General features: G+C 41.4%; 2 protein-coding genes and 2 long non-coding RNA genes across 6 annotated transcripts; 3 read left to right on the top strand and 1 right to left on the bottom strand.

Annotated features, from left to right (window-relative positions):
* On the top strand, nt 21304-22320 carry LOC109722696. Its single transcript, XR_002219530.1, has 3 exons — nt 21304-21519; nt 21631-21738; nt 22199-22320. It is a non-coding gene; the product is annotated as an uncharacterized LOC109722696 (long non-coding RNA).
* Nucleotides 34149-36791, top strand: LOC109722861. Its single transcript, XR_002219562.1, has 3 exons — nt 34149-34274; nt 34702-34745; nt 36573-36791. It is a non-coding gene; the product is annotated as an uncharacterized LOC109722861 (long non-coding RNA).
* LOC109722872 (phosphoglucan, water dikinase, chloroplastic) lies at nt 41833-80738 on the top strand. Of its 3 annotated transcripts, none has more exons than XM_020251043.1 (19): nt 41833-42174; nt 42299-42917; nt 45295-45381; nt 45540-45671; nt 47133-47258; nt 47336-47514; nt 47767-47851; nt 50284-50451; nt 50567-50619; nt 51608-51816; nt 51903-52021; nt 59955-60025; nt 60168-60285; nt 60999-61085; nt 61194-61280; nt 61367-61443; nt 69744-69909; nt 69999-70131; nt 70798-70942. In XM_020251043.1, the coding sequence occupies exons 1-19, from the start codon at nt 41972-41974 to the stop codon at nt 70851-70853; spliced, it is 2775 nt and encodes a 924-aa protein (XP_020106632.1). In that variant the 5' UTR covers nt 41833-41971; the 3' UTR covers nt 70854-70942. The 3 variants fall into 3 exon arrangements, with proteins under 3 accessions (XP_020106632.1, XP_020106630.1, XP_020106631.1); XM_020251041.1 differs by lacking the exon at nt 70798-70942 and adding an exon at nt 79410-80738 and having other exon boundaries at nt 41843-42174; XM_020251042.1 differs by lacking the exon at nt 70798-70942 and adding an exon at nt 79410-80738 and having other exon boundaries at nt 41844-42174; nt 69744-69897.
* LOC109722663 lies at nt 81541-104570 on the bottom strand. The gene is made up of 2 exons (XM_020250769.1): nt 103467-104570; nt 81541-82250 (listed from the first exon to the last, which is right to left on the bottom strand). The coding sequence occupies exons 1-2, from the start codon at nt 104337-104339 to the stop codon at nt 82032-82034; spliced, it is 1092 nt and encodes a 363-aa protein (XP_020106358.1). The 5' UTR covers nt 104340-104570; the 3' UTR covers nt 81541-82031.

Below are 118565 nucleotides of genomic sequence, written 5' to 3'. Positions count from 1 at the left end.
GGCCTAAAGACTCGATTCATCAAGTCCATAAATGCTGCCGGGGCGTTAGTAAGCCCAAACGGCATTACCGTGAACTCATAATGGCCATACCGTGTACGGTACGCCGTTTTGTGCACATCCTTCGGCCTTATCTTTAATTGATGATACCCCGATTGGAGATCATTTTCGAATACACCTTGGACCCTTGCAACTTATCGAATAAATCGTCAATCCTTGGCAACGGGTACTTGTTCTTTATCGTTACTTTGTTCAACTCGCGATAATCTATGCAGAGTCGAAGTGTGCCGTCCTTTTTCTTCACAAATAGCACCGGAGCTCCCCACGGTGACACACTCGGCCTAACGAAGCCTTTATCGAGCAAGTCTTGCAATTGGACTTTTAGCTCCACTAACTCCACCGGTGCCATTGTCACGCCCCGCGACCTACCGCCAATTTGGACCGGATCGTGGCACCGACGACAGACCGCCGGACGGACCGGGGTTTCCCCTGTATGCGGACAGAGTCTCCCCTATACGTTCTAGGTGTCGCAATCCAAACAATCAACGAATGTTCCAAGTAGGAACGGATATCAATCCAGATTGCATAAGGAAGTATCAAATACATAAAACTAACTGCTATTACACGCATTCATTTCATACAATATTTCTCTTTTACATTTGCTGAACTTCCAAATACAATTACATTATTACAATTTATTACAAGTTTGTACTTAGTCTTTAAACCTCTCAAGCTAGACCACCAACTCGGGTACTGCTATCTCGGTCTCTAGGGTAGGGCGCTATCTACGAGGCTACGCCCTCGCCTTGCGCCGCTGCGCCACACACGTACAACCTGAAAACACCCCGAAACAATGTGGGGTGAGAACCAACTCTATGGTTCCCAGTGGGTACGGCCACCCAAGGGAAAAGCTTGACCAATAGGTCCGAGGAGGCACTTCAACATGTTAGTTCAACAATATACAACAGATATATATATTCAATTGAAATACATGCTATGCCTCACGATATGCGATATGAAAATCATACAACTCTATGCAACAACTAGTAGATCAATTGATTCTACACTTTACTTGGCTACTCTTAGCTCATATCTTTACTCTAAGGTTCTATTACCTTAGGATCTCAACTCAGTCCACTAGCTTCTAAGGTCTCTATTACCTTAGCTCAAGCCTCTATTTCTAGCTCATAAGGGTTCCTCTACCCTATCATAGCTAACCACCCGACTCGGCTTCGAGTCAATCATCTGCGGATAGTCCGGGCACTGGCTGCTCATCAGCCTACCACCCTCTCTCTGTCGCAGCCCCCTAGCGGCGAAGTCATCGCACACGCAAAGCACGGCTCAAGTCGCATGACTTGACCATCTGGCGGCGATCACGTTGCTCTTACCTAGCGTGAGCTTGAGACATGATACACCGTCTGGCGGCGAACGGATCGCACCTCACCCAACAACGGTACATGTCAGACTTAGCCACCTGGACGCACCCGCATCGTACTTACCCAGCTGGATTCAGTCTACGCTGGCGGTCTGATCCTCAATCGGCTTAACCATCCGGCGGCGAAATCGTCGCACAAACGCCACGACAATGGTTCAATCCCCGGGCGGTGATCTCCATGTGATCGCCCCCAATCCTCCCTCGGTATCAACCTCGGCGGCGAAGTCGTCGCACACGCCCTAGCTTGATACCAGGGTTATCACAAATCCTGGGATTCCGGAATCCACTTTCCACAAGTCGAGGGTCCATAGCCAATCCTATACTGTCGACCTAGCTCATCCTAGTGGCTATACCACTATACCTATCAACCTAGGTTTCAACACTCTAGGTACTATGTCCATGTCACTTAATCTAGTTACAATTGCTAGGTTCATGTCCTCTTAGCCTAGATGTCCATTTCTAGGTTTACTAGTTCGACCTAGGTTTATTAACACTAGGTTTGATGCCACACACCTAGATTGTTCGACTCTAGGTTCACTTGTTTAACCTATGTTCTTTAACACTAGGTTAGATGCCACTCGATCTACCTGACAACCTAGTTGTCCAATCAACTCCGCTCATACTAGAGTTATTGTCTAGTTTATATGCATATCCTCCTAGCATATTCCTTAATGCCGATTATGCATTTTCATCCATGCATTGTTGTTACCATGCATTCTTTACTTTAGCTAACATTATTTACATTTCATGTTCATCATGCTTGTTACTTAGCATTTTACTCTATGCCTTATCATTCATCATGCATTACTTGTTCTCGTCTATATGCACATGCATCAACATGAGATTACATTGCTTAGACATAAAGGGCGACCTAGTCGCTTCGGTAAGCACAACCCACCTTAGTTAGCTTTCCGATTGCTTGTCGACACTTGCAATCGGCCTCCCGCGACACTCGGCACTCGTTTGGGCCCGACCTCACAGTTGCTCCCCAAGAGCACGCTGCTTCGCCATTTCAAGTGCTAAAGGTCTTCGCCTTGCTGCTACGGTGCTCGGGGCCCGATTTCACGATTTATAGACGTCGCCTCAGCCTTCCAGGCGGAAACGAGGCCCCAAGCGCCCGTTTCTTCGAAATCTTAGCAACGGCTTGTCGGATTGCCGAACCGACTTCACCAACGTGTTTCATTACCTACCAATTAGGTTAATAGAGGGTTAAATGAGATCAAACCCTCCAAAATCACAAAATCCCATTTTGGATAACCTAGATGCTATTTCTACTCAATCCACCAAATCCCTTCATGATTTGGGTATAATCCCTCTAAATAGCATGCTAGGGTTCCAAACAAACCAACTTTAGAGATCAAAACCCTATCTCTAAAGATCTACCATGAGAGGGCTTGGAAGCTTACCTCTCTAAGAGCTCCAAGGGGAAGAAAAAGATGAAGAGGATGATGATGGTGATGATCCTCTTCTTTTCCTCCATCTTCTCCTTCTTTTCCTCTTCTCTTTTCCTTTCTTTTTTCTCCTTCCTCTCTTCTCTTCTTTTCCTTTTCCTCCGCACGATCGGAGCGAGAGAGAGAGACAGTGAGGGAGAGTGTGAGGGAGTGGGACAGAGAGAGAGAGAGATGCCCCTCTCTAATACCCTCTCATATTGCCATTTTGCACATAAGCCCCTCCACTTTTCATCTCTTACACAGCCTTCACTGGGCGTTCCGCGCGCGGAGGGACCGGTCTCCCTGACCAGGGACCGGTCCTTGAGAGCTCTCCCAGACAGCACGCGTTCGGGAACCGGTCTTTCCCTGAGGGACCGGTCCCCCGGAGACCGGTCTGCCCAAAAGAGACCGGTCCCGGAGAGCTCATCTCGTGGGACTTAGCCGATTTTTGGCTATTTGCGCTGGAATCACCTACGGGGACCGGTCCCTCCCTGTCCAGGGACCGGTCGCACCAGCGACCCCAGCCTCTGCTGATGGGACCGGTCTCTCCAACCAGAGACCGGTCCCCGAGAGCAACTTCTACCCAATAATGCAATTTGCATAATTTGCCCTCGCGGACTCCATTCCAATGCACTTTTTGGATTTTGTGCATCCTAAGCTTTTCCAAAGCTTATCCAATCGACCATTAGTCGATTCTGGTTGAAGCGCAACTCTCGAATTTGGAGAATTCAGGGTATGACATTCTCCCCCTCTTAAAATGAGTTTCGTCCTCGAAACTCACTCATTTCTAACCCCTTTTTTTATTCCTCGATCCACTTCTCGAGTACTCAAGGGTTCCAATGCACTTTTGCATCTCGGAGTGGCCTTTATTCCCATCAAACTCATCTAAAGGCCACTACGAAGAATGTGAGACCGCGTTTACTCACATTTCTCCACTTGCAACATCAAAAGTGCATTACCACTTTACAAATCTCGATGGTGGTGTGAGTCAACACTCAAGACCCCACACACTAACATCACCAGCCACTCGGCTTAAGGAAGGACTCATTCCTTCGCGGCTCTAACGAACATCATCTCCCGTCGAGATCAGGGCTACCCCTTCATCCCAGTGGTGTGGATCCAGCAAGATTGCATCAACTCGATGAACGAACCACCACCACATCTCTACATGCACGAGTAGACTTTCTCGAATTACTCAAGTACCCACTAGGTGGCATTTCACCAACCTGGCTATTTGGGAGCCTGATGCTACCCAATCATCTTATCCATACCATCTTATCTGTACCATCTCATTCCCATCTATCACGAGATGGCATTCTCTCGTGCATCTTAGATTCTCAATCCTCTTGAGAGCATCATCCTCAACTCCAACTTTTCGCGTGGCTATCCATTATTCAAGTGTCTCCTAGAGACCACTTTACTTTCTTTTTATCCTCGACACCACAAGCCACGTCCAACACTCCACGAACCCTTCGATCGCGGATCTAAGCCCAACTCACTAATAGAGTTTTCGGCTACACCAATCAACATTTTCCTCAGGTGGACTAAGGCCACCAATTCCTACGTAGGTCAATCGCCTAACTCGTCTCAACAACGCCTAGCGTCTCTCGCTCGCAAGCGTAACCCAATCGGCATCGGGCGACATTCGCATTGGAGAATTCGCTGTAGCACACTGGACCTTTGCAAATTGCAAGGTTCGAGTGTTCGATGTGTATTCCGAACTTTTCCACACTTGGTGGAGGGCCGTCGATGGTATACCGGCCTAAAAGTTCGATCTCGAGANTTTGGGAATCCTATTGTATTTACTTTATGTTTTACTTAGTGGATTTATAGTTTCATCCTTATTTCTTGTTGTAGCATTTAGATATTCTTTATACTCTGATACTCCTAGATGCCTTTTGTTATTGCTTTATTACTGTTGTTTTTAGACGCCTTATACGTTTTAGACGTATGGCGGGTCTGGACACGTGCCGGGCGGGCTTCCGCTGGGTCCCGGGGCGTGACATTCGCGCACACTCCAACTAGGAGCATCCAAGTCCTCGCACCCCGTCGAGTCCTCGGGTCGGGTCGCTACACGCTTGGTGTAGTATCGATCTCACGATCCAATGCGTGGCATTCCACGTACTCGGGTCTAAGCTCGGACTACCGTCATGACCAAAACTCTCTGCCCTACCTATAGGTATCGGGCCGCTGTCTCTCACAGCTGACTGCGCCTGCCCAACGGGCCCAGGCTCCACAGTCCACAAATGGTCCAGGCACGGGTCGTCCCTAAGCACTACCCGCCAACGTCGTCCTACACGGCATGCTCTACAGAGCTACACACTCTATCGGCTCCTAAGCATCTAGTGCGAGCCACCAGCCCCCACGAGTGATCCATGGCCCGCTTCACATTTAGCCCTGCTGAAGTGCTACTGCCAATTCACTCGACCGGCTGTATCGAAACTGCACTCTACGAGTATCTATACTCGAGCGCTCTATGCCTCTACAGCGTCTCACACGAAGTCCAGCATCAGGCAGCTTAGCCTATGCACACCGGCCACACAAGCACAACTCGTCCACCTCAACTCGAGGTACTACTAGGCCTACAGGCCAAGCTCGGCGCTAATCGACCAATTTCGCAACAGTGGTTCATCACCACTGTTCGATCTACCGAATCCGCATTCGAAATACTCTTAGAATATTCGGGTGTCCCCAAACATCATGACTCACTCTCGCAATTTCTAATCCATTGTCTTTAGAGTCCTTTCCCATTCGATTTCCATTGCGAGCCTCGTTTCCTGTCCAAAATCACCACTAGCCATTTGCTAGTACCATTGGCTTCCTACTTGCCCCAGCAGGCGCTATACTCTCATCCTGCTAGCATGCTCGGGTGCCTACTTACCCGACCACTCGGCCCCTACTATGTAATATAGTAATAGTAGCAACTGACCAACGATGAATGCATGCTATGCTTCAACTTGAGATCATGCAAAAATATGTTTGCTCAATTAACTCATACCTGCCACGACGACGTCGACAACGGCAGGCACCGCAACTCGGGTCGCTTATCCATGGCCACTTGGCGCTCGCCACGAACCCTCTGGTTGCATCACCCTCAACGGTCGCTCTCCGGACCATGCCGCAGGTGGCACACCTGCCAGCTGTCCCGGAGAGGAATAGGTCGTTGCTAGTGTCAAGGCCCAGCTATCACCTTGCGGACACTCGTCCAGCATATGGCCCGGTAGCTCACACTTGAAGCACTTGCTCTCTCGCTGTTCACATTGCTGTGGAAAATGAGGGCCCCCACGAATCACACATCTCGCCGAGGACCGAATGTGATACGTCCCCGGAGCTCTAGATCGAGAGCGCGTCCTCACTAAGGTCTGTTGGAAACTTGACTGACCATCGTGCCCACTCATTGGCCGTCCTTTCCCCTTTTCCTTGTAGTACTCCTCGCGCTTCTCCCGCAGGAACGCATTGCCTTGTTCTATCCACAAGGCCCGATCCAGGACTTCAGCGAAAGTCTGCAACTTAAGCACGAGCACTGCCTGGTACAAGTCTGGCCGAAGTCCACGCACAAAGCAGTCGGCCTTGTCCTTGTCATCCCGCACCACGTTCGGGATACAATACACAATACGGGAGAATTCCCGCTCATATTGCCTGACCGTGCGACTCCCTTGCCGCAGCTTAAGAAACCTCTCCTTGAGCTTTCGCTTTTCACTGTCGGGGAAATAGGCCAAGAACACCAATCCCCGAAACTCTTCCCAAGCCATAGGAGGGAGACTAGGCGATCGATCTTGCTTGACGCCTTTCCACCACACCTTCGCCGATTGTTTCAGGTAATGCACGGCTAGGCTTACCTTGTCTCGCTCCAACGTGTACAGATCCTCGAAGAGTGTTTTCATGGAATCGATCCACATCTCAACGACCCATGGATCTGCATCCTCTCCATCGAAGGTAGGCGGAACTTCTTGAAAGCCATAAGGGCTGCTAAAGCTCGCTCCCTCTCCGCAGCTACCTCTGGACCAACAGAAGTCGGATCGCCCGACCCTGACGGAAACAGCTCCGCCGCGACTCTCGGCTGCTCTCGACCAGCCGCAGCTGGTGCTGTCACCAACTGACCTACCACTTCTTGGAGTCTTTTCATTTGCTCCTCCTGGCGCGAAGCAGCCTCCTGCTGCCGCTGCACCATATCAGCTTGTTGCCTCATCACTCTTACAAGTGTGGCCAGCTGATCACAAAGCTCCGAGTCTCTGCTCGCATCGGTTTGCTCAGGGACACCACTTGTCCCCTTCTACGCCGATTTGGACGAAGATCGCCTACGCCGTGCCATCGCTTCCTGAAACAGGACAACTCGATTAGCTCTCAACCAACTTGGGTCGAACACAAGACCACTAACACGGCTCAAAAGCCAATCAGGCGAAAGTCAAACAAGGACGTCTATTCTCGTCACTCGACTTCATGTTGTGCGCGCGCAACATAAACACACTCGGTCGAGAATAAACCATACCTTGAGTCTACCTCTAACATCCGTCTTAGAGGTTATGACACGACCCAATCCATCACCTTTCGCCACGTATCACAAGTTCTCGTCTCTCACGAGCCTTATTCTTCTATGGTTTCACTATCCTAGGGTCTCCTAGGTCCGTCTACCTTATTTTTTTTATTTTCTACTTTATTCCCTGATACCACTTTATCTGTCACACCCCGCGACCTACCGCCAATTTGGACCGGGTCGTGGCGCCGACGACAGACCGCCGAACGGACCGAGGTTTCCCCTGTACGCGGATAGAGTCTCCCCTATACGTTCTAGGCGTCGCAATCCAAACAATCAACGAATGTCCCAACTAGGAACGGATATCAATCCAGATTGCATAAGGAAGTATCAAATACATAAAACTAACTGCTATTACACGCATTCATTTCATACAATATTTCTCTTTTACATTTGCTGAACTTCCAAATACAATTACATTATTACAATTTATTACAAGTTTGTACTTAGTCTCTAAACCTCTCAAGTTAGACCACCAACTCGGGTACTGCTACCTCGGTCTCTGGGGTAGGGCGCTATCTACGACGCTACGCCATCGCCTTGAGCCGCCGCGCTACACACGTACAAGCTAAAAACACCCCGAAACAACGTGGGGTGAGAACCAACACCATGGTTCCCAGTGGGTACGGCCACCCAAGGGAAAAGCTCGACCGATAGGTCCGAGGAGGCACTGCAACATGTTAGTTCAACAATATACAACAGATATATATATTTAATTGAAATACATGCCATGCCTCACGTTATGCGATATGAAAATCATGCAAGTCTATGCAACAACTAGTAGATCAATTGATTCTACACTTTACTTGGCTACTCTTAGCTCATATCTTTACTCTAAGGTTCTATTACCATAGGATCTCAACTCAGTCCACTAGCTTCTAAGGTCTCTATTACCTTAGCTCAAGCCTCTATCTCTAGCTCATGAGGGTTCCTCTACCCTATTGAAGCTAACCACCCCACTCGGCTTCGAGTGAATCATCTGCGGATAGTCCGCGCACTGGCTGCTCATCAGCCTACCGCCCTCTCTCTGTCTCAGCCCCCTAGCGGCGAAGTCGTCGCACACGCTAAGCACGGCTCAAGTCGCATGACTTGACCATCTGGCGGCGATCACGTTGCTCTTACCCAGCGTGAGCTTGAGACATGACACACCGTCTGGCGGCGAACGGATCGCACCTCACCCAACAACGGTACATGTCAGACTCAGCCACCTGGAGGCACCCGCATCGTACTTACCCAGTATGGATTCAGTCTACTCTGGCGGTCTGATTCTCAATCGGCTTAACCATCTGGTGGTGAAATCGTCGCACAAACGCTACGACAATGGTTCAAGCCCCGGGCAGTGATCTCCATGTGATCGCCCCCAATCCTCCCTCGGTATCAACCTCGGCGGCGAAGTCATCGCACACGCCCTAGCTTGATACCAGGGTCATCACAAGTCCTGGGTTTCCAGAATCCACTTTACACAGGTTGAGAGTCCATAGCCAACCCTATATTGTCGACCTAGCTCATCCTAGTGGCTATACCACTATACCCATCAACCTAGGTTTCAACACTCTAGGTACTATGTCTATGTCACTTAACCTAGTTACAATTGCTAGGTTCTTGTCCTCTTAGCCTAGATGTCCATTTCTAGGTTTACTAGTTCGACCTAGGTTTATTAACACTAGGTTTGATGCCACACACCTAGATTGTTCGACTCTAGGTTCACTTGTTTAACCTATGTTCTTTAACACTAGGTTAGATGCCACTCGATCTACCTGACAACCTAGTTGTCCAATCAACTCCGCTCATACTAGAGTTATTATCTAGTTTATATGCATATCCTTCTAGCATATTCCTTTATGTCGATTATGCATTTTCATCCATGCATTGTTGTTACCATGCATTCTTTTACTTTAGCTAACATTATTTACATGTCATGTTCATCATGCTTGCTACTTAGCATTTTACTCTATGCCTTATCATTCATCATGCATTACTTGTTCTCGTCTACATGCACATGCATCAACATGAGATTACATTGCATAGACATAAAGGGCGACCTAGTCGCTTCGGTAAGCACAACCCACCTTAGTTAGCTTTCCGATTGCTTGTCGACACTTGCAATCGGCATCCCGCGACACTCGACACTCGTTTGGGCCGACCTCATAGTTGCTCCCCAAGAGCGTGCCGCTTCGCCGCTTTCAAGTGCTAAAGGTCTTCGCCTTGCTGCTACGGTGCTCGGGGCCCGATTTCATGATTTATGAACGTCGCCTCAGCCTTCCAGGCGGAAACGAAGCTCCAAGCGCCCGTTTCTTCGATATCTTAGCAATGGCTTGTCGGATTGCCGAACCGACTTCACCAACGTGTTTCGTTACCTATCAATTAGGTTAATAGAGGGTTAAATGAGATCAAACCCTCCCAAATCACAAAATCCTATTTTGGATGCCCTAGATGCTATTTCTACTCAATCCACCAAATCCCTTCATGATTTGGGTACAATCCCTCTAAATAGCATGCTAGAGTTCCAAACAAACCAACTTTAGAGATCAAAACCCTATCTCTAAAGATCTACCATGAGAGGGCTTGGAAGCTTACCTCTCCAAGAGCTTCAAGGGGAAGAAGAAGATGAAGAGGATGATGATGGTGATGATCCTCTTCTTCTCCTCTATCTCTCTTTCTTTTCCTCTTCTCTTTTCCTTTCTTTCTTCTCCTTCCTCTCTTCTCTTCTTTTCTTTTTTCTCCGCACGATCGGAGCGAGAGAGAGCGACAGTGAGGGAGAGTATGAGGGAGTGGGACAGAGAGAGAGAGAGAGATGCCCCTCTCTAATACCCTCTCATATTGCCATTTTGCACATAAGCCCCTCCACTTTTCATCTCTTACACAGCCCTCAATGGGCGTTCTGCGTGCAGAGGGACCGGTCTCCCCGACCAGGGACCGGTCCCCGAGAGCTCTCCCAGACAGCACGCGTTCGGGAACCGGTCTTTCCCTGAGGGACCGGTCCCCCGGAGACCGGTCTGCCCACCAGAGACCAATCCCCGAGAGCTCATCTGGCGAGACTTAGCCGATTTTCGGCTATTTCCGCTAGAATCACCTACGGGGACCGGTCCCTCCCTGTCCAGGGACCGGTCGCACCAGCGACCCCAGCCTCTGCTGATGGGACCGGTCTCTCCAACCAGAGACCGGTCCCCGAGGGCAACTTCAGCCCAATAATGCAATTTGCATGATTTGCCCTCGCGGACTCCATTCCAATGCACTTCTTGGATTTTGTGCATCCTAAGCTTTTCCAAAGCTTATCCAATTGACCATTAGATGATTCTGGTTGAAGCGCAACTCTCGAATTTGGAGAATTCAGGGTATGACAGCCATTCTATACGGAGCCTTCGAAACTGGCGCCGCCCCGGAAATCAAGTCAATGACGAACTCAACTTCCCGGTCCGGTGGCAATCCCGGTAACTCCGCCGGAAACACATCCGACTACTCGCACAGTACCCGAATATTCCCTAACTCCGGGTACTCTTTCTGAGGGTCTACCATGGTTGCAAATAGGCCTTACACCCTCCTTTGATCATTTTCTTCGCCCTTACCGACGATATGGTCGCCGCGAAGTGCTTACTTTTGCACGCTTGGTACACCAATTCTTCTTGATTATGCTCACGAAAAGTGATCACCTTACTTTCACAATCTATGACCGCATAGTACTTAGAGAGCCAGTTGGTCCCCAAGATAACATCGAATCCCCACATCTGATCTAGCACTAGCAAATCTATCGGCATAATCCAATCGCCTATTTGCACTGGACAAGCCAAACACTCCTCGTGCACTTTGAACGAATGTTCCGGCGCATTAACCCACCAATAGTCATAACTATGCACCATTTCGATACCATGAGTTTTTGCAAAAGATGCACCAATGAATGAATGAGAAGGACCAGTATCGAATAAAGCTCTAGCTCTAGTGCCTTTAATCACAATTATACCTGCCACAACATCGTCGGCTGCTGCAGGCTGCTCCTCCACTTGAGCGGCAAAGACTCGGCCGCTAGGCACTCTCGATCCCTCCGGCTGACACAATGATGACGTGCGCCCAGCCGACATCGCTGGTGGCAACCCCGCAAGCTGTCTCGGGGTAGTCGGTGCTGATGTCGCCGTCGGCGCAGACGACGTCCAGCTCGGGCACTCCCGGATAAGATGTCCCAGTTGGCCACACTTGAAACATTTGTCGTCTCGCTGCGGGCAAGCCGACACTCGGTGCTCTTCGCCACAAATGACGCACCGAGGTGGTCTCCAGTTCCTCGACTGCTGTCGGGGATACCGAGGGAGTTTCTTAGCATTTGGCCGGCCCCCGGCACCCCCCGTTGTTCGCTTCTTGCCTTTGTCCTTACTTTCGGCCATAGCCTTTCATTCCTCTCGAACATGGGCGCTACCGTGCTACGCCCATAAGGCTCGATCAAAGACCTCCGCAAAGATCGTCAACTTCAAGATCTGCACCTTCTCGTATATCCTCGGTTGAAGTCCTCGTAAGAACCAATCAGCCCGGTCCCGATCATCTCGAACAACATCGGGAACGCAGTCGATAATGTGAGAGAACTCTTGCTCATATTCCCCCACCGATCGATCACCCTGTTTCAACTTGCGAAACTTCTCTTGTAGTCTCCGCTTCGCCGTATCGGGGAAGTAGTTCGCGAATACCGCTCTCTTGAACTCCTCCCACAGCATAAGCGGAAGATCGGCAGGTCGATCCCGCTTAACTCGTTTCTACTACACCTTCGCCGCCTTCTTGAGACAATGGGTGGCGAGGTACACCTTGTCCGTCTCCGAGGTATTGAGATCCTCGAAGAGCGTTTCCATCGAGTCGATCCATGACTCCACTACCGCTGGCTCCACCACTCCGCCCTCAAAGACAGGTGGGTTGAACTTCGGGAACTGAATGAGAGCCGCCAGCGCGCGCTCTCGCTCCGCCTCAACTGCTGCACTATCAGGATTTGAGGTTCCTGATCCGGTCGGTACTACCATAACGGGCACAGCCGCCGCTGCCGCCGCTCCCTCAACTACGCTCAGCACCACCGCAGGGGGTGCGCCATGCTCGACACCCGCCTGGGCCGCCGCCGCTTGCTGACGCTCCAAAACCTCCTGGAGCCATTGAATCTGCTTCCCTTGGCGTTGAACAGACTCCGCTTGTTGCCGTACTACGCCGATAAGTGCGGCCATTTGCTCCCGAAGCTCATCGTCGCCACTAGCTCCGGATTGCTCGGGTGCCGCACTCGGCTCCTCTGGCATCGACCTTGTCTGCGGTCGACCACGAGGCGCCATTGCTTCCTGAAAAGGAGCAACTCGCATTAGCCACATGACCAACATTACTTAGCCATACCCAATTTGGCGAAAGCATCTTATGCATTCGTTCTTGCCCCAAGCATTATGTCGTAGGCCGCCCGACACAACACAAAGAATAGAGAACAAACATCAATTTAAACCTAGCCTCTAATCACATTAGAGACATCCAAACTTGACCCAATCATATGCTTTCGCTAACTTAATTCCACGTCACTCACGTTTCCTAGATCCTTAAGGTCTTCCAATCCTAAGGGTCTCTAGGTCCATTCCTATTCTTTCACTTTAGGCTCTGATGCCACAATATCTGTCACGCCCCGAAACCGATACCAATGTGGGCCGGCCCGGGCACGTCAAACAGACGCCGAACGGACAGAGTTTTTTCTGCCCGCCCAAGGCTCATCACTTGTACATTTTCGAGTAGAGAAAAGCACTAGCGGAAACATATACAAATGGCTTACACGAGGGTAAGCAATAGCCATGAGTGAAAGAAAGGAAACTAAACATCTACACAAGTATTATGATTCTCTTTTGATCACATACATTGCATTTAACTTGTACATTCATAGTTCTTTACATACTTTTCATCATTTCTTTTTACANTTTTGATCACATACATTGCATTTAACTTGTACATTCATAGTTCTTTACATACTTTTCATCATTTCTTTTTACATCACATTCTCCTCGAGATAAACATTACATTCTTTTTCTTTTACATCTCAACCCATCAAACACAAAGATAAAGTAGGGGAATGCTACTACAAAATGTAAACCTGACTCGGGTAGTCACTGTCTATGGCGCGATACCTTTACCGCAGTCGCTCGCCGGCTCGCTCGGTCCCGGCTCTGTGAAAATAGTGGGGTGAGAACTATAACGAAGTTCCCAGTGGGTTCGGCCCCAATCTCACCGACTTTTCCACTAGGTCTAACTCAGGCATAATAGAAAGAATAAGCTGAAAAGTAGCCAACTATACAAATGCAACTAATATGCCTGAACAATGCGATAAAAAATGATGCTCAATATAACTCATGAAGAATGCATGGTCTTTGTTCTTTATTCTTTGTTCTTGTTCTTTCGTTCAATCTCTAGGCTAACCCGGGGGTATCGCTTCATTAACTCACAAACTCAAAATCCATGATCGCGGGCCCTCAGCTTCCTCCCGCTATGACCGTCCTCTGAGTAACTCAACCTAGTGATGACAAACTTCGGAGCGCATCGCCCGAGGGGGAGCGACCACCCTCAGGTAAGGACTTATAGCGAGTATGATCAATCCTTAACTCTAAGGATATTCAGTTCAATCTGTTCCTTAACTCTAAGGAATTATGCACAAATGACCCTTAGCTCTAAGGTTGAATGTCATTGTGTCAATCTCATGTTCTTTGCATTCTTTATCTTCGACCATGTCAATACACTAACTCTAGTGTTCTTTACATTCTTTACTTTCATCACGTTTTTACACTAACTCTAGTGTTCTTTATGCCACACATTTATTGCTATCTCTAGCCATTGTTCTTTATGCCACATTTTGTTGCTAACTCTAGCAATTGTCATTCTTTAATGCCACACATTTGCTAACTCTAGCTTTTATCATTCTTTATACCACATTTGTTCTCTTTGATGCCACACACTAGCTCTAGTGTTCTTTACATCAATCTTTATGCTATCTTTAGCTTTCATTCTCACATTTCATTGTCCTCATGTCATATGTCACTTGTTCTTTAACTTCACTAAGTTCTTATCTCTTTTACATGCACATATAGGGTTATTACATTTTCATTGGTTCTCAACCATCTCATGATGCACTTGAACTCACAAAATACAAACATTCACATATTTATAATCTCATTACCCTACTATGCATGCAACAATATACATGCTCAAGAAGTGACACATTAGACATAAAGAAAATTCCAACAAGTTTGGAGAGCACCACCTACCTTGTAGGCTTACTTAGGTGCTACGGTGATTTTCTCGGAATTTTTAGCTGCCTAGTTCGCTACCTGCGGCAAAATGAAGCCAAATTAGGCCTTTTTGCTCATAACTTTATATAGGCTTTTCGTAACGTCAATCCGAGCGCACCAACACGTCGGAAATAACCCCAATTAGATTTTTAGATGGTCAATTTCACTTTGGAACCCTCACAAGCAAAAGCTCCAAATTTGGGTGCCCTTGCTCATCCCACATTAAAACTAGGGTTTTGATCTCTTAGAGAAGCAAAAGTAAGCTTCAAATCATTTAAAGGTTCCATTTAAATCATTCTTAGCTCAATCCAAACCCTAGTTTTGATTCTACCATGAGAGAGGTTGAAGCTCACTTCTAAGCTTCACCACATTTGCCCATTCCATGGTTTTGATCTTATCCACAAGCAAAAGAAAGCTTGAAATACCCAAAAGGCTCTACCAAAACCATTCCTAGGTCATTTAGTTCTCATTCTAGGGTTTTATCATGAAAGGGGTCAAAGCTTACCTCAAAGCTTTCCCTTCCTTTGCTCCAAAGAGGAAGAAGGAGTTGCTCCACTCTTTGGTCTTCTTCTCCACCTTTTCTTTCCTTTCTTTTCTTCTTTTCCTTCTTTCCTTTCTTTTCTTTTTCTCCTTCTTGTCTTCTAGAGAGAGAAAGAGAGGAGAGAGTGTGAGAGGGTGTGAATGAGAGAAAGAGCCCTCATAATCCCTCAACATAACCCATGGGTTGCATTTTTGCAAATAAACCCCTCAGCTTTTATTCTCTTAAACTGTCAGATCTGGGCAGTTTTCGTGCTCGGGGACCGTTCTCCCCGACATGGGACCGGACCCAGAGAGCCCTCCCGCAGCTCAGTAGGGCTTTTGCACGAGGCAACCGGTCTCTCCCAGAGGGACCGGTCTCTCGGGGACCTGTCTCTTCCCACAGGGACCGGTTCCCGAGAGTTGGTTTTCTGGGACTTAGCCGATTTTCAGCTTTTCTCATTTCTCACGCGTTCGGGGACCGGTCTCTCCTACCAGGGACCGGTCCCCGAGAGCCCAAAAACTGCAGTTTGCAGATTTTTGATTCTTTTAGCTCTCGAAACCTCTCGCAATGCACTTTTACTCATTTTAACGCCTTCGGACTTTCCGAAGTGTACCAACCTCGTACTTTGGTCAATTTTGACTAAAGTTTGACATTTATTTTCCGAATTTTCGGTATATTACATCAAACATACCGGATGATCTTCGAACCCTTTCGTTCCTTCGAACGAAGTTGTCTACCAAGCTTCTAGCACTCTAACAGAATTTCTAAGAGGGTTAAGAGTGATGAATGAACACCCCACAAACTCAACTTAATCCAACCCAACAATAGGTCAAAACTCGCCTTGAATGGTGTAGAACCCTTCCAAACTCCAAATGAAGGCTAGGATACTCCTAATCCAATCTAAAAGGAAGTTCTACACCCAACAAATTAGCCCCAAAAGCTACAAATCAACAACCCCCAAATAAAACCCTAGATTTCTCATTCTAAGTTTTCATCACAAAAATCCACAAGAAACATGATCTAAAGAGAAGATCAAGATTACTAACCTCCCTTGAAACTCCAAACCAAGCTAGGAGTGAGCTAGGGTTAGAAATCTTTCCTCAAACAAGCTCCAATCTAAGGTCCAAGGCCTTCTCTCCACTAGTTCCAAGCTCAGGAAACCCAAAAGGGGCATATAACACACTGGACCGTTGCAAATTGCGAGGTTCGAATGTTTGATTTGTGTTCTGAGCATTTCCACAGTTTTTGGAGGGTCGTTGGTAGTGTTCCGACCCATGGCTCGTATCCCGAGAATTGAGGTTTTGAACTTGGCACCAAAATCCAGAAAATTGGATTAAGTGGTCTGCTCTCATGTTGCCTCTGCAGGGTTGTGTACCGGTACAACCTTGATGGTTGTACCGGAACACATTGTGTACCGGTACAACCTTGATGGTTTTACCGGAACACATTGTGTACCGGTACTAACTGAGAACGAAACTACTACTGTAACCAAAAACTCAACTGATTGGATGCCTCAAGGGTAAATAGTCCAAACCAAACCCAATCTGATGCTGCTATATTGGTTCGTAGACCTCAAGCGTTACCTGTCACAGAGCAGACACTGCCAACTTATTCATGCGTCACTGACGACCTATCCGGATACGTACACCCCTTAGTTGGTGACCAAACCAACCTGGTGTCTAGAATACACAGTGCTGTGACTAAATCATGCTGATATGCTCAAAACGAAAACCAGCAAAAAGAGACCGGTGCCATGGCCGAAGCCAGGTGCAAGGGCGTACAACGCCGAACCACGATCAACGAGATCGAAACACACGACAAAGGAGTCGATGTGTTGCCTGGACCTAAGGTCCACAGATATACAGTATATATGTAAGCCTGCTCTACATGTCTATTCATAATTATCATAATGCAATCAACGAGATATAGATGAACGAACGATAAACAAACAACTGATATGTAGAAACTACGATACTGATATGAAAGAACAGAGGAAGGTGAAACGATCTCACCGACTACCAGCTCGAAGCACCCACCTGTACTAGTGTCGCACCTATCTCCTAACTGTACACGATCGTCAACCGAACCTACGAAGATCCAACGGGTCAGCAACCAACCCACTAACCCAAAGTACGAGACTCACAAACCCCCACACAAGTCCCCGAATCGGTTTTCCAAAACCGATCACCGTAACTCATCGGAAGTCCCGAAAACCACACCGGGATGCCGTCGGGACCCACTAAGTGTCCCGAAACTCACCGACTTGTGTCACGAGTCACCCGCTGCCCCAAAACACTCTGATTTGGATGTTTCAGCAGCAAACACAAGATAACACCACTACACAATTATCGTCGGATAATTGTACGAATACGGATTCCCAAAAGCGTCTATTTCGACACTGGAACCCACTGTCCCTCACCCGTCATCACCGAACCAACAAAATGATGATGGTGCTCAGCCAACAAGGCTTAGCTACAATTTAGAGGACAACCAAACCATGTCAGAAGAAATCCGAACTAAAACCGCGTTCTTTTGGCGAATTTTGCCGAAAAACGCACCGAAATCGACTTTTTGATTTTCGCAAAAACTAACGGATCATGGACAACCAGTCCAGAGGTCACCACACACACCAACGCGCTGCCCACAGTAGCCACAAGGTGTACAAATGCATAAAAGTCCCTAAGTTTACATAAAATCCATCATTTTATGTAAATTGACTTCTAAGGCTCGTTCTCGTAAACCGACGACTTCTAAATTTCGCCGAGACACGTACTGATAGGTCTCGTCGTGCCGGAGGCCGTGCTCATGATCCGGAGCGCAACGACGCACTGTGGAAGGCGCGGGAGCAACCCGAAAATTCTGCGAACAGCGCACAGTCGGGGAAAATCGCCCCGAACAGGACTAACCGGACTCTGTTGATCCAAAGTAAGGTGAGCACTGTGATCATCACTGACCAGTGATCACCGTGCTCACCTCCAGAGGCATCGGAACAGCCTTGGATCGCCAGAACAACGCACGCAAACCAGAAACAGTAGCCAAAAAGGCTCGACAAGGTCGACATCGCCGAAATAACGGAACGGGGTCTCCCCCACAGAAACTAAGGTGAGCACGATGATCAGCGATGAGTCACGATCATCATGCTCCCTTCCGTAGAGATCGGAAAGCCTCGGATTGCCCGGAACAGTAAACTACTCAAGGAAAGCCCTTATCTAAGCTTACCGGAGTAGAGTGGCTTGGATCCGGCCGGCGGCGACTTGGTGGCGACTCGGCTGCGAGAGCGCCGCCGGCAGGACGGTGCGGTAGGTGGGGGAAGGCTGCTGCTCACGTGAGACGCCGGCGAGAGGCAGCCGGAGAGATGGGCGACGATGCCCTAGCCCGCACGAGGAGAGAGGAGCTCGGGCTAGGCTTCTCGGGCGACGGCGACCTCATGGCGACACCGATCAGTGGCGAAGGGGCCACGGGGTCATAAGGAGGAGGAGGGAGGTGGCGGGCGATGGCGACGGTGGCCCGCNAAACCCCACGTTCGGGAACCGGTCTCTCAAACTTGAGACCGGTCCCTCGCTGCGTGACAGAACCACCAAGGTTCGGGAACCGGTCTCTCACCACAGGGGACCGGTTGCATCAAGGATTACGCAGTGAGGACCTTGGGGGAACCGGTCTCTCCATCTCAGAGACCGGTCCCAGAACACATGAATGTTCAGAAATTTGTTTTTAAAGCAATCTAAGTCTTCTGAACTTATTTTAAACATGTATCTTCACCACAAATGATCTTTTCTACATACCTTAGGTGTCGATCTTTCCGAATGAGTCTTTGTCCTCCAATTTGAATCTTTTCTCAAAATCTTCTGCAATCAACTCTTCAAGACTCCAAACAACTTTACGAAATTCGCCAACCTATAAAATCCTTAACAGCCGGGACTCCGGGGAAGGCGGCGGGAGAGGTCTCCGGTGGCGGCAGCACGAGGGGAGGGAGCTGAAGCTCCCTCAACCCGAGCTGGTTCCAACTGGCTGCAAGCAGTCCAGACGGCAGCGGCGGCGCTGGGCGACGGCGGCTAGCGGCGGGGGAGGTCTCCGAGGCTCGGGGCGATGCCGGCAAGGTGCAGGGAGGCAAAGCAGCCTCGGCCAACTCTCAAACCCGAGAAGAGAGAGAGAGAGAGAGGAAGAGATGGAGAGAAAATGGTGGCTGGCCGGCCGGGGCTCAGTCGGCGGCGGCCGGGAAGCGCGCGGCACACGAGGTGAGGTGGGGGAAGAGACGGCTAGGGTTAGCTGGGCTAGGTTAGGGTTCCAATGGAGTAAACCCTAGATAACCATATATATACCATGGTGCAAATTTGCGAGTTAACCCACCAAACCTCAATATTTAGTACTAAGTCCCTCACAGCGGGTGTAAAACGCGCGAATAGCCCTCCTTGTGCGATCTCGCGTGAAACAGTACATAAAATATTGCAACTTCACTTACCTCAACTTGGTCATCGTGCAATCTCCGTAGATCCGTCCGTTAGATTTGCGAACGGATCGCACCAGTGCGATCAGCATGACGGAGACAACAAAGCTATGATTTCGTTTCATCTCGATCGCTCTCGGATTCGCGATGAAATCCATTCCAACTCTCCAACGAAAGAAACAAGCACAAATACATATAAAACATGTATTTTCGGATTTCCTCAAAATCCGTGCGTCAAACTCAAAATCCGTCAGCGCCATTAGTTCCAGAACAGTTGAACCGATCGAAACGAGCTATTGGACTGCTATGAACGGAGTCCGGTACGAGCCAGAAGCCAACTTCACATCGTGGCTTCTCCGAAAAACCGAGTTACTATTCACTTTAAGTGAAACTTGGAGATCGCGTAAAATCTCCGTTCTAACTCGTTTTCTCCCAAAACTTGACGAGTGCTTTTATAATTAAATTACACACAAAAATATCGTCAACTGAGAGTTTAGCTACACTGCCAAAATCTCGGTTCTTACATTGGGAGGGTTGAGTAGAGTAAACTTTTATTTTTGGTTGGATTGGACTTTGTATTTAGGCATTAGTAGATTTTTTCTTTAAGTTTTGGCATAAATGGGACACTTACACAAAAGTGTCCCAAACATGTGTCCCTATAACCTAATTCTGTTGTAGTGCTTTCAACGAGAAACTTTTATGTGATGTTATGTTATTATCTATAACCTTTATGAAAGCCCGTGTTATTTTGTCCACTTGGCAGCATTAGCTTAATCTAATCTTCTGTGGGCCCTACCTGTCATCTTAAGATACTTTATTATTTTTTTAGTTGGTGGGGCCCACCTAATTAAATTACTTTTCCTAAAACCTAATACCGTCCGCCCTCCGCCTCCTCTTCTTTTTCTTTTTTCTTTTCCCATCCGCCCCTACGCCTTTTCATATGCTACGCCTTTTCCCAGCCGCCTCTTCCTTCTCCTCCTCTTTCTCCCAACCACCCAACCACCTAACCCCTCATTCGCTCGCGCGCCCTCCTCACCTTCCTCCGCCATCACCCCCTTCACCCTCCTTTCCTCCCTCGACACTACCCCCTCCGCATTGCTGTGGATCACGGCCACGGTCATGGTCACGATCTCCAGGAAGAGCCTGGACCCCACGGAGGTCTTGGATCTGAGAAGCAAGAAGTGCTTCCCCCATGGATATCAAGGTGGACACCAAGGCTGGGATGGAGATCGAGAGCTTCAAGTCGAAGCAAGGCTGGGATGGAGATCGAGAGCTTCAAGTCGAAGCGGAATGGGATTAGGGTTACGTGTACTAGATTCCACACCGCAATCACGAACGACTATGTAAGCTCCTGATCAAGATTTGTAAACTTCCGTAATTGCTGCTTGATTTTCTGTTGTGATGAATAGTTTCAAACCTTTCTAAGACTTTAAACCCCCAGGGGGCATTTTACACCTGCGAAACCTTATGCTAGCCTGATTTTTGGTTTTCCATCAATGAGCGTGGTGAATTTGTGGACCATCTCTTTTTCACCGTGTGCATAAATTTTAAATATGCTATTAGTACTAACACTCTTTATGTCATTTTTGTTGTGAACAAAAGCATTTGATGACATGGACAGTGTCTATGCGTCTCCTGATGACTTCAAGACAATAAATCACAGTGATTTCTTTACCTCATTACTTTCTTTGTTGCAGTCACAAATAAGTTGGTTTCCAAACTAAGTTCCAACCATGCATGTTTCTATCTGATACACTATGTTTTGATTATTTTCTTTACCTCCTTCCATTAATTGATATTGTACATTTTTGTTCAGTTCGAGAGTTAGATAGAGTTTGATACAAATCCCCTGTATGCACTTATGCATGAATCCATTTACTGCCAGGTAGTTAGCAAGCCTTTACAAGTCACTGTTTTTCTGTTGATATAATCAGATGTGTTCGCTAAATTATTTCTTCCTTGGTTTGGTTCAAATTGCTACTGTGCATGAGCAAAGGGTGCTTTGTCATAATGGTCAGCTCATAAGATCAGGGGCGAATTTGAGAGCTTTTTTGATCCGATCAAAGCTACAAAAGATGGTCGTCCTGTATATTTTACTGGCGAGGTAAATTTAAAGTGAACACTCTATGAAAGCCTTTATGTTGATGCTACCTTTGGGATGACCATATGATTTGGCACGCCTATATTATTGGGTACTTCAAACCCCAACTATGGAGCAATTTTCATTTGGATTTTCGCTGTGTGGAATATCTTTTGACATGTGGCCCCTTATGACTGTTTATATAGATATTCCCTACACCTCAAAAATCTATGCTCCTTAGAATTCGCAATATAAAGATGCGCATAAGATACATACTGCAGGTAGTATATTCATGATACTTCAATATTTAGGGGGACATTTGCAACATTTACAAGGTTTACATATGTAATTTATGATGTTAGATGGCCGGTCTTATGACCACCGTCCGATTTTCTAGGGCAGCTTATATTTGCTGTAGTTTCTATCTTTTCTCCGTATGGCTTCTGTTTACAAATTTTAATCAATGCACTATTTCATTATTCAGATGGTATTTCTGTGGATGTTTGAGGAAATCCATGCTCTGAGACACTTCAAGGAAGCGGCTTATCTACTGGCTGAGAAGAACGACTGGCCTCCACTGTATGACGTGAACCGGCTAAATAATAATCAGGTACATATTCTGTCACGCCCCGAGCCCGATCCATTTGGCCGGTTCGAGAGCGTCAAATAGATGCCAAACGGACAGAGCCTCCCCTGTCCGCCCAAGGCTCAACAACAGGTACAGATAGAGTATAAAGTTTGGATAAGCGGAAGCATACACAATAGCTTGCACGAGGGCAAGCAATAGCCAATGTGAAAGTACAAAACTAACAACAACAAGTAATATGATTTATTTTACCCAATCTCTTGGCTAACCCGTAGGTTTCGCCCTCAACAAACTCACCAACCCAAAATCCTACTAACCGGGGAGATACCCGCTACAACCCGATAGGACCGTCCTCTGGGGAGATACCCGCTACAACCCAGTGATGTCAACTCCGGAGCACATCGCCCGAGGGGGAGCTACCACCCTCGAGCAAGGACTAAAGGTGAGTACGATCAATCCTACATTAAGGATTCCAAGTTCAATCCATTCCTTAACTTTAAGGAAGACCATACTCAAATGACCCTTAACTCTAAGGTTGAAATGTCATAATGTCTCAATCATTCTTTTCTTTGCATTCTTTACTATCACTAGTGTCATATACACTACTATATCCTTGGACTTATGCCACACTTGTTTTCTAAGTATTATGTTCATGACTCATGCCACACTTGTTTTCTATGTTTTCGAGACTCATCAATGTCACTCACAAATCTATGTCCATGTGCCACTTTTGTTCACTAACCCTTCTAGGTTCTTGTCACTTGTCATGCATAAATAGAATTTACAATTCTCACATTCTTACATGTATTTCATACGAAATTAAATTCACAATCATGCCATAAAGGCTCACAATTAACCCTACTATGCAACATGTTCAATATAAACATATATGTTCAAATATGACACTTTAGACATAAAGTGATTTTCGAGATCCTTCGAATGCACCACCCACCTCGAGTGATTGAGTAGGTGTAGAATATGATGACTCCCGAACTTTACGAAAGCCGATTCCGCGTCCTATAACCAAAATAGTGCCATATTAGGCCTTTTGTACATGAACCATACTTAAACATTTTTGTAACGTTGAACGGAGTTGTCCAACGCGTCGAGGACACCCCCAATTAGGTTTCTACGAGGTCAATTCGCCCTCGAAAAATTCTAGGGCAAAAGCCCCAAATTTTAGCCCTAACAATGCCTTATAGCAATAGCTTCTAGATTGATCTCATCCCTAAGTAAAAAATAGCTTAGAATCATGTAGGAAGCTCTCTAATACCATTTCCAAGCTTTTGGAACCATTCCTAGGGCATCTATTGTGAACCTAGAAGTTCACCATGTGAGTACCTCAAGAAAACCATGGTTTCATGGTGTTCAAGGCTCCATTACTCTTCTAGAGCCTCTAAAACGACCAAAATTCCAAAACCTAAGGTTAAAATCCAAACCCTAGAACTCTACATGCTAAAAACTTACTTTGGCCCAAGTTCTAGCAAGCTCCTTCTTGTTGGAGAGCTTCTAGAACCACCAAACCTCCAAAATCCACCTTCTCCAAGCTTTTCTCCACCTTCTCCTTGCCTTGGAGCTTGGGTTCCAGAGAGAGAAAGAAGGGGAGTGAGTTGGGGAGGTGAAAATGGCTGTGGGAGTGAAGGGTGTAGGGTTATATCATGTTGTAACAATTACAATAAGGCCCTCCCACTTTATTTCCAGTGCACTGCCCAGACTCGGCATTTTTCGCAGTCAGGGACCGGTCTCCCCGACCTAGGATCGGTCCCCGAGAGCTTCTCCCGCGGACTACGCAGGCTGCGCGCGATGCAACCGGTCTCCCTCAATGGAACTGGTCTCTGGGAATCGGTCTCTCTTCGCAGGGATCGGTTCCCGAGAGCTGGTTCTCCAGGACTTAGCCGATTTCTCGGCCTCCCTCGCTGCCTACGCGTTCGGGGACCGGTCTCTCCCACCAGGGACCGGTCCCCGAAAGCACAAAACATGCAGTTTGCGGATTTTGATTTCTAAAAGCTCTCGAAGATCCCCAGTAATGTATTTTTGCATTAATTGATGCCTTCGGCCTCTCCGAAGTGTACCAACCTCGCATTTTGGTCAATTTGACCAAGGTTCGAATTTAATTACCGAGGTTTCGGTATGTTACATTCTCCACCCCTTAAATTTAGTTTCGTCCGCGAAACTTACTTAATTTAGACTTAAACTCATACCTCAATTTAGCTCGTTAAAGAGGTGAGGATAATGCTCCCGTATTGCGCTCTCGAGCTCCCAAGTAGCTTCCCGATCACCGTGATTTCACCAACGAATCTTAACATACGGAATCTCGCGATTTCGTAGTTTTCTTACTTCTCGATCGATGATGTATGCCGGGAACTCTTCATAGGTCATGTCCTCTTGGATCTCGGACGGTTCAAACGACAAGATATGTTCAGGGTCATGAATGTACTTGTGGAGATTCGATACATGGAACACGTCGTGTACTCCCGCAAGCCTCGGTGGTAATGCTATTTTGTACGCCACCGCACCTACCCGCTCCAATACTTCGAACAGTCCAAGGTACCGGGGACTTAGCTTTCCACGGAGCCCAAACCATCTAATTCCCCGCATCGGCGATCCTTTTAGAAAGACGTGGTCGCCAACTGCAAATTCTATGTCTTTTCTCCGTTTGTCGGCATAGCTCTTTTGCCGGGATTGTGCTGTGGCAAGCCTTTGGCGGGCAAGGCGAACCTTCTTCTCTGCTTCCCGCACCACATCTGGGCCAAGAGTAGCTCTCTCGCCCACATCGCTCCAGTGGATTGGAGAGCGACATTTCTTTCCATAGGGACCTCGAATGGCGCCATCGCGATACTCTCTTGATAACTATTATTGTACGCAAACTCTGCCATCGGTAGATGATCGTGCCAACCGCCTTTGTAGTCAAGTACACACGCTCGAAGCATATCCTCAAGTATTTGTATCGTCCTCTCCGATTGACCATCACCTTGAGGATGAAATACCGTGCTAAAGTCGAGCCGTGTGCCTAAGGCCTCCTGTAGGCTCCTCCAAAAATGAGATGTGAACCTCGGGTCCCAATCTGATACAATAGACACCGGTACCCCGTGAAGTCTCACAACCTCGTCGACATATAGTTGAGCAAACTTGTCCCCCGACCAAATCGGTAGGAAATGTGCCGACTTCGTTAACTGGTCTACTATCACCCAAATTGCATCGTGTCCACCTTGAGATTGAGGCAACCCGGTCACGAAGTCCATTGCGATATCTTCCCACTTCCAAACGGGTATAAGTAGACTTTGCAATTTTTCCGCCGAAAAACGCCGCTCCGTTTTCACTTGTTGGCAAGTAAGACATTGCGCAACAAACTCCCTAATGTCTTTCTTCATGCCCGGCCACTAATAGTGCAATTTCAAATCTTGGTACATTTTGGTGCCGCCCGGGTGTATACTATAAGGAGATTGATGCGTTTCTTGCATAATCGCCCTACGGATGTCCTTGTTCTTAGGTACACACCAACGATTTCGAAATTAAAGTGTGCCGTCGGTCCCAATGCCAAAATCATCAGCACTACCGCTCTCAACTTCACCGCGCACCTTTTGGAGATACTCATCGGAAGCTTGCAGCTCTTTTATCCTCTCCAACAAGGTCGGTTGCACTACTAACACGGCAAGTGTAGCCGGCACTCCCGGCTCCACTACTTCCAAACCAAGCCGTTGCATCTCTTTTTGTAATAATGGTTGGGGTGTAATTGCCGAAGCCAAATTTTCTCCAGATTTCCTACTAAGTGCATCGGCCACGACGTTCGCCTCCCCGGGGTGGTATAGGATAGTGACATCATAGTCTTTCAATAACTCCAACCACCGCCGTTGTCGCATATTTAGCTCTTTTTGGGTGAACAAGTACTTGAAACTTTTGTGATCCGTATAAATCTCGCAATGTTCACCATACAGGTAATGCCTCCATAACTTTAGCGCGAATATCACCGCCGCTAGCTCAAGATCGTGGATCAGGTAGTTCTTCTCATACGTCTTCAATTGGCGCGAAGCATATGCTATAATTCGGCTGTTTTGCATCAAAACACACCCGAGTCCAACGTAGTAAGCATCACTATATACCACAAAGGTCTCCCCCGACGTCGGTAGAGCAAGCACCGGGGTCATGGTCAATCTTTTCTTTAATTCCTCGAAGCTCCGCTCGCATTCGGGGCTCCAAACATACTTCACCCCTTTGTGTGTAAGGCGCGTTAGTGGAGTAGTTATTTTAGCAAACCCCTCCACGAACCGTCAGTAGTAGCCCGCTAGCCTAAGAAAACTGCGGACCTCCGATACGCTTGTCGGGCGAGGCCAATCTCTAATTGCCTCCACTTTCTACGGGTCCACCGAGATACCATCGCCCGAAATTATATGACCAAGGAAAGTGACCTCTGATAGCCAAAAGTCGCATTTCTTCAGCTTGGCATATAACTTCTCTTTTCGGAGTATTTCCAACATGGTCCTCAAGTGCTCCTCGTGTTCTTCCTCGGTCCGGAAATATACTAATACGTCGTTAATGAATACTACGACGCACCGGTCCAATAATGGACGGAAGACCCTATTCATTAAATCCATGAATGCCGCCGGGGCGTTAGTAAGCCCAAACGGCATCACCGTGAATTCATAATGGCCATACCGCGTACGGTACGCTGTCTTGTGCACATCCTCGGGCCGTATCTTCAACTGATGATACCCCGATTGAAGATCGATCGTTGAATACACCTTTGACCCTTGCAACTGATCGAATAAATCGTCAATCCTTGGCTACGGGTACTTGTTCTTTATTGTCACTTTGTTCAACTTGCGATAATCTACGGAGAGTTAAAGTGTGCCGTCCTTTTTCTTCACAAATAGCACTGGAGCTCCCCAGGGTGACGCGCTCGGCCTCACAAAGCCTTTGTCGAGCAGGTCTTGCAATTGTGCCTTCAGCTCCTTTAGCTCCGCCGGTGCCATTCTATACGGAGCCTTCGAAATTGGAGTCGCCCCGGGTACCAAGTCAATAACAAACACGATCTCCCGGTCCATTGGCAAACCCGGTAACTCCGCCGAAAATACATCCGAAAACTCACACGCCACCCGAATACCACTAAGTTCCGGGTGCTCCTTCTGGGCTTCTACCATTGTCGCCAAATAGGCTTCACAACCACCTTTTATCATTTTCCTCGCCCGTGCTGTCGACACGGTCGCCGCGAAGAGCAAACTTTTAGACGCCTGATATACTAGCTCATCTCGATTAGGCTCACGAAATGTGATTACCTTACTTTCGCAATCTATCACGGCATAATACTTGGAGAGCCAGTTGATCCCCAAGATCACGTCGAAACCCCACATTCGATTCAACACCAACAGGTTGATCGGCATGACCCAATCACCTATCTGCACTGGGCATGCTACACACTCTTTGTGAACATGGAAAGTCTACTTGACCGAATTCATCGTCCAATAGTCATAATGATGCACAATCTTAATGCTATGAGTCCTAGCGAATGATGTATCTATGAATGAATGCGATGCACCTGTGTTGAATAAATCTCTAGCTCTGGTGCATTTGATCGAGATAATACCTGCCACGATGTCGTCGGGGACAGGAATCGGCTCCTCCTCCACCTGAGTGGCAAAAACCCGCCCACTCGGTGCCCTCGATGCCTCCGGCTGACGCTATGAAGACGAGCGTCCAGCCGACATAGCCGGCGGTAACCCCGCCTGCTGTCTCGGGGTATAAGGAATTGATGCCGAGGTCGGTGCAGATGAACCCCAGCTAGGGCACTCTCGTGACACATGCCCAGGTTGGCCACACTTGAAGCATTTTTCCTCCCGCTGCGGGCATGTCGGCGGTTGATGGTTACCGCCGCAAATAACACAACGGAATGGCCTCCCACTCCTCGACTACTATCGGGGCTACCGAGGGGGTTTCTTAGCATTTGGCCGGCCCCCGGTGCCACCCGCGGCCCACTTCTTGCTCTTTTCCTTGGCCTCGGCTACGGACTCGCGCTCCTCGCGTTCGTGGGCATAGCCATGCTCCTCCCACAAAGCCCGATCAAAGACCTCCGCAAAGGTCGTGAGCTTAAGGATTTGCACGACCCTATGAATCCCCGGCCGCAATCCTCGTAGGAACCAGTCTGCTCGGTCCCGGTCATCCCTAACAATATGCGGGACGCAGTCAATGAGGTGGGAGAACTCCTGCTCGTAGTCTGCCACAGAGCGATCTCCTTGCCTCAACTTGCGGAATTTCTCTTACAACTTCCGCTTCACCGTATCGGGGAAGTATTTGGCGAACACCACCCTCCGGAACTCCTCCCACAACATAGGCGGAGATCGAGTGATCGATCCGGCCTAACACGCTTCCACCACACTTTCGCCGCCTTCTCAAGGCAATGTGTGGCGAGATACACCTTATCCTTCTCCAAGGTGTTAAGATCCTCGAAAAGTGTTTCCATGGAGTCGATCCAGGACTCCACCACCGCCGGTTCCACCCCCCCTTCGAAGGTAGGTGGGTTCAACTTCTGAAGCTGAATGAGAGCTGCCAACGCACGCTCCCGCTCCGCTTCCTCCGCCGCACTATCAGGATTTGAGGTCCCCGATCCAGCCGGCACCATCATAACTGGCACGGCCGCCGCGGCCACACCCTCGGCCGCACTCGGCACCACTGCAGGAGGCGCAAGGTGCACAGCCTCCACGGGCGCCGCCGCCGCCGCCTGCTGCCGCTCCAAGGCCTTCTGGAGCCTCTGGATTTGCTCCCCTTGGCGCTGAACGGATTCCGCCTGGCGCTGAACGGATTCCGCCTACTGCCGCACTACGCCAATAAGCGCGGCCATCTGCTCCCGAAGCTCCCCATCGCCACCTGCTCCGGGTTGCACAGGAGCCGCACTTGACTCCTCGGCCATAAACCTCGTCCGCGGTCGACCACGAGGCAACTTAGGTCATCCACGAGGCGGCATTGCTTCCTGAAACGAAGCAATTCACGTCAGTTACGTAGACAACATACTCGATTATACCCAATCCGGCGAAAGCTTATAAGTGTATTCATTTTCATTCCAAAGCGTCATGTCGTCGGCCGCCGATCACAACACAAGGAATAGAAAATAAATAACAACTTAAGTTTAGTCCCTAACCACATTAGAGACATAATTACATCAACCCAATCCATGCCTTCGCTATAACTTGTTCAGCATCACTCACGTTTCCTAAATCCTTAAGGTTTTCTATTCCTAAGGGTCTCTAGGTCCATCTTATACTTTCACCTTTTGGCTCTTTATCGCTCTGATACCATCTTATTTGTCACGCCCCGAGCCCGATCCTTTTGGCCGGTTCGAGAGCGTCAAACAGACGCCGAACGGACAGAGCCTCCCCTGTCCGCCCAAGGCTCAACAATAGGTACAGATAGAGTATAAAGTTTGCATAAGCGGAAGCATACACAATGGCTTGCACGAGGGCAAGCAATAGCCAATGTGAAAGTACTAAACTAACAACAACAAGTAATATGATTTATTTTAAATCATATACATGTATACTACTTATCAAGTTCTATTACAGCTCTTTTATCATTTCTTTTTACATCTCATATCTCCAAAATATAACATTGATATTAAATAAATTCTTTTACATCATTCATATCCTTTGACTTAACAACTATAATCATCAAAATACAAAAGATGATATGTCAAAAGGGTATGCAACTATGAAATAAAACATCTCGGGCCGTCTCTACCTAGGGCGCGATGCCCTTACCGCGGTCATCAGCCGGCTCGCTCGGTCCCGACTCTATAGAAATAGGGGTGTGAGAACTACAACAAAGTTTCCAGTGGATTCGGCAACCAACCACGCCGACTATCCTACTAGGTCTAATAAGGCATAATAGAATAGAGGAAAGAAAGTAACCAACTAACAAATGCAACTAATATGCCTGAATAATATAAAATACGATGCTCGATATAATACTCATAATGAATGCAGGATCACAATTTCTTTACCCAATCTCTTGGCTAACCCGTAGGTTTCGCCCTCAACAAACTCACCAACCCAAAATCCTACTAACCAGGGAGATACCCGCGACAACCCGATAGGACCGTCCTCTGGGGAGATACCCGCTACAACCCAGTGATGTCAACTCCGGAGCACATCGCCCGAGGGAGAGCTACCACCCTCGAGCAAGGACTAAAGGTGAGTACGATCAATCCTACATTGAGGATTCCAAGTTCAATCCATTCCTTAACTTTAAGGAAGACCATGCTCAAATGACCCTTAACTCTAAGGTTGAAATGTCATAATGTCTCAATCATTCTTTTCTTTGCATTCTTTACTATCACTAGTGTCATATACACTACTATATCCTTGGACTCATGCCACACTTGTTTTCTAAGTGTTATGTTCATGACTCATGCCACACTTATTTTCTAAGTTTTCGAGACTCATCAATGTCACTCACTAAATCTATGTCCATGTGCCACTTTTGTTCACTAACCCTTCTAGGTTCTTGTCACTTGTCATGTATAAATAGGGTTTACAATTCTCACATTCTTATAAATATTTCATACGAAATTAAATTCACAATCATGCCATAAAGGCTCACAATTAACCCTACTATGCAACATGCTCAATATATACATATATGTTCAAATATGACACTTTAGACATAAAGGAATTTCCGAGGTCCTTAGAATGCACCACCTACCTCGAGTGGTCGTGTAGGTGTAGAATATGACGACTCCCGAACTTTACGAAAGCCGATTCCGCGTCCTATAACCAAAATAGTGCCATATTAGGCCTTTTGTACATGAACCATACTTAAACATTTTCGTAACGTCGAACGGAGTTGTCCAACGCGTTGAGGACACCCCTAATTAGGTTTCTACGAGGTCAGTTCGCCCTCGAAAAATCTTAGGGCAAAAGCCCCAAATTTGAGCCCTGACAATGCCCTATAGCAATAGCTCCTAGATTGATCTCATCCCTAAGCAAAAGATAGCTTAGAATCAATTAGGAAGCTCTCTAATACCATCTCCAAGCTTTTGGAACTATTCTTAGAGCATCTATTGTGAACCCTAGAAGTTCACCATATGAGCACCTCAAGAAAACCATGGTTTCATGGTGTTCAAGGCTCCATTACTCTTCTAAAGCCTCTAAAGAGACCAAAACTCCAAAACCTAAGGTTAAAATCCAAACCCTAGAGCTCTACATGCTAAAAACTTACTTTGGCCCAAGTTCTAGCAAGCTCCTTCTTGTTGGAGAGCTTCTAGAACCACCAAACCTCCAAAATCCACCTCCTCCAAGCTTTTCTCCACCTTCTCCTTGCCTTGGAGCTTGGGTTCTAGAGACAGAAAGAAGGGGAGTGAGTTGGGGAGGTGAAAATGGCTGTGGGAGTGAAGGGTGTAGGGTTATGTCATGTTGTAACAATTACAACAAGGCCCTCCCACTTTATTTCCAGTGCACTGCCCAGACTGGGCATTTTTTGCAGTCAGGGACCGGTCTCCCTGACCTGGGACCGGTCCTCGAGAGCACAAAACCTACAGTTTGCAGATTTTGATTTCCAAAAGCTCTCGAAGATCCCCAGTAATGCATTTTTGCATTAATTGACGCCTTCGGCCTCTCGGAAGTGTACCAACCTCGTACTTTGGTCAATTTGACCAAGGTTCGAATTTAATTATCGAGGTTTCGGTATGTTACATATTCTCACTTCGGAGTCACATTCTTATTCTTCTCAGATTTATCAGTAAAATCTCTTGCAATAATTCTTTATACTATGAAAATAAATGTTTCATATGATATCATAGCGGTAACAAAAATTTCATATCATAGTAGTCAACTCCTTATCTATGTAATCCAATTTTATGTAAATAAATGGAAGCCTATTATGTACACAGGTAGTGTCACGCCCCGTCCCGAAACCACTACCAATTTGGCACGATTCGGGCGCGTCGAGCGGACCGCCGAACGAACAGCACCTCCCCTGTCCGCCCAAGGCTTCACAACAGGAATGTGTACAAGAATTTACCCAGGAAATTTAAATTCTAAACGTACACATTCGACGGGGCACAAGTAGTGCCAACAACTAAGAGCAAGTAATCCACAAGTAAAAACAAGTGAAATAAAGAGAGTACTTTGCTAACTATTACAATAGTTTATCCTTTTCATTTACATCATTTTTTTTAAATGAATACATCTTTCATCCAAAATACATAGCTTTCCAAATCCTCACCTATAATGAATCTCTCTCAATACATAGGTGTGCTAATGCAAAAAGGAAAGCTACTATACTACCACGGTCTCACTGGTCGGGCGCGATTCCCTTGCCACGGTCCTCTCTCGGCAGTCCTGTACCTACCACTGGAAATAGAGTGGGGTGAGAACTATCTTCCATAGTTCCTAGTGGGCTCGGCTGCCGACTCTGCCGATCTCCCCACTAGGTCCAAGTGGGCACAAGCAACAACAGGTAGATAGATAGAATAGATATCTCAAAGCAGGAAAGGCATAAAGAAAATCTATGCTACTATGCCCATGATCATGTATAATGAATGCATGCATCATATAGTAAAGGTTTACTATCATGCTAATGAATTCGATCCATGTTCGAATAATAATGTTCAATGACATTGTTCACTGTTCTTTTACCCAATCGTAGCGAAGCCCTTGGGTTTGCCAATAACTCACCTTTCAATCCCAAAGTGGGGAGGGAGCTCCAAGCGCTCCCAAGCCCGGGACCGTCTGCGGACCTCCATGTGGTCCGGACCTCCAAGTGGTCCTAATCGCCCGACACTCCGGAGTACTCGACGACAATCCCCTCCATGTGGGGATATGGATGGCTATACCACCCCAAAAGCAGACTGTGAGCTAGATCTATCCTCTCCGAGTGAGGATACTCTACAACTAGGGTCAACAACCCAATCGAATCCTCTCCAAGTGAGGATGCTCTACAACTAGGGTCAACAACCCAATCAAATCCTCTCTAAGTGAGGATGCCCTACAACTAGGGTCAATATCTTAATAACTCATCGACAACCTCTCCATGTAAGGGTACTTAGGTTTATTAAGTTCTTTATCCACAAGGCATTTTCTAAGGGATCCACCTATCCCTAGGTTCTCAAACCTCTAGTGTCATTTACACTACATTAATACCACTCGTTATTTTTTAACATTTGGATGCCACTCGTTTGTTCTTTAACATTAAACACCACTTTCTATATCATCAACACCCCCATCGGGTTCTCTCTCTTCTTTCGCATCATAGGATCCATGTTCCGACCCAATCCTCACCTATCTAAGCTACCAAACGTTCCAAGTACACTAGGTTATCAATTAGAAAGCATAAGGAATGGTACTACTATGCAATCCTACAATGCAACATGTAAGAGATGAGATTAAATGCAATCTAAGACATAGAAAGGAGTTCAAAAGCTTCGGGATGGCACCCCCCACCTTTTACCGATGTAGAGGCTTTAGAAATGTTCCTCGGCGAACTTTACGAAAAGGATCCTCTGTGAAATCATGAATGTAGTGAACATTTTCTCATCTTCTTTTTTGTTTTCCGACATTCTGTTCCTGTACTTCTTAAGCATTAGCTATAGGTAGTTTAAACATTTTAGTATGTAATGGTGTTTGATGTTGAGATCTTGTTGATCTGAAACTTGTTGCCTTAGCAAAGTTACATAAGATTTGGCAGAAATTGTGCAGTCCAACTCTCTTGGTTTCATGTCCTATCCTAGAATCAACAAATGCATGTTTCCTTTTTGCAATGTTGAGATCTTGTTCCACTTATTTTCTTATTGTGTGAACAATTTTTTCTATTGTTTGAAAATTGGTACCTTATTGTTATCATATTGTACTGCTGCTGGCCATCATATTTTCTTACTTTTACCTTCTTTTCCAAAGTCAATATAGTTTGGGATGCTGACTGGTTGGTTTGAATGTTGAATATAGGGTTTTGGGTTTTGGTTCTGTGTTTCAGATTCGATGCTTCATTTTGGGTAAATTGCACTATTTGTCATTGAACATTCAACTAAGTTTAATTTAAGCAGTTCATTTGTGAGTTACAGTTTGAAGCACTGAACTTCAGAACAGTTAGCAATGCAAATTTTGGATTCTCTATTTCTAATTTTAAGGCCTCTATCTTACGATTTTCACAGTGCGATGTATGAGATGTACTTATACACCAGGGTTGATTGCACTACAAAGTTTTAATTCAAGTTCGTCACAAAAGTTTAACCCTGACTTCATTTTAACCCTTAGAGCTACAATTTTGATAAAAGTTAACATACTAACATAGCCGCGATCTTGACATAATCGTTTGCACGTTTAGATGGTAGCTGATTTGTCATTAACTTGCATGTAACCCTAAGCTTAATTTTACAAATGCAACAACTAATTAGAATTGTTCTTTTATTTCTCATGCAGGGCCGAGATGTCTACATCTTGTTAAGTATATTGTCTACATCCTGGTAAGCTTATTTTTTTGTTGTTGCCTTCTGGAATGCATAGATCCAGGATATGCTTGGTTTGGTTTTGTTTTGTTCATATTTGATTTGTCTCAGGCTTTACATTGTTTTATTTTAAGATTGCTTGTCTTGGACTGTTCAGCTTTCTGTTTCTCTTTTGAGTTCTTTGTATTGGTGAATGCGATTTTCAGCTTCCTGTTCAGCTTCCTATTTCTCTTTTGAGTTATTTGTGTTCAGCTTCTTGTTAGTGGTTTAGACTTAGCAAATTATTAGTACTAGTGGGTTACGCCGTTACTTAGTTACAGAAACTCCTCTCTCGTCTCATCCCCGTGCACTGCTGCTAGTAGAAGTTTTTGGTTTCCAGAAGGTATTGTGCAATTGTAGGAAATTGTATGACTCAAAACTACTGGTTCCTCTCTGATTCAATTGTGATAATCGCGTACTTGTGCTCTTCCAGAGCTTAACTATTCATGATCTTTTTGTGGAAAAAAAAATTAGTAAGTTGTTCTTCAAGACGGCCTGTAAAATTCCGCTTCAGGTTTTGGTGATTGTTCTTTACTGATTTTAACCTTTCTCTGTTCGGCATGTTCTGTATTTTTGTAGCTACTATAACGAAGGCAGAGAATAGTCCCAGATGTCACTTTGCTTTTGTTTTAATGTGTTGATTGAGCTACATAAAGTAATCATCAAAATATCGAACTATAAAAACCAGATGCAGAGTGGTCTATATTCTTATTGTCCTTTAACCGTTAGTGTAAATGCGGCGCTAGGCTGAAAAAATGGCTTGCAAATTTCTGTTCCGTTGGCCCATTCCAGTTTATACTGCTCATAGAGACCCTCATTCAATGTTTGCGACATTCAATCTGCAGTTTTATCTGATTCATGATAGATATTACATGTACATCTGAGCATTCCATTTGTCGCCATCGACATTTAAGAGTGGTTGCGCTGTAACAACTCAGTAGTGTGATTCACTACCCTCTTGATCTCCTTGTAGCTGGTATTCATGATGCTTTTAGGCCTAGAAATTCTTCTTTATTATTTATTAAGTTACTATACGTACGTACGAGCTAGTGATCAAGATGGCAACTACACAATAACAACTTTCTAGTGATCAAGATGGCAACTACACAATAACAACTTTCTTTTAGACAGAAAGAGCGCTTTCAGGTGATAGCACTTTGTTGTCTAGTTTCAATAAATTGTGTTTGATTATTGAGGCGGCCGAATTCGGTGCATCTGTGCGTGCTTTTGGGGTCCATTTGGTTAACAATTTGTTCTTCCTTGGGACCATCCAAAGGATTCAGCCGATACTCTCACATTTAGTCCATTCAAAGATGAGCAGTATTATTTTATTCACTCAGAATTTTGAATACTTTGGCCAAAAATGGGATCATATCTAATACTGTACGATTAAGAAAATAAGATTTGAAGCGCTTCAAATCTGATTGTTTTGTTTGTGATTGAAATATGAGCTGAAATAAACGTTACTTGTTACTTGTTACTTGTTACTTGTTACTTCATTCGCATTAGTAACTTGTTACTTCATTCGCGTTCGTATCTTACTATTTTCTAATTTCTTTTTATGTAATATTAGTCATATTTGTAATTATTATTCTGATTTCTCAAAGTTACTCAATTTCTTTGTTACTCTTAATGCTCAATATTTGGTTACATGAACTGAATTAATGTCGATTTCTGGCTGTTATATAGTTCATAGAAAACATTGTTATCTACGTACTTGGCATCTTTATTCTTATATTGTTTGCGTTATAAATTCAGGAATCAACAAATTTTGAAAAGCTAATTTTTTTTCATTTTTATTTGTAGATTTATAAGAGGTGGTAACGAGAAATATTTTGGCAGGTCGTTGGTGATGTATTGAATCAAGTTTAAAAATTTAGGCATATTTTGAAAACTTTACATTTGATAGCATGTGGAAATGACAAAACACTATTATTGTATTTTGTTTTTTGGTTGTGTTGGGTGATTGTTTTACTTATATATGATGATTCAGTCTTACTTATATATATTGTGCCAAACTTCTTTTTGTTGTGAGAGACACAATTCGATGCAAAATGTAGGATTTCTGATTGTTGATCTGTCGTTTGTTTGGAAAGCTTTCTCTCATATTTATAAGAATCGGCTCTCTTTGTCCTAAATTTTATTTGGTTTTGAGAAGCTTAAATTAAAATTAAAGGTTAAAATTTAAGAATGAGAAATTTTTATAACTATATGTTATTTTTTAGCAATTTATACTAAATCAATAATATCTATTACTACCAATTATATTTTTTAAAAAAAATTAATTTTATATCAGAAAAATGGTGGCGACAATAGTCGCTACCATAAAACTAGTCATAAAAAAGTCCGGCCGCTAATTTTTCGCGGCGACATTTATTTGTCGCCGCTAATTATCTAACTTTTAGTGGCGACGGTATGTCGCCACTAATTATCTAACTTTTCGTGGCGACCGTTTGTCGCCGCTAATTATCTAACTTTTAGCGGCGACACATTGTCACCACCAAATAGTTTTACTGACGGGGTTTTAGGCGGCGGCATGCGGCGATAGATTATCGCCGCCAAAACGTTTTTAGTGGCGACAATGTTGGCTATGGTGGCGACATTTGTCGCCACTAAATCTTGTATCTGTAGTAGTGGCATGTGAGTTACTAGCGAGAATGTGAGAATTTTATAAACACTATTTATGTATGACAAGTGCCAAGAACTTAGTGGACTTAGTAAACAAATGTGACATCTTGATATAGAATTAGAAAGTGACAACGATGAGTCGAGAATGCTAGAGTTGGAACACTTAGAAAACAAGTGTGGCATGTGTACAAGAACATAGTAGTGTATATGACACTAGTGAAAGTAAAGAATGCAAGTAAAAGTGTGATAGCGACATTATGACATAGCAACCTTAGAGTTAAGGGTCATATGTGTATTGTTTCCTTATAGTTAATGAATGAATTGAACTTGACATCCTTATAGTTAAGGATTGGATCATACTTGCCTGTAAGTTCTTGCTCGAGGGTGGTAGCTCCCCCTCGGGCGATGTGCTCCAGAGTTATCATCACTGGGTGTAGTAGCCTCCCGAGAGGACGGTCCCGTCGGGTGTAGTAGCCTCCCCAATATTGGGATTTGAGTTGGTGAGTTGTTGAGGGTGAAACCTACGGGTTAGCCAAGAGATTGAGCAATGAGATTGTGACCTTGCATTCATCATGAGCATATTATTGAGTATTGCACTATTTATTGTTCAGGTATATTAGCTGCATTTGTATAGTTCGGTTACTATCTATATCTCTTTTCTTCTATTATGCCTGATTTAGACCTAGTAGAAAAGTCGGCGTGCTCGGTTGCCAAACCCACTGGGAACTTTGTTGTAGTTCTCACCCCACTATTTCCACAGAGCCGAGACCGAGTGAGCCGACGGACGATTGCGGTAAGGGCATCGTGCCCTAGATAGAGACCACCCGAGTTGGTTTCACATTTTGGTCTAATTGCATACCCTTTAGTTATTATCTTTTGTACTTCGATGATTTAGTATTATGAACATGTTAAATAAATGATGTATAAAATACTTTGTATTTCAATGCAAGACTTATATTTTGAGATATCATGTGATGTAAAAGAGAAGAAATGATGCAAAAATGTAAATAATTTTCCTTAGTTTATTACTTTTACTTTTGGCTATTGCTTGCCCTCGTGCAAGCCATTGTGTTTGCTTCCGCATGTGCCACATTTTACTTTATTGATACTTGTTGTTGAGCCTTGGGCGGACAGGGGAGGCTCTGTCCGTTCGGCGTCTGTTCGACGCGCTCGAACCGGCCAAAAGGATCAAGCTCGGGGCGTGACATACTAAGTAAATTTTTTTAATTGTACAGGAATACGCAAGACAAATCGACTTTTGGAGAATATTTTAATTGTCACGTCCCGAGCCCGATCCTTTTGGCCGGTTCGAGAGTGTCAAACAGACGCCGAATGGACAGAGCCTCCCCTCTCCAACCAAGACTCAACAATAGGTACAGATAGAGTATAAAGTTTGCATAAGTAGAAGCATACACAGTGGCTTGCACAAGGGCAAGCAATAGCCAATAGTGAAAGTAATAAACTACACTTAGGAAATCAATTACAATTTTGCATCATTTCTTCTCTTTTATATCGCATGATCTCAAATATAAATTCTTGCATTTAAACATAAACTCTTTTACATCATTAATTTAACATGTTCATAATAGTATAATCATCAAGATACAAAAGATGATGTATAAGTAGAGGGTATGCGACTACAAAATGATAACCACTTGGGAGGTCTCTAACTAGGGTGCGATGCCCTTACCGCGATCGTCAGCCGGCTCGCTCGGTCCCGGCTCTGTGGAAATAGGGGTGTGAGAACTACAACAAAGTTCCCAGTGGGTTCGGCAACCAACCACGCCGACTATCCCACTAGGTCTAATCAGGCATAATAGAATAAAGGAAAGAAAATAACCAACTAACAAATGCAACTAATATGCCTGAACAATATAAAATGTCATGCTCGATATAATGCTCATGATGAATGCAGGATCACAATTTCTTTACCCAATCCCTTGGCTAACCCGTAGGTTTCGTCATCAACAAACTCACCAACCCAAAATCCTAATAACCGGGGAGATACCCGCTACAACCCGATAGGACCGTCCTCTGGGGAGATACCCGCTACAACCCAGTGATGTCAACTCCGGAGTACATCGCCCGAGGGAGAGTTACCACTCTTGAGCAAGGATTAAAGGTAAGTACGATCAATCCTACATGAGGATTCCAAGTTCAATCCATTCCTTAACTTTAAGGAAGACCGTGCTCAAATGACCCTTAACTCTAAGGTTGAAATGTCATAATATCTCAATCATTCTTTTCTTTGCATTCTTTACTATCACTAGTGTCATATACACTACTAAGTTCTTGTACTCATGCCACACTTATTTTCTAAGTGCTATGTTCTTGTTCTCATGCCAAATGTCACACTTGTTTTTCTAAGTGTTCTAGACTCATCAATGCCACTCGTTAGATCTATGTCATGGTGTCACTTTTGTTTACTAACCCTTTTAGGTTCTTATCACCTACATGCATACAATTTTTATTAAATTTTCATCTAATTTGGATGCTTGTACACCGTTGAACTTAAAAATGTGCAACATCGGCCGTTAAAATAGTCATTTTTTAGACCTTTTGATTGCTTGGCAAATGATGTCAAAAAATTATAAAATTTGGTTTCTAAATAGTTCAAATAGGGTAGATTATATTTAACGGAGCCGATTGTCGAATCAAATTTCCCATCATCGAAAACAATTTACAAGCACAGAGGTCTCCGTACTTTCAAAAGTATAGGAGACTTACTCGTCTTATGGACAGCTTCGAGAGTAAACTAATAGATTGGCATTATAGGTGAAGCTCATTAACATCATGTTAAAACGGTAGCAAAATTTTAATAATTTTTATATGCTCTACTTAATTAGACACACGACATACACTCTTTTTCATAGGTGTGCAGCTTTTTTCAAAGAGGGCGCTTCATCAACGGCTTTACAATGGGATTTTTTTACCACAAGTTGAGTATCTAACTCATATGATTGTATTTGCTAATGCCGTTTGCTATAGTTGCTGTAGAGAGCATGACCTCCATTGCTTAAATGTGATTTTACAACCTATATTAATGTGTTCCAATAGTTATCATATTTTCTCGTATATAGATTGTTCCTAAGATAATAGATGTCAAAGAGGTGTGCTTGGTTTAATTGACATCCAGATGTACTTATCTTCGTAACCCAAGAATTAGGCTCATTCTCCACCTTACAAAAATAGCTTGATTTTCCATTGGCCTAATTCCAATTTAAAGTTTTTGTAAATATTGCGCTTCAAATTATACAGTATTTGCAAGTTCTATTAGTGACGTTTTCACTTTGGAAGAGATGTAGTCAAATATTATCGGATTATCGATAGTATCTTTGAAATTAATTTGCTTAAATCTCTTGAATTATGACTTTTGAGTTTTTATAGCTTTTTCTAATATGTAAGCAACAATCAGATCTATGTCTTCGCATGAAGACATAAATGAACCAATTGGAATAGAATTTTCTGAGAGAGAAAATCGGTTGGCTCAAAATAAGGAAGAATAGTGTAGAAAAGAAGGGCATTTTGAATTAGGAAAAGCAATCAAAATTATCTTTTTTTTTNTTTTTTTTTTTTTTTTTTTTTTTTTTTTTTTTTTTTCTGAAATCCACATTCTAGGATGGTAGAATCGGTGAGAGAAATGTTCTTATTAGAGGAAGGACTAGAGTTGTCTAATAACTGAACAATTAGAAACGAATACATGCGGTGTATTCGTAGTTTCTAAGAAAAGAGTTAAAAAATATTATACAATTTGTGCAAATCTATATCAAATTTTTTTTCACTTCTTCTTATAGTTCATGCTTTTTTTTTTTTCTTTTTAAACCTATAAATTTGCATAATAATATACTCGCAATGAATTAAAACCTTGCTGTCTAATCGACGAAACATACAGCTCTCCTTTATATGCATGTTGTATATGCAATAGACTAAACTTAATTTTGAGGATTTGTACAAATTACGAATGTAGTATGGACTCATTTTTATAAATTTCTAAATTATATATTCAAGGGAATGATAATAAAAAGAAAAGAAAAGGAATTTCAGTCAATTTTATAGTTAACTGACGTTTCTTCACATTGCCTAATTATTTATTTGATATTGGCATTTGTTTATATTAATTTATTTTTTCAATTCTTTATGTATTCTCGCACCTACAGTTTTCAGTTTTATGTTTTTTGTTAATTTTTTTTTCTTCATTTTTTTCTATTACTTGCGTTTTTTTTCATACTCCTATGTATTGATTCAAATTAATAATATAAAAAAAATTGGCAGCGGAGGGCGGATTCTTAACTAGTCCAGCATTATAGTGGACACGTGCGCGTTTTCTAGAATATTACGGGGGCTGTTTTTTCTGGGGACTCCACAATCTTTCAAAAAAATGAATGATCAGCCATTCGTCGGCACCTTCGGTTGAATTATAATATTACTCCTCCAGTACTTCTTCGATTGAATAATAAAAAGATATTATATAACACGATCAGCCCCTTCACGCTCCTCGTGACCACCTCCCGCTGTATGCCTCCTTTCTTCCGCCTTTACGATTCTCTTCTTTCTTCGCTCATCCCAAAACCCTGAAAATGGCTTCTTCTCTCCGCCCCTCCCACCCTCCTCTCTCCGCCCCAACCCACCCGGAATTCCACTTCCTCCGCCTCCCATGGAGCCGCTTCCCCCCTCCAAAAGCGCTTCCTCGCCGCGCTTCTCCTCTTTCCTTTCCCGCCCGCCGCTTCTACTGCCGCAGCCGCAGCCGCAGCCGCAGCAGCAGCGCCACTTCGGTTGAGAGGTAACGTGAACTCATTGGAATCCTATTCTTTTGGAACCCTAATTGATAAAAATCTCATTTTTTAAGCGAGATTATTGATACCCATTTGAGAAAATCGGGGTTTTTCTTTGATTTTGATCTACAGGGCTGAGGAGAAGGAAAGGAAGCGGAAGGGTTCAGAGAAGCGAGGAAAAGTTCGGGTTCGCGTCCACCTGAACCACCAGGTCGAGTTTGGGGAGCATGTGGGCATGGTGGGATCGATCAAGGAGCTCGGTTCTTGGAAGAAGCAGGTTGAATTAGAGTGGACCCCCGACGGTTGGGTGTGCGAGCTCGAACTACCTGGCGGAGAGCCCGTGGAGTATAAATTTGTAATCTTTACAAAAGGGAAGAAGGACAAGTTGTGGGAGGACGGGGATAACCGAGTGTTGGATCTCCCAAAAGGAGGCATTTTTGATATGGTATGCCATTGGAACAAGACTAATGAGCCTGTGGATTTGATGGGGACTCTAATGGTTGAGGAGGATGAGGAATTCAAGCGTCAGGGTGGTGTTAATGATTCTGTGGATGAAGATGGTGGGGTTGTTTTGGAGGGAGACCCAAGCAGCGCTTTTGTTGAGCAGTGGCAAGGCAGGGAGGTTTTGTTCATGCGGTCGAACGAGCACAGAAGTAGGGATATAGAGAGGAGGTGGATAACAGACGGGCTTGATCGTGTGGCATTGAAGCTTGTGGAGGGCGATAAGAATGCGAGGAATTGGTGGAGGAAGGTACATTCGGTATCCTTTTCTTGTTTGTTTGCCTGTTAAATGGTTCCAGATGGATAGCTCCAGGTTGAATGTTGCATTGAAACATTTCTGTCCATGTGCATGCATTCCTATGCCTGTGCGCCAGCTCGCACTCGCACTCGCACTCCCCTCTTTAAATATTAATTTAAAGTGAATAAGGAATGCAAGTATGAAACATCCAAAAGAATATATGTTGAATTGGGAGAGAAACTTAGCTGTCATCTTAACTGGACTTTAAAGTGAATAAGGAATGCAAGTATGAAACATCCAAAAGAATATATGTTGAATTGGGAGAGAAACTTAACTGTCATCTTAACTGGACTAGAGCGTCCTTAGTGTTTCTTTATTGGTAGGCTTCACAGTTGATGTCAAAATAGTAACAAAGCCAGAGAAATGCTTCCTGCCATTAATCCTAAAAGAACCAGTAAATATGGAAGAAGATTTTCCGTCTTTCAATTGTTATTCAAGTTCATTCTGGTTGTGGCAGACTTTAAAGATGGATGATTTGAAGAAAAGAGATGTATTCCACCTCACGGGGCCAATTGTAGTTGAAGCAACAGATATCTTATGCATTCCACAGTTGAAACATATGATGATTGAACTTTAGTCTATGGAGTATATTCCAAGTAACAAATGAGATACGGGATTTGTATATAAATGAGATTTGATTACACATTTCATATTAGATTTTCTACTTTATTGTTCGATAGTCCAAAATCATTTTCTTACCGGGGATCACATGGAAGACTTGTAAGGAAGATCCCATTTTGTGTTGAAGCTGCCTTAGTTTAGAGAAGGATACAGAACTAAAAATTCAGAGAAGAAACGAGAAAAGGCTTGAGAGCCCTTAAATTGGCTTAAAACACATCGGATGGAAAAATAATTCTGATCAGAATATATGAGGCATCGCATGCTAGTAATAATAACTGGATTTAAGTATTTTGGGCCGGTGGTTTTGGCCTAACGAGTTATTATTGCTGGCGGGTCGTCTCGTTACAATTGGTATCAGAGCCGAATACCAGTCGGAAGGGTGAGAGCTAAGTGCTATGCCGGACAAAGTGCTACACCAAAAGGTTTGGTGGGAGCCACCTCTTGAACCCGTAGGAGCCACCTTTGGAATCTCACATCGCCTGGTAATTCTGGTATGCATCTATGATTTGGTTTGGACCCGACGAGGATGTTAGGGTCTAAACAAGGGGAGTTTGTAATGCTCCAATAGTCCTACATTGGATGAAAAATTGATTCTGATTAGAATATATGAGGCCTACATGCTAGTAATAATAATTAGGCTTAAGTATTTTGGGCCAGTGGTTTTGGCCCAACAAGTTATTGTTGCTAGCGGGTCGGGTCGTTATAATTGGTATCAGAGCCAAATACCAGCCGAAGGTGTGAGAGCTAAATGCTATGCGGGGTAAAGTGCTACACCAATGGGCTTGGTGGGAGCCACCTCTTCAACCCATAGGAACGAACTCTAGAATCTCACATCGCCTGGTAATTCTGGTCTGTATCTGTGATCTGGTTTGGACCCAGCAAGGACGTCAGGGTCTAAAGAGGGGGAGTTTGTAATACCCCAATAATCCCACATGAGATGGAAAAATGATTCTGATCAGAATATATGAGGCCTCACACGCTAGTAATAATAATTGGGCTTAAGCATTTTGGGCTGGTGGTTTTGGCCCAACAAGTTATTATTGTTGGCGGGTCCGGTCGTTACATGTACATCTTCTGCATTGGATTTCTTTGGAAAGAACACCTATCACCTAGTTCGCATCTTAGACTTCTACACTGATGGATATGAATGACTTAAACAATGTTATTTGATAGTCAATAACTGCATAATGCACTTCGTGGCACATTGATGTCGCAAAAAATTGTAGAATAACTTGCTAAATGTGATTACTACCACAGATTGGCGTTGTCTAAATTATGGTATCTGAGATCTGGCATGAGATGCACATTTTATGTTTTCTCGAGTTACTACCATCCTCATATAAGCAATATTCATTGACATCTTTATCCACACTTCTCTGGAATATCTGGTTGCTAGAACACAACATACTATTTAAACCCTTATTATATATGACTTCACCAGAGAAATGCTGTCTATCTAAATTATGTGTCTGAGAGGCTTAACTCAATTAACAAGAGGTTTTTAGTTTTTGAAGTTTATCATATTGTCCTTTTCACAACATTTAACCAGACTGGTGAACTTTTGTTCTTACCTCAATACTTTGTTCTGTTAGTATATCATGACCTCCTGGCTATGTGATTAACCCTTTTTCTTTTTTGTTCTTGTGACATTTTCTTGCGTACTTAAGCAGATTTTTGTATTTCTTTTTTCCCTTTTGTTCTGATGCAGCTAGAGGTTGTATGCGATTTGTTGGTGGGTAATAGTGAAGAAGGGCAGTGCTTGGAAGCTCTCATTTACTCGGCTATTTATTTGAAGGTTTTCATTGTATTTCCTTGCACTTCATATGAAAGTTCATGTTTCTGGAGATCCTTCCTGAAATCTGCTTGTGACAGGAAACACTCTTAAATTTTACTTGAACGTAGAAAATGCAAGTTTTTTTCTGAAACTCAATCGATGGTCTCTCTTATTTTCAGTGGATCAACATTGGTCAAATTCCCTGCTTTGAAGATGGTGGTCATCACCGGCCAAACAGGCATGCTGAGATCTCCAGGCTCATATTTCGTGAACTTGAGAGGATATACTATGGGAAAAACACATCACCTCAGGTTGGTTTTTCATTACCGTGCATTTATTATAGCTTTTATTTGTTTTTACTTTTAAGTTTACAATTGGTTCTTTATCTGATATTCTTCTCTCAGATGACAATTCTGCTTTGAATCTTTGGATAATTGAAATATAACTTCTTTGTTTACTATTCTCTAACTACATAGATAATCCTTCATTAAACATAGTTTCTTTCTCCATGGCATTATTATTAAATCATAGCATCTAGGAATGGCCTTTAGATTTTGTATATCTATGGAAAAGGACAATATAGAGCTAAAATAGTCATATCAAACTAACTCAGGTGCTAGGCTTTCACTCCTTAGTACTTCCAATGCAATGAGTGTTAGAACTAATCCCATCTATGATACTTGCTGACTCATATTGTGAGCATAATTAATATAAGTAATCCTTTACTTCAAAGCTGTTGAGCTCTCAATTTCTGTGTGTGTTCCTCAGGGTTTGAGATTTGCAAATACTTTTTGGTCGAATGGATAAAAGTTTCCTTAGAAAAAAAAGGATAACAGAGATTTTGTTATGCATTAAAGGAAGAAATAGAGATAATAAGAGAGAAACCTGAGGAGGAAGATTGATTAGTGAATGGTAAGCCAAGAGATTAAAAAAAAATATCAAGAGAAGGAAAGCAATGGACGGATAGAGGACAAGAGAAACAGTATAATGATAAAGAGAGGGAAGGAGTGAAGAAGGGACGGTGAGAGCTTGAGGTGGCGGATGCAGGGGGGGTGGGGGAGATGAGGACATGATTGTGCTTTGTGAAAATGAAAAAGGGTAACTACTAGCTAGATATTAGTGAGAGTGTCGCAAATGGTTGGCTTTAGGTTAGGACTAGATTTGATTTTTAGTTAGAAATGATCTTATAGGTAGCTAGCACTTTTATAATAGTTCAACCAATTGATCTACTGTTAGTTTTTATATGTTTCATTTGTAATGTTGTACTTGATCTTGTTCTATAGGAACTGTATTTCCTTTCCCATTACTTCAATACTGATACTCTTCTTTTAAGCTCCATGCCTTAAGTTCCTAACAAAGATACTTAAGGATTTTGTACTGGTTGTCATGGTTGGCTTGTGCCGTCTATGTCATAAGCCCGTGCTGCAATGCTGACATATTAAAGAAGGTCTGTGCCATTGCGTATTGTGCTGTCCATTGGCCTGCTATGTCGATGGTACACTGCATGCAATGTTCTAGTGGCAGGGCAATCATTGCTTAGAAGTCAAAACTAGACAATCTTAGCCAACACTTGTCTCTACGTTTAAACATTTCCCTTGCTAAAGTATTTGTTCTTGTTCAAGTTAATCACATCTTATTTGGTTTTATGCTTTTATTATTTATTTATTTATTTATTTTTAGCTTCTGCTCTGTCTACTTAGTATCTTACTGTTTTTTAGCATTACAGTTAGTGAATAATATGCTGTCTTGTTGTTGCATGTACAAGTATGCAGGATGTACTTGTGATCCGGAAGATTCAGCCATGTTTGCCTTCATTTAAGTCAGAGTTTACTGCTTCTGTTCCTCTAACACGAATTCGTGATATTGCCCACCGTGGTGACATCCCTCACAATCTGAAGGTGATCTTTCTCTTGACTGTGTTGATATATGTATATACTAGTTATTTTAGCTTCTGATGCAACTTATCCTATTACAGCAAGAAATCAAACATACTATCCAAAACAAGCTTCACAGAAATGCTGGTCCTGAAGATTTGGTTGCTACAGAAGCCATGCTTGCTAGAATTACCAAGACTCCAGGGGAATACAGTGAAGCTTTTGTTGGACAGTTCAAGATATTTTACAGTGAATTAAAAGATTTCTTCAATGCTGGGAGGTAGTTTGCTATATGAAACCTGCTCATATTTCTAGTGAAAACATAAAGGCCTCACTAGTTCATTAACCAAGTGAAATTTGAAAAATAAAAGAGTTTATACTAGATTTTGAAAAGCTGTTACAAGATGTTAATGGAGTGCCATATGCAAATTCGTGTAATTGAAACTTTTCCTTCCTTTTTCCATGTAACTGGGTGGATTGTAAAAGCAAACTCGTATATGAATTCCTAACTCGTTATTTGATGTGGTGGTAGTCTCATCGAGCATCTGGAGTCAATCAAGGAATCATTGGATGAGCAGCACTTACAAACTCTTGCTTCCTTTTTGGAATGCAAAATGGTAACCTTCCTTGTACTTATTGATCCTTGATTACTTAGTAACAAATTCTCATATGAATGAAATGTTCTGAACCAACTTTTAATACTTCATTATTTTTCTTTTAAAATTCATAAGTAATAGAACAATTATTATATTCGTTCAGCATGTTCTTTTCTTACCTTGCTTATAGTGAATAAGTTTGTTGTTATAGATCACATAATCTTGCTTAGACAGCTGTGTTTGAGAAAATTTGACTGTGTTTGCTGATTTTAAAAACTGGGAAAGTGATATTATCTTGTTTAGTAGTATTATTGTGTTTTGTGAATGAGAAGATGAGCTTTCAAAAAGTCTGCAGGACAAAACACAACAACACATTGGTTGTGTTATACTAATTACTTAGTAGAAGAAGTGATTCATTATAAGTATTTATTAGATGTGCTGTGTGCATGCCTTTCAATCAGGCATGTCTTCTATCCATGGCTTGAATACTGGTTGGTTGCTTGCAAGAGATTTGGTTTAGTTGCAATTTTTTTGAAAAGGTGTGGCCATGGAATAATGAGGCGGTGCATAGAACTCTATGATTGTTATATGGATTCTAGCCTCGCAAAATGGCCCGCCATGCTGTGGCCTTGGATTTGCACTATGCCGCATTCAAGTTGCACTAACAGGTGCACGGTAATACGACATCCTGGTTGCTAGTCTAATTTTCTTGTTTTCCAGGCACTATTGAACAGCTTTCCCACCAATAACCAACTTTTTTTTGTCAGATTTACTTGGTTTATTTGAAATGTAATATTGGCTATGGTTTAATCTTGTTTCTTTTTTCAAAAACCAATATTATGCAAGCTTAATACCAAGTTGACCAATAATTTTATCCTTCATTTTTTCCGCCATTCAGAAAAGAAGCCGTAGTAGTCAAGATAATTTAGAACTGATACAGAAATATGCAAATTATAATTTAAATTTAGATGATTTCATAGTATCAAGATGTTGAAATATAATTGGTCAACTTATCTTGCTTTGTTTTCCCATGTGTGCTAGCCAGCATCTCTGGGTACAGTTCAAAGAATTGTGCTGTACAAAAATTGGCCTGTCGGTTCAACTTTAGCAATATATAGATTACAGCTTTACGGCACTTAACAGTCAACTTCAATTGGTTTGGCTCAAGTTCTACATTCCATTCCTCTCTCTCTCTCTGTTGCATGAATTGCAATAATTTGGATATTCTTGTCTAAATCCTTCATGGCATGATTACTAGAAATTATTGTCTTCATCTTCAATATTCTTTTATGCTCCTACTAAGTTGAATGTTGCTAATATTATAAGATAAAGTTAATCATTCTTCCTATAATTCTTAATGAAGCATAAAGTCCTAGCAACATTATATAGTGTAGTTTGACATTAATATCAGTTAATAGATGTGCAAAATTTGGACAACTTACTCAAATTAAAAGCCATAATTGCCTTGTATTTCCTACAGCTGTTTTGGAATAGAACTTGATTGAGCCGTAATTTAAACCTTTTGAGGAGTAAGATTTTCCCCTTCTGCAAGTAAGATTGGAGGGTCCAATCTGTAAAGTCGATGCAACATTAGGAACAAATCAAGGATTTAAGTGCCCATCGGCACCGGCCCTGCCATCGGCATATTTCGATGGCATGGTTCAAAACCCTTTTTTTTTTGAATTAGCAGATAGTTACCTCAATGAAGTGCAAAAGATTTGATAAAGATGTATAATAAGCAAGTAGGAATTATTTATGCCAAAGAAAATATAGATCTTAGCTATTTGCGTCGGAAACGCAGGTATTTTTTGTGACCCGCTTGCGTCGACATGTCACAGCTTGCACTGGGCCATACTGTGCCCGCAAGTTTCGGCACGACTTGTGTCACAACACTTAAAATCCTTGGAGCGAATAGACCAAAACATTAGAGAAGATGCTTCTTTTTATTCCCTGCAAATAGGCTGGTGCAACATCAAATTAGTTAATGAGATTCTTAACAATCATTTGGCTATGATCTGATGAAACATTTATTGTTATCCATTAACCATGTAACATCAGTAATTCAGTATAATTGGTTTTTGATAGGGCCGGTTTGAACTTGCTCAACTGTTTCTTTGTGGACCAATAAGTTATGATATATCCTATTAATATTTTATAAGCTAATCAAATTTGACCCTTTTTTTTTAAAAAAACTTTTAAGTATCATTCCAACGGGACTAGTTATCCTCAAAGGGCAAAATTCTTTTTTTTTTTTTTTTGGACACAATGAATTCTATGCCCTGTGAAGGGTATATAACATTTCAATGTCGAAACAGTTATTAATATAATTGCTTGTTTTGTTGAAGGGTTTCATGTTGTGCATAACTTGATTGTGATGTTACTTAAGAATCACTAGCAAAATGCCTATTTAATTTCTAAAATGAACACGCCATACAATTATGGCCGATTTGCAGAGTTTGGAGAAGCTGCAGGATGAAAATGATTTTGTTGCAAGTGGTGGGATTGAAGTTTTGTTGAATGCATTGCATTCTTTGACTGCTCTGAGATCAATTATTGTGAAAGGTCTTGAAAGTGGCCTTCGAAATGATGCACCTGATGCTGCTATAGCGATGCGACAGAAGGTTTGTTGTAAAAATAACTGGTTCAGACATATAAGATATGTCTGCATGCAGGAATGCATGTATTTCTGTGGCACTTGATGATGATGGTATTAATCAGTTATATGCTATTCTGCAGTGGCGCTTGTGTGAGATTGGCCTTGAGGATTATTCATTTGTGTTGTTAAGCAGGTATGTTCACTATTTCACTTCTGGATTTCTTTTTTTGAGCCTTGTGCTGGTTGTGTTTGTTCTAGCAAAACCTAGTCTCAGGACGCAGGAATGCTATTTTTTCTTCTCCAAAAGTTTCCCTGCAAACAAGTATATTCCCTCACACCCCACACACCCCCCCCCAACCCCCCGACAAATAATCTTCCATTGGAGGGAGACATTTCTCCCTGTAAAATGCTTGACATTATGCGTGCGCTTATGTTTTGATGCAATCTTAAACTATTGTCAATTCAACTCATTAGTCATCATATTTGGCTCATGATGAATCAATCTTAAGAATACTCCAGAAGTTTTACAATTAACAACTTCAACGGAGGCATATGTGAGGACATTTTACCTAATAGTGTCTCTGTTTGTGGCTTTTTAATAATGTTGATGCTCCTTTCTTACGTGTATATATTATGTGTTCAGTGTAGGAAATCCTGTTCTTATAAGAATTTGTCTTAGTTCTTCTAGCTTGAAATGTAATATTGAGTATCATCTCTATTATCATATTTTCCATTACTCAGCTGCATCTTCATTTTGCAGGTTTGTTATGAATTTTCTATTTATATTAGTTTCCAATTTACACCCAGTATAGCCAGTGCTTAGTGTGATTGTACAAGACTTGAGGTTGCAACTTGCAACCATGTGAATGTATGTTTGTGTCTTAAGAGCAGCCATTTAATGCAGTGTAGGACTATCGCCGAATACTCCTTCCAATGGCAACCATCTTACTATCTGCATAGTATTTTATTCAGGGTCAAATGTCTGGGTAGTCTCTGTGCTATTCTGATGTTGCAACTTAGTCCTTGAACCTATTACTAAACACTTTTAGTCCTGCAACCTTCTCATCTAGTTCAGTTTCACCCATGGCCAATAAAAGAAATTATCTGACAACATGAGAGGACTTTACCACCAATTCACCTATTTACTTCTTAACTCTTTTTTCTCATCATCTTTGTAACAGATTTGTCAATGCTCTTGAATCTATGGGTGGAGCTGATTGGCTTGCACAGAGTGTAGGATCTAGAAACATAAGCCCATGGAATAATCCTCTTGATGCTTTTATAGTTGGCATTCAGCAAGTTGGGCTTTCTGGTTGGAAATCAGAGGAGTGCGCTGCTATAAAGAGCGAACTTCTCTCATGGAGACAAAAGGGTTTATCTGAAAAAGAAGGTTTCATCTTTCTATAATTTCTTTTTCCTTTTTGTAGAAATGCTTGGTAATCATATTTTAATAGCTTTCCTTTTCTATGTTGGTAGGCAGTGAAGACGGAAAGTTCATCTGGTCACTTAGGCTTAAAGCTACACTTGACAGAACTAGGAGATTGATAGAAGAATATTCTGATACACTTCTTTCGATTTTCCCTGACAAAGTCCAGGTTGGCATCTTGCTTCATTTACGTACTAAGGCCCCGTTTGATTACCCCTAAAAACGTAGCATAGTTAAACTATGTTATATCGGTAGGAATATTATCCTATGAAGCGTTTGGCAGACACAAAAGAGCACCTATTTTTTGGAGTATAGTTTAACTACTAGTTAAGGGACCCGCGCGATGCTGCTGGTAGTTATTTTAAAATTTAATTTTAAAAATTAGTTATAAAAATTAATTTTAGAATTTAAATGGTGCAATAAGTACATCAAAAAATTTTAGTATGCATAGTAATCCCCCATTAGTTAGTGAAATAATTTTAGTAGTTATCGTAAGCCTCCAGTAGTTAGTGAATGAGAAGAGAAATCATTGTTCGTGATTCTCGCAATTAATTTTTGTCAAATATAAAATTAACTTAAGCTGCATCAATTTTATTTATTTTTTAATATACAATTTATATGTGAATGCTCAATATTATAAAATTAATATTTATATCTAATACCAGTAGTCTAAATTATTTAATATTTATTTATATAATTTTACATTTATAACAATAAATAATAAATTATGTAATAAAATTATTATATAATATATATTCTATATATACAAATAAAACGATATATAATAAATAAATATATATAATAAATAAATATATATTTATAAATAAAATATATATATAAATAAATAAATATATATTTATAAATAAATTATATATAAATAAATAAATATATATTTATAAATAAAATTTTATATATATATATATATATATATATATATATATAGAATGAGAGGGAGGTCCACCGTGGACCTCCCTTCTCACAGTGGTCCACGAGGCCGAAATGGCCTCGTGACCCGATAAAATTCCAAATGAACCCCGCTTTTTTCTGCTCCGCACAAACCCGCGCCACGCCGCTCCCGCAACCAGAGCCGGCCGCGTGCCCGCGCGCCCGCCACGGCGCGCCCCACGCCGGCGCCCGCCTGCGCCCCGCGTCGGCTCGCGTCCATGGCAGCGCCGGAGCCGCCCTGCTCCAGCGCCCGTCCCGCGTCGTGTCGGCTCGCGTCCACGACAGCGCCGGAGCCGCTCAGCGCCGGCGGCCACGCCCTCCCGCTCGCGCGCTGCCCGCGCAGCACCGCAGCAGCCCGCGGCCTCCCCGTGCCTCGCCAATGCCCCCTCGCGCCATGCCCGCGCACCGCGCTGCGCGCCGTCCCGCTCGCGGCTCTGCCCGAGCAGCGCGCGCGGCCCCCCGCGCGCCGCGCCCTTTGCCTCCTTGCGACACGTGTGCAGTTATTGAGGAATAATATATAGTTATAGATACTGCAAAAAATAGAGTAAAATAACAATCCACTCCAACCAAAGAAAAAAATTCCACCATTCTTGGGCTCCTCACCCCCAAAATGTGTCAAATTTTAAACTTTAAATTTCAAAATTTTAAATTTTAAATTCCAACATAAAATTTTAAATTAAAAGATTTAAATTTAAATTTCAAAATTTAACCAAGGTATTAAATTTTAAATTTCAAAATTTAAACCTAGGTTTTAAATTTTAAATTTTAAATTTTGAATTTCAAATTTTAAATTTTAAATTTCAAAATTTCAAATTTAAATTTAGATTTTTAAATTTCAAATTTCAAATCCCAAATTCCAAAAGTTTCAATTTTCAAATTTCAAAATTTTAAATTTCAAAATTTCAAATTTAAATTTAGATTTTTAAATTTCAAATTTCAAATTCCAAATTTCACATTTCATATTTCAAAATTTTATATTTCAATTTTCAAATTTTAAAATTTTTATTTTTGATTTTAATTGAGAATTGAAAATTTAAATTTTAACTTTTCAAAATTCAAATTTGAAATTTGAAATTCAAAAATTTTAATTGAAATTTCAAATTTTAAAATTTAAATTTAAATTTTTAATTTTATAATTTAGAGGAATCCTGTGGAATTGCACAATGTGCATCCAAACAGTTTAAAAATTGAAGCCGTGGAATTTTTTAGAGTTATAGGATTTTTTATTTCATTTAGACCAAAAACACAGTTTATAAATTCCATAGAGATTTTTTACTGTGCATCCAAATAGGCCATGATTGAATGACTAAATTTTTTGTTGTTGTTTGAAGTGCATAACAGCTTTGAAACTTGTTATGCTATATAGTTCATTACAGTAATTACTAGGTATAATGAAATATCTCTTAATACCTTGCAACTTTAATTTCTCTTGTAAAAATGTAGTTTGCTTTGAATGATTTTTTAAGCTCTTCTATTTTAGGAAATTTCAAATACTTTAAAAACATGACACTTTATTCATGAGCTTAAGTTGTGTTTAGGGTTGTCCAATGGGTCGGCCGGCCAGCTTGGCACGGCATGGCTGCGAGCTGTGCTGGGACCAGGGTTTAAAGTATCGCCCCGTGCCATATGGCATAGGGCGGCACGTATCGTGTTCCCAAGAAGAGGGCACGGTATAGGGGCTCGTACCTCCCTCCCCAACCCCTCCCCCCCCCGTGCCGCGGCTTGTGCCGCATGAGACAGCGAGGCACGACGCAGTGTGTCGCGGCATAGTGCCGTGCCGACACTATGCAATTTTTTTTTTTTTTTGCTTTTTTGCCTTTTTTTTTTTGCTTTTTGTTTTTTTCCCTTTTGTTTTGTTATTTGGGGTATCCGAAGCATTCTGGGTACCCCACACCTCCAAAGATATTGCAAATTGAAAATTTACTTATTAGGTAAGTCAAAAAAATTATAATTTAATTTTTTTTGTTTATCAATATATAGACAAAAGATTTGTTCGAGCCCTTCGCTTCCACCACATACATCCATTTTTTCTTCACAAATTATTTTATCAAAATTTTTTGCACCGCGAAATTTTTGGCGAATTAGAGAAACAAAATTGAACTCAATTACAAATTTTGAGGCATCAAATATAAAATTTTATTTTTTGCGCTAGAAGATTCAAGATTGAAAATACTGATAAAATAAAAAGTTGAATTAAATCAATTGATATTTAAATTTATTTAATTTATTTGTCATATAATTTATTGCTTAATTTTTTTGATAGATCTACTAATTTTTTGAAAAAATTAATAAAAAAATATTTTTTCAAATACCTTTTAAAATATTTTTTCCAAATAATTTTAAAATTATTTTTTTTTCTATTTTATAAAAGAAAAACTGTAATATGGTCGAAAGAAAAAAAGAAAGAAAGATGTCTTTGTATTTTAAAAATTCTAATCTGTAAAAATTTTTATTCTGCATCAGGTATGGTTGTATTTTACATACAAAAAAGCTTACAAGTATGTTAATTGATGAGTATAGTAAGCTATAGATAGCAAATATTCATAATTATTTGATTGGATTTTTCAAAATAATATTACAAAAACTTATTGGAATAAAGAAACTAAAATAAGTCCGTACCAAAGCGTGCTAGTAGGAGGTCATGTGTATCTATCGGCACGCAAGCGTACTATGTATCGGCACGGAAGCATGTCGGTACCGTATCGTGCAAGGCAGACAGCGGCACGGTCCCGTCTATGGCACTTTAAATCTTGGTTGGGACATACCCGTGCCGCACGGTGCACACCATAGGTGGGGGCCGTGCTGGTTGCAGCCTCTTGGCCTATGGCCCGGCACAGCTCGCCTTGCATTATAATGCTGGCCGTGCAGTGCTACAAGGCCGGGTGCGGCCTGGTCCATTTATGATTGGGCCTAAGTACTGGGTCTGTCCACTTGTTTATTTATATTTTCTTATATATATATATATATATATATATATATATATATATAGAATTNAAGATGTCTTTGTATTTTAAAAATTCTAATCTGTAAAAATTTTTATTCTGCATCAGGTATGGTTGTATTTTACATACAAAAAAACTTACAAGTATGTTAATTGATGAGTATAGTAAGCTATAGATAGCAAATATTCATAATTATTTGATTGGATCTTTCAAAATAATATTACAAGAACTTATTGGAATAAAGAAACTAAAATAAGTCCGTGCCAAAGCGTGCTAGTAGGAGGTCATGTGTATCTATCGGCACGCAAGCGTACCATGTATCGGCACGGAAGCATGTCGGTACCGTACCGTGCAAGGCAGACAGCGGCACGGTCCCGTCTATGGCACTTTAAATCTTGGTTGGGACATACCCGTGCCGCACGGTGCACACCATAGGTGGGGGCCGTGCTGGTTGCAGCCTCTTGGCCTATGGCCCGGCACAGCTCGCCTTGCATTATAATGCTGGCCGTGCAGTGCTACAAGGCCGGGTGCGGCCTGGTCCATTTATGATTGGGCCTAAGTACTGTGTCGGTCCGCTTGTTTATTTATATTTTCTAATATATATATATATATATATATTATTTATTCTTCAAAAATTAATTTGAACTATTGAAATTTTAAATAGTTTTTTTTTATAAGTCATCTAAAATTTATTTATTTAATAAAAAACTATATATTTTATAAAATCAATTGAAAAAATTTTTAAAAATAAAATTAAAATATAAAAATTAAAAAGTAGTAACATAGGTTGGCCCATGGCCTGACACGGGGCCTCTATTCAGGGCATAGGCTGTGCTGGGCTACTGTCACGCCCCGGGACCTAGCGGAAGCCCGCCCGGTGCGTGTCCAGACTCGCCATATGCTTACAACATATATGGCGTCTACAACAATGGGATAATTAAAACAATAATAAACAAGCAACTAGGGATATCAGAGCATGAATACAACTGGATTCTAATAACAAGTGGATAGTAGAAGAACTAAACAACTAACATAATCAAAAAGGTAAATACATCAAGTTCCAAATACAAGGTGCTAGATATATACAAATGGTGGTCTCTACACATAGGTACAAAAACTCTCACTCTCTACCATAATACATAAATAGAGAGATGACCACCTAGCGCAAGGACTCCTCGCTATCTAGCTAGATGCGATCCCCTTTCCGCGATCCCGAGCCTCTTCCGGTGCGGATGACTCTGAAATAAAAACAACAAAACAGAGGGCGTGAGAACTATTAATCAATAGTTCCCAGTGGGCAAGCCGCTGGCCTCAGCAAATACACCACTAGGCGAAGGAGGCATGAGTAGTAAGTTCTAACATTTAAAAGAAATGAACAACATGTATAATAAGCATGAATAAAACTTGCTAAACTACTATACCACTAAGCATGAATTTGCACTAGTATAATTGCTATTCTAACATGAATGAGCATACACATATATAAGTAGCATGACGTCCACAATGCAACTAGTAGAATGTCAACATTACAAATAGTCTAATGTCCATTTTGCATTTTAGTTCAACATTGTTTTAATTAGATAGGACCTACACAAGGTAGTCCGGCTTGCGCCGTGCCTAATGGCCCCGTGGTAGTCAACATTCCCACCGTAGGAATGAGCCTCCCCCACGGCATTCCATTTCGGCGTCCAATCCCGTACGAGCGAGTTTATGTCGCGATGGCTATCTCCGGAGTGCCGGCTTGTGGGGAGCGACCCTCACAAGCATGTGCGAATGAGCACAATGGCAACCAAGCGTAATCATCCGTTTCAAGTCCAATGTCATCATGTCTAAAACATGGTATAAAAGCTAGTGACCCAAGGTCTATCATTATGTTATCATGTAGAAGTTTAACCATTCACTAGGTTGAATGCCTCTTTATGGCATCTTCCTCCACTATGTTAAACATGAGTTCTATGTCCAAGAGCATATTGTTCTAGTTATTTTCATTGCATGAAACATGGTTCCAAGTTACATAAGAGAATGCCATTCACTTGCATGATTTCTATATACATAGCTCTCTACTATATAGAGGTCAAATTTTCATGATACATGACATATGCATTTTAAGCATTCTAAAATTCACATATGCTCTATCTAGCATGAATTTACATGATTTTCTATTTTTACAACAAATAAAATAACATAACGGGAGTTCACCCATTTTGGTGAGGTCAAACCCATCAAGAACTCCTTGCAACCCTTTCGTTTGCGCGAACGAAGGTGCCCACAAGTCTTCTAGCTCCCTAAAGAAAATTCTAAGAGAGTTAGACGAAACGAACGAACACTCAAAGTGTTCATCTTTAACCAACTCAAAAAAAGGGCAAAACTCACCTAAAATGGTAGAAAGCCCTCCTAAATCCTAAATGGAAGCTAGAGCACCTCTATTCCAACCCAAATGAAGGTTCTATACCTATCAATTAAGTCCCAAAAGCCACAAATCAAAAAACCCCAAATAAAACCCTAGATTTTCATTCTATGTTTTCATCTCATGAAATCTACCAAAACATGGATCAAATGAGGGATTAAGGTTACTAACCTCTTTAGAAGCCCCAAACCAAGCTAAAAACAAGCTAGGGTTGAAGATCTCTCTTCCAACAAGCTCCTATCTAAGCTCCAAAGCTTCTCCCATGGTGGAAAGGTCACCAAAATGCAAAAAGGAAGCAAGTGGAGAGATCAAACCTCAAATCCAAAGCAAAAGAGAGGGGAAAAACCAAGGAAAAAGGAAGAGGAGCCCTACCTCTTCTCCTCTCTGGTTGCAGCACAAGAAGCCCCAGCCAAAGGGTGTGGGGTATATAAAGTGTTGCAACAATTGCAAGAGAACCCTAAAAAAAAGCAGTTTGCGAACTGCACTGCGTACTGGTACGCGGGAAAGAGTACCTGTACCAAGCAGCAGTCTGCGTAAACCCGAGCCTCGGGTTGGCGAGAGAATGCACTGCGTACCGGTACCCGCGCGATGCAGTACCGGTACCAGGTCCAGTACCGGTACTCGGACAATGCAGTACCCGTTCTCTGCCTCGCAGAGCTCAAGCCCGAGAGCACTCTTCTCGGGTGCGCGACGCAGTTCCGGTACCTTATCTCTGGTACCGGCACCCAGCACCCCAAAACCTACAGTTTGAAGGTTTTCGGTGCTAAGTACACATCCTCGCTCCTCGAGACGCAAGTAATGGGTTGGATCACTGTCAACAACCCTCCAGAAAACCTGGAAAAGCTCAGAACACAGATCAACACTCGAACCTTACAATTTGCTAAAGTTCAGTATGTTACAGCTACAGTCCAAAGAAAGGTGGCCTGGCTTGGCCCGGATTTGAATCCGGGTTGGGTCGGGACGGGCTACCTTGTAGCCCGTTTCGGATTGAAAAATCTTGGCTGTGCCAGCCTGGCACAGCCCATTACACCCCTAGCTGTGATCCATTAAGTGGATATCTCGCATTTCTATGTAGTTGATTCTTTTACCTATTATCATGAAAACTTGTTTGGTCATGACAATGGTAAGTAGGGGTGTAAATGAGCCGAACACGAGCGAGCTGGGGTCGGCTCGTGTTCGGCTCGTTTATTAACGAGCGGAACACGAGCCGGCTCATGAGCTGGCCAACGAACAATAAATTAAAAAAAAAGATTAAATATATATAAAAAATAAATTTATAAAATCTTATTCATTAGACTTTGATCTAATAGTTAAAACTTTACATATAAATGGGTCTTTTTATAATTAAGCTCGCATTTATTTTTTTATTTTGCTAAAATTTAAATAATAAACATATATATTATATATGATTATTTATTTATATATAAAAATATAAATTAAATAAATTATATAAATATAAAATATATGTATTCGAGCTGTTATCGAGCCGAACACGAACGAGCTGACCCCAGCTCGTGTTCGGCTCGTTTATTAAACGAGCTGAAAAATCAAGCTCGTGTTTGGCTCGTTTACTAAACGAGCGAGCCGAACACGAGCTGGCTCGCGAACAGCGAGCTGGATTGCCACCCCTAATGGTAAGGCAGTAATTCGAAATGTGAGATTTAACAACACAAGTAACAATCGTTGTTCGCATTGAGAAAGTAAAATTTGACATTACATATTGTGTAATGATGGTTTCTGTTCATTTGAATTTGTAATGCTCTCATCAACCTATATATAAGACCATTACCTGACTTCTTTAACTGCAGATACTAGGAAAAGCCCTTGGAATTCCAGAGAACAGTGTAAGAACATACACCGAAGCTGAAATTCGTGCATGGTATTGCCCTCTCTTTCTTCTAAAATATATGCTGTGACAAGTTTCTTTATCAATTCCATATTTTTATTTATGGATTTTGTAAAGCTAAGCATGATAAAATGCAGTGCCAAACTAATGCCATTGCTTGCAAATTTTTCTCTAGTGTTATTTTTCAGGTCTCAAAGCTTTGCACTCTTCTATTAAAAGCCGTGCGGACAGCACTCGGATCATCAGGTTGGGATGTTCTTGTACCAGGTGTGGCTCATGGAACTCTTGTACAGGTATCTTTTGTGATCAAGTTCCAGTGCAGTATTTATTTCGACATAAGGTCCTTAGATATGCTTTTGTCAGATGCTGAAGTTGCATTAATGTCGAACAGTCAAGAGCTGTTGAAATTTGATAGTTGTAACCAACCAAAGAATCTAATACGTTTTAACTTGCGAAACCTCTATTCATCAGGATGAATGTAGTATATAACAGGGTAAAGAGGAGAGCAAAAGGAGCATGTAACACCAACAATCTACAAGGATAAGCTACAGCCTTCATATGAGGGCTATAATCCAAAGCAAACTTGGCTAAATATTAAAGCAAACAGATGTTGGTCCCTGCACCAGCATATTAATTGTTTGTGGAAAGCAATTTGCAATTATAATTCAGGAGTTGAATTATGTATCATCAGAATCAATGTGGAATCTGTAGAGTATAAATCAGGTAGCTACTGTTAAGATGTAAAGCCTATGAATGTTAAAATTTCAAATTTTCCATAAATTGATGTTTAAAGTGAAATAAAAAGTGGATCAGAAGCTGATCCAATGTGCTACCCTACTTAGACTCTGAAAGTATTATCTGACAAATGTATGTAAGAAGAGAAATTCAATGACTCAAGTTTAACTTCTTCTGTTGCCAAAAACTGGAATTTAGATAGCCTAAATCCTTACAAGTTGTATCACTGCTATTACATTTCAGTGAGGATTATTTTCATTATATGTCTCAGGTAGAAAGTATAGCTCCTGGCTCATTGCTGTCATCTATAAATGGACCTGTCATTTTGGTCGTCAGTAAGGCTGATGGGGATGAGGAGGTGCATTTTGAATTTTGAATTCTCATTTTGAACTTCTCCTTTGCTTCTTTTTCTTGGCATCTTAATCTAGCAATTAGATCTACTGCTGAATTTTTCTGGTTTTGTTAGGTAAAAGCAGCTGGAGAAAATATTGTAGGGGTTGTTCTTCTACAAGAGTTGCCTCACCTATCACATCTTGGTGTTAGGGCCCGACAAGTCAGTTTCTTGACTCCTCTCTAAGGCGGACCTTATGTTCTTTTACGAAGAAAAATGAAAGTATGCCTGTAACATTCATTTTACAGGAGAAGGTGGTGTTTGTCACATGTGAAGATGATGATAAAATTGACTATATTCGAACGCTTGATGGGAAATCTATCAGGTCGTATTCTCTAAACTAGCTTGATTTTGCTGATTAAACTTCCATATTTTCCACTTTATGTGCATTTTTATTGAAATCTCATATTATTTTACAATTGTTTATATTGTTATCTAGAATTCTATCTTATCTTTTAATGTTATGACACGTGTTAGTTGTACCTGAAATAACGATGTTGAAATAGTATTCCTAAATAGGTACATTGGGGGCGTTTGTTTCATTGATAATTTATGTTGGGAGGATGTATGGGACTTATTTAGAAATGATGAAACCATCATAGTTTTCCAACTAGACGCCATCTTTAATTATCATGGGATGGGGTTTTTTTTTTATCATTCCCATGGCCAATGGAAATGAGATTTACACCGGAACCTCACATTCCTCAAGTGAGAATCACTAAGCTCTTATGCCTGAATAGCTCGATGGAAATCTTGTCATATTTTACCATAGATCCTTAAAGGAATGTCGCATCTCAGCGCCAATGGAACAAACACCACCTAAAGGAGTTGTACTACCTCCATTACTAAATGACAAATAATTGGTGAGCTTATGTGACGTTATGTAATTGTGTGGTAGAGATCTACTGAGGTTCTAAAAGAGAAATTATTACTTTTGATAACATTGGCACCAGGGATAGGGATCTTGCTTTTGACTTTTTGACAACTTACAGTAGGATCCAAGGTTTAAAGTGCCATAGCACGGGAGCGTGTCGCTGTCTGCCTTGCACGGCACGGCACCGGCATGCTTTCGTGCAGACACATGGTACGCTTGCGTGCCAATGGATATGCATGACCTCCTACTGACACGCTTTGACACGTACTTATTTCAGTTTTTTTAGTTCCAATAAGGCCTTATAATATTATTTTGAAAGATCCAATCAAATAATTATGAATATTTGTTACGTATAGCTTACTAATCAATTAACATACTTGTAAGCTTTTTTGTATGTAAAATACAACTATACCTAATGCAGAATAAAAATTTTTACAGGTTAGAATTTTTAAAATGCAAAGACATCTTTTTTCTCTTTCTTTTGACCATATTACAGTCTTTCTTTTATAAAATACAAAAATTAATTTTTAAAATTATTTTAAAATTTATTTGAAAAAATTATTTTAAAAAGTATTTGAAAAAATTATTTTTTAATTAATTTTTTCAAAAAATTAATAGATCTATCAAAAAAAAATTAAGCAATAAATTATATGACAAATAAATTAAATAAATTTAAGTATCAATTGATTTAATTTAACTTTTAATTTTATCAGTATTTTTAATCTTCTAATGCAAAAATAAAATTTTATGTTTGATGTGCTTCAAAATTTGTTTATTGAGTTTGATTTTGTTCCCCTAATTCGGCAAAAGTTTCGCGGTGTGACAAATTTTGATAAAATAATTTGTGAAGAAAAAAATGGATGTTTGTGGTGGAAGCGGAGGGCTCGGGCCGATAAGCCCCCCGCGGTATGGATGGGATATATAAATTAAAACTTTGTCCATATATTGATAAACAAAAAAAATAAATTATAATTTTTTTGACTTGCTTAATTAGTAGATCTTTGATTTGTAATGTCTTAGGTAGGTATGGGGTACCTAGAATACTTCGGGTATCCCAAAAAATGAAACAAAAAGAAAAAAACAAAAAGAAAAAAAAAAGAGAAAAAGGAAAACAGCACAGTGCTGTGCTGGCACTGTGCCGCGGCACATGCGCCGTGCCGCTCTGTCTCGTGCGGTATGGCACCGTGTGCTGCGGCACGGTGCCGTGTGCCGTGGCACGAAGGGGCCGTTTGAGCAAGGATTAAAGTGTCCATCGGCACGGGCTGTATCCACTGTGCCGTATCGTGCCTGCAAGATATCGACACGATACAGCCTCCGTGTCGATGGCATAACTTAAAACCCTCTATTCTTGAAATTAGTAGGTAATTTTCTCAACAAAGTTCAAAAGATTTGATAAAAATACATAATAAATAATTGACATTTTGTTGCTAAAGAAAATAAATATTTCATGCCATTACGTGTCGGCACACATTTTTTTTTTGGACCGGCATGCATCAGCACGGTCCGGCACGTACCGTGTCGTACCGTGCCGACAAGCTTCCGGCACGACCCCGTGCCACGGCAATTTAATCCTTGGGTCCGAGACCCCCTCGTACCGTGCCCCTATCCTGGGGGCACGGTTTCATCCTTGGTAGGACCTTAACAAGGAAGTTTAGTGAAGAACCTAAAAAGCCTCCGTTATATACTTGGGACAAAGCCTGATTTTTTTTGGCTGCTTCTGTTCTGAAGTATTAGCATTGCAGTTTATGTGATCCAAGATATGTAGATTGTTTTCTCTGTATGGGTTTGCAAATATTGTGCCATCTGAGGTGAGAAGTTTACAAAGGTTTTGACATACTTGAAATCAAGGTTTTAAGTGTTCGTCGGCACGGGCCATATCGTGCCAACAAGATACCGGCACGATACAGGCCCCGTGCCGATGACACAACTCAAAACCCTCTATTCTTTAAATTAGTAAGTAATTTCCTCAATAAAGTTCAAAAGATGTGATAAAAAAATATAATAAATAGTTAGAATATTTTGTTGCTAAAGAAAATAAATATTTCATGCTATTATGTGTCGGCACACAAGAATTTTTTTGACTGGCACGGCTTGGCACGCACCGTGCCGTACCGTGCCGGCAAGTTTCTGACACGACCCCGTGCCACGGCACTTAAATCCTTGCTTGAAATATGTAGATCTTGTAAATCTCCTAACATTTGTTGCAATTGGTGAGTTCAATTGCATAATGGGACCATCTTTTAGTTAAAAGATACATAGAAGTCCACTTTTCGTTAATATTGGGGTAGTTTTTTCATGTACATCTTATATTGCAGCCGAGACTCGAGCTGATTTCGTCAAATTCAATGGCGTGCAATCTAAATTAGAAATCATCTGTCACATTTAAAAGGTTAAATCTCTGGGTCCTGATTTGGGTTGTCATAATTTAAGGCATGAATTCCATGGACTTTGTTAATTCGAACATCTGTATTCAAATTGTGGCCACTGCATACGGTACTTCGGATGAGAAGAATTTGTTTATGTTACTGCTATTGAGATAAGGATACTTGCTAGCTTTTTGAAAGTTTCTTTATTCTCTAAAACCTGAAGCTTTTGTAGAATTTGGTTGTTTAAGTTTGATATCATAGCGGGTGTACTTTGGCTCGTATATTTTTGGGCTCATCATTTTAGCTGATTTCTTTTGGAGAAAATTTTTTGACTAAGAATTTGCTAAAGGAAAAAATTAGCATTATGTGCTGCTAATGATTGGATAAGTTTTACTACGAGGATCACCGTGCCACTAGACGACATGGCATAGTGGTACAGGCTGTGCCAGTCGCACGCTGACAGGGTTTGGCACGGATTTTTTTTTAAACTTTTCTTTTCACGTAATGTTACATTTTTACGATGTTTTATTCAAGGATTCAAGTGCTGGCAGCACCGGCACTGCCGGTGCGGCACGTACTGTGCCACCAAGAAAGGGGCACGGTATAGGGGGGGTCTTGGACCCCCCCTCCGTGCCGTGGCACGGGGGGTAGTGCCGCATGAGACAGAGCAGTACGGCGACGCGTGCCGCTGCACAGTGCCGGCACGGCACCGTGCAAAATTTTTTTTTTGCTTTTTTTTTTGCTTATTATTTTTTTTCCTTTTGTTTTATTTTTTGGAGTACCCGAAGCATTCTAGGTACCCTACAATCCCCATAAAATATTGCAAATTGAAAATCTGTTTGTTAGGCAAGTCAAAAAAATTATAATTTAATTTTTTTTGTTTATCAATATAGGACAAATTTTTAATTTACATATCCAATCCCTTCGCTTCCACCACAGACATCAATTTTTTTTTCACAAATTATTTTATCAAAATTTATCGCACCGCGAAACTTTTGCTAAATTAGGGAAACAAAATCGAACTCAATAAACAAAATTTGAGGCACATCAAACATAAAATTTTATTTTTGTGTTAGAAGATTCAAAATATTGATAAAATTAAAACTTGAATTAAATTAATTGATACTTAAATTTATTTAATTTATTTGTCATATAATTTATTGCTTAATTTTTTTGATAGATCTACTAATTTTTTAAAACAAATTAATTTTTAAAATAATTTAAAAATTATTTTTGTATTTTATAAAAGAAAGGCTGTAATATGGTCAAAAGAAAAAAGAAAAAAAGTCTTTGCATTTTAAAAATTCTAACATGTAAAAAATTCTATTCTGCATCAGGTATGTGTTGTACTTACATACAAAAAAACTACAAGTATGTTAATGTGATGAGTATAAGATAAGTAACATAGCAAATATTCATAATTATTTATTAAATTTTTCAAAATAAATATTATAAACTCCGTTGGTTCGGGTTAAGTAAAAACTAATTATTCGCAGGGATAGGTATAATTTCAGGGTTAAGGTGGGTTAGAGTAATTTTGTAATTGGTTGAGAATTTGGTTAGTCCAGATATAGGTAAAATAGTGTTTGGTTGGAGTAGGGTGGGATAAGAAGATAGTGTTATTATAAATAGAAATAATGATTTTGCCCAATTTTTATATTTGAATTTAAATTGTAAAATTTAAATAATTAAAAATAATAATTTAAATTTTAAAATTAAAATTTAAAATTAAAATTATTTTTTAATCTCAAATTTAAAATTTAAAGTTATAAATATAAAATGTCAAATTTAAAATTTAAAAGTAATTAAAAATAAATAATAATTTAAATAAAAATTCAAAATTTAAAATTTAAAATTTAAAATTAAAATCTATATTTTTAAATCTCAAATTAAAAAATTTAAAGTTACAAATATAAAATATCAAATTTAAAATTTAAATAATTAAAAATAATAATTTTTTAAAAAAGTTAAATTTAAAATTTTAAAAAATAAATATTAATTTTAAAATTAAAATATATAAATTTTTAAAATTTAAAATTTAAAATTAAAATTTATATTTATATTAAAAAATTAAATAGGGGTGGAATTAAGTTAATCACACTCCTATTCGTGGGGTGCGGTGGGGTTACCCCCCAAATTGGGTGTTTGGGATTAAATCCGGGGTTAAGAGGTTATCCCACCCCCTTAACCCCGAACCAAATGGTGGCTAAGAGTTTATTGGAACAAAAAAAACTGAAATAAATCCGTGTCATAGCGTGCTAGTAGGAGGTCATGCGTATCCATCGGCACGCAAGCGTACCATGTGTCGGCACAGAAGCGTGCCGGTGCCGTATCGTGCCAGGCAGATAGCGGCACGCCCCCGTGTCACGACACTTTAAACCTTGGTTTTATGGTTTGTAATGCATATAAACTTGGTCCGAATTGTATCTCTCATCCAGTCCAAGTCAAAATAGTCATACAACTCATGAAAGTATGTAAATGCTAATATAAGACTAATAATTAATATCATATAATATTACAGATAATTCAATATGCCACAATCACAACTCTGAAGTCTAGACTTCTATCTTGCATTTCTAGTAGTACATTCAGTGCCTAGCTGGATCATACTGGTAATCTATATAATATATGAATTGACGGTTGGATCACATCCAAGGTTTAAAGTGCCGTGGCACGGGGGCGTGCCGCTACGTCCTTGGCACGGTACGGCACGGGCACGCTTGCGTGCCGACACGTGGCACGCTTGCGTGCCGACAGATACGCACGACCTCCTACTGGCACGCTTTGGCACGAATTTATTTAAGTTTTTTTGGTTCCAGTAAGCTTTTATAATGTTATTTTGAAAGATTTAGGCAAGTTATTATTAATTTTTGCTATGTATAGCTTATTATACTCATCAATTAACATGCATGTAAGCATTTTGTATATAAAGTACAACTATACCTGATGTAGAATATAAATTAAAATTCTTTTGTTTTTATTTTTTTTTATTTGAAAAGTACAACTATACTTGCTGTAACAATTGAAAATTCTTTTGTTTTTAATTTTTTTATAATTTAAAAAATTATAACAGATAAAATGATAGAAAATTTTATTTTTTCTAAAAACGTTTCAAAATCTATATATTGATTCGATTAGGAAGTATATAATAACTAGAACAACGAGAATAGTACCGCAATTACATCCATATTTTTTTTATTCTTTTAAAAAATATCTAATCAAAATTTGTTTAGGAGATCAATTTTTGTTCCCCTGATTCATCGAAAACTTCGCGGTGCGACAAATTTTGACAAAATGATTTGCGAAGAAAAAATGGATGTCTGTGGTGGAAGCGAAGCCCCCCGCGGTATGGATCGGATTTATCAACTAAAAATTTGCTTTTATATTGTTAAATAAGAAGTTAAATTATAATTTTTAATTTAACAAAAGAAAAAAGAAAAAGTCAAAAGAAAAAGCCAAAAGGCAAAAAAAAAAAAGGCATCAGCCAAAAAGAAAAAAAAAAGTTGACAAAAAGACAACACAATGTCAAAAAAATAAAAGAAAAGTGAACAAAAGGCAATATAGATGGCCGGGCGAAGGCTCTGTATCCCAGAGAACAAAAAAAAAGAGACAAAACCAAAAAAAAAAAAGCAAAAAAAACAAAAAAAAAAAAAGCTGGCACGGGCGGCACTGTGCCGCGGCACATGCACCCGTGCCGCTCTGTCTCGAGCGGCACGGGGCATGTGCCGAGGCACATGGGGGGGGTCCGAGACCCCCCCTGTGCCGTGCCCCCTTCTTGGGGGCACGGCACGGCACGCCCCGTGCCGCACGGCACGGGGCGGCACTGCTATCCTTGATCACATCAATAAAATAGCTCCTTACGAAGCATATTGTGCAGTGTATGGAGTGCTAGTATACACCAGGTGCAAGCAAAGAATTATTCTTTCTCTTGGAATTATGAGTGCTTCCTGTAAGCATTCTGTACACCGGATATATGTGTACATACACCACATACTTAAAACCCTTCAATAGAAATTTTAAAATCTAATTTATTAAATATAATTTAAATTATTAGTCTGTGTAGATTATATATATTTAATTAAGTTTTGATATTAAAACAGTAGTCATCTAATACAAGTTGTGGTGTATGGAGTATCAATCAATATATAGCATTATAGCAGGTGCATGCAATAGTTTCTTCTTTCTCCAATAAATTTTAACAAACTAAAGGTACCTCACCTTTTTCGACAATTTGAAGTCCTCCAACTTCAGCATTTTAGTTAAAAAATTTATTTATAGAATAACTATCAAAACTATTACGTTTGATTGAGTTTTTAGATAAAGTTACTAGAATAATTTAACTCGCCAAAATACTAAAAGTTAAGAAAATATTAATAAGAAAGATTATTTTTATAATGTACATAAGAATACTTTATAGATTTTTTTTTAATCATAATTTTTTCAACCTTAAAATTAATAATTATAGATTTTATTTGGTTGATATACTACTTACCCGCTGTGTAGCGCGGGCCCTGCACTAGTTGTCATTATTAGTTACTAGATTGATCCCTCGACCATATACATATTGCTGATACTGGTGAAAGATAATTCGGTGCTAATACATTTCATAATAGTTGCGAATAATTTTATTATAGCAAATTGTATCGTGCATCACGTGTACTACTGTGAGTAACACTGGCACAGGACAATGGTGACAGATCAAAAGATCTCTTTGAACCCCTTAAATAGAAAAAAGGAGAGTAAATAGATCCCTGCCAAATCGTGCTGGTTTTGCACGAATGGTCATTGGGCGATACAGGGGCGCATTCCACGATACTGGGCAATACGGAGGTGGCAAGCTGCAATATAGGACGAGATGCTCAGTTTTTGGGTGCCGGGTGGCACGGACCTGTGCCACATGCTGGTATGCTACCGGCATGGTATGGCATGGTCGGCATGGGATCCTTGGGGAGAAGAAAGTTTATGGTCTTTGCTGGCTTGTTAACTGATTTACTTGTGCATTTGTGATGCATGGAGAGTATCTTAGTATAACATTACCTTCTAAAATACGAGCAGAGAAAATACTTCAAGCAAATATATAGGAGCTTCTTGACCTGAGTATGTTCGTTTAAATAGAAGTGTAGTTTCCTTAAAAGTATTTCAATGAATTGATTTAACTTAGCATATTCCTAGCATGAAGAATCATGTCAATTGAAAACCTTGCAGTTTTTCAATGCAATCTTGTAACTTACAATGATGATCTAAAATCATGTCATTGCTGCTACGATTTGTGAATTGTGAACCTAATAATTATTATCATAATCCCCATTTTTGCAACCATTTTCTGTTTTTTGAAGCTCAATGTATTTTATGGATAAATATCTGACATTTTCTGTTTGAATATAGGTTGGAAGCATCAGCCACTTGTGTTAATTTATCTTTGCAGTCTGGGGACAACAGTGAGGCATTGTCTCAAAGTACGGGAACTCCACCTCCAATGGAAACTTTGGAGCAATTTTCAAAATCCCCCAGTCCGGTGGAGTCATCGTACACTATAAACGTGCCATTCTTGGTTATCCCTCCAATAGTTACTCTTACAATCTAAAATTCAAATTATTTGTCTTATTTCTTGAATATATTCTCTATTGAATTCATTTTCAGATTAATGGGCATCCTTTGGGGAAAAGTGCCACTTCTAGTGTTTTAGAGCTTTCAAAAGCAACAGTTGAAACATCTGGTGCAAAAGCTGCTGCATGTGGTCGCCTTGCTGATTTGGCAACACATTCTGTGAAAGGTATCCTTTTCTATGCCCTGTTTTATGTTTTTTTTCTCTCTGTAAAAATATACCATAGGTTGGAATACACACTATAGAGTAGATAGATTATGGAGCACTTGTGTTAAACTTGTTGTAGGTGATTCTAATCTGACCCCAATTAGTAAGATACCCCTGGATATCGGCAGATAATTTGTTTTCGCAAATATTATGGGAATTGTACCAAGGACCCCAACCGTTTTAGCGGGTTTTAGTTTGTCCCCAACCTTCCAATTGTTACAATTGGCTTCCTAACCTGTGCATTCTGTTGCAATCTTATTCTCCATGTAATTGTTATATGAAGGTCCAAAAGTCAATTATATGGTGGTTTGAGTGCTGTTATGATCTCTGTTAAATCTATAATGGAATTTGTTAAAATAGGTAGGATTGCAATGCAATGCACAGGTTCTGATCCAATGTTAACCAAATTGAGTCCGCTAGAAAGTTTAGGATTCCTGATCTTTTACTGTGAAACTAAGCAATATTGCTAGAATACCAAAATATTTAAGTATTGAAAACCGATATACCTAATTCATCATGTATTCTAAATATCTGTTCTTAATAGGAAGATGACGACTATTGTACTCTGTAAAGTGCTTTTGTTAAGTTCTGAAGAAGCTTTTTCTTTCCTTTCTCTTGTACTGCCAGGTTTTATTGACTCGTTTTACGACGGTCCTCGAGATTTACTACAGCCAAAGTATTGAAATTAACTTTTTCAGAGAAAGAAAATTTTTCTACCGATTAGTGAATGTTCATAAGATGATTATTGGCTATGAGATTAAAATCTTGTAGATCCAAGGATGCTGAATAGAATTAAACAATTGAGATGAGGCCCAAGGATAAATTAACTGCTTATAGTTAGTAAAACTAGACATGTTGTATCCTGCTTTACTACATGTGTAGTTACACAATCAAGATGAGGCGAGTAGACAAATAATTGTTTCAAGTTTTGAATTGCAAAAAGTACCACGAAAGGTTCACAAGCTACAATGTCTGCCACCACGAACCGACCCTACCGCAAGCTTTTCCCCCGCGAGTGGTCATTCATGGTAGAGATTAGATTTGTTTAAATTTTATTTTGAAATCAGGATCACAGGCTCATGCCTTCTAGCAGAATCAAGAATTCGCTGTTAATTACTTCACACTTTTAGTGTTAAGGAACCCTCAATTAAGAGATCAAATGTAAATGCTGATAATAAAAGGGACCAAAGCGTGAAGATAAAATTTTATTAATATGATTTATTGTGTACGGGGCTTAAGCAGGGGCATACCCCCACTGTATATGGATCTTGTAAAACTGAAATACTTAATTTATGGACTTGGCAGTCAAGTTGAATTGAATTTAAATTTAATTTGCTCAGTTTAACGACTTGGCGGTCAGATTGAGTTGAGTTTAATTTTAATTTGCACAGTTTAATTTTAATTCGCTTTGCTGCTTCTGCAGCTGCAGTGCGGCCAACAGCAGCTGGCTGTTGCTGCTGCTGTCTCAGGCAGCATAAAAGAGAGAGGGAGGGAGGGAAAAGATAGAAAGAAAGGAAAGGAAAAAAGAAAGAGAAATGAAAGGTCAAACAAAACGTACGCGCGATTTTGATCGGCACGTCGGATTGAATCAAATTTCAAAAGCCTTATTCTTCTCCTTTCTCTTTTCCTTTTTTTTCTTTCTTTCTTGCCAACTAGGTTGAGAGAGGGGGAGAAAGAGATAAGGATGGAGAGGAGGACAGTGGAATTCCACTGAGTTGCACAATTGCAACTAAACCCACAAAGCATAGGTATTTACATTTTAGTCCTCTGTAGAGAGAAATTGACTTCATGCATTCGTTTTCGTGTCAATTTCACGCCAAAACGTTTTCAGTTCACTCAAGCTCTGCAATTACGTGCCAACCAGCATCCCAAACCGTAACCTTGTTCCATATTGCAAGGTCCAGTATTCTACATCAAGGCACTTCGTATTTGGTCCGTATGAGTCTACGATGAAAGCTCATGGTGGAACCGTGGAAGGCCATCTTTGGTTCATGATAAAAATCACTTTTCGATCATGATATGTGCCTCTGATGAAAGCTCATCATTTTTTTTGAAGGTAGTCCATGATAGCAGCCCTTTTTTGATCCATGAAATTAGTTCATGATAGAAGCCCATTTTGTTTCATGAGATTAGTTAATGAGAAGCACACTTTATTTCATGAAATTGGTTCATGAGAAGCCCATTTTTATTTCATGAAATTGGTTCATGAGAAGCCCATTTTATTTCATGAAATTGGTTTATGAGAATCCCATTTTATTTCATGAAATTGGTTTATGAGAAGCCTATGAAATTGGTTCATGAGAAGCCCATTTATTTCATGAAATTGGTTCATGAGAAGTCTATGAAGTTGGTTCATGAGAAGCCATTTTTATTTCATGAAATTGGTTCATGAGAAGCCCATGAAATTGGTTCATGAGCAGCCCAGTTTATATTTGGCTAAATTTGGTTTGGGTTGGAGGCATTTGGATGATACGAGTTTGGTAGTTATGGGCTTCATGCTCTTGGGCTTCGTGCTCTTGGGCTTCGGTGGTTTGATTAGCTGGGCTAGATTGGGTTGAGTTTTGTTGTAGACTTCGGGTTTTATTTATAGACTAAAATAGGTTTTGGTCCAAATTTGCATGTAGACCGAATGAGGAGATTTATTTGTATGTGGATTGCATTCTGAATCTGATTCTGGGCTTTATTAGTATGTGGGCTGAATCTGGAGCCCATATGTAGATTAGGCTTTATTTTTAGGGAAACTTCAAATACCACCCCTGTGGTTTCGCACTTTTTTATTTTAGTCAAGGTTTTAAGTGCCGGGGCGTGCCATACGGCACGCCCCGTGCCGTACCGTGCCCCAAGAAGGGGCAGTACAGGGGGTATCGCACCCCCCGCGTGCCGGCGCACGCTGGTGCTGGCGCTGGAGACAAAGCGGCACGCACCAGCGTGCCGCCGGCACGTACCGGCGTGCGCCGGTTTTTTTTTTTTTTTTTGACTTTTTGCTTCTTTTTTTTTTTTTTGTTCTCTAGGATACAACCCCCAGGCATCTATATTGTATTTTTTTCATTTTATCTTATTTTTTTGACATCGTGATGCCTTTTTGTCAACTTTTTTTTTTTTTTTTTGCCTTTTGGCTTTTTTTTTTTGGTTTTTCTTTTATTAAATTAAAAACTTATAATTTAACTTATTATTTATCTGATCAATATGTCGGCCCGAGCCCTCCGCTTCCACCACTGACATCCATGTTTTCTTCACAAAATATTTTATTAAAATTTGTCGCACCGCGAAACTTTCGATGAATCAAAGAACAAAAATCGATTTCCTAAACAATTTTGATCAGATATTTTTAATAAGAACAAAAAAATAAAAATAATAGATGTAAATTGGAATATATGAATTTCTCACAATGCAGCAATACTTGTATCAATATTGTCAATAAATCTGTATCCGCAGATAACAATATGACATATGATCCAGCGCGACGATCTATGTGAAATTAAGCAGTCATCTCTATGTAAAGATGTAAATTTAAATAATTATTGTACTGTGAATTTTATTATTATATTTTAATTTCTATTCTATATCAGGTATAGCTGTATTTTACTTACAAAAAGCTTTCATGCATGTTATTTGATGAGTATAGTAAGATGTACATAATAAATATTCATATTATTTTGTTTAAATCTTTCAAAATAATATTATAAGAGTTTACTGGAACCAAAAAAGCTAAAATAAGTCCGTGCCAAAGCGTGCCAGCAGGAGGTTGTGCGTATCTGTCGGCACGCAAGCGTGCCACGTGTCGGCATGCAAGCGTGCCCGTGCCGTACCGTGCCAGGGACGTAACGGCACGCCCCCATGCCACGGCACTTTAAACCTTGATTTTAGTACCCTGTGGTTTAGAGTGTATCAATTTTGTATCCCGTGGTTTCATTTTTCTCTTTTTATTATCTTTTTCACTAATTTTTTTTCGTTAAATCAACGACAAAGTTAAAACTAAAATGTACTAAAGTGAATATTTGATAAACCTAGATGGGGTATCTGAAGTTTTTTGTATATAATTTAACGAAATGTTAACGGAGAAGTTGACAAAAAGAGAAAAATGAAACCACAGGGTACTAAATTGATACACTTTAAACCACAGGGTACTAAAGTGAGAAAGTGCGAAACGACAGGGGGTGGTATTTGAAGTTTACCCTTATGGATTGGATTCTCAATCCATAGGAAAACTGGGCCTGCATTCTATACGGGTTGGATTCAGGGCTCGTGAGTAGATTGGGACTATATTGTATACGGACTGGATTCAGGGCTCGTGAGCAGACTGGACCTATATTTGCGTACGGGCTAGATTTGGAGCCCATGAGTAGACTGGGCCTGCATTTGTATACGGGCTCGATTCAGGGCCCATATATAGACTTGGCCTGCACTAGCATATGGGCTGGATTGGATTTAGTTTTATTGGTGGACTGCATATGGAATTTTGTTCATTGAGCCCATAAGTAATTGTAGATTGGGCTTCTTTAAATTAATTAATCCCAAACTGTTCCTTTTGAATTAATTTAGTTTGGTTTGGGCCAAATTTATGAACCCTTTCGTCTTACACTCATAGGGCATCGCTTAGACAACCCGTCCCAAACATGAGGTTCGATTAAGTAGAGTTACGTCTATCATGAAGATGGCAATTTGATCAAACATATGCCCATTACGAAGATGGCAATGTGCCCGAATCGAACTGTGCTTATTACGAGATGGCATATGGTTCGAATTGTGCCTATCACGAGGATGGCGAATTGATCGAGTCGAACCGTGCTTATCACGAAGATGGCGAATGGTTCGAGCAATGCTTATCACGAAGATGGCAATGTGGTCAAATCGAACCTTGCCTATCACGAAGATGACGAATGATTTGAACAATGCCTATCACGAAGATGGCAAATCAAAGTATGCTCATTTTTATATTCATTATTTTTTTTATTTTATATTTTTGTCCAAATACACCGGTTTGATCGTGTTGAGCCTATCATGAAAATGGCCACTCGATCAACCCTTTGACCATGTCGAGGCTATCGTGAAGATGGCCGAGGCTATCGTGAAGATGGCCGCTTGGTGGTTCGAATAATGCCTATATTGTCATGCCCCGAGACCGCTACCAATTTGGTCCAGTTCGGGCGCATCGAACAGACGCCGAACGGACAGCATATCCCTTGTCCGCCTAAGGCTAAGCAACAAGATTATGTACAAGAATTTGCCCCGGAAAAAAAAATTCAATACATACATGATCAACTCGAGGCACATAAGTGCTATACAACTAAGAGCAAGAACCACAAGTGTATATACAAGTGAATAAAGAGAGATGCAACTAGCTATTACAACCATTCAACATTTACATACTTGATTACATTACATTTCCATCTTCCAAAATGTAATACATGGTCATCTCCAAAATACATGGGTAGCTCTCCAACAACTATCAAAATATACATCTAGTATACGAGGGTACTCTATATGCATGTAGGAAAGCTACTAGCTAACTCAGGGCGCTATGCCCTTGCCGCGGTCCTCGCCCGGCGCACTGGTACTCGGCCCTGCAACAAAGTAGGGTGAGAAGTGAGAACTATATTAGTATAGTTCCCAGTGGGTTCGGCCGTCGACTCCGCCGATCTTCTCACTAGGTTTAAACAGGCATAAGCAGATAGATAGATAGGTAGAAATGTAAACTGCAACTATTCTACCATGCCTTCAATGCGATGCCATGTATGAAATAATCATCATACAATAGTATACTATCATGCTAGTATGATGTCAAGAGCATGTATATGTAACATAGCAATGCAATCTACAACATACACTATGTCTACTTATGGTAAGAATGCAATTCTACTATGCCATTCATGTTCATTACCCAATTTACCTGGCTAACCCGTAGGTTAAGCCCTCGACTCACTTTCAATCTCGTAGGTGAGGAGAAGCTGCACTCGCAAACCGAGACCGTCTGCGGGACAACTACGTCTGCTCGTGTGAAGTACTCCGGAGACCACTGCTTCGGTGGAGCGACCACCAACAAGCGAAACAGACTAGTGAGTATGATCCAATCCTCACAAGAGGATACCCTATCTACTAGGGTCATAGTGCCTCTGCTGCACGATCACAATGTATAATCAAATGCCGGGACTTCTATCATCCCTAAGTTCATGTCATGTTTACTACACTAGACTCGATACCATTCGTTCGATCATTTGTAGTAAGTTTTTAACTAGTTTGACATGCCACTCGTTCATGTTTAGTGTTTCTACTACACTAGTTCAATGCCACTCATCTAGGCTATACATGTCCAAGTTCACCTAATTGTGCCACTATAGGATTCCATGTCACAAGACCCAATCCTCATGCGTCCCTAGTCCATGTGTCAAGTCCTCAATGCTACACTACTAAGAAAGTATGCAAGGAATTAGAATTGCAACTATCTACTATTCTATAATGCATAATATCCATATATGATCAATATAAAGAACTTAGACATAAAAATAAGCTCGGTTTCTTCGGGATGGACACCCCGCACCTTCTTACGCTACCAAAAGGCTAGGGTTCCGATTTCGTGATTTTTAGATGCTTCCTCGGCGTTCCAGGCGAAAACGAAGCCAAAAAAGGGTTTTTAGCCAATATCTCTTCGTAGCCTCGACGAATGCTCAAACCGAGTGCACGAACGCGTTCGAAGACCTAACAATTAGGTTAGAGAAGGGTCAATTGAGATCAAAACCTCTCACAAGAAAAACCTCTCTTTTGGATGCCCTAGAAGCCCCAACATTGCAAAATGCCATCTACTAGCATTTAATCATGCAATCAATGAGTTCATCCACTTCTAGAGATCCACTAGAGTCCATCTAGCTAGGTTCTAAGAGGTCAAAGCAAACCCTAAGCTACTTGCCATGAGAGAGGTTTAAAGCTTACCTCTACTAGCTAGCCCAAGCAAAGAGGGAGATGGAGAAGATGATGGGAATCCTTCTCTTAATCTTCTTCTCTTTCTTCCTTTTCTTCTTCTCCTTCCTTTCCTTCTCCTTCTTTTCTTCCTAGAGAGAGGAAGAGAGTGTGAGTGAGTGTGTGTGTGGGGGAGAAGAGAGAAATGACTCATAACCCCTTCTATACAACCCTCTCATGCAACATTTGCATTTACACCCCTCTACTTTGCCTCTTATGCACTGCCCAGACTGGGCAGATTTCGTATGCGGGGACCGGTCCCTCTACGGGAGGACCGATCCCCGAGAGCTGCCTCACACGTAGAGCCCTCGGGCCAGCCCTATCACGCGCACGGGGACCGGTCTCTCCCACCAGGGACCGGTCCCCGAGAGCTTAACTCTCAGGACTTAGCCGATTTTTCCCTTCTCTTCGCTGGCTACGCGTATGGGGACCGGTCTGTCTCACCAGGGACCGGTCCCTGAGAGCAATACTTGTGCGCAGAGCTTTTCTGCTGCCCACAATGCTTACGGGGACCGGTCTCTCCCGCCAGGGACCGGTCCCCGAGAGCAGAATATGCCAAATGCAGGTTTTCACCAGTTTGCTCTCCGAGGTCCAACTTCAATGCACTTTTGGTGCTTTTGACTTCTTCGGCTTTTCCGAAGCATACCAACACGACCCTTGGTCAATTCAAAACGAAGTCCAACTCTCGCATTTCGAGAATTCACTTCCTTACATATATGCTCATTTTTATATTTATTATTTTTTATTTTATTTTTTGTCGAAATATGCCGTTTTTATAGTGTCGAGCCTATCACGAAGATGGCCGCTCAATCAACCCTTTGACCGTGTCGAGCCTATCGCGAAGATGGCCGTTCGGTATAGGGATTAGCTAAACATACCCACGGCGAAAGTAGCGATTTAATGTTGAATTTGATCGATCGAGCCTATCGCGAAAATGGTTGTGTTAATCAAACCGACAAAAATCACACTTACACCGCTTGTATGCATGCGTCACCCTTCATCGTTGTGGAGGTCGCTGCGATTATCGGCGTCGTTGTCGTCATTGCCATACGTCACTGTCGAATAAAAGGGTTGAAGCTCTTTCATTTTTTTTATTTTGGTACGGTGTGGGGGAGGGGGAGGTGCGCACAGCACACCCCCGTCCCTTTGCTTGCTGCCAGCGCACCAAGGAGAGGAGGGGGTGGAACTCTCCTGTACATATGTGTGGAAGGGAGTGGAAAGAAGAAAGAAAAAAAGAATTACTTTTTCTTTTACCTTTTTTTCTTTCTTTTCTCAATATTCTTCTCTTTTTTTATCTCTATTTCTCTAAAACTCTCTTTGTTTCTCTAGAAAAACCTTGGACCCTCTCTTGCAGGTTTTGGTTATAATTTATAGGAGACTCAAAAGTGGTTTACTTTTGGAAATAATTCAAAATAAAAAAAAATAATAATAATAAAAAAGGGAGGGAATACCAATCTGCTGAGGAAAGAAATCTCAATCAATTGGCCTNTTGCAGAGCAGGGTGCAAGTGAGAGCTCTCAAGGGGCGTACAAATAATGACTTCAACTGAAACATCAGTATACGTTGCAGTGCAGATGAGAAATATATGCAGTAGAGATTATAGAATAAATATTCGTCTCCCTTCCTCTCTCTTTTTTTTTCTTTTTTTTTTTTTTGTAAACAAGGATTTTTTTTTTCTCTCCTTTTTTATAATTCTTTTTTTTTTATACTTCTTTCCTTTTTTTTTTGAACTCTCTTTTTCTTTTTGGAATGTAATTTTTTTTTAATCTAAACATACAATAACTGTGAAAAATACATAGAAAAATGCACATGAGCTTATCACTTTAGCCTTGAACAAAAGGAAATTCTACATTGTACTTTTTATAGTAGTTGTACTTTTTTTAGTAAAACATCAGAATATGTACTTTTAGGCCGTTATTACCAAAATTTTGAATCTCAACTCCTGATTTGGTTGAAAATTATTAAACAGCGAATTTCAGCCCCTCCACTTGGCCCCGTGCTGACCCTGTTGCCCCACTCCCTGCTTTAGCCCGATTCTGCTGTACCATCCCACTGGTTTTTGCTGCCCTTCGTAGTTGTTTGCTTTTCTGGTTTCTCATTGTGACATTACCATTTAAATTATCACTAGAATTGAGCAAGCCAGAATAATGTGGCTAGCTATCCACTCTCCAGAAGAAAGACCAACAGAAATGGTAGTCAAAAACAAGTTTACAGTGATCAAGATGAAACATTCAAAAGAAATTTTATGTTTGTATAACTCCTGATTCTGTTTGTTCTGTTGACAGTTTACAATGATCATGGAGTCCCCGCTTCATTTCAAGTACCCTCCGGTGCTGTAATTCCCTTTGGGTTTATGGAAGCGGCCCTGGAGAAAAGTGGCTCCTTGGAATCCTTCTTAACCCTAACAGAACTGATCGAAACGGCAAAACTCGAAGATGGTGAACTTGACAACTTATCGTCCAAACTGCAAACATTGGTGTCGAAGCAACGCCCATCTGAAGAAACCATCGAATCTATCAGAAAACTCCTTCCAAATAATGTTCGTCTTATAGTACGATCCAGTGCCAATGTTGAGGATTTAGCAGGAATGTCTGCTGCTGGGTTGTATGAATCTATTCCAAATGTGAGCCTGTCTAACCCAAGTGCTTTTGGAGAAGCTGTTGGTCGGGTTTGGGCTTCTTTGTACACAAGAAGGGCCATACTGAGCCGTCGGGCTGCCGGTGTACCCCAGAAAGATGCAATGATGGCAGTGCTGGTGCAGGAGATGCTATGCCCGGATCTATCTTTCGTGCTTCATACAGTTAGTCCAGCCGATCATGATCCAAAAGTGGTTGAAGCTGAGATCGCACCAGGACTTGGTGAAACCCTAGCTTCAGGGACACGTGGCACCCCATGGAGGCTTTCTTCTGGGAAGTTTGATGGAAGTGTTAGGACTTTGGCTTTTGCGAATTTCAGCGAGGAGATGCTGGTGCTCAATTCTGGTCCGGCGGATGGGGAGGTTTTACGGTTGACTGTCGATTACAGCAAGAAGCCTTTGACAGTTGATGCGATGTTTCGGACGCAGGTGGGACAGAGGCTTTGCGCAATCGGCTTCTTTCTCGAGCAGAAGTTTGGGTCCGCGCAGGATGTTGAAGGGTGTGTGGTGGGCAAAGATATCTTCATAGTTCAGACAAGGCCACAACCATAAGTCTCGTTTCTCGCATATTAGTAGAGCAAGATGGTGTTGGTCCTCATCGCAGATCGAGTTGTGAAGATATGGTTATATTTGAGCAGAGACCGAGCGAGGTGGTGAACGGTGAATAAGGAAGAATAAGAAATATAGTAGGCTCCAAAGTTCACGGCCATCTAGCCTGTCAAAGCCTTCCTATTATTCATGTGAATGTGATACTAGTCTATAATAAGAGTTGATTCAAGTGTTTATATATACACTGAACCTAGACGCGAGTCAAGCAATACATAAAAATTTTTCGGGTGCATGAAATTTGTCGAAAGATTAGCTATCCGTTTATGCGGCAGTTAGTCATTTGGTAAAATTTGTGTATAACTGAACCTCTTTCCTGGTATGTTGGTGCGACGATGTGGCCCGTTCTATTATTCTGGGGCCCAGTTTTTAAGTCGTTTTTGCAAGTATTTAAGTCGCTCGACTTTGCCACGGCGATTTGTGGCCGATGCAACAAACCGACCTATTTTTGTCATGGTCAAGGATTTAAGTGCCGTGGCACGGGATCGTGTTGGAAATTTGTCGGCATGATACTGCACGGTGCGTGCCGAACCGTGCTGATGCGTGCCGGTCAAAAAAATTCTTATGCCGACATATAATAGTATGAAATATTTATTTTTTTTAGGAATAAAATATTTTAATTATTTATTATGTCTTTTTATCACATCTTTTAAACTCTATTGAGGAAATTATTTATTAATTTAAAGAATAGAGGGCTTTGAGCTATGCCATTGGTACGGGATCTGTATTGTGCTGGTATCTTATTTGTATGGTACGGCACGGTGGATACGATCCGTGTCGACGGGCACTTAAAATCTTGGTAACGGTGATGTTTTCCTATGTTGTATGGTCAGTTTTTCAAATATCAGAAAAAGAAAAAAAGTGGCTTATTTTCTGGCACAGTTGTCGTAGGTTCTTGCAAGCAAAGTATTCTTATCTTAGTCAATTTGAACGGTTACTTGAGCAAGCAAATTTTACATGAGATTTTCTTTTTCTTTTGTCTCCCCCTTTTTGGCCCTGAATGAGGGTTCTTGCAAGCAAAGTATTCTAACAAAACTCTCGTTCCAGATGTCCTTAATGTTCTATTCGCAAGGACTCTGCTAATAGCGTGAAATATCAACCTGTTTTCCTAACAAAGTAAATGGAAATAACAGAGGATATCACTGTGGGACTCGGCCAAAATCGCCATAAAATTCTACACACACCAATTCTTCACATCTTTAGATTCTATCGTTCCAAAGGACCAGAAAAATTTATCCTTTTACCAATAGCGATTATACTTTTCTCACCATACACTGATATAATGGGCTAATGGGCAAACAAAATCAGTAACCTACCTTCAACGTAAGCTTCAACAAGATCTTGTTCACGGAAAAAAAGAAAAAAAAAGAAAAAAAAAAGGAAGAAAAGTAGTAGCGAGTGTTGCTGGAAACAGCTCATTACAACATATTCTACAAAGCTATATTTTCCCTCCCAGTACATTACTGGAAAATATTGACTCGATGTATTTTATGCACATGCTATCAAAATCTCCACCAAAATCGCAAGAAAACAAGCCCTAGAACCACGCAAGTTAACGCAAGTTGAAATCACAAAACAGCATAAAACCAGCTGGATAATCTGTTTTGCTGCACAAAACCCTCTTTGGAGGAAATTTTTGTCGTATAATGATCACGTCATGCAAACATCATTTAACTCCGATGACAGACTTCAAGAAGTGAAGCTTGCGGTTGACCTCCCTCAGGTCGGAAACATCCCCAGAACTGATGGGTGGTGGTTCTACTCCAGTGAATAGACAAATAGCTCTCATCTCCTCAGCAAGGGACGAGGAAGGGGCAGCTTTGTAGCCCACAATTGTTCGCATCGCAGATAATTGTTCCCACAGTTTCTCCTCGTCGTAGAAATCCTGTAACGTGTTTGCAGAAAGGATGGTATTGTCATTTAATGTGCAGGTTATAGCACAGATGTTGACGTGATGAAATGAAAATTCGATTTCAATTAGAGGTGCAAATATAAAACAAAGTTCAACTAGTCGGTAAACCTAATGAATGCTACATGTCAAAGTACAAGGGAATTATTATACATGAGATGAAGTTGTAAGACGGTATAATACTCTCTGGAACCTCAAGTTAGAACAATTCTTAATGCCCTTTGAGACAAAGTAGAGGAATGGATCCTCTGGATGTTCTGAGACTCCTGAAACTGTAGTAAGTGGTGATCCATCGTATAATTTTAGCACAAAGTCCAAAACTAATCATTCAAGTTATTTGTGCCCAAAATAGATTACACTTTCAATTTAGTTTTTCATAAACAGTGATGCGAAGTTGTCTCAAGAGCTCTAGACAAATTATTAGTCTACAAAGTTTAAGTAGTCATGAGGCCATGAATGTGGATGACTTAATCATTAGGTCAGATTTTGGATATCTCCTTGAGGTGGAAAAATGCAGTACCCATCAAAGCGGACAGTACGTGCAAGTATTTTATCTTAATCACAATTAGGTCTAACGAGGTGCTTTAATCCTTTAGAAACCATTAAAAGTCTTAAAACACCCAAAAGAGGGACGAAAACCCATGTCAACAGCCTGCTAATGCACAAAGGGTGTTCTGTACATCAAGACACAACACCCTGCCAATTGCCCAGGACACAACAAATTGTCGTGCCTCGGCAGAACAATTTTAGTTTTGTACGTTAAATTAAGAATTATTTGAACTAAAACTATAACTCTTACAGCTGAAATCTAGTAAACTAACGCATGCAAGAGTTATTAAAGACCATGAAAGTTACTATTCTCATTTAAGAGGAAAAAGGAACAAATTTTGTAAGGAAAAATATAGAGGTCAAAGCGAGAAGAAAAATAGAGAGGAAAAAAAGAACAAATTTTGTACGGAAAAATAGAGAGGTCAAAGCAAGAAGGATAACATGGCGCATTTTGGAGTCAATTATATAAGACATTAAGGATCTCTATTATGAATGTCAGTTACATTTTTAAATGACAAAAGACTGATTATCAAAACATGTGTCCATCTAAAGAACAAGGTCAGCTTTTATTAAAAAAAACAGATGCATGAGCACTTTCATTGAAGAATTGTGTCAGTTTTTGTCCAAAATGCTCCTTTTCGCCATGAATAAACTGAACCCACAATTGGGATAAGCACGAAAATTAAAGCATTTAAAAATAATAAAAACCCTCTAGGATAAGTGAAAGAAAGGCAAAAGAACATACCCTCTTAGGTTGTATTAATGAATATATATAGTACAAAAGATTGTCTTACTATAGTAATAGTGACTACTATAGTAAGAGTATAGCTAGGATTACATACTATATAACCCTACTCTATAGAAGGTAATAATCCTACTCTATAGAAGGCAATAATACATAGTATCCTAATATAGATAAACTGTACAAATATATCGTAACATCCCCCCGCAAGATAAGCATCCGGTGGTCGGATGCGAAGATTGAGCCGCAATATCGAAAACCGATAGGGTGACAAGGGCTTGGTGCAAATGTTGGCAAGTTGCTTGTCAGAAGGGATATGAATTAAGGCAAATGTCGACAAGTTGCTTGTCAGAAGGGATATGAATTAAGGCCAAATCACCAGACTGGACTTTTTCCCGCAAGAACTGATGGTCAAGTTCAATGTGCTTTGTGCGAGCATGGAGGACAGGATTGGCTGCAAGGTAGGTGGTGTTGAGATTATCACAAGAAATATTGATAGAGCGGCATAAGAAAATACAAAGGTCACGAAGGAGACGACAAATCCAGATAGTCTCAGCAAGTGTGTAGCCGACAGCACGATACTCCGCTTCAGAACTGGAATGAGAAATGGTGGGTTGTTTCTTAGCGGACTAGGAGATAAGATTTGACCCGAGAAAAATGCAATATCCAGAAGTAGAACGACGTGAATCCGGACAACCAGCCCAATCAACATCAGCGAAGGCCAAAAGAGAAGGGTTATCGCAGTGAGAGATAGGAAAGCCATAAGACAACATCCCACGAATATAATGCAGAATACGCTTGACCGCTTGCATGTGCAGTTCATGAGATGCATGCAGATACTGGGCAACAGAGTTGACAGCAAATGAAACGTCCGGTCTGGTGAAAGTGAGATAGTGGAGAGCACCAACTATGTGACGATAAGTGAATGGGTCCTCAAGAAGACGCCCCTCATGAGAAGAGAGACGAGATGTCGGCGAAAGAGGAGTTACTGTCAAGAAAGCTATATCGTTGAAGCAGTTGATACACTTATTTTTGAGGTAGATGAAGACTAAAAGGGGGGCGATGAACCTCAATACCCAAAAAATAATGTAACGGTTCGAGAACCTTCATGGCAAATTCACGTTGTAAAGTGACAATAAGAGCATAAAAAAGAAACGAGGAATTGCCGGTGACAATAATATCATCAACATGCAAGAGAAGAACAAAAGTGCCAGAGGAGGAATGACAAACAAGCATCGAGGAATCAGCAGTGCTGCCAACAAAACCAATCTCAGAAAGAAAAGAAGTGAAGCGCTGAAACCAAGCTCGAGGAGCCTGTTTGAGACCATATATTGCTTTGCGTAGATGACAGACGTGACTAGGGAGCGAAGGATGCACAAAGCCAGATGGTTGTTTCATATAAACCTCCTCAGAGTGAGTGTCGTGAAGAAAGGCATTCTTTACATTAAGTTGGCGAAGAGACCATCCACAGGAGAGAGCGACCGAAAGAACAGTACGAATAGTGGTCAACTTGACAACCAGAGAAAAAGTCTCATCAAAATCAATGCTTTGTTGCTCTTTGTAACCCTGAGCCACTAGTCGAGCTTTAAGACGTTCAAAAGAGCCATCCGTCTTCTGTTTGACTTTGTAGATGGGTACAACCAATAAGATTGATGGAATGAGGAGCAGGAACAAGCTCGCAACTATCATTGGTGAGTAATGCATCAAATTCTTCAGCCATGGCAGCAAGCCAACCTGCATCCTGAAAAGCTTTATGAAAAGTGGTAGGCTCACTAGGAAGAGTAGTATGTGTAGAAGCCAAGAAGGAGGTAGACCTGGCAAAACTCTTAGTCATAGATCGAGTAAGCATAGTGTGTGTTCGGATTGGTAAAGAAGGCTCAGTAGGCTGAGGCGAATGGCTAGTTAGCTGTGGAAGGTGTCAAATCAACAAGAGAAGGGAAAGTTGTAGAAGCAATAGGTCAGAGGTTGTGCCGTTTGGTATAGACTCGGAGTTAAGGTTGACTAGCAACAGTGGTAGCATGTTCATCATAACCTGCGTGGCATCATGATTCAAGGTGGAAGATCCTTGGGATATCTAGTAGACTACATTAGACCTGATTAGGCTTATACTGTGAACAGATTAAGAAGATATACATGTAATCCAAATAGAGAGCATTAAATGTTTTAGAAAGAGTTTTGAGATATCTAAAGGGGATTGTGTCTTATGGATTCAATTATATTGGCTTTCTTGCAGTAAGAAGGATATAGTGATGCTAACTGAATTAGTGATATAGCTAATGTGAAGTCGACTATTGGATTTATTTTTTTCCTATGAGGAGAAACTGTTTTTTGAAAGTCAACCAAACAATCTCTAATTGCTAGAAGTACTATGGAATTTGAACTTATAGCATCAGATTGTTGGCTTCAATGGGCCAACATCCTGCCCTGTTGTAAGGACTGAGATTTTGCCAGTTTAGCTAAATTCTCTGTTGACGATGTTTTTTGTGTGTATTTTAATTACAAAAGCACTCGTTAGGTTTCGGGAGAAAACGAGTTTGAATGGAGAAGTTACGCGACTTTTACTTTTCACTTAAAGTGAATACTAACCCGCTTTTCCGGAGAGGCCACAGTGTAGAGTTGGCTTCCGGCGCGTATCGGACTCCGTTCATAGCGATCCAATAGCTCGTTTTTAATGGTTCTGCTATTCTGGAACCATTGGCGCTGACGGATTTCAGGTTTGATGCACGGATTTCGAGAAAACTGATGATGCATATATTATATGTATTTGTGCGTCGCTTTGCCATTTGGAGAGAGGACGGGTTTTGTAGCAAATCCGTGACCAAACGAGGCGAAAAAAAAAGATGTCTCTGTCGTGCTGATCGCACTGGTGCGATCTGTTTGCAAATCTGACAGACGGATCTTCTGATATCGCGCGTTGATCGAGGAAGGGTCTTTGATGGCAAAACGGTAATTTTTCGAAAACCTCGACATTTTATGTACCGTTTTGCGTGAAATTGATTGTGCGGGTGTATTCGCGCGTTTTACATGCGCTGTGAGGGACTCAATGTAAAATACTGAGGTTTGGTAGGCTAACTCACAACTTTACACCTTCTTTATATATAGCTCACGTAGGGTTTGCCCCATGCAAACCCTAACTAGCCCCAGCTGACCCCCCAGCCGCCTCTCTCCCCCTCACCTCGTGTGCCGCGCGCCTCCCGGCTGCCGCCGGCAGAGCCCCGGCCGGCCAGCCGCAGCCGCAGCCATTGTCACCTTCCCTCTCCATATCTCTCACTTTCTCTTTCTCTCGAGTTGAGAGGAGGCCCGAGGCTACATTGCCTCCTCGCTCTCTCTGCCGACGTCGCCCCGACCTTCGGCGACTCCCGCGCCGGTCGTCGTCGCCGCCCCTGCGGGCCGCCGCCGTCGCCTCGACAGATTGCGGCTGCCCCAGGTCTGCTTGGGCCGAGCAGACCTTGCGACTTCTTCCCCGTGCCGCCAGCCTCGGCGAATTACACCACTAGGCTCAAGATGTACTAAATGGAAGCAATAACAATAATTGCATGATTTATAAGCATGATGCTAATAAGTAATAAGCATGTAATCGACATGTAATAGCTTTCTACAGTAATGAACCATTTGCATAAAAGAGATAGAGCAACTTCTGTAATCATGAACATAGACATGAGTATAAGCACGAACATAAAAGTGACTACTGTACACTTTAAGTAATAAACATTCATTACCGTCCTTTTTCATTTAGTACTTTCTTTTCCTTCACAGGGACCTACCCAAGGTAGTCCAGCTTGCGCCGCGCCTAATGGCCCCGTGGTAGTATACACTCCCCACGGCAATCCACTTCGGCACCCAATCCCGCACNCCAAACACTTGTTCTAACCTTTTAGAACATGTAGGAGTGATCCACACACCATTCCACATACTCGAACTCCGCAGTTTGCAAAAGTTCAGTGTATTACACCCAGCCTCCCCACGTCGACCGTACTTGTCGGCCGCCGACGCTCCTGCCACAGAGCCGCCACTGGCTGTGCCCTAGCCCCTTTGCCCGGTGAGTTTTATTTCTTACTGCCTGTGCATAATTTCGGGTTTGCGAACACTTTTCGGCGATCCGAGGCTATCCCGATGCCTCTGGAGGTGAGCATGGTGATCGTTGGTCAGTGCTGATCACAGTGCTCACCTCACTTTGGATCAGCGGCTTCCGAAATTGTGTTTTCGGCGCAGTTTTCCCCAAGTGCGCGCTGTTCGCAGAATTTTCGAGTCGCTCCCGCGCCTCCCACAGTGAGCCATTGTGCTCCGGATCTTGAGCACGGCCTCCGGCATGTCGAGACCTGTCAGTACGTATCTCGGCAGACCTCGGAAGTCTTCGGTTTGCGTTAACGAGCCACAAAGTCGCCTTATTTGCATAAAATAATGGGATTTTATGTACATAGAGGGACTTTTATGCAATTTTGCATCATGTGGCTACTGTAGGCTGTATGTTCATGCGGTAGTTGACCTCTGGACTAATCGTCCATGGCCATTCGCCTTTGCGGAAATCGGAGGTCGATTTCGGTGCGTTCTTTGGCGAAATTCGCCGGCGGAACGCGGTTTCGGTTTGGATTTCTTTCGACGTCGTTTGTTTGCCCTGAGTGTTGTCGCTGAGCCTTGTCGACTAGTCACCTTCGTCATATCGTGAGTTCGGAGATGATGGGTGAGCGACGGTGGGTTTCGGTGTCGAAATTGACACTTCCGGGAGCTCGGATTCGAACAATTATCCGACGATAATTGTTTGTTTGTGTTACCTTGTGTTTGCTGCCAAGACATCCAAATCGATGTGTTTTGTGGCAGCGGGTGACTCGTGGCATGAGTCGGTGAGTTTCAAGACACTTCGTGGGTTCCGACGGCGTCCCAGTGTGATTTTCGGGACTTCCGGCGAGTTACGGTGATCGATTTTGGGAAACCAATTTTGGGGACTTGTGTGGAGTTCGTGAGTCGTGTACTTTGGGCTTGTGGGTTGGATACTGACCCAGTGGATCTTCGTAGGTCCGGTTGACTTGTACGCATCCAGTTTTCCGACGCGACAGTGACAGGTAGGTGCTTCGAGCTGGTAGTCGGTGAGATCATTTCGTTTTCCTCTCCCTTGCTCTTGTATATCAGTATTTTGGTCTCTACATGTCAGTTGCTTTTGTTTATCGTTCGTATCTATACCTTGTTGATTGCATAACAGTAGTTTTTGATAGACATGTAAAGCAGGCTTGCATATCTTGTATATCTGTGGACCTTGGGTCCAGACAACATATTGACTCCTTTGTCGTGTGTTTCGATCTAGTTGATCATGGTTCGGTGTTGTATGCCCTTGCATCTGGCTTCAGCCAAGGCACCGGTCTTCTTGCCGGTTTTCGTATTGAGCATATCAGTATGATTTAGTCACAGCACTATTCTAGACACCGGTTGATTTGGCCACCAACCAGGGGGTGTATGTATCCGGATAGGTCGTCGGTGGACGCATGAATCAAAGTCAGTGCTTGCTCTGTGACAGGCAACGCTTGAGGTCTGCGGACCAACATGGCAGCACCAGATTGGGTTTGACTTGGATTATATACCCTTGAGGCATATGTTCAGTTGAGTTGTTGATACAGTAGTAGTTTGGTTCTTATTCATTTACTACCATATTTCTATTACTACTGTAGTTGCTTGTATATCATACCATATACATATCTATTGTTCGATCTCCTTTGTTTTCTAGTGAATACAATTTGCCTTCGTGGCTCTGTCGTACCCACTGGAAAACCTTGATTGTGGTTTTTCACCCCCCATTTCTCCAGGTGACTAGGCCGAGGAGTTGATTCTTGGTGCGATGGTTGGACGCTTTAGCTAGGCTACAGTAGCGGTCATCACCCTGGTTATCTTCTCCTTCTGCATTTAGTAATTTAATAATTAAATGGTCCAGTTAGATGATCCCTATGAATGTTTGGATATTTGTGAACTGGTTGTAGTGGATGTTTTTCATTATACATGCGATTGGAGATTTTGGATAATTGGTTTCTGATTTATGTATTTATACATGGTGGTTTTCCACCCCTCGAGGTAGTCGATTTTAAAAATAGAGTTTCTATGTGGGAAACAGTTTAAAAAGATTTTCGAATGATTTTTATGGATGATTAATTAGAGTTTAAAAACAAAGCTTTCGGGTGGGAAGCACTTTTAAATAGAATGACTGTTGTACTGTGCATCACATCATCCTGCGCCTAAAGAGTGTTTAGAGGCATGCGTCATTTTTAAGGATCGCTAGCTGTATGGAAATGCATGGCATGAATTGATTGTGGATTGGTAAATGTAGGTTGTTGTTGTGATCCTGATGTAGTTGTTGATATGCCGTGCAAATACAAAGGAGACTCTGTCCGAGTGAATAGAAGAATTTTGTATTTGTGGCGGGTCTGTACGTCACGTGGGCTAGGTTGGAAAGAAAAATAGCACGTTTTCCGCAACTCTGATTTCAAAGATTGTATTCATTTTAAAAGGCTTTTAAAATCGGCCATGGAGCGTGACAGATTAAGATGGTATCGGAGCGTGAAATAACTACAATTGCATTTACAAGCTTTCTGACTGAACCATTGGTTAGGTTGACCATAGGAAGACTTAAGGCGTGTAGGCACGTGCGAGCGCGGGGTATTTGAGATTTAGTCTCGAGGTTATCGAGTTAGGAGGCTCGAAGGTTGATTTGTGTTTATTTCCTCGTGTTTCTTGTGCTACAGGATATGACATGTACCCATTTTGGTGTTAGGAGTAGGGCAGTGAGTGGACTAGTTCTGAGCAGTAAGATGTCGAGAGGCTGCTTTTTGCAACGGTGATCGCCTCACCTCCAGCACGAGACATGGAAGCTTTTGCAAGTCAATCCGCAGGCACTCAGGGTTCACTCTTTTGAGTTATGTCGAATGGTTTTGCTGGTGGAAATATAAAGGCGGATGTTTCAACCTTTTGTTGGTTCTTTGTCAGTGTGGTGTGTGTTGGATCTGGCTAATGTACAGTCGTAATGTCACATCTCTGTTCGTGCATTCTAGTGCATTATAGGGTTATTGGTCGGCTTAGTTTTGTGTCACGTCTCCAACTTTCTGTTGGCGATGGATCCGCGGGTATTTTACCTTTCTTTCGATAAGTACGTTGGCTGCAGACAACGTAATGTTGAAAGTTAGGACAAGATACCCTACCTATTTTGGGGAATATCTGGATTGGGTCGGTATTTTTCTCTTCCAAGAGAGGTGACGGTCATCTTTGATCATCTTGTGAGCCTGGAGGTTGGCTCAGAAGTCGAAGCTTGTGATATTGTACAAGGTACACGTTTTAGTTTATCGTGGATACCTTGGATTGGATTGGATTGGATTGCTGTTTGGTCACTTGGTGAGAGGCATGCTGGAGTCTCGATGAGACGGGCATTTAGTGTTACTAGGAACATCGATTGCTAGGGTCCCTTGGCGATGACAGCGACAGGGTCTCGTAGAGACAGATGTTGGGCATCACTGGTGGTTATGATCGCATGTTGCGAGTGGCAACTCTGTTCACCTAGTGACGGACATGCATTGGTCTTATGTTGATCTGTTTGTACTCGAATGAGTGTTGAGCAGGCTAAATTGTCGGGCTCAACTGGTAGTGGCAGCCTTAGACCTTTTGGTCTAGGCGGAAGGTTAGGTCTTGGACCTAAGTGAGTCCGATTTCATCGGTGGGTTTCGATGGTTCAGATTTGGCTTTGTCTGGATATAGTTCGGACTAGTGGGAGGTTGTAGCCTCCGAGGTGAGTGTTGGTACTCTAGCTTAAGAGTTTCCTTGTCGTGCCACTATAGCTGTGCTTGGTGCATTAGTAAAGTGTTAACCGAAATTATTTTCGGTGGTGTGAGCAAGTTTCGAGGACGAAACTTTTCTTAAGAGGGGGATGATGTAAGGACTGAGATTTTGGCAGTGTAGCTAAACTCTCTGTTGACGATGTTTTTGTGTGTATTTTAATTACAAAAGCACTCGTCAGGTTTCGGGAGAAAACGAGATTGAATGGAGAAGTTACGCGACTTTTATTTTTCACTTAAAGTGAATAGTAACCGCTTTTCTGGAGAGGCCACGGTGTAGAGTTGGCTTCCGGCGTGTATCGGACTCCGTTCATAGCGATCCAATAGGTCGTTTTTAATGGTTCTGCTATTCTGGAACCATTGGCGCTGACAGATTTCAGGTTTGACGCACGGATTTCGAGAAAATTGATGATGCATATATTATATGTATTTGTGCGTCGTTTTGCCATTTGGAGAGAGGACGGGTTTTATCGCAAATCCGTGACCAAAGGAGGCTAAACAAAATCGTGGATTTGATGTCTCTGTAGTGCTGATCGCACTGGTGCGATCTGTTCGCAAATCTGACGAACAGATCTTCTGATATCGCGCGTTGATCGAGGAGGGGTCTTTGATGGCAAAACGGTAATTTTGCGAAAACCTCGACATTTTATGTACCGTTTTGCATGAAATCGATTGTGCGGGTGTATTCGCGCGTTTTACACGCGCTATGAGGGACTCAATGTAAAATACTGAGGTTTGGTCGGCTAACTCGCAACTTTACACCTTCTTTATATATAGCTCACCTAGGGTGTCCCATGCAAACCCTAACTAGCCCCAGCTGACCCCCCAGCCGCCTCTCTCCCACTCACCTCGTGTATCTGTACGCTTTAAGTGAATTGGTTGTGTATTTCTAACAGCTCAAGTTTTTGGAATTAATGGTTAGCGCCAATGATCCGACAAGTGGTATCAGAGCCAGCGATCACGGGTTCGATTCCCGCATGCTACAAATATGTGCAGGTGTTGGAGGAGGGATCGTTGGCTTAAATGGGTCAGCATCCTACCCTGTGGCGGGAGGCCATGTTGGGCCGAGTCATATTTGAAATGGCGGGAGGCTAGGTGGGCCGAGTCATGTTCGAAGTGGCGTGGGGCTGGTTGAGCCGAGTCACAATCGAGACTCGTGGGCGTTGTATCTGTACGCTTTAAGTGAATTGATTGCGTATTTCTAACAGCTCGAGCTTTTGGGATTAATGGTTAGCGCCAACAATCTGACATAGATACCACAGTAGCAGAGGCTAAGTGGATTAGAGAGTTTCTTTATGATCTGCCACTGATGGAGCGATCCTTAGCACCAGTTTGTATTCATTGTGATTGTAGATCTGCAATTGATAAATGGCCAAAGAGACTAAGACTAATAGATTACGAAAGTGAGACATAAGTTTATATGACAGAATATGAAGGAAAATGTGATTGCATTAGAATTTATGAAATTTGCGAAGAATTTGGCTGATTAGCATAACAAGGGATTATCTAGGACTGTGATCCTAGAATCGTCGAGGGGGATGGTGCTTAGCCCTCAATAGAAGTTACCGGCGACGGCAACCCAACCTGTTGCAGGTTCAATCGGTAGAAACAAGTCGAACTAGTAGCTGTGAGGAGTACTTTTTTTTGTATCCTCATCCCTATGGCGACAGCGCTCATATCTATAAGTGGATAGAAAGGGCATTGGCCCTGAATAGTTCTGAGACCCACGAGGCAGAGTGTGACCTTGCAGACACCCTTCTAAGGACCTACTATGTGTGTGGAGTCATGAGGCCGCGACTATGGGAATAAGGCGGTTCCCTAAAACACACATGAAGCGATATTGGCGCATGGCTATAAAAGCGCTCACCCGCTTAGAACCTAAATGGCTGTACCATGTGTGCGGTTTGTGGAAATCTAATTCACTGACTCGGTTCAAGGCGTAGTCCACCATTATGCCCTCGGATGTACATAGACAAACACTAAGTGAAGGTTTAAACCCGAAAGATACCTTCTCCGAATACGTGGTATAAAAGATTCAGCATTCTTTTGATTTGTTTTGTGTTTCTATTTTACTTAGTTTCGTTATTTGACATTTTAAATCATGTGGGGGAATGTTAGTATTAATTTTAAAGTGCATTAAAACTTCAATTCTGCCCTTGGGCTTCCTGGGCAGCCCAACATTTTATGAGCCTTGCCTGGGAGCTCGTGTTTAGGTTACCACATGTGAGGTTTAAGTCCCACATTAGAAACCTAAGGATTGTTGTTGTTGCTCTTTATATACTCCATTCTCAATATAGTACATTCGATTTTTATTTTATATGCAAGTGGGAATGAAAATAGTAGGAGATACCATTTTTATTAGGCTTGAAGAAGTAAAAGATCAGTTGGAAACAATTGGTACAGAAATCGAAATGAAAAGAGGAGATTTAGAATTTTCTATAGGGAACAAAGCCTGTATTTTAGCAGAAAACTTATAGTAGCGAAAAATTATGAAACTTTGAAAAATTGTCTGTATTAACTTTCTGAGGTCAGATTTAAAATTGTGTAGTTCAAATACCCGAGCAGTGAAAATGGAGCTTAACAGCAATTCGTTAGAGATTTTAGTTGGCAGGGCTTTCGCTGATTGAAAATAGTCTGGACCTAAAATGTTAAGGTAAATTACTTTAGCTTAATTTTCATTGAGACCGTCCATCAAATTTGAGTATAAACCGACCAAGATTTAAAGTGTCGTGGCACGGGGGCGTGCTGCTGTCTACCTGACACGGTACAGTACCGGAACGCTTCTGTGTCGACACATGGTATGTTTGCATGCCGATGGATACGCACGACCTCCTACTGGCATACTTTGGCACGGACTTATTTCAGTTTTTTTGGTTCCAATAAACTCTTATAATGTTATTTTGAAAATTTTAATCAAATAATTATAAATATTTGCTATGTATAGCTTACTATACTCATCAATTAATATATTTGTAAGTTTTTTTGTATGTAAAGTACAATTATACCTGATGCAAAATAAAAATTTTTACAGATTAGAATTTTTAAAATGCAAAAACATCTTTTTTTTCTTTTTTTTTTCTTTTGACCATATTACAGTCTTTCTTTTATAAAATACAAAAAAAATTATTTTAAAAATTATTTTTAAAAGTATATGAAAAAAATTATTTTTTATTAATTTTTTTAAAAAATTAGTAGATCTATCAAAAAATTAAGCAATAAATTATATGACAAATAAATTAAACAAATTTAAGCATCAATTTATTTAATTTAATTTTTAATTTTATCAGTATTTTCAATCTTCTAGCATAAAAATAAAATTTTATGTTTGATGTGGCTCAAAATTTTATGTTCCATTTATTTGTCAAAAATTTCGCGGTGCGATAAATTTTGATAAAATAATTTGTGAAGAAAGAATAGATATATGTGGTGAAAGCGGAAGGCTCGGAAAATCTTTTGTCCATATATTGATAAACAAAAAAAAAAAATTATAATTTTTTTGACTTACCTAATAAGTAAATTTTTTTATTTGCAATGTCTTTGGGGAGGCGTGGGGTACCCAAAATATTTTGAATATCCCAAAGAACAAAACAAAAAAAAAAAAAGCAAGAAAATTAGGTGGCATGCTGCGCCGTGCCGCTCTGTCTCGTGCGGCACGGTGCTGCGTGCCGTGGCACGGAGGGGGGTTCGAGCCTCCCCTGTATCGTGCCATCTTCTTGGTGGCACGGTAGGTGCCGCCCCGTGCTGCACGGGGCGGCACTTTAAACCTTGAAACCGACATTCCGAAGTGCTCCAATTGAGCGTACAGATCGATATTGGACTAAATTGAGAGTGTTGGTGACTCGTGGATTTATTGGCATATTGTTACAAGTTAGTGGGATTCCACTAAGTCTCAGGGAGCTCTCTTGAAGCTCCCACCCCTCCTAACCTATATGCAAGAGAGAGAGAAAGAGAAAAGAAAAGAAAAGGAGAAGAGAAGAAAGAGAAGAAGAAAAAGAAAGATTTGGTTTTGGTGCCATTTGACGAGCCGATCAAAACCCCGCACGCACGATTTTTAGCATTTCGACACTTGGGTTAGTATTATAATAAGTGTTATTTTTCTCATTTATAATTTTTGTTAATTCTTGATGGTAGAATCTAGGATGGGAGGTCTTGCTAGATATTGTTGTGATTTGAAGTTAAATTGAAGCCGAATTTCATGCGAATTGGAGCCATTTTTCACGTGCTTTTCGCCGCAAAATTTTAGGTTGTGCTGACTTCACGAGCAGCAGCAGGGGCTGCTCCTGCTGCTGCCAGCAGCAGCGAAGGCTGCTGCAGCAGGGGCTGCTGCAGCTGCAGCCCGCAGCAGCAGGGGTTGCTGCTGTGGCTGCTGCTACAAATAGGAGCAGAAGCAAGCGCAGCAATAGACACAGCAACAGGTGCGGTAATAGTACATGTAGCCGGTTCGTGGCCGCAACACCGTGCCTTTGGAGGCTCCAATCAAGTCCAATTTCGTCTGAATTTCGAAATTGAAATTGATTCAAGAGTGTGGATAGTGGTAATCTTCTAATTACACCTTATTCCATTTGGAATTAAAGTGAATTGGAATGAAATTGAGTAAATGGTCGAAGTAAACTGAAATTCGACTTTTGTTGGATATTTGCGAACTTCTCTGTTCTTTTCTCCTATTTGACTTATAGGCATTAAATTGAACTTTTGTTGATGTTCTAGTGAAGGTGAGGAGCTTGTGGACTTCTTCCTTTAACCGAATTTCAGGTTAGTAAGTTGAATTGGTAGTCGATTTTTAAGTTAAAGTGAAATTGATTTAATTTTGAGCAATTATGAGAATTGCAGTGATTTCGTCGTTCATTTCTTCTAGCTGGATATTACGGGATCTTCGCTAAACCCTTCTACCACTTTTGGTCATTTTGGAATTGCTACTGCTGGATTTTGAGGTAAGTTAAATTACCCTTAAAAAATACAGCATTCATTAAACGAATTGCCGAAATACTAGGATTTAGTTCTTGCAATTGCCTTGACTGCACCCTCACTGATTTTGGAGTTTTCTTATTGGATTCCCTACTGGATTTGAGCTGAGAAAAGCGCATTGGAGGTTGATAGCTTGCCGCTATTGGATTAGCAATTCAAGGTGGGTTCCATGTCGCCGAAAACGGCGAACTTCCTTCTACGTCTATTTTGCACATGTGTATATACGTATATGTGTCTGTGTGCAGGTTGCATGCTTTGAGGGTTGTGATGGCAATAGAGGTAAGTGAAGAGTGAAAATTGGATGTGACATGTGAACACTAGTTGATGTTAGATTAATTGGGCAATGGTTCATATATCTGTCTATGGTGCATGTGTAGGTGTTGTGTGTGGTTATATGTTCGTAGAGCATTGTGTTAGTTTGAAATTGAAGAGAGAAAATAGATTACATAGTGTATTCATGGGAACATTAATCTGAGTCTAAGTATATGATCATTAGGTTGAATTGGCTTAATATAGTAATTACCAACTGTGTTAGCATAGTATATGATCAAGAGGTTGAATTGTATAGTATAGTGGATTATTTTGCATTCACTATGTTCGGTCGAGAAGGGCCATTGGACATCATATGCTTATGCAATGAAATACTACTGAACACCATATGCATATTTAGTAAAATATCTACTGTTCATTTGCATGATGCATATTCTAATTCATATGATAGATTTTGGATATTGAGAGATATATGATAGTCTTACGGTGATAAATGACTTAGTGGACATTCTATAGTTATGCCGAGGGTAGCAGATTGGTTAGTTGTCATTTTTTTTATCATTGTATAGACCATAGCCTGCAGAGCCACATTGAGCATGATAGAGTTACGTGCTATTAGACTCGGAAGGGGTCGCTCCCCTACGAGTGCCGCTCCGAAGGCTGGCCAACTATAGCAGAGATATTTGCCTTTGGGATGACGACCCACCTGCAGGAGCGGTGATCGGGCTAGGGGCAGAGCCTGAGTGTTAACGGCATACCTGCAGGAGTGCGATCCAGGTACTTGGCGGGCGCAGGCTAAACCGGGCCTATGAGTCAGTCGTTGCGATTGGGTACTGTTTACTGCATCTATTTATTAATATCAACATTGAGGCATACTCTACTCACTTTGTCTCTTGTTCATTACATATGTAACCTACGAGTTCGTCAGTTTATGAGTGGGTCACAATGTGTTGATCAAGTTGTATGTGCATGAGGAGATGACATCTTACCTTTATTACTATCATTCTAGTTGATGTATAGCAGAGTTAATTACTGTGTATGGTGTGTTTTTTTTATTTATCAGTATTAGAATTGATTCATGTATTAGTCCTTTTTCTCTCCTATTCCTTATATATGTAGAGACATGAGAGTTTAGTCGATGTATATCATCATATTATGTTTCATTACTCATTCTACAGCATTCCTTACTATACTCTCTCTACGCTTGTCTCTAGTAGACCTAGTGGGAAGGTCATGGTTGTCGCTGACCGTACCCACTGGGAACTGCTATTTAGTAGTTCTCATACCCTCTTGTGGTTTATTTTTTAGGGACATCTATACCAACTGTTGATCGAGGTAAGGGGGGATTGCGCCGTAGATAGCATCTCCTACCTGTGTACATTAGTTGTAGAGAACTTCCAGCTAGATGTTTCAATTATGTTATACATCAGGACTGGCGAGGGCTAGGGCTTTTTATTTGTACATTTATCTTTCTGTTTAGCTGAGACTACATGATGTTGTACAGTGATGTATGGTAGTTTTGCCGATAGTGCTCTGCTTTGATACATGTAATTCGTTTATTTAGTGACTTTATTCTTATTGTAAATTGGAAAATTTTTAATTGTGATCTCTTGGGTTCCTTTGCTACTGCTTCTATTTTGATTAATGCTTCGGGTAGACAGGGAAAACTCTATCCGTTTGGTAGATCTGTTGACGTCCCCGTAGGCTTTCGTTGTGGATGTGGGGCGTGACACTCAAGTTAGTTACTTGGGAGAATATGAGAGTGAAGCTCTCGACTAAACACACACACGCACGCATGGTACGAGCACGAGCCGAGCAGGTGGGTCAGGTGGGCGACAGTGCGCTCAGTCCAGGCTACCCGGTTCACTTAACTTTTTGTTTTGATTTTATTTCTGAGATTTTGTATTTAAGCTTAATGACTACCTTACCTTGGTAAGGGCCCAAACCAGATCTTGACTAGATCTTGCCTTAGCTAGGTAAGGGGCAGCGGCTTACCTGAGATACAGTCCAACCTACGGTTGGGTTCTCACCTCTATATAGATGAGGTGAGGGTGGACTTGGTTAGTTATTGGTTTTACCAGAAATTTGCAAAGGCTTCCTCCTCCTCTTTTACACTGAGCTTTACATCTCTCTTACACTGAACCTTACATTATTTTTTGCTATTTTGTTGGATCTCTGAAAGCTTATTAAGTTCGTGTTGCACCACCTTGAAGATGTGCCGACGGGGTGGACAATGGTCGTTGTATTGCTAGAAGTGATTGCCGGAGCCTTGCACGTGGATGGGCAATCTCGCTACTAGGACAGTGTTTTCGCATGCCTCGACCCACAAACCTCATTTGATCTCTCCGTCTCTACAATATTTGCTACTTAATTCATACTTGCGCTTTTCAAAACAGAAGTTTTATTATTTTCTTTTAAAATTGTTTAAAAAAAAATTTTACTAAAGATTTAGAAAGAATTTTTCCAAAATTTATTCCATTGATGTTGAAGAGTCGGGGGTGGTCGCCATCTTCTTCTCCACCGACGGCAAAGCACCAACGGATGATACTTCATTGTCGTTGATGAGTTGAAGGGTGGTCGCCATTTTTCTTCTCTGCTAACGGCAAAGCTCCAGCGAATGATACTCCATTTTCATTGATGAGCTAGTGGGCGATTGTCGATCTTCTTATTTGCCAACGGCAAAGCACCGGCGGATGATACTCAATTGTTGTTAATAAGTTGATGAGTGGTTGTCGTTTTTCCCTCCCGTTGACGGCTAAGTGACAAGCGGAAGATCGCTGCCTTCCAACCTCCTTCATCGTGATCGCCATTGTGCCATTGCTTCCATCGATGACAAAGCACCGACAAATGATACTGCGCCGTTGTTGTCGATGCGTGGACGGGTGGTCGTCGTTCTTCTTCCGCCAATGACTAAGCGCCAAGCGGATGATACTCCATTTGTTGTTGATGAGTTGGCGGACGGTTGTCGTTCTTCTTCTCAGCCGATGGCAAAATGCTGGCGGATGATACTTCATTGTCGTTGATGAGTTGACGAGTGGTTGCCATTCTTCTCTTCCGCCGACGACTAAGCGTTAAGTGAAAGATCGCCAGTTTCCAACCTCCTTTGTCGTGATCGCCGATGCGACATTGCTTCCACCGACGGCAAAGCACAGTAGATCTCCAGGAGCAGTTTATCTCTAAGGAAGTTATCTCCAATCACCTTTTTCCTTTTATCTTTCCCTTTAAATAGAGGTTTTGTTAGTTATATGGTAAGTGGATGAGTGGGAAAAAAATCATAAAAATGTGGGTTCTTTTGTATGTGGTGGGTGAGTGGGAAAACTGTAAGATCGTGGGATTTTATTACGTGGTTCACCTCCCCTCTCAAATTGGAGAGTTTTTTTTTTATTGTAGGCCCTACACAAAAAGATAAAATGAATAAGCCTTTTTTTTTTTACTGTGGGCCCCATGCCTCTCTCAAAAATGTGAGAGGGAGATACGGTGGGGTTTACATCCTTTTCGAAAAAGAGATATAGAAGGCTAGTTATGCGGAATTTCAAATTTTTTTTTTTAATTGTGGGCCCACGCTTTCTCACATTTGAGAGAGGAAAATATTGTGGGGCCCACATCTCTCTCATATAAGAAATATAGGAAGGGCTAATTATGTGTTTTTATTTTTTTTCTCCTTTTTCTTTTTGAATTTTAGGCCCCACGCCTCTCTCATGGAGATATGGTGGGGCCCACATCCTTTTTGAATAGAAGATGTTGAAGGCTAACTATGTGGGATCTCAACCTATTTTTTTTGAATTGTGGGCTCCATGCTTCTCTCATGTGAAAAAGGAAAATACTGTGGCGTCCATATCTCTCTCAGATGAGAAATATAGGCAGTACGTGTTTTATTTTTTTCCTTTTTTTTGTTTTTCTATCTTTTTCACTCAAACAAATGCCCTCACTTTTTTTTAGCTTACTACCTTGTGGAAGATGAAAAAAAAGTATTGTCCGTATTGATGATATGAACTTCACGTTATAGCATCTACCGCACCCTTGACATTTTACCCTTCTTATATTATACCTTCTTTTCTCAATCAAAACTCTAGCAATAGGAACTCTTCTTTCTTCTCTGCCTCTTTTTCTTCCTTTTCCTCTTCTTTCACTTCCTCTCTCTTCTTCATGCTAGTTTCGAATCCATAACTAGAATTTCTTTGTCTTCATTCATCCACAACAGGTGTTATTTCGCTTATATCAAACGCGTGTTGCTTTCCCATTCAATTTTTTCTATGATTTTTTTCTTTTTTGTTGAAAAGAAAAGGTTTAGAAGAAAAAGAGTGAGAAAAAGATTGCAACATTGGTGGAATGAGTTGGGTTTTAAAAGGCAAGAAGATGAGAAAGAAGATGATCATCGAAAATTTTTTGCGGAACATTTTTGCACGATTATAGTTGTTGTGGCTTTTGGAGGGATATATTTGTGATGGCAAAATTGACATTTTACTTATCTGCTGTTAAAATATAAATAGTTCTCTAACAGTAACAAACCAGAGGGATATATTTGAAAACATTACGACTTTTGCAGAGACAACATATAAAAGTTGAACTTTGTAGGGATATATTTGCAATTCATTATGTTTGCAGGGACCTGTATGCAATTAATCCATTTATATAATATGATGTTTGAATAATAATATTCAAAAAAAGTGTAATACTACTAAGTAAATATAAATATGAAACTTATCAATAAAAAATTAAAATATTAAATTGCTTCACCATTTCTTAAGATCAAACCTCCTGGCATATAAGGCCTAGTGTTCCCTCTTATCACTGCCATATTTTCTTCAAGATTCACCCCCTAGCATTTTGACTACCTATCTCTTTAAGCAACGGAAAGCTAGTTCTTCTAGACCTATTTCATGCCGTAATGGTAAGCCTTGTGGCCTCAAGGCGTAGCTGATCCCTCTAAAGGTTCAGTGATCAATGTATGCCAATTTAACCTGATGGAACAACGACTAGTATCTTCTTCCACTTTCCTATTGAACTCACTTTAAGACAAGTGCCTTTCTCTAGCTCTGATTCACCACCAGCATAGTATAGAGCTGAAAGTTTTATTGATTTGGTGAACCAAAGCTAGAATGTAGGGCATTTGGGTTGAAGTGAGTGAGTTAAGAGGGTTTGACTTTGACCACTTGATTCCTAAATGAACTTGATGATAGGGTACGAAAGGGTTCTCCCTCTAGCTTGCAAGGGGGTTGTTATAAAATAATCTTCACTAGCTCTCAAGGGAGGAGTTATAAAATAATCTTCTTTGTTAATTACCTTCTCGCCCTCGGTAATCTACATAAAATTAAAATGCTTGCTTAAAATTTGTAACCAAATACCACTTCTGCCAATAGGCTATTCTGTTTCTGCTGCGTGTCTTAGCTATGCAAGTTGTGCATCTAAATTAATTAGTTGGGTTGGTCATATAATATATAGTTTTTAAAGTAGTATGAGTTATCATTTCAACCACCCCCAAACCACCCCCCCCCCCCCCCGCCCTGGGGGGTTGGAGAGGGGGGGAACCTCTCTCTCTCAATGGGTTGGGTTCTGTTAGTTATTAGGTGGTTAGAGAATAGAAGGGTGCAGTAGGGTGTGTGTAGTGGGGGCAGTTGTAATTATGCTTTCATATATATAGCATTAAAAAATAAATAAATAAAGGTTTGGCCGAACTGTAATTAAGGTTGAATAGAGAAGTCGACTTCATACTAGGTCTATACCTTATGGAGCTAGCGTAGTTGTCAGATTGGTGCAAAGTAAAGAAATGAACCTCCTAGCATTTAAGGCTCATTGTTCCTTCTCATCACTACCGTCTTATCCTCTTGGGAATTAGGGGCATTTCTTTCCTCTGGGTGCAGCCTTCGCAGTTTTACTCTCTAACTCTTTTGAGCAAACGAAAGCTAGTTCTACTGGATCTGTTCCAATACCACATTAATAGGTAGGCTGCAGAGAGAACAATGCTGTGATGAATTCCTCCAAAGGTTTAGTGATCAACATATGTCAAGTTGTTTGGATGAAGTATCGACTTCATGGTATCTTTTTCCCCTCCCTATTGGCTATTCAACTCTCTAATGAACCCAAATGATGCAGACAGCCATAAATGGTCGACAAAAGATGATACTTTAACCGTAGACCGATCATGGCAAGTGATTGGATTTTGTGTCTAAGTAGGGAAACTATAAATAGGAAGTCTATTTACCAACGATAAGAAATTAAGCTTTTAATATGGCCTAGGATTTCTTACCGTCATCTTTCTGGAGGAAAAGAGAGAAGAGAGCTCTAGAATTTTGAGAGAGAGAGAGAGAGAGAGAGAGAGAGAGAGAGAGAGCTTAATTTAGTGGTGAAATCATATAACAACAGAAAATCAAAGACCTATATTTAGAGCACTAATTCCTAATATTAGCAAGGCATTTCTAATTGTAGACCTCAGGTGAGATTGTTCTACATTACCTATTGATGATGAGTGACTTAATTAAGAGGTACGATTGGCGACCCTCTAGCAAAGTGCTAGAATGACCCTCTTATTCTCTACTAGATAAATAAATGCATGGAAGCTCTCTTAGCTCTCCCTCCCTATTTGGTTTGGCAGGAATTAATGATTTGGTTTTCTTCATTACTACCTAGCATCATAGATTAGCATGATTTAAAGATTGTATCGTACTAGATTTTCTTTCACCTAATCTCTTAATTAAGTTTGGGAACTTACACTCTGCAGTTGGTTTTATCTCAATTAGTCTCTCACATTCTACGCACCTCAGTGACACTATTTCCGAGTCTTGAAGAGAAGCTATAGCAACAAACTACTTGTAAAAGAAACAGATATAATAACCAAAACCAAAACCACACGAGCAAGCTTACCTCCACATCAAAGGACGCAGCAGTCTCCGTCTCCACAGCAACCATGATATCTGCAGCTATAAAGGCCCCAGCATGCTCTACAGAAGACCGGCTCTCGACATCAGCCGTATCCACCGACTGATCCTCAACTGCGGAGGCATACCCGGAGCTGAAGCCCGGCGGCTCACTCTCGCCCACGATCTCCACTGATTCCACAACAACACCACCAGAAGGCTCCACAGTCCCTGCTACTACATTATCCGCCACCGCGATTACTCTCTCCTCTCGCACTCCCCCTTCTTTCGACGACACAATCATTTCCTCAAACACTTTGCGGGCAGCTCCAATATTCTCATCTTGTGGAGCCACACCCGATGCCACCGACGCACGGGGAGAGCCGCCAGTTCCATTGGCTTCTATCTCTGTTATTTCCGCATCCATTTTCTCGATCTCGGCTGCTCTTTCTTCCTCCACCGCTACCGACCCGCCTTCCTCCGCCGCTTTCGCGACGACGACCTCCTCTGCGGCTCTTTTGTTCTCCTGATCTTCTTCGCCTGCCTCGTTGTCGACAGCTAGTTCTATGCCTTGTAGAGGTTTCTCCTCCTCCGCGGCTTCAAGAAACTCGTCTTCTTGGTATTGGGGTGGAGGGAGGAGGGAGCGCATGAGGCGGTCGGTGCAGGCGAGGGAGGCGAGGTAGGCGCCGAAGGGGAGGGAGAGGGCGGCGCCGAGGGCGGAGAGGACGAGGAGGGGAGGGACGACTACGATGGCCGCGCCCGCGATGGCCGCCGCCTTCCCCACTCTCCACCCCCGGCGGAGCGCCCCGCGCCACCCGCCTCCAGTCGCGGATTCCGCTCGCTCGGCTTGCTCTGATGGCTCGGCCATCCGTCGGCTCATCACGGCGGTCGGTAATCAGCGGGGATGTAAGGACGGACGGAGGAGGGAAGACCGTCGCATCCGGACCGGAGAGAGAGGGCGATGGAAACAAACGCGTGGGCGTGGGCGTGGGCGTGGCCATGCATTAGCGAGGAGGAAGGCACAATGATACGTGGGGAACAGGAGGGGTGACACGAGGCTCCCTTCCCCACAACGCTTCGGGGAGGGTGCACTGGACGCGTAGTAGATCAGACATCCTAAAGAAAACCGAACAAAACCGCACATTTCGCGCGGTTTTATTTGGTTTGATTTGATCTCCTTTAGTTTGATTGTAAATAATAATTTTAGTTTGAAAATTCAATTTTTAAATTAAAAAGGTTTTAATTTATCTTTCAATTGGAAAGAGAAAAAAAAATTAATCTGAATTAAAAAAAAAAATTATGATATATAATTTCAAAATGCATATGTATTTATTTCTATCTCCATATTTGTATCTGTATGTATTTATATTTATTTAAAAATGTATAATATCGATTTATCGGTTTATATAGAAATATTGTTATGTATATATCAATATTAACGAATTAAGCTATAGTATTATTTTTTACTTGGGATCTCGGATACCAACTATCAAGCTTTTTGCCATTTGTGTTAGGAACATTCGGTAAGTTAAAATATTATTGATAGTAAATTAGATATCATTTGGTTCAGGAGTAAGATATTTTTTGTTATTCCTGATATGGATACAACTTCAGGGATAAGATAAAAATTAAGCTGCTTCCGGGAATAAGAAAAATAATGCCTGTATAGTTAGAGAGAAATAGTATGAATAATAAAAGTAATTATAATTTCAAATAATAATATATTATCTAATTAATTATAATCAAATTATTTAATTAATTAATTAACCATGAATACTTCTAGATAACTATAAATGTTAATCAATAAATAATTAAAACGTCAAATTTACTATTAATTAATTAACCACGAGTGCTGCTAATTAATAAATTAACTATCCATAAATAATTTGATAAATTAATAAATCAATATTAATTTAATAAATTAATCAATTAAGAAATTAATAATAAATTAATTACTTAATTATTTAATTAGTTAGATTGACCAAAATATTAATTGGTTAACTAATATAAATAAAAAATTAATTTTTAATTATTTAGTTAATTATAAATAATAACTAAATATTTATTAGAAATCAAATGATTTATTATTTCTAGTTAATTAGTAAATAAACTAATATATAATACATTAATTAGTAATATATAGTGATACAGTATAGGTATAAGGGAAGAAGGGTGGAACAACAAATATTTCACCGTTTTAACGGGTTATTCTATGTTAACCCCTTAAGAGCGGAACTAGGAACAAAAAAATTTTGTTTGGGACTAAGAGGCTAAATTTTCTCTCTTTATTTTCTGACCAAATGGTGCCTCAAGGAATAGCATTTACTATCAACTTTTTAATCTTTCGAGGATTTAGTAGTAGTAGGTGAAAAAATATCTATATAAGCAGTACAAAGTAGATAGTAAACATCTTTTTTACTATTAATAATACTAGTGCAGACCCGCGTTTCGCAGCGGATAGTCAATGAATATATATAATTATTAAAATTTTAAGACTAAAAAATTATAACTAAATAAAAAAATTATAAAATAGTATTATGTACATTACAAAAAATAATTTTTTTCATTAATATTTTCTTAATTTTTGAATAGTTACATTATTCTAACAACTTTATTTAAAAATTANCTTGTTTTCAAGCAACAATTAAAAAAATAAATAAATAAATAAATACTGTAGCACCGTATGGACGCTACTGTAGCGTCCGTACGGATTTTACTGTAGCAGTCCGTACGGACGCTACTGTAGCATCCGTACGGAAATCAGATTTTTTTTATTTTTATTTAACTAAAAGAAAAGGATCTAATTTGATTAGATCAAATTTAAATCTTGATGAGATCAAATTGTTTTGGAAGATTAAATTTTTCATCAAGATTATAAAGATCAATAAGATTGATTGTTATTAGTGATTTAGTCACTATTATTTTTCGAATTATCGGTTAACGGTTAATTAGAATACCCAAAATTTTTATGTATGTGATGTATGAGATATATATCGGTGATGATCATGGATAGCGACCTATTTATATTTCGACATGTGATGTATGATGTGTATGCAGAATCCTGTAATTTTAAATTTGTTTAAATTAAGGACTTTGTATTAGAGATGGCTATATTTGTGCCTGCGTGCACAAGCCGATTTATTTGAAGACCTGCGTGTCTCAATAGGTTAGAGATAAAAGTTATCAAATGTAATTAATTTTTATTTCATTTTTATTATTGGGTTGTATAATGTATGGTTGCACATCATTGGTTGATCGGTTGCAAGCCTAAAAGTTCGCAAGGCCCGGATAGATGAATACTTGATGGCGGTCGGATCAAGGTGTTGATAAGGATCAAATCAAGTTGAAGCTCCAGATCGGATCAAGAAGTTGAAGACGATCAAACCAATGACGTGTGTGTGCTTGTAATTTATGACCCTAAGACCCCGATTCCGACTCAGTGGCTCGAGTCCGAATCCACTTCTAAGATCCATGATCATCACCAGTTTAATTATGTTTGTTTGCGCGGATTGATTTTTTATTTTATTTGCATTAGATGTAAATAAATAAAATATTTTTTGAGACCTAAATAAATCTCCTCATAAATATTAAGTCGAGCGGTCTTCCGCCGTTGTAGAAGTGCGGGCGCTTTTCTGGTGTTGATTGGCACGGCTGGTTACAGTGGTCAGTTGCATCGGGAATTCGCAACCACTCTATTAGCATGAGATGCTGCGGAGTAAAGATGGGGTTGGGCCCAATAACTGTCAGGTGAGGGACCCAATGACGGCTTTGCTTACGCGTTTGAACGGTGGGTCTGACTTAACTAAGGAATGGGGCCAATAACTGTCAGGTGAGGCCTACAGGACTTAGAGACCGATCACTGCAATTTGCTTGAGAAGCATTGGACAAGAGTTGTCCACTCATCGGTTTGCATATCACCAATAACTGTTAGGTGAGGTGGTACGTTAAATTGGTGGGACCGCAGTACCCACTTGAAACCTTTTGTCGCGTTGGGTTTCCGTTTCTCTACCCGAGGAGTGTAAGAGACTCGAGAAAATAGTGGGAGGCTAAATTTGTTTTTAAAATCCCTAAAACAATTTTTCAAAACAAATACAAATATCTAACTTGAATCTTTACTCTCTGCAAAGTAAATGTCTGCTTCCAATTATCTCTCTCGTATTCTCGACACAAAATCCTTAACTGAAATTAATTATAAAGACTGGCTAAGGAATTTAAAAATAGTTTTAAATTCCAATAAGCTCTGCATTGTTCTCGACCAGGTAAACCTCACGTTGCCAAACCGTCCAATAACTAACAGAAGGGCAGTCCGTTCATGATCATTGTTTGACAATGATCATAGACCTCGAGGAGCTTGAGAAGCTTGGCGTAAAATGGATAAGGAATTGCAAGTTGATCTGATCCTGCAATCCCTTCCTGTATCATATGGACAGTTTATTGTAAACTACCATATGAATAAAATTGACTGCACCAATGCAGAGTTATTGAACATGTTGGTAATAATAGAGGGGACTTTTGAAAAGTTCAAAGGGAACGGTTCACGTTGTGGAGCGAGCTTCCTCTTCTAAAAGAAAGTCTAATTGGAAGAAGAAACCCGCGAAGAAACAAAAGACGGAAAACAAGCCCAAGAAGGAAGCTCCTAAGAAAAGGGCCGCTAATAAAGGAAAATGTTTCCACTGCAATGTTGACGGTCATTGTGAGAGGAACTGTCCTTTCTACCTGGAGAGCCTAAAGAATAAGAGGAAGGACACACCTTCGGAAGGTATGTCAGACTTGCTCGTAATAGAAACTAACGGTTTCCTCTACTTCCAGAAAGAGAAAGTAGAGGGCTTAGGGAAGGTGAAGTGACCCTACGGGTAGGCAACGGGGCAAGAGTTGCTACTGTGGCTGCTGGCACCTATCCTTTGCGACTACCGTCAGGATATGTTTTATTACTTAAAGACTGCAATTATGTACCTCCTGCTAGCAGAAATTTGATTTCTGCACAGGATGGTTTAATTTTGACAAAAACTACTGCATAATTTATTTTAGAAATAAAATTATTGGCCGTGGTTTTATAATTGACAGTCTTTATCATTTACATATGGATGTATCTACAAATATTTCTGAGCAAGTAGTGACTGCTGTTGGGTCTAAGAGACCTAGAGATGAGATGAACCTAAAGTATATGTGGCACCTCAGGCTTGGTCATATTGGAGAAGAAAGGATAAATAAATTGGATAAAGATGGGCTTCTCGGCTCATTGACTTCAGAGTCTTATCCAGTTTGTGAATCTTGTCTTCAAGGAAAATTGACTAAATTACCCTTTGTAGGACAAGGGGAAAGGGCCACTGAGATACTTTCCTTGATACACACTGATGTGTGTGGGCCATTTGATGTGCATGCTAGGGGAGGTTATCTCTACTTCATAACATTTACCGATGATTATTCACGGTATGGGTATGTGTATCTTGTAAAACACAAGTCTGAGAATTTTGAAAAGTTCAAAGAATTCAGATATGAAGTAGAAAAACAAACTGAAAAATCCATCAAGGTTCTTCGATCAGATCGAGGAGGAGAATACCTTAGTGGAGAGTTCCTAAATTATCTCAAAGAAAACGGCATAGTCTCACAGTGGACTCCTCCGGGAACACCTCAACTCAACGGGGTGTCAGAACGGAGAAACCGAACCTTATTGGATATGGTTCGATCTATGATGAGCTTCACTGATCTTCCTTTATTTCTTTGGGGACATGCTTTGCTTACCGCAGCTTATTTGTTAAATAGGGTTCCCTCTAAATCCGTTCCTACCACGCCGTATGAGATGTGGCATGGTAAGAAACCAAGTCTTGGTCATATCAAGATTTGGGGATGTCCGGCCTATGTTAAGCGTCTACAGGTGGACAAGTTAGAGGCTAGGTCTGAGAGGGCTCGTTTTATTGGATATCCTAAAGAAACCTTAGGTTACCATTTTTATATCCCAGAGAATCACAATGTAGTTGTGAGCAAACATGCTATTTTCTTGGAAAAACAGTTTATTCAAGAAGCTAGTGGGAGAAAAATTGAGCTCGAAGAGAGAGTCTCTGAAGAGCAACGAGTCATCAAACCTACAGAACCTATTCAAGCTGAGCCAGTACATGTAGTACCTCCTCCACCTCGTAGGTCGAGTAGAATCTCCCATCCCACTAAAAGATACTTAGGTATCGTTACAGAGGAAGTAGAGGAAATGTTCCTCATGGGAGATAGGGAACATGGAGATGATCCCAAAACCTACAACGAGGCGATGTCTGACATCGATTCCGAGAAATGGCTGGATGCCATGAAGTCAGAAATTGACTCAATGCATTCCAACCAGGTTTGGATTTTGGTAGACCCACCAGAAGGTATAGTACCTATCGGGTGTAAATGGATCTACAAAAGAAAGATAGGTTCGGATGGAAAGGTAGAGACCTATAAAGCAAGGCTGGTTGCAAAAGGTTATAGTCAACGCGAAGGCATTGACTATCAGGAGACCTTTTCACCTGTGGCCATGCTTAAATCCATTCGAACACTGCTTGCCCTTGCAGCATACTATGATTATGAGATCTGGCAAATGGATGTGAAAACTGCCTTCCTAAATGGATATCTTGAGGAAGATATCTATATGGAGCAGCCTTTGGGTTTCACTTCCGGTGACGAAAGTCACAAAGTATGCAAGTTGCAACGGTCCATTTATGGACTTAAGCAAGCATCTCGGACTTGGAATACTCGTTTCGATAACGTGATTAAATCGTTTGATTTCGTTAAGAATGAGGAGGAACCATGTGTTTATAAGAAGGTCAGTGGGAGAGCTGTCACATTCCTCGTATTGTACGTGGATGACATTCTCCTAATTGGGAATGACATTCCAATGCTGACTTCAGTTAAAATATGGTTGTCTAAAGAATTCTCCATGAAAGATCTAGGGGAAGCATCCTATATTTTGGGGATAAAGGTCTATAGAGATAGATCTAAAAGGATGCTAGGCCTCTCACAGAAAATGTACATAGAAGAGGTGCTGAAGAGGTTCGGCATGGAAAACTCCAAAAGGGGACTTTTACCTCTTAGACATGGAATTTATCTCTCTAAGAAAATGTGCCCCAATACATTTGAAGAGATTCAACGTATGAGTAAGATCCCTTATGCATCAGCTATAGGGAGTCTTATGTACGCCATGCTATGTACAAGACCTGATATCGCGCTTGCTGTGAGTGTCACAAGTAGATATCAATCTAATCCAGGTGAGGAGCACTGGATTGCTGTGAAGAACATACTCAAATACTTGAGAAGGACTAAGGATATGTTCTTGGTCTTTGGAGGAGGAGAGTTGAAATTACAAGGATATACTGATTCAGACTTTATGTCTGATGTTGACGATAGAAAGTCTACGTCAGGATGTGTGTTCTTATGCAATGGTGGCTCTGTGTATTGGAAGAGTTCCAAACAACCAATTATTGCTGACTCTACTATGGAAGCAGAATATATCGCCGCATCTGAAGCTGCAAAGGAAGCCTTCTGGTTCAAGAAATTTGTCGCAGAACTAGGTGTGATGCCATCGGATGCCATACCACTATATTGCGACAACAATGGCGCCATAGCCCTAGCTAAGGAGCCCAGGTCTCATCAGAAGTCCAAGCACATAGAGCGGCGGTTTCATATTATACGCGACTACCTCGACAAGAAATACATTGAGATGCAGAGAGTAGACTCCACGGATAACGTGGCAGACCCATTGACTAAACCACTTAGCCAGCAGAAGACTGAAGTCCACCTTGAGAAGATGGGGCTTAGGTATATGGCTGATTGGCTTTAGTGCAAGTGGGAGATTGTTAGATGTATGCCCTAGAAGCCAACCAGGCCGACACATGTATTCTTTCTAGGACATAATTTTGTATTTGATTTTAAAATATTATGAATAACTTTGGGTTTTTATTTCCATTCATGTTGTGTATGTGTCCATGAATCGTCCAAGGAATTAATAAGATGATGACATATATTCTCAAGTGTTGAGAATTTGAGACATGTGTCATTGGTGATTAATTCCTAAATGCTCCCGATCAATGGATCATCACGGGGACGGTGATTGATCCGATGAGATTGGTGCATAGGTCGCTTCCCTTTTGGGTAGACGAGTCTCGAGTCGACAGTGTGGGGACACTGAAGCGAATATGCAGGTGGTTGTTAGAGAACAAGGGTACCGAGCGTGACCAACGCGAGAAGTCACTTGGATGTCTACTCACTCGTCAGTGACTTACTCAATTGTTGCAGTAGTGTGACTGGTCCTTTGACCTGCGGTGCCTCGGCTATTCACAATGAGGTTACTGTAGTTTGACTGTACATACACTTGGTCCCTAGCCATTCGGGTCCTTGCGGTGCATGTTGGCTGCAGTAGGTTCATTGTAGGAATAGGGTGCGCACTTAGATGGAATCTATCTCCCTTGGTAGATAGGGGTGTTAGTCCTATGTGATTTATGAGACCGAGTTTAGAAGACCTTGGCCAGGGCAGAATAAATAGCGGAAAAGGGTTTCCGATATTAGAAACTCGAGTCGAATAAATTTAACATATGACAGACGATGGGGTTTGACGAGTTATTCCATAACCTCCGTCTAGTCGGGACTCATGATAGAAGGATTGTATCACACGGTAACTGCACCAAGAGGTTCAGTATTCCATTCTACTGGAATGCCACTACATGCTGCTAGGCGTCACTGGTGGATTGTGAGACTCATGAGAATTATCTAGATGATCGATAATTCTCATTGGGCTGAGTTGGAATTGTTCTAATCCATTGAAAGGAGTTTCAGTGATATTGTTGATAGTGATCAAAATATATCTCACTACCAGATAGAATAGAACCTATGGGGTCACACACATAAGAGGTTGTGATTGATCGGATAGCTAGATCGCGATTATTGAATCGCCGGAGGACCTAATTGTCAATATGTTGATAATTGGACTAATTTGTAATTGTTACAAATTAGTGGTATTAAAGTGTAAATGTTACAAGAGAGGACTTACTAATAGTTAGTAAATTATAAGAGGACTTATGTGCAAATGTTGCATTATTAATTTGATAAGATCAAATTAATATAAAATTCAAGTCGAATCAAATTAGGATTTGATCGATCTAACCAATTAAGGAAAAGATAAATTTAAATCTAGATTTATACTTATCCTTAATTGTCATTATATTATTAGGAATAGGATTATATTCCTATATATAATATACGGGAGTTTTTAGAAAACCCTAGCCGTCATCTATCCTCTCTTCTCTCTTCCATCTTCTAGCAAGAAAGACGTCCTTTTGCAAGGGAGCTAGCACCCCGGTGAGGACATCGATCAAATCAAGAACCTCGTGTGGATACCTATAGAGGCCGGACGCGTGTGCGGCTTCAAGAGAACCGAATTCCACGATCATCAAATTGAGGTGAAAATTTATCCGCGAATAAGGTAAAGATTCGATCTTACTTTTCTCCTTTAATCTTAAAGAACATGAGGGATCCTAATTGCGTGGTTTTTGAGATTTGATCTCGAGAGTTTTCAAAAATCAAATTTGTTTGATTTCTTTTTCCGCTGCGTTTTTACCCTACGCAATTTTCTAACACAGGGTAGGTCGGTTTGGGCAGCCCGTGTGAGATTGGGTCAGTGGTAGCTAGTGATGCATGTTTATGTCTACAGATAGTTGATTTTGGTAGCGATAGTATAGAGGCATATAGTTGTAGAGTTCTTTCCAGCTTTTCTTACTATCCTGTGCATATCATTACTGTAGACTTAGGCTTAGTTTGGTATTGAGGTCTATCTAACGCTATTAGATAAAATGGAGTTGACAAAAAATCATATAGGGATATGCTTCTGCGTTCTCCGGTAGGACTGCAGAAAATATATAGTAACCGACTCATCGCGATATGTGGAACGCAATATTACGTTCGGAAACAAATAGGGTATTTTTCCAACGTACTTTCTCACCGCACGTAACGCAATCTCCCCGCAATCCCAAACGAAGCGTTAGTGGGTGGGCCGTTGAAGTCGATGACGGTACCTACTGAGGACTACTCTATTTTGCAGTAGTTCTCACACCTAGTGGTTGACACCTTTTTATAGAGCCTTCGTCTGCGGCTGCTGTTGTTGCTGATTCTTACCGTGGTAAGGGAGTCGCAAGCTAGATCCCTACCGGCCTTGGTCGCCGTGCTAACGGAGTACCCGTCAGAGGTAGTGAGTTGTATTCATATACATTCTTTATGTTTTGTGTAATCGCTGGAGCGATGTGTTGTTGTTGGATATTGTATGTACAATGAATCTTTTATGTTTAATATATGTTTTAGTTCTAGCAGCTCTATACTCTTGGTTATAGTTATGACTTGTTTACAGGTACAGCTATCACTTCGTATACACAGAAAATATCTATATATACGGCGGGTCTGTTCGCGTGCCCGGAAAAACGTGGTAATCCGGGGCGTGACAGCTTATTAGACTATAAATATAGTAATGAAGTTTGACATTAAAATCAAAAAATATATATATATAAAATTTTTCTGAATTATGAATCATTTTGTATCAGTTATCCAATCTTTCAAAATTTTATTTTTATTATCCAACTTTTCTATATATTAGATTTGAGTTAGTCAATAATACTTTGATTTTAAAAATCTGAATGCATCGCATAGCTCTACAAATTTAGTTAGTATATTTTATGTGATTCTTGCAACTCAATTTCGTAAAATATAAAATTAACTTAAACTCCATCAATCATTCTTTTATTTTTTAATGTACAATCTATATCTAAATGCTCAATATTATAAAATTAAAATTTATATTTAATACAAATAGTCTTAACTATTTAAAAATTATTTATATATTTTAAATTTTTATAATAAAAAAATAAAAAATTAGATTGGATTTTAAAAAAATTACAAATCTTCTTCTCCGTACATAAAGAGAGAAAAAAATTTAAGAGAAAGGAAAAAAACTCCCTCCTCTCTCCCCCCGTTGGGCCCCACCCACACCAGGCCCATCCTATGCGCTCACGCTCGCTTGCGCCTGCGCTCGCCCGCGCCCCCTGCCTGCGGCCCTACCCACCTGCGTCTCCGCCCCTCGCTGCCACGTGGATCCCAATTGAGGATTCATATATTTATAAAGACTATTTACATATTTTAAATTTTTATAATAAAAAATAAAAAATTAGATTGGACTTAAAAAAATTATAAATCTTCTTCTCCATACATGAAGAGAGAAAAAAATTTAAGAGAGGGAAAAAAAAAAACAGCTCCCCCTTCCCTCTCCCCCGACTGGGCTCCACCCGCACCAGGCCCACCCTACGCTCTCACGCCCACTCGCACTTGCCCACAACCCTCAGCCCCACCTGCCCGCACCTCGGCCCCTTGCGGCCACGTGGATTCCAACTGAGGATTCGTATATTTATATAGATGTAGATAAAGATATATAGATTCTAGTTGAGCTCATATATATTTAACATACTGGATAAATACAAATATCTATAAACTTTTATTAAAACCCGTTTCCTTTTGTCCACGTGGCGTCATTAGCTTAATTTTATTTCTTCGTGGGCCCTACCAGTCATCTTAATCTTCTCTGCTTAATTATTTATTATGGAGCCCACCTGTGTGTGTTTTTTTTCTTTCCTTATTTTTTCTCATTTAATTTTTTCAACTGCTCGCCCCTCTGCTCGCCCCTCTGCATGTAGATGCCGCACTCCTCTCTAGACGCCGCTCCGCCTCCCGATGCCGCACTCCCCTCTAGACACCGCTCCGCCCCCTGATGTGCACTCCTGGACGGAAATTTGGGCCGAGTTCGTTGTCGTTCTTCCTCTTCCTTGGGCATGATGTATCCCCCTCCAACTCCTCATCCTGAATCCTCTCCGCCCCTTTGCCTCCTTTTCTCTTCTCATCTCATCTCTTTCGCCCTTACCCTCTCCATCTCCCTCTCTAACCTACAACCGTAGGAAAAAAAAAGAAAAAAAAGAAACCTCTTCTCTCTCTATGCTTCATCGTCTTTCTCCTCGAAACCCTAATCGCCAGAGAGAGAGAGTGAGAGAGAGAGAGATATACCTCTTTTTCCCCTACCTCCACCCTTCGTCGGAGAACTTCGCCACCGCTGCAATGTCCGCCGAATAGCGGCTCCGCTGGACCAGAGCAGACCCCTCAAAAGCAGCCCCAGTCCAAAGAGCACAAGAAGAAGAAGGAATAAAAGCAGAACAAAAAACCGTAATTTTTAACTTTCCCCATTATTCCATCTAAACTTTCTTCTATGTTTTTTTTTTTTGTTTTTTTCCACTACAATTGTGATACTTCAAACTAATTTTTGTACGTTTTATTTGAATTTTTTTTTTACTTTTATATTTATTGCTCTTTTAACTTCTAACAATTTTATTCATTATGCAAAACATCTAACCTATTTTGAATTTTTCTTATTGTTTATTAACTAAACTAAAATGCATAATATTTTCAAGTTCATGAACTGAAATACATAAAAAAAAGGAGGAAGCAACTTCCAATATTGCGATAGAAGGACTAAACGTAAATTTTACCCATTTTATTACATTTTCTTATGGTGTTTTTCATTAATGAGACCAAGTTTTGTTGTAAACCACTTGCTCTGTGGCAGCAATAATCAGCACAGTGGAAGCTTGAGAATTTTCATTTGTTTTTAATTTTTTAAAAAATAAATAATCAATCAACTATTGTTACTATTTCATCTGAGCACTAAGGTACCGATCTCTCTTTGCTTTGATCCAGAAGTTTGCTGTGTTATCACTAATTTTGAGATGATTTGGGTGCAAAATTGTAGTCATATGAGAATTTGGCATTGAAGTACCAGTTAGAGCTATATGTTGAGAGAGTTGAGGACTCGATCCTGGGGTTCCGAAGCTTGCCCTTGAGAGCATGAGGTCCTTGATTTCTAGAGTTTACTATGCATCGTTTCATTTTGGCTGTGTTATAATGATAGGATTCGTATGAAATGTTAGGCATATGAAGAGCACGTGAGGAATTCATTTTGATACTTCATCTCTTTGAAAAATTGGATTTTTGGTGCGATTGGCTTTTTCTTTTGGTTGGCCACTCTACATGTAATAACTGAGATTTTTCATTTATTGATTAAACCCTTTTGTTTGACGATGTTCTTGTGTGTAATATAATTATAAGTGTACTCGTCAAATTTCTGGAGAAAACGAGTTAAAACGGAGAAGTTGCGCGACCCGGAAGTTCGACTTAAGTGAATAGTAACTCCGGTTTTCCGGAGAAGCCACGAAGCAAGCTTGGCCTCTGGCACGTACAGACCTCCGAACATAGGACTCCAATAGCTCGTTTCGAACCTCTCGACTATACTGGAACCATTGGCGCTGACGGAATTGGGTTCTGATGCACGGTTGTCGAGAAAAAGGGGTTTAATGGTTTTTACATATGATTATACCTATATGTAGTTTTGGTGGAACCAATGAGGGTGGGTTTTGTCGCAAATCGGAGACCTTTTCAGACGAAACGAAATGCTAGATTCGATGCCCCAGTAGTGCTGATCGCGCTGGCGCAATCCGTTCGGAAATTCGACGGACGGATCTTCGGTAATCGCAAAAAGTCCGCGAAGGGGCTGATGTGACAAAACGGATAAATCGCGAAGAAGCCCATTATTTTATGCGCCGTTTTGCGAGTTTTCGAACTCGGAGGGACTGTCGTGCAAGGTGCACCAACTGATAGGGAGCTGGGTCGAAATTGATCAACTTCGGGGCTTCTTCCGCAAGTTTACTCTATCTATAGATAGGAAGATCTAGGGTTTCGAGGTGAAACCCTAACCCTAATCCGCCCCCAGCTGACCCAGACCACCCTAGCCGCCCCAGCTGAGCCCTGCCCCGTTGTCCCCGCACGCCGCCGGCCGCCGCTGGGAACCCCCGCAGCCGCCCAGACCTGTGCGGGCCGACCTTGGAGCCGCGCCGCTCCCGAGTGCTGCCGCCGGCCACCGTAGGGTGCACGGCCTTCCCCTCGACCTCCGGCGCTGAACCGTCGCCGCCCCGACCTCCTCCGGCCGTCGCCGCGCCGCCGGGAAGATCAAACCCGAGAGGAACTGGGAAGGGTGGATCTCAGCCGCCGCGCCACCGGTTGCCGCCCGCCGCCGACCAGCACCCTCCCCGGACCTCCTGAACCGAGTGCTCCCTCCTCCGGCCGGACCTCCCGCCTCCCGGCCGCCGGCGACCAGCCCTAGCTCCCACTGTTCCGGTAAGTGGTTATTTCATGTTCCAGCACTGCAGTTCTGTTTTCCGGTCACCTTTTCGGTGATCCGATGACTCCCCGATAACCCGGGAGGTGAGCACGACGATCGTTGGCTCGTGCTGAACATGAGGCTCACCTCGGTTGGGGTTAATGGTGCCTGGGTTAGTGAGTTAAGGACAATCTTTGAGATGTGCGCGCTGTTCGCTGAATTTCGCGTCGCTCGTGCGCGCGTCGCAGTGGTCGGCAGTGCTCCGAAAGGTGAGCACGGCCTCTGGCACGCTGAAACCTGTCAGCGAGTACGACGGTCGGATTAATCGACCTCTGGTTTGCATGCACGGTCCAGAAAAGCCTTGATATAACATAAAATAATGCGATTCTTGTATCTGTATGGACTTTTAGGATTTCTGCTTCGTTGTAGATGTCGTTGGCAGCATGTTTGGGCTGAGGATAACCTCTGGACTGATCGTCCAAGGCCCCCAAGCCCTTGCGGAAATCAAAAGTGATTTCCGGAGCGTTTTTCGGCGAAATCCGCCGATAGAACGCGTTTTCGATTCGGAATTCTTCTGATGGTTCTTGGGGATCATTTGTTTCGTCGCTGAGCCTTGTTGGCTGGTCACCTGCATCGTTTCGTGGGTTTGGAAACGACAGGTGAGCGACGGCGAAGTTCCGGTGCGGTTTTCGGGACTTCCGGTTTGTACGGTAATCGGTTTTGGGAAACCGTTTTTGTGGGGCTATGAGCGGGGGTTGTGAGTTAGCATTACATGACAATGGGTTAGATTTTAACCCGTTGGACCTTTCGTAGGTTCGCTTGCACGTCTTCACAGTCGAGAGACCTTCGTCAGATACGTACAGGTGGGTACTTCGACCCGTAGTCGGTACAGTGGTGCACGCT

This window comes from Ananas comosus, linkage group 17, assembly GCF_001540865.1.
Source record: "Ananas comosus cultivar F153 linkage group 17, ASM154086v1, whole genome shotgun sequence".
Taxonomy (NCBI): domain Eukaryota; kingdom Viridiplantae; phylum Streptophyta; class Magnoliopsida; order Poales; family Bromeliaceae; genus Ananas; species Ananas comosus.
Note: the sequence above shows the minus strand (reverse complement) of the source record. Positions and strands in the feature narration are given on the sequence as shown.

Coding starts and splice junctions, on each gene's coding strand:
- LOC109722872 (XM_020251041.1), top strand. CDS start 41,972: ATGGCTTCTTCTCTCCGCCCCTCCCACCCTCCTCTCTCCGCCCCAACC. Junction 50,620..51,607: donor TCATTTGTGTTGTTAAGCAG/GTATGTTCACTA, acceptor TCTTTGTAACAG/ATTTGTCAATGCTCTTGAAT. Junction 69,910..69,998: donor CTATAAACGTGCCATTCTTG/GTTATCCCTCCA, acceptor ATTCATTTTCAG/ATTAATGGGCATCCTTTGGG.
- LOC109722663 (XM_020250769.1), bottom strand. CDS start 104,339: ATGAGCCGACGGATGGCCGAGCCATCAGAGCAAGCCGAGCGAGCGGAA. Junction 82,251..103,466: donor CTGCGTCCTTTGATGTGGAG/GTAAGCTTGCTC, acceptor AACACGTTACAG/GATTTCTACGACGAGGAGAA.